Source organism: Myripristis murdjan, chromosome 17, assembly GCF_902150065.1.
Source record: "Myripristis murdjan chromosome 17, fMyrMur1.1, whole genome shotgun sequence".
NCBI classification, from domain to species: Eukaryota; Metazoa; Chordata; class Actinopteri; order Holocentriformes; family Holocentridae; genus Myripristis; species Myripristis murdjan.
In genome coordinates this window covers 7046084-7190262 of record NC_043996.1, presented here as the reverse complement: position 1 = coordinate 7190262, position 144179 = coordinate 7046084, and the positions used below count along the sequence as shown (strand labels likewise).

General features: G+C 41.0%; 2 protein-coding genes across 3 annotated transcripts; both read left to right on the top strand.

The window, feature by feature from the left end:
• Nucleotides 1-32998: 32998 nt before the first annotated feature.
• klf17 (Kruppel like factor 17) lies at nt 32999-36170 on the top strand. Its single transcript, XM_030075521.1, has 3 exons — nt 32999-33192; nt 33509-34664; nt 34830-36170. Exons 1-3 carry the CDS (start codon nt 33106-33108, stop codon nt 35003-35005), a joined length of 1419 nt encoding a protein of 472 aa, XP_029931381.1. The 5' UTR covers nt 32999-33105; the 3' UTR covers nt 35006-36170.
• Nucleotides 36171-75959: 39789 nt separating this feature from the next.
• slc6a9 (solute carrier family 6 member 9) lies at nt 75960-141369 on the top strand. Of its 2 annotated transcripts, none has more exons than XM_030074544.1 (13): nt 75960-76127; nt 120037-120193; nt 123513-123644; nt 123772-124048; nt 127079-127211; nt 127865-127999; nt 128113-128216; nt 130836-131073; nt 131388-131522; nt 132401-132500; nt 133021-133121; nt 134791-134961; nt 135511-141369. In XM_030074544.1, the coding sequence occupies exons 1-13, from the start codon at nt 76098-76100 to the stop codon at nt 135757-135759; spliced, it is 1962 nt and encodes a 653-aa protein (XP_029930404.1). In that variant the 5' UTR covers nt 75960-76097; the 3' UTR covers nt 135760-141369. The 2 variants fall into 2 exon arrangements, with proteins under 2 accessions (XP_029930404.1, XP_029930403.1); XM_030074543.1 differs by lacking the exon at nt 75960-76127 and adding an exon at nt 92633-92863.
• The last annotated feature ends 2810 nt before the right edge of the window (nt 141370-144179 follow it).

Here is a 144179-nt window from a genome sequence, read left to right as displayed (position 1 = left end):
ATACATAAATTATGTTTTGGCATGGTATTTGTTATGGAACATTTCCCATACCAGGGCCATATTCAGAACACAGTAATGATCTATCTATCTATCTATCTATCTATCTATCTATCTATCTATCTATCTATCTATTGTTGGATGTCTCATTTGGAAGTAAAATTGTAAGTAAGGTTTCAGTGCTTATGATGCCTGAAGTACCTTATGAGAAATGCTTTGAGGGGCTTAGTGATGGAGCTTTTTGTGTGTGTACAAGTGTACAAGATAAAAGGGATGTTCCACAGATAATAGATAACACCTTGAACAGGGAGGAGGAGTGTAAAAGACACGTAGAGGTGTCCTCTGACTAATTGCTCCTGTCTTCAGGGCACTCCGGGTGTCGAGAGGGCAAAGGTCAAGGTCTATCTGTCAGGGTCGGGTGAAACTCATTCACGGCTCTCAGGAAGAGCCACTTTGCTACTGTTCAGTGTCTAGGGTGAATACCTGTGGTTGGATTTTACATGCTTGAGGGTATTCACACAGAGCATTTGCATATGATTTTGCTCCATCTAATGAAACCCAAGCTCATAAAAATCCATTACTGCCCTTGCAGAAAACCATTTTCAGGCTATATGGATATCTAAATTACAACTTACTATCTATGATTTGCAATTTTCGAGTAAATTTTAATGTTTCTTTTCCAACACTTCATAATATCTCAATCCTGAAATATCGATTATCAGCAGATGTTTCATTTTGATGCTAAAATGTGAATTTCTCGAAAACGTAAGTATGAGATGTACCCGATGATATTTGCAATAAGACATTTATCAGAAGCCTCAAGATGTGAAATCATCATTTTTCACTTGTAAAGTGTGTGAGTGTGTACAGGAGCACACAGACTGTGTGAATACAGCATAACACATAAAGCACGTTTCATTCATTCTCATACATTTAAGTGCAAGACTTTCATCATTAATTGTTCATTCATAGCAAATATGCTAATTTTTGGATTTGATAATGTACTTGGTGACAGATGCAGGCTTAAAGGGGAATACAGGTGTCAATAAGCGACGTAATACTGCTATCAGAAATGCTCCAAAATGAAGACATGTCGACAAGTGATACCGAGCACATGAAAGAGGTAACTAATATTGAATGAAAGAAAGAAAAAGAATTGTTAATGACATGAGGATCCTCTGAGGGCATATTGTGATGTGCAGCCTGAAGACTTGGTGGGAAATATTCCCATCAACACGCAACCACACACACACACACACACACACACACACACACACTCAAATTTTCTTCCAGCCCCTGAAAACCAACCTTACCTGGTTATCCAGTCCTAACTTCTGGCCTGGAGCTATCTCTCTTACCTGACTCCACACACACACACACACACGCACACACACACACACACATAGGCTGCCCCCCTCCTGGAAATAAGCCATAATCAGCTCATTAGATCATCTTACCAGCTCTGACAAAGTTACAAAACAACAGCAGTGAAAGGCAAGGGGCTTCTGTTACAGTTTGCGTGGTAGTGCGTGCATGCATGCGTGTGTATGGGTGTGTGTGTGTGTGTTTGTGTGTGTGTGTTTGTGTGTTGGCCGTTGGTAGTAATCTGTCCGTTGGGGGGTATATGGTTTCGGGGCAGTCAGTGTGGATGAGCTCCCATAGGAAAGCAGTGAGTCCCATCTGTCTGGGGAAGGCCTTAGGCGTTACACCAGAGAAAGGTTCCAGCCACATCAGTTAGCTGTTGTGCCTCCGGGGAGGATTAATGAGGTCGCACCAGCCTGGGGCGCATATCACTTCTAGTATCAGATGTAACAAATGTGTATTGTTCTGTCTTCATATTTCTCTGTCTTCGTGCGTACCTGTCTCACTGCCTGACTGACTGACTTACTGACTGCTTACCTGTCTACCCTTGTGATGAAAGCACATCTGTGTCATAGATGTGCTTTCCAAATCAAATGGCAGTCCATCCAAGAAATATTGAGATAATTTGACATGTTGGCCTTAAGTTGGCACAACAGGAAAGGTAATCAAAATCAAAAGGAATCTCACTTTGGGAAGTACTGCATGCATGCACGCAACAAAGGTCATGGCAATTGGCTGATTAGGTATACTTAAATGTTGTGTGCAAATTTGATATTTTAGACATTTTAGTCAGATGAAACCTTGTGGAGAGGGTTCATCCCCTGGGGTGATACCAAAATTGAAATGGTTCATTTCCTAGGGCACATACACGCAAAGCAAATTACTTTGGAATTCATGCACTACATTAAGAGATATGTTGCGTGTACAGGTCACTAGTTGAAAGGTCATAACGGTCACCGCAATCAAGAGGAATCTTTCTCTTTGGGATTATGAAAGCGTTTACCCAATATCATGGCAATCAGCAAATTTTATGATATCATTGTGTGCTAAGTTGACATTTTGGTCTGAGGATGGTATTAGAGGAAAGTTTGTGAGGTTATCAAGATTGGCATTCTGGAGCATGAATGAGCTCACCAAATTTCATGGTAATCCACCCAAGATGGACAGAGGCCATGGAATAAAGTACTGAATGGATGGATCAACCAACTCACAGTGGATTAAACATTATTACAGGAAGGTAATATTACAGGGGATGGAATTCTCCTTGGGGTTTTAGCAGAAAAGCAGTGTAAAAAGAAAATGTTTCTGTTAGCTGCATGTTTGGGAAGCCACTGCATGACTCCTGAGTTATTCATTCATTCATTCATTCATTCATTCATTCATAGGTAGTGTTGTCAAAGTAATATTGGTACCAATCATCATTGTAGTTAGGTCATAAGGCCTCCCTTAACATATCATGACACCTCATTCTGTTGAATACATATTGGCTGGGTTCCATTAGTATCAAATGAACCACCACTTGCTGTCTGCACTTGACATGCATTTACTTACCAGAGCCTGTAGTGTCATTGATAGGTATCTCTTTATTAATGTTACGTTTGCTTGTTTAAATACCCGCTGACAAGATTCTGCACCACAGCCAATACTTTACACTGCATCGGACCAGAAGACCAGAAAAGACCTGATATTATCCTTGAGGTCGTCGTCTTGACCTCAAGTGTCTGAGAAATCTGTTCTTGGACTTTCTTTAAGAGCAGGCATTTTTAAAGGTACATTCATATCAGTCCCATTTGGAGTGGTTTATTCAAACTTTGGAGCATTAACTGCTTTATGTTGGCTTGTTAAAATGCCCATGTTGTGTCTCTCAGAGTCATTGGATTGGCTGAGTTTTCCCCTTTTGAAAATAATGCAGTGAACCAGGGACAGCCTCAAAAAGACCGATTCGGACAGTTGTTAACCTAATGAAACATTGCCACCAGTCTCGCTGGTCATTTTGGTGTTTTATTTTCAAAAATCAACAAGACCAACTCAAAATAGTTGCTTCATATCCACAGTATTGTGTAACTATGTGTAACTAAGAGATTCATTGGAAACAACTTTTTTTTTTTTTTTTTTTTTTTTTTAAATGGATAGATCATCAAATATGTACAAGTTACAAGCTGGTGAGCCAGCAGGCAGGAGGGTGGATGGGGACTATTTGCATATTCACAGATCAGCACATACTAAATAAAAGCAAACTGTAGAGTTACAAGCCGTTTTAAGGCAGGAAGAGATAGCTGCAGGAGGATTTTAACTCCACTGTGATGCTTGAAAATGGGACTCTTGGACCAACTGTGGTGCACTTTGTTAGGAGGGAGAGCATAATAAAATATATCAGCAGAAGACATTCTTTGTTTTTTGGTTACAAGGGGATGGGTGGTGACCCCTGGTAGCCAACAGTTACTCATGTTTGGGAAGCCACCAAGGTAAACCCCAGTCTGGACTGATGCCTATGCTCAGCTCGCTCTGTATGAGTTCATCAGAAGGTAAATGATGGCAAGTTTCGCTAAAGTAACAGGAGCTGGAGTTAAATTTGTTTTGACTCCCCTGGTTGCCAAAATCTGTAACTTAGCCGGATGGCAAACTATCAAAACTCTTTCCAATAAATGATCTACTGGTGAGTTCATGTTACTTTTGATTCAAAATTCAAATAGTTTGTAGTTAGGCAGTGTCAGTAACACATAAATATGTATGAAACAAAGTCAACGTTTCCATTATGGTTTAGACCAAAGAAAATTAATCATAGGTTGCATCCTTGGAATATAATTCATCAAGTAGCCTCTAAGGTGTGACCAATATATAAGTCAGGGGCCAGATGCATAAAACATAAAAAGTGTAGTTTAAAAAAATAAAAAAAAATGTGTTGTGGAATTGTGCACAAGCCTACTGCTCGATCCCACAACCAGCCATAAATCAGAGAGTTGACACAGGCCTAATTAGCCTTATTTCCATGTAACTGTTGATGCTCATTCTTTCTTTAGAGGTGGCAACGACAACCAGCTTTCCACTGTTGCACAAAACGCAGGCGTGCCAGTGCTTGCCAAGGCCAGGTGCATTTGCATTGTCACCTCCGGTCTTTGATGGTGCCTTGGTGTGGCTGTGTCAGGGCCAGGTTCCAGGTTCGAATGGCCCACCAAATACCCATGGGCCAGCCAGGGCTAACCGAGGTCTGAGGCGGAGGTAAGGGTGATATGTGGGGAAACGGGTGCAGTTGATAAATGCAAATGTCAGTGCAGCAGCTCCCTTTTATAGCAGAAAAATAACAGAGAAAAGAAAAAACAGAGCGCAAGCAGCAGTGCTTGTCAAAACGAGGACATTAGGGCTCTGATCGCTATCTGGGCAGCAGATAATGTCCAACATCAAATCGACGGTGTCTGCAGAAATGAGGACATTATGCAATATATAATGAAAGAGCTGGCAGTGGTGGGGATCCAACACACAGGGCCGCAAAAAATGAAAATAACTGAGGTCACACATCGCACTAAGTGGCATCCAAAGGAACAAAAATCCCACGGCACGTACTTCTGCAGCAGTTAGCTGGTGCCGGGTGTGCAGACTTTAACCACTTGCCTCCTTCTTCCAACTCGCATACAAGACAGGATGAGATTGCAGGGCTACCGGCACGATGGTGGAAACACAAATGGTTTTTGATCATGTGGCTGGAGGCCGAGGGCTATTAACACCGTCTGGCTCGAAAATAGCCTTAGCTCTCAGTGGTATGACAGTGGAAAGATGTTTAAGAAAAAGTGCAATTTCATTGAATGTGAAATTAAAGAAAGCGGCTGAGAAGAGGAAGGCTATTTTGTTTGGTCTTAACACTGGTATCATCAACAAAATAGAATATGAGTGGCAAAAATAGAGGCCATACATTCAGTTAGTTCTGAGCTCTAGACCCTGGAAGAAGTCAGATAGAAATGATGCGACTACAAGGGCAAGGCAAAGAAGGGAATCAGTGTCCACAGTGCAAAGGTGTGAACTACAGGTGGAGCAGCGTGGCACCTCTCTCCATTATGGTCTCTAAACACCTGTTCTCTTCTTAGCAGGGTTGGCATGGTCCTGCAATGGCGCCAAAAGCACCATTATGTCGTTACACACAGCCGTTAGGCATGGCTCTGCGTATTTATGGCACTCATGATGACTATTAATTGCCTCTAAATCAGCCAGTATATTGAAATAATAAAGCTACAATAATAATGCCATATAAATTCCTCTATCATGTTATTTTCCATTTTCCATTTGCAGCCAAAAACTCTTGTGTTCTTTTTTTATAAATACCCATTTCTGGGTTAAAATCGGCGTGTACCTGTTTTGGGGCGTATGCATCGTTCATTCATCTGGCCCCAGGTCTTCTGTAAATACACCTGCATCTTTTCTCAGGAATACACTGCAAGATCAGACAAGATCTTGTAACAGAGCGATGAAAACTGTCATTTATGTGTATTAGAAACGGTCCCCAGTTGATGTGATAAGATCTAGTTACTGTTAAAGAGTATGCACAATTTTTATTGATTTATTTTTTTTATCGGAATCACCAGTAGAGGCAGGCCTGATTTATACACTTTTTCCAGTAAAATTGCCTGTGGAAAGTGGAACCACCCACATCTTGTGATGTTGTGAAACCAAGGCATGTCCCCATCATGTTTTTTTTTTTTTTTTTGTTTTGTTTTAAATTATCAAAAAAATTTTTTCCAAACATCAAACTACACACTGTTGCTGTCCAGGTCAACAATGAGTCATCACCTTGGTGCAATGGGAGAGATCATTTGCTGGAATCAAGCTGTTTGTTTATGTATTTTTTCTCTCACTTCACTTTCTTTTATTTAATTTTCCTGCTGAAAGAGGAGTACATCTAAGGACAGAGACAGAGGAAAGGAGGGAAGGGCTGGTGCTCTGTGAGAGACAGAGCAACGCTCAGCATGCCAAGATGACTCACTTTTAATGGCAGGGATTTTTCTCCTTTGTCTCTCTCCTTTTTACTTTGACACTTTTCTTGCACCACCCAACAGTTTGTTGTAGAGATGTGTCTTTGCTGTGTCTGCTGTACATTCTGCACAGTGCAGTCATAACGAAATAATGGAGATGTGGCAGCAAGTTGCCTTCATGGTGATCTATTCATTACATCTTGCTGCATCATCCCCACCCGCTCTGACTCCCTGTAGAGGCACCAGCAGTGCATGTGCAGGTATTTCTGTTCGCCATCGCTACATGCTACTGTATCAGCCAACTGTTGACATGCAGCTGGAAACCACCTTTGTTTTCCTGTTGCAACTTGCTGTGTACAGAGGCGTTGGTGACACTATAAATATCTAAGTAAATAATGTGCAGCATGCAGAGCCACATTCCAGGTGCTTCTCGACACTGCTGGTTTGAGTCCCTCTCACGAATTTTACCACATGTTGCTCCCGCTATGCCATCTCTGTGCTATCCAGGGTGACTTTATAATGAATTTGCATATAAAGTGTGGTTTAAATGTTTTGCTCCAAGGCTGCTGCTGCTGTGATGGAATCTGAGACCATACAGGACGGTCTCTATGACGATACGGCTGCTCTGCCTTACAGTAAATGCCAGTAGTGCCTGTATTTTTTTCTTTTTCTTTTTTTTTTTAAGCGCTAAATTCCTCGCTCTACTCACTCGGCTGTACAAATATTCACCTTAACAAGTCATTTAGTCTCATATTCAGTCTTAAAAATCTTGTTTTGTTTTTTTTTTAATAAAAATCCAATAATTGGCTAAGTGAGATGAAATAATCTCACTTATTTTTTTTCCAGGAAAATGTATAAATATGGTGAAACAAGGCAAGATTAGACAGACCAGCCCACTGGTATCAAGAAAATGACACTTGATTCAAGATTTTTTTTTTTTTAATTAAATTTGTTTAGAATTGGAAACAAGTGGGATTATATAATCCTACTGGCTGAGGAAAAGCAATACTGAATATGAGACTGAATGACTTGTTAATATGGTGATTTTTTTTTTTTTTTTTTTGCAGTGCAGGGCACTGAACCCCAAAGCAGTGTTAGCACCATGCTTTATCACTCACTATACATGATATTCTCCAGGATATTATGTATAATTAAGTGTGATTTTAAAAGTCACATAATGAAAAGCATAAATTGTAGCAAAATAAATGTGCAACATCAGAGATCGTATCTTAAATCAAGAGACAGTTTGTTTTGACACATAAAACCACCTCATAGGAAATTCTACATATATGTCAGACATTGTGAGAGTAATTGTGCGTGTGTGTGTGTGTGTGTGTGTGTGTGTGTGTGCGTGCACCAGTGTACCATAGCACCGCATTAAAACATAATATCCTTCTCCATCAGTACTTATGGTGTAATTGAGTGTTGGTTTTTGTCTTCATGTGGTCACAGCGACTGATAGTATCAACAAACCACAGGCGCCATTTCTGGACTCAACCAATAGAATGGAAGACAAAAAAAACAACAACAGCCAATCTGCTTTCTGTAATGTTTTGATGACGCTGCTGGCAAAATGTGTGGTCCATTTGTGAAGCAGTTGGTGGACTTGGGACTGGTGGTTGCCGCCGTGTCTGTGGGGATGTCTGAGTGTGTATTTGTGTGTTTGTGTGTTTATGTGTGTGTGGCAGCTATACTTCACTTCCATAGGGATCGATTTCCAGTCCCGGTTGCACCATCAGGCAGTCACATCTCATTTACACACAGACTGTGACAGGATGGAAACTTAACTTCAGCACACATTTTCTTAATGTGTGATACGTATCGTCAACATGGTATTGTTTGCTTTGGTATATATCTTGTCTCTTATAAGATATCGTGAAAAGAACATCATTATTACCTGAGAGGTAAGATCACAGGAATAAAGAGACTGCTGTTTTACTGAAAGCTGCTCTTTCAACAGGAAATGGCAGTCTTATTTTTGTTTTCGTGTGTTGAAAAGATGAAAGCGTCACACCAGATTTAGCAGAACATACCAGTGGGAAAATGAAAGTGATGGCTACTGACTTGGCGGTTAGTGCTTCATAAATAAATCCACGGGCGGATTGTGTTTTGTGTATAGATAAGCATTTGTTTGTGCGTGCGTGTGTGTCTTTTGGAATGATTTTCCAGCACAACACAACCAGAAAGTGTACTGATGCTACTGCAGCCGCTAGACTTTCCCTAAATTGGCCTATTTCTTATCAAGTTGGTTTAGGTAATAATCTACAACATGCTCATATAGATACACGTTTGTTTTGCTACCAACTCATGTAACAGTGACTCAACCTCTAGAGCCAGATCATGAAAGAACAAACAATTTCTATAGCAAATAAAAAAGGCTGCTTTCATAAATCAGTGCAGCGTGGTGGTGCATCCGCAGCACAAGTGGAGATGGGGTTGGTTCGTAAAGATATCAGCATATACATTCAGTGGGTTTGAGTGGGGCCTGGCGTCATTACTGGCTTCAGTCATAACAAACCGAATCACCGCTTTTCCTTTCCTTTCAAGCCGGCATGCTCTGTGCCATGACTCAAAGACTATTTTGTGATGTGAGCGAGCAGCTTTCTCCCCAGAGGAAACTGATGGCATTGGTGCTGAATCACCAGGAGGGAATATACAGATGATGTGAAATGAGTTTGTGAGCAGACAGTACATTTACTTAATATGTCTTGCTCTATTCTTGGAGATCCAGTTCCTGACCAGTGTTGGAAATGGTTCAATGATAGGAACCAAACGGAGGTTGGTGGCAAAAAGCAGGGACAGAGGAAGATACTGGCCAGTCCTGACATCAGTAGAAGACACGGGTGCCTCTATAATCCCCACTGAAAGTGTACAAGGTTTCTGGGGGGATATCAGTTTAAGTGCTGGGTGAGAAACTGAAAATTGTTATTTTCTAATTTTTAAAAGCTCATGTTATAGTGTTTACCAAAACATCCAAGTTATACTTTGGGATTGCATTTGGTATTAATCACTGATTACACACTATTCTCCTTATTCTCCGGGTCAGCCTTCAGTAGATTATCAAATTTAGATGCAAAGACCCTCTGGCTTTCTAGCCTAAGTATTTGACCCATTTATTGCATACACCACTTAACTAAATGATCTTTAACAGACGCTTTTATCAAATTCCTCCATGACAGTCATGTTATACTGACACTTGGACACCAGGGAGAGTAGCTGTTATGTTGTAACAGCTTATAGGGATCCAAATAAACAATTAATACTTGAGACACTCACACCACAGCAATGTGTATATAAAATGAAAAATGTGTCAATCTATTTAATAATGCCCTGGGAAATTAAATCAAATTAAAACTGGCCAATATGTCACTGATGAAAAAGGGCTGGGAAGATTTTGAATAATTATGAAATGGCTCTGTTCATGCACACATTTCATGGAAAAGCATGGCTGCTTCTCCCTCTATTATGTACCTTATATTTTTGAGACATGACTTTCCCACAACGTTTAAAGCATACAAGAAGCCCTCATAATTATCTTGGATATGTCCTGCCATTAGGAAATGGAGGAAACAGCGTATGCAGACTCTAAATGGGTCCTATTTGTATTTGAAGATGGCAACCAAAGATTTGTGTGCTCTGGCAGGAGCAACAAAGAGTCGAACTACCAGTGGCTGCATGGTCAAAGCTTGTCTGATGGACTAGCAGACTGTACTTTAATCCAAAATTAAATGAAATGCAAAAGCCTCAAAGCAGAAACATATGGATGCAGCAGGCCTCCAAGATCAGATACATCGCATGATGTTACTTCAAAAGACAAGAGGTAAGACACTGACAGGCTGACCATCAAAAATGCATTGTTAAAATCAGAAGTGACATTCCATTTAGTGCAATGCTTTCAAAGAATCACTCTTTGCAGGAGCTTTTCCTGTGACGAAATAACTGGTGAAAGAGAAAGAGAGAGAGAGAGAGAGAGAGAGAGAGAGAGAGAGAGAGAGAGAGAGAGAGAGAGAGAGAGAGAGAGAAAAAAACACAACAAGCCTTCAGGGTTATGTAAGAATTATTCTTCCAGGTAGTGCAAAATCCACCACCACCTGTTAGATAATATTGTTTTATCTGGGACATGTGATGCACTAACCTTACACTGTATGCACACGGCAATGTCCCAGAGCGATATGCACACAAACACACATGCAAACACACGCATAGGGAAGCCGAATGGGTACGAGCAATGCTTGTCTTTCGTTAATTAGCATACCAACTGTTCACTTGGTGGTGGCGAGTTTATGTGTGGCACAAACAACTGAGGCTGTCAAACCAGATGCTGTAATAAATAAAGGCCAGGCCATTACCATCAAAGTGACAGGTCGATGTTCAAAAGGAACTCAAGCATACCACAATATCTAATGAGGATTGTGTCATCATGAATCTTTTAGAATGGGCATTAAAAAAAAAAGTCATAGGTTGCTCTGACTATGTGTGAATGAGCTGTGAAATGAGGAAGTGTTTATTTCACCAGTGGACCGTGTTGAAGCAACGACACAAAAATAGTCGCTAAAATAAAATAAAATAAAATTACTATACTTTCTATTTCATAGAGCTGAAAAGATACATCAAACAAGAGACATTTAAACTGACTAATGTCCCACAATAAGCACCAAAATATTTTAAACAGTCTGTTAGTCTAATTAAATGTTAATTAAGCTGCTTAATTAGCAGAGAATGATATGTAAAGATAACAGGCTTTATGCATGAGCAGTATTAATGTAAACTGTATTTTAAAGCATTTAGGCGATGTAGTCATTTCAGGAAATTCGGGTTAATATACAAAACTATGCAACAAGGTGTTTCATCAGATCATATCATTTATTGACACTGCACCCAGAAGAAAGCCTTCATCTAAAAATAACACTAAAAGGGTAGCAAGGCTGCACCCTTCTCCCTGTTTAGATTCCCAGCATGGAGCACAAGACTGAACAGAGTCCATGGCGGTGGTAGATTTGCACATCTGAGTGAGAGAATATCCACATTCTCCTTTCAACTCTTTCGATCCTCGACTTCTGAGTCTTTCCAAACCAATTCAGTGGGAAAAAAAAAAAAAAAACTCCAATGTGTTTATGCTGGCAGAATCATGCGTCTTCTTAAGAAATAAATAAGGGCAACAGCAAGCCCCAGGTCGTGACTGGCTGACTGCAGTCTTGCTCTCACTGAGAATAAATCAACTCAAGTCAGGTTGCATGAAATGTGACAGAGCCGAAAGCAACGGAGGAGAATCGATTGGAGCTAACTAGCCGAGAACAGAGCAGAACTAAGCAGATTAAAGTAGGAAAAAGATAAAAGTAGAGGAGAATAAAGAGTAGAGAGCATATAAAAGCAGAACATAAAAGAGAAAGAGAGTGAATCAGAAAAAAAGATGAAAAGGAAAACTAGAACTCTGACTAGCAACTGGCCGCCTGAAGGCACTGGAATGTATTTACTAGTAGCGAGGAGACCGAAGAATGTGATCTGCACTAATCTGTGGTGGACAGGCCGGACAAACTAGAGGGCTAGGTGAGATAGTGTCTTGGCCCTAACGGAAATGCAAGAGGCAGCGCCTGATAAGAGCTGTGAAGAACTGTCCAGCACCCTCTGTCAACTACATGGATGAAGTGATAGCAAAGAGATTCTCAGAAAACATGACACAGCATGCTGGGAGAAAAGCCTTGCACTGATGCACCGGGGCCTCCCTTCCTATCAAATCCTAATAAAACATTGGGTCCAAGCCTCGTTGTCTTCTACCGGGCAGCAAGGATCCACTGGGGACTTTAATGTCTGCAGCTTTGTTGCCAGCAAAGTAGAATATGCTGCATAGAGGATGCGATCAGAGAAACAGGAAAAACAGGAAATGGGCATGCGAACAGCGATCTCCCATTAGGCATACATCAAAAGGAAACAAAACTGACACTGACCGACTGAAACCGCTGACCTAGAAACTGACAGTGCTTTATCGGCATTTACATAAATCATGCATTTGCAGTGTTCGAATCTCCATGTGAAAACAGCATGCTTCTCACAAAGTTACACTGGCTCTGGCAGCTCAAGGAAGAAGCAAACTGTTGTGTGTGTGTGTGCGTGTGTGTGTTTGTGTGCGTGCATGTGTGTGTGTGTGTGTGTCTACTGTGTGCAGGAATGTGAGTGTTGTGCATAATGTGAGTGAATATACCTCTTAACTCTTAAGTTTGTTTTTTAAAGCTCGGCTTGGTGAGACTATTAAAGGCTGGAGACAGACTTGGTCAAACAACAGTTATCTGGAGTGGACCCCATTAGTCAGAGAGAGAGGGAGAGAGGGAGAGAGAGAGAGAGAGGGAGAGAGAGAGAGAGAGAGGTCACTAACCTCGTATAATGACAAATTAGGGGGAAGAGAATAGCCACCCTGATTTGAAAAGCCAAAAGATTAATGTGTGCCGACTAAGCCCTGTGCAAAACATGCCAAGACCACCTGAGGGTTTTTAAGGCATAAAAAGCTCTGCAGAGCAAAAAGGAATTAACCTGTCAATGTTATGGTCTATAGAAAAAGAATAAGTACCATTAGCCACAAACACTGACAAATTCAGACTAAAAGGCTTGCTCTCCCAGACAAACAAACTGATGAATGAAGGAGAGCTCTGATGATTTAAGACGACGTCACAAAGTCAAGTCTCACTTTCATTGTCAGTGGAACATACTTTTCGTGATGAGAGTGTAGATTAAACAACAGGACATGATTGGAGATTGCCACTTGTCCAGAGCACAGTGATTGAAACTGGATTGACAAAGCAATGCAGCGTCACTTTGGCAGGGGTTTCCCTCGCTCTGAACACACACCAGCAAAAGGAGACGTTCATATGACGGATACCAGCCACTGAGCTCTATTTTAACGATCTAAGCCCATGATCTGCAGAGCATGACGCAAATGCATGCAGGGTGTGTCCAAGTCCACTTTTGCTATTTTAACGGCGGAAAAAAGGGTCATTGCGCCAAGCACACGGTTCAATGGGGTTCTACCTCGTCTCTTGGTTAATCATGGGCCCTTAAAATAACAGTGAAAACTGTGCCACTGACTTCAGACCTGGTTTTTGTTTGTCAATCACATTCAACTGCCCTGTGATAGCCGTGTGCCAACCATGCCTCTGACCACACCTTGTTTTAAGCCCAACTTGGCCATGGGCTCACAGATGGGTACAAGTGCATTTGCTATTTACACAACCTGGGCGCTGAATGGGAAAATGACAACTGCACTGGTTGGAAACTAGCAAAACACTTGCTTGGTGCCACTTTGCACCGGGTGTAAGATAGGGCCCTGAGCATACAGATGTGAAACAGAGATATGTGAGAGAGAAAGGAGAGATGAGGGCAAGTGAGGAGGTTTCTGTTGCCCCAGATTGTATCAGAGTGTATCAATGCTTCATCAAGGTCATTTGAGGTCTGATGTTCACTTTTGAGTTATTAGTTATTAGTTAGTTGTTTTTTTTTTTTTTTTTTTTTTTTGATAGCTTATTTTAGCATCAAGAGCAGTTGCAAAATGTGCTAACTCTCAAGTAAGGGTCAATCATGGTGGAAATGTTGAAAGCAGAATGATTTTTTCCCAAGCTAAATTTTATAAAAATGCAAATTTACAGGGATGACTTGCAGAAATGTAAATGATGTCAAAATGAGAGAAGGGAGTAGTCAGGCTGTTGTCTGTGCTTCATAAATCATTTTAAATGTCATCATGGCTGTTGTCAGTATCAGTATTAAAGTCATCTCAGGTAGAGGCGCCTGCAGGCTGAAGTCACTGTGGTCTAAAGATCTGACTGTTCTTTTTGTGAAAAGGAGCAGAGAGGAGCTTGTGCACAAGCAGCTGCCTCAGTCATGGAACAGCTGAGAGTGAGAAGGCAGGAATGTGATGAGTGTCAGTCAGGTCTGACAGACAAGGCAGAGATAAAGAAAAGTCATGAGGGCTGTAGATATAATATTGACCTCTATTGTAATGAAGTGTCTGGATATATAAATGGACACATTCATATCAGTTTGCCTGTACAGAAAATCATGCAGGCAGTGTCGGCCAATCAGAGCAGCCCTGCCTCCAAATGCTCTTTGAGAAGACTTTAGTCAAACAGGCTAGGAAATTTATCACTGACCCCTCCCACGTCCTGTATTCAGAATATAAACGGCTCAAATTAGGTAGACGCTAACATCTGATTCAACCATCATCACACCATTTAATGTATGTTATTAGTCATAATCAGTGGCGTAAGATTATTAAAACTCTTTCCAGCCCAAACTGCTGCTCAAGTAGAAGTACTGTTACTTGCTAATATTTTTTTTTCCTGAAGTAGAAGTAGAAATTCTGCTGTAAAAATTTTTAAAAAGTAAATTAACACGTAAAGACTGGGGGGGAAGGGGTGATTCCATGAGGCTGGATCAAGTCTGACAGTTCCTGAATTCCCAGTACCGGGCATCAGGTTCTGTCGACGGTCTTGGTCTCATGGTTTCACACTAACTCTGAACCTCGGTCGGAGCGTGTTGTTCCTCAGGTTAGGTTATTTTCCACTGCTGTTTAAACTGTTAATACTTCTGTTTAAATTGGTCATATTTCTATCTTTTTATAATCCTTGTTTATAGTGTTTATATTGCTCACTGCTATTTATCATGTGTATACTGTATATTTCTTCTAAATTTGCACATTGACCTACCTCTATGCACATTTTATACACCCATGCACACGTTTTTTTCTGTTTTTCTCTCTTTTTTTTTTTTTTTCTTGTTGCACATTGCTTTTTGCACACTGGGTTGTACTTAGGTTATTCTGTTGTACTCAGATCTTATTCTGTTGTACTTAGATCTTATTCTTTATTTTTATTTTTTATTTACTTAATCTGTAATCTGTGGATACTGCTGAAAAAATGTGAATTTCCTGCGGGATGAATAAAGTATCTATCTATCTATCTATCTATCTATCTATCTATCTATCTATCTATCTATCTATCTCTCTATCTATCTATCTATCTATCTATCTAATTGCAACTCATTTAAAATGTACTAGGAGTCAAAGTGACTTTTTCAGAACAGTGACGGTGTCAGCTGTGAGCTTTTCCATTCAGCTAGAAAAGGAGGAGAGAACACAGTTCATACTGCATTCTTTTAAAGGGGCATTACGCAAAATGACTGAGGGCTGATTGAAGCGAGGAACTGACAAACGTGGAATAAGCACATAATTATGATGGTTGAGTCCGCATGGTTCTCATCGTCAAGCCAGCTCACTCATGTTTTTCTCCGTTTTTCTACACTTATTCCGCATTTTTGCCAGCTGAGTCTAAACGGTCCTCGCTGCAGTTTTTCATGGTGCAGCTTTTATTGTGAAATTTGGAAATGACAAAAGTAGAACTAACACTGTCGAGGCAGGTTACTCTTCTCATCTCTGCTGACTGAGCTTTTATTGTGAAAGGTTCAGCAATCTGTTATTGATCATTGGTACTGTGTAAATAATGTGATTTAAAATGTACTGAAGTACAAAACACAAGCAAAACTGTAAATAAGTTAAGTAAAATAACTGACTTTAAAAAGTAGACAAGCTATTTGTTTACAGTAGCATGAGGAAGTAACATGAGGAAATATCATCTATTCCTATCATCAGTCTGCCTTAACCAGTCAAATGGGCTCCTGGAGCCACACACACTGTGACATAGTGTACAGACCAGTGAAGTCGGTCACAGAAAGAGGTGTTTGGGTGGTTGGTGGATGAGTCAATCACACAGACCTTCACTCCAGACACCCTTTTCCTGACATTAACCAAGTAACTAATGAATGCTAAGCAAATGAAAGTGTCTGAAGCTCAGGTTTGAGTGGCACCTTCAGAGCACCTGATGACAGGAACAGATGAAAACAGCTTGCTGATTCACTAGAAGGTGCAGTAGAGACCCACCAAACCCATACCTGTGTTGGTGATTATGACCCATATTGTCCATTCAGTGGGGTGATAACTGTCAAAGCAGGTGGACACAAAAGGGTCCCAGTTAAATACAGAAAAGATGCCTGAATAGGTATAAAAACTCTTTCGTCGCTCTATCAGTGAATCTCCTAAACTCTGCACTTTATGTCTGTTTCTGCACTATAATTGTATGGATTTTTTAAGTGGCAGTCTTTATGTCCAAATTTTCTGAGGGACAAATTAAGTAATCTTGAATCTTGAGTCTTGAAAAAAGAGAATGAAGATAATTATTTTCAAGTGTTATGCTGTCTTTAATTTGCCCCCTGGCATAGCTGGAAAACAAAAATTACTGTGGTTTGAAATATTGCCTGGATGTTTGTGTGTTAATGTTTGCGTGTGCATATGTTTTTGCATGTGTGTGTGTGTGTGTGTGTGTGTGTGTGTGTGTGTGTGTATGTGTGTGTGCGCGCGTGCGTGCGTGCATGCGTGCATGTGTGTGTGAGAATGTGTTTTAATAGTTTGGCACATCCAAACTTTGCGTGGGCATTCCTGTATGCATGCAATGCTTGGTGTGTGCATGTGCATGTGTGTTTGTGTGTGTGTGTGTGTGTTCCTTACTGTGTGTATCAAGGTGGATCTTTGTGAGAAAGTATCACTACTTGTGCTGTCTTTGAAAGAGGCCCTGCAGCTATTCAGGGCCTAAATCATATAATGGCTTAAATAAATAACAGCCCCACATCTCCGTGACAGCTTTTCAAAGGGCTGGCAGGTTTAATGTTCTGTGCACCACAAAGCACACCGACAACACAACACTGGCACAGGAGAGGGGATTATGGAACTTCTTAACTCAGCGAAAACACAAGTTGACAATGCAATCTTAAACTGATCAGCAGCCTGGCACAATACACTGCATTTATACAACTGCAGGTATAACACAAAATAGAAGAAGTGGAAGGCAGAATGTTTTTGCAAGATAACCCTATGGCAGAGTAAAACTTCATGTGAAAACTGCTTTGGAATGTGTTTTTAGAGAGATGTTTTGCTTGTGATTTCACAAAATGAGCCAGGATAGCTACAGAAGTCCCCTCCAGTTTCATTTTGGCAGAGATTTTTAACATTCATAGGTGTGAACTTGGACCAAGATAAAGAAGTAGGCCTGGATACTTTTTCTGATTACAAGAAGAGAGTAGGAGTGAAAATGCACAGCTAAGATTCAGAGTCAGCTTCAAACAGAGCTTTTCCTTCATTTGAAAGCGTGATCTATAGATTATAATACATATTTTTCCCCTGCAAACGGTTTTAAGATGTGCCATTTCTGGTCATGCAGAAGTTTTGAGGAGCTCCAATCCAGTTGGTGCACTGTGCCCACCACAGCGCCCCCGCCCCCTCATCTTTTTTGTTACTGTCCACTGAACCATGTTTGCTCTTCACTGTCACTCGCCACAGTGACTGATTGCTTACTCAATCTGTTCACTGAATTTGTAGTAATAATTTGCAATGATGGTTTCTCTCTGTACGGTGACACACCTGTTTTCCATCTAATTTAATTGCTGCCAAGACACATTGAACATGAAAGTCTTGTTTGAAGCCTCAGGTGACTGGAACAAGTGCACAGCCTGTGTTTACAAGGGGACCGATCCATAAACACAAGGCCTTGTAAGACTTTTAAATGACAGGCACTCAGTCACTGTTTGTTGTTCTCTGCACAAAGAAAGTCTTGCTGCCAACTCGTTACTTTTAATTGAATTTGTTAAATTATTGATTTACATATTTATTTATGCATTTTATCCTGTTTACCCTCATGGTCTATCCTTTTAATCTCTAGATTTTTTTTTCCTCGCAATTCCCTACCATTTATTTTTGCATTTTGCTCACTCCTATACATGTCCTCTCTTTTATTATTTTATTATTTGCACTCTTAATGATTAATTTGCATCTATCTACTGTTTGGAGCTTTTATTTATTATTTATTTATTAGTTTTTGTTTATTTTCATACCTTAGTCATTTTGTTAGTACTTTTATTTTGCTGTTTTGAGTTTGATCTATTTCTTATTTGTCTCAGTCTTGCCTCTGGTGTTCCCTCAATGCAAATGATGCATTTCCGCAGTTCCCATCTTCTTGTCTGTAATGATTTTTGAATTGATAGTGCACTCATTAAAGCTTTTTTTTTTTTCTAAACAGCACCAATAACATCACTAAGATGCACATTTAAAAAGCCCTTTTAATGTGGAAAACTTAAAAGTACTCTAACTTTCAATAAAAGAGCAACTAAGTAAAGTCAGTAGCTGCTATTTAGGAGCAGCGACTTTGTAAAGTAACTAGTTACTCTGAAAAGTAGATTTCCCCAGCACTGATGCAACTACAGTGTGCATATTTGTGATGATAGTCATAGTTAATTATGGTTTTATACATGTCATGCATGTATCTGTGTTTGTGTGGATACCTGTCAGATCAGTACCTGTATGAGGTCACATGCAGTAGTCACATGCAGTGTCAGTTTAGATGTTAAGATATTCACACGGTGTCATTGCCAAAACCACACACACACACACACACACACACACACACACACACACACACACACACACACAGGAGCGCGCAGTCTATGCCAGGCTTGTGTTGGTATGAAATCACGTGTTCTGATGCCAGCTGGTGCACATGGCCATACTTGTGAGTTCATGTGCTTGTGGCAAGACCCTAGGCTTATTACAACCTTGTAGAAAGAAGAAATGAATCACAGACATCCAAAAAAAAACAAAAAACAGCCTCCCTTTGCAGCTGATTCTAGCCAACTGGTGGTCGGTATGTGCATCTGCATTTTTGCAACTATTTATTTGTCATGACAAGGGAAAAATCTGAAAAAAAAAAAAAAAAAAAAAAAAAAACACCGAAAACACCGAAAACACCACACACTAAAACACCATAATTCACATATTTCCCTCTTGTTCTCTCACTCTCTCTCCCTACTTCCCATACAAACTGCACCCCCCACGCAACCCCTCCTCCCCTCCCTCCACTAATGAAGAGAGCTCCCCGTCACTCATCCCCCTCTGCTCCTCTTTGTCTCTGCTGGGGAGGTCGGGGGTGTAATTGGCCGAGCCTGCTCTGCAGAAAGCAGACCTCTTGTCTGGGGACACAAAACCGTCTCTCTGTATGTCTGCAGCGCCGCAAGGTCAAAAGGACATGCCACATTCAGACACACACAAACACACACACACATAGGGAGAGAGAGTGAGCCCTCTTCACTCATCCTCCAGCCCCCAACAATCTGCAGAGCTACCTGGGAAAGGTAATTATTTGCTCTTCCATCTGTCCTCCAGCTTTCAGACCACTCAACTGCCAGGACTGAAAAGAAACAGATACAGCAAGATTGTATCACTTGTTTAAAACTCGCTCTCACTTCCATGCAGATCAAATTACACTCCTCTTTTTTTTTTTTTCTCCTGTGGCACTTTTAAAGTTTCAGAAGCCCAGATGCAGAAATGACACTACAACTGTTGTGTTCCTCTGTTTTGCAGTTTCACGTGGCACTGGGATTAAAATTACACATATGGAAACATTTGTGTCCATGTGTGGCGGTGTGGCCAAGTGTTCAATAATGCGACCACCCAATGTGGTGTCCATCAACAAATACTGTATGTATCCTACTGAAATGTGTCCTAGAGCATGATGCTGTCAGGATATACATGATGTTAAGTAAAACTGTCATTGATTGACAGAAAATGTCATTGGTTAACTTATACCTCAATGGGTGGAGCCAAGAGGGAACTCACCTATTTGGCTATATACCTAGTTTGAACTTGCAAGGTTATGATTGAGCTAAGCAGTTAAATTATGTTATTATTTATTTATTTGTTTATTTATTTTTTGACCCTCATAGGGAACAAACAATAGAAGTGAATACATTTTGTAAATGTCACAAAAAAAGTTGTGTGCATTCTTACAGATTTTATTCATTATTTACAATACATTGTCTATATATCATGTCATGCTACTGCTAATTCAGCTAAGTCATGTGCTAATTAACGTACACCTGTCTGTGCTGCTCTGCGGAAGCTAACGAATGTTACAGACGTACTTTGGTCGCCTTAAAAAGTAGTTGTGAACATTATAATGAGTTTCTGAGTTTCTGAGTCTCAACAGTTGTCCTGCAGACTGCGTTGAGGGCAAGCAAGAAGCTGCAGCAAACGGTCGGGCAAGTTTACCATCCCTTCACACTTTAATACAAAATACTGAACTTTCGTTGCCAGTCATGAACCTGTTTATTATTTTTATGGTAGACTGTATTCTTTGAAGTTAGCAGGCCTGCCATGACATCCTCAGCCTGAACGCATCCCCAGTCCCAGCACACAATATTTAACCCTTAGAAAGCCTGAACAAGCGCATGGACCTGCACTTCTCCATGAGTGGGTCAAAAGCGATCCATACTAGAGTCAGTGTATTCTTCAATAATTGACGCTGCTTAATTTTATCCTTCTTTACTAAACTGTGCTAAAGAAACACATTTGGTGTTTACTCATTTTAAAATGTAAATAACTCGTTGATAAAAAAAAAAAAAAAAGTATACTTACATCAAATCAAACTGGCAATCCATCAATTATATGAGCTGCCGAACTATTTATGTACTTACAAACTGCAGGTTAGTGAAAAAAAATCTAAAACAAATGTCAGTAAGCATCTGTCTCTCTGTTATTGCTCTATTATGTTTACAACAGATATACAAAAAACTAGAGCTTGTCTCCTCTCTGCAGAGGACAAAGTGAAATACACACAGTTGGCCTTATTTTGTAGCAGTTATGAAGGAGTAATATTGTGCCTGCCATCCAAGTGATGTTCATACGTGTTTAAGATGCAGGCCAATTGTTTGTGCATTTCTAATATTGTTTGAATTATGTCCCTGATAAAAACTTTACCCAAATATGTGTTGCTGACAAAATCCAACAGATTATTTGACAGTTGGCCCTTCTTGGGTCCTCCCTTGGCCCTGGGCCCTGGACAACTGACCTGGTTGCCACAAAACCCCCCTCCTGCCCCCTGTCAGCGGCCCAGAACCCAAACGCTGCCTAACACCTTCACGTCATAGTCACATGACTTAACTGTAGCCAAAACGGCTGGCTACACTGGAATCAGGACCAGCTTTTAACCGGAAAAAAAAAAACGGTTATTCTTTGGCAAACTGAACACCAAAGCTACACCTAAAAGTTACTGTGCTGCCAAAACTTGCCATTTATTTTCATGTGTCCAGGTGAAGTGTGATGGTATGCAAATGTTATGCAACAGTCCAGAGCAGCATTCAGCACTGAGCGACATGCCATGCTCCCGAGCACTAACACCCATGTTCAACACCCAACCTTCACAACAGCAGCTGACGAACTTCACTGTCTTTTGACGGCCTCTCTGTCATCTGTTTTAATTGTTCAGGCCCTTTGCTTTCAATAAGGGTGGTGTAATTTTGGTTTAGTCATCATAGCCGTAGTCACAGTTCACCTAAACCACCTGGATATGGAAGATAAAGATAAGAGCGTGTCAACAAACAGACTTGTTGACCTCAGAGACCTCACGTCTCCTCTCAGGTCTAGACTGAAGAATGTGCGTGTGTATGTGTCTCTCACTATGTGCTTTATTGTCACACTCTTTTTCACTTTTTCATATGAGATGATTTATTACAGAATTCCAAAAGCCTGAAGTCATTTTTTTTGTTCCTACTGTTTTCTTTTTAAGATTTCTTTCTCCTTAACTACTTAGATAACATGATATTCCCTGTTCATATAAATACTGAAAACAAGTTATATATTTAGATTCCAATATATAGCGAAGCTAGAAGTATTTTGATTTAATATGTAACCAGTTTATTAAACTTCAACACTGAAAGGTCTAAGACGCCTAAATAATTATAAATAATTCATTCATTACTTCGTACCTCCTTGAAGTAATATTTGTTTGCTGCTACACATCAAGACACAACTCTGGCTTACTCATTCAGTTGTGATTCATGTTGTAACACTGTCGGCACAACACAGCATGTTGGTGCTTTTTTTTTTTTTTTTTCAATTACATTTGGCACGCAGGATTGTTATGATACATGAGAAACATGTTGGTTAAGTATCAAGACACTGAGTGCATGTGCAGACCATAATTTAAAAAAAAAAAATACATAGGCCTATACCTCACATATATATTAGAATATGGCTCAATATATGTTTGAAAATATGCAAAGGTTGTTTCTGTCCATGCAGATTAAATTTAGACAGCAAAAACATTTTCTTCCCCTCTTCCCTCACTCCCAAGTATATCCACAATCTGCCCTTCAGTACATACACAGTATTGCAAATGAATGGCACCTATGTTTACAAATTAGTATTTTGTCCACTTTTGTCTTATATTAGAAAATATCTCCAAGCATACTCTGAAGTATGCATCATGTGGGTGAGGTGTTGTAAGTGAGGAACGGAGTGTGCTGATACTGTAGTTTTCCTATGGAAACACAACATGAGAACAGAACAGTACTTCATGTCTTGTCCAAACTCTACATCAAGGAACACCGCAACCTATCGGGGCCTTGATTATTTCAATAACATCACTCTGTCTGTACGGTCTGCATGGGTGGCCCTGGTGGGTATTGAACTCCTAACCCTTGCATTACATACCACATTGACACAGAGTCCACAGCGTGTTACACACAATGCATCACTCTTTGTCCTCTCACTCACCCATGGCCTGCACCAGCTCTCTTCAGCGTCTCCGTGGCCCGTGACAGAAAGCAAAGAGATGAGGTATTTCAGAAAGCACTATGTCATTGGACATCCATCAAACATATTTGAATTTCTCCTGATTGCTACGCTTACACCTTTCTTAGAGTTAAATAGTCGGGTTGACGCATTGTCTCTGAGATCATGGGCCCCAAAACGCCTCGTGGGCCTGATTTCTGGTGGGTCTCCACATGACGTGCACTGAGAGGTTTTGTGAAACAGGTTTCCATGTTTCTCATGTTTTGGTGCAAGGGTGCAAATACGACAAACAGCAAGGCAGGTATGTAATACTACACACACAGAAATGTATACCATTTTGTGTCAATCAGTCAAAAAGCGTCAGACATCATATGTTTTCCTTACACCACTTGCAAAAGAACAACAATAGGTGTGATTTTGTCCCATTGTGTCGCGCATCTTCCTAGGGCGTCGTGCATGATTTTTGGAGTTTCACAGCACAGCCGCTGAAAGACGAGCTAACTGGAGCAGCCAAGATGGATGGAGGGCTATCAGTTATTGCCCAAGAGCACAAGGATTGCTCCTCAAGAGATCATGTAGACGCCATGCTGCAACGGCAACCCTATACCACCTCCCCGGTTTAACACACACCGTTTCTCTCCATTACCTCTTTAATGACACACCTATTGTCAGCCATGTTCTTTAAACGGCAACCCACTTGTAATGATACAAGCTGGCTATTCATGGCTAACAGATGGACGACTAAAAACGGTGTCAAGTCCATGAGTACATGACCAAATTCCTGTGTTTCCTGACCTTGAGAATAGAATAGAATAGAATAGAATAGAATAGAATAGAATAGAATATGCCCCTCCCCCCTCTATGCCTGGCAGCTTCCACAACTTCCTATGGACATTTTTTTTTTGTTTTTTTTTTGTAATTTACAGCAATGTCACTGTGTCTTATGGATAAAAAGAGGGGGGCAAGCTAATTGCCTGTCAGATACAGATGTCAGAGGGGCAATTAGTTTTCTCAGTTTGTATAGATCTGACAGTTGTTCCTTTTTTTCCCCTTCCCACTACAAGCTGCACATTACTCTCCAGCAGCACATTGATCTAACTACAATATTGTTCTACAGTGTTGTTCTCCATGAATCAGACTAGTGTTCATTTAGTTTGTTCCTGTGTGTGTATGTGTGTGTGTGTGAATGTGTCCACCAAGTGATTTCATATTGTCACAAAGTGCTTGCAGACAGCTGCTGTTTTACTGCCAGACCTAAATACTTGTTATGTGATTTATAGCCTATTTATACCACAAAAGTGTTTGGAAACATGTTAATAATATTTCATTATATGAATTCCCTACCCCCAAAAAAGTTTAGGTGCATTTTTAAACATTTTTCCATTATCAGAAATTTCAGCTTTCTGAAATACTTTCCTTCCCTATATTTTGGATAATTGAGGTTTTTATCATGCTGTCTATGATCATCTGATCTGTTAATTGCTGTTATTTCACTCTGTTTCCTACACGTGCAATCTAGTTTGTGTTCTGACTGTCAGCCCGGCTGTCTCTCGGTCCGCCTGCCCGCTGTGTGAAATGACAGGCACTCAAATGGGTTGTTATGTGCTGAAGTGCATGCAAGTAGAAATGATGCCCTCTTTCAAATAAAGCACCTTGGGCAGTTAACCCAGCATAATGCTTTATATATTACATTTTCCAAATAGAACATTTCTTTTCATTCTTCATACTGTTAATAGTCATCTAAATTGTTTTTGATGAGCATTAGTAAACCATCATGGCAGAAACACACACACACACACACACACACACACACACACACACACTTGAGGCAGACCCAACAGGGTGGCCTGGTATCATGCACATGGCAGACAGCTGAAGAAAGAAGAAGAGCTGAAACTGACAGGATGAAGTGAAACCAGCTACTCTGTTATATTTCCAGTACATTTGTACAAAACCCCAACTGGAATTGTGTCTCCATTTATTTGGATTTTAATTTTGATGTGAGTTGTCATTCACCTTAAACGAGCCACCCCAGTAACAAAGGTCAATGAGTTTATTTATGTATTTCTTAAATATTTCAATGGGTGCAAAGGGTGCTGCTATAAACTGTATAGCCACGAGCCACTCTGCACAGTTTAGTGTAGAATTTGACATCAAACCATAAAGCCAACACAAGCTGTGGGCCTGCAGGCTTATTTCCAACACAGTGTTTAAATAATGTTTTGGTAGTTTGTTTTTCCCAGACATTAGCATGCATGTTAGCAAATATTATCACAGATCAAAGGCCAAGTCAGTTTCACCAAGCAGCACAATAAAAACTATTAAATTATAATAACTTAATTGACTCTGTGCACAAGACGAGTGAGGCACATCCGGTTTCGCCAGATAGCGGCACTTCAGTTTCCGGTCTGTGTAATGGCTAAGCCTAACGCTTACATATTCTCCCGGTGCCTCACGGATTTGCCCAGACTAACGATAAACTATGTCCACCGAAACGTTGCTGCCACTTCCCCTGCCCCCAAAAGCAAACGAGAAAAGGGTTTTAAGTTATACATCTCCAGCTATTTGCACAACATCGAAGGTAGGCTATGTAATTTAGAGAACGTTAGCTAACAGTCGTTAGCTAGCTTTAGCTAACTAACGTAGATGGTTAGCACCAGGCGAATCACACCGTAACGTTTGTTGTGTAGAATGAATCTCGTTTTTGTATCCAGTGGCAAGTTAACTGACTATACCTGATGCCTGTGTCATGAAGCGGGATTAAGGCGTTACCGAGATAACTTCAGGCTCAACTCCAGATTTTCTGTATCACAAAGCTGGTTCACCTCTCATCGGGATAGGATGCCTATCCTAAACCTGTTCTGAAAGCTAGCCTGCTAGGGTTAGGGATACGGTTGACCCTGCTATCAACTTGATGTACTGACATGATTGGATTTTGGCGTCCGCTTTATTTATCATAGCCTGTAAAACAGACACGCAACACGTCTGTGCAGTGCAGTGAGTTCATAGGTGTCAGCGTCAGATGTGGGCTACTTGAACCACTGATGTGTAGTTTGCGCATTTATGCCGTGGCTGCCTGCTCTTCGCGGCAGCCACGGTGTTCGATTTAGTGTGTAAATTTTGTTTTTCCTCCTCATACTATTCCAGTCAGCTGCCTCGGAACCCTCCCTTATACATGCGCGTTCACGGCTCTTGATGAGACAAACCTGGATTGAGTGAGCGAGTTGATAACCGGCGTCGTGATACCGGTTATTCCTGATCACCATGATCTCTGTTAGTGTAGCCGGATAGGTCTGAGAAATCCTGGGAAAACTGAGCTTGCTTCATGATACAGGCCTCAGGTATAGTCAGCTAACTTGCCACTGGATACAAAAACGAGATTCATTTTACACAACAAACGTTACGGTGTGATTCGCCTGGTGCTAACCATCTACGTTAGTTAGCTAAAGCTAGCTAACAACCGTTAACGTTCTCTAAATTACATACCTTCGATGTTGTGCTTTTTGGGGGGGGCAGGGGAAGTGGCAGCAACGTTTCGGTGGACATAGTTTATCGTTAGTCTGGGCAAATCCGTGAGGCACCAGGAGAATATGTAAGCGTTAGGCTTAGCCATTACACAGACCGGAAACTGAAGTGCCGCTATCTGGCGAAACCGGATGTGCCTCACTCGTCTTGTGCACAGAGTAGCACTGTCACGGGTGTAGTGCATACTTTGTATTTGCAAAACTCCTGCAGTTTCTAGGGGTTCTAACAGAAAACGCACCTACAGCTATGTGTGTCACTAAATGCTAAGACAAGTGTGGAGTACCTGTCTTAGCGTAAATATGCTCAATGGACAAAACGGTGAGAAAAATATTGCTATCTAGGATCATCATCCCCCATCAAATCTTCAGTTTTTAGTTTCTGGAGTTTTTTTTTTTTTTTTTTTTTTTTTTTTTTTTTTTCAACATTCAAAGCACCTGGTTGGGATTTTGCCGACCTTTAGACCTTTGGAAGTTTTGGGGTCTATCATTGGCTGGAGCTGAAACGGAGCTGAAACGGATTTAGATATTCTCTGAAATCTGGCAGTTTGATTATTTCAACTGGATTTGCAAAACAAGGTGCAACCCACCTTTAACTCAAGAGCATGTTAATCAACAGCAAAACTGAAAGTTTTACAGGGGATGAACTGCTGCGACTGTATATGGTTCCACATGTTGCCCTTTGCATATGTGTGTGTCTGTGTGTGTGTGTGTGTGTGTGCATATGTGTGAAGCAATTTTAATCAAGAGTCCTTTTCAAAGTGTACATGTAAGGTGTGTTTTGCAGCAGAAAAACAGTGATTTTGGGGTTCCAAGTGTACTTCATACTGTTAGTGTACTAACTTTTAGGGCGACAGACGTCTTGCAAGGGACAAGGATTCAGGTTCAGGTGATCCAGGTTGTTTCAGTGTTGTTTTTACAAGCCCCCTCAGGTGAACACTTCTTTTGTGTTTTCTACTCGTGATACCTCCCCCTGCCTGTGATTGGTCCTGATGTCACATACTTGGGTGCATCACCGGGGGGCAGATTTCAACTTTACTTTTGACTGCCATACTATTTGGAGCAAAACATCACTGGTGCAAAGAGGATAAGCAAATACAATCATACTAACTATAAACACAACAAAAAATCTTAGGGAGGGAAGCCTTAAAATATCCAACTTGCATGTAGTTGCAATAAAACTTTTTTTTGTGTATGAGACGTCCCTCTTAATTGACTTTATAGTTCATTTTTTGCCATGTTTTGTGTGCTGCTTTAATCCAATGTTAACCATGACCTGTTGATAGATCAAATAGGTACACAGGTATGGTTTGCTGCTCTCTGTTGAAGTGTTGTGTTTCTGACAATAAAAAAAAAAAAAAAAAACAGACTCATGACCTTTTTGCACCCTTCTTGTATGGAGCAGCATAAAAAGATCTACAGTTCTCAGAGCAGACTGCACACTTCATTTGAAAGAAGTAGAAAGGAGTAATAAACCGGTTTATAAGCTGCAGCAATAATGTAGCCACAGGTGCAGTTTCTCAGTGTATCTATGTATATCTCTGTGACGGAACAACAATGATGACATCATGGTGTAGTGATATAAAATGGTTGACAATGTAATGCATAACTTCACCATCTCTCTCTCTCTCTCTCTCTCTCTCTCTCTCTCTCTCTCTCTGCCCGCAACAAGACAAGAGTTTCAACTCAGCGGGTCGTCGTTGCCATTCCAGCTCCTAAGAGCCGCTAAGTGGCCGTGATCCTGATCACACACACAAACGCGCAGTGGCCAGCATGGCGCTATACGGACTGCTAAGTATCTGTGATCCTGATCTCATTAGGCTAAACGGCTAGCTGCTAATGGCCTCATTAGTGCTGAATGCCAGTAAACCATTTAGCCACCATGAGTTGTCTGCTCTATCTATAAGACACGGCTAAACCACTTATCAGCCCAGTAGCCGTACACTATAGGGCAACGCCATTTTGCCTCAAGTGATATAGCAACACATTTATGAGGAAAGGGTTTTTGCGCGAGATCTCATGAGTTTGCTCGCTTTTTTAAATCAACGTCCTTGCATTTTACATGCTTTGTATATTTTTTTCAGGATTTAATTGTAGTAACTGCAAATCCCCTTGACCTCTGACATCACAGAGAGAAAAATACATGTTAATTTATTATTCCAGTTGAGTGAACAACACAGTTTTCATTAATTGGACAGTACATGGTCTATGTTTATGTGTATCATTACAGATTCTTTTATGTATAATTACTTGTTGTATTTTGCTTGTGGTTTATTATTGGAGGCTCTAATATTCAGTGTGATTACCTGAACTAAAGCCTAATAACAGCATCCCATGTATAGGTGACCGGTGCATCAACCCACACGCAGTGCAGTTCAGTGTGGTCAGACAGAGAGACTATTCCACCCATGCAGACTATATTTGACTCAACAGGCGTCAAAATTTGGCCTCAGGAAGAGCAGAATTACTGATTACAGGGGCCCGGGCCCATGTTTTCACTATTCCCTTTTCCCATGATTCTTCTCAGCAGTTAGCGTTTGTTCTCATTTCCTCTCCTCTCCACCTTCTTTTGATATGTTCCCTTAAAAAACCCAACTAGCCCTGATTTCACTGTTGCCTTTTTCCTTTCTTTTTCTTTTTTTCTTATTTTCCCTTTTTGTTCTAATCAGTCTGTTGCTTTTTCATGTCATGCAAAGCAGAGTATTTATCCTAGATAGCGGCTGGGTTTCCCCTCCCCTCACTTGGCCCATGTGATAGGGGATAATTGCTGTGTGTGTGTATGTGTGTGTCCATGTCTCCATACTCTCTCGAGCAGATTGGAATTGATTCATCCAAGTGGAGCTACTGTTTGAACAGGAACACAAACACAAGTGTGTGCATGTGTGTGTGCATGAGCGAGTGAGAGAGGAGGAGAGTATTGTGTGTGTGTGTGTGTGTGTGTGTGTGTGTGTGTGTGTGCATTTGTCTGTGCGTGCCTGTACACATTTGCACACATTTTTTTTTTCTGAGAATTGAATCTTCTGCCAAATACAGAAGTACTGATTTAACAGAATTATTTACTTTATACATATTTCAGGGAGGTAAGTATGCAGATACAAAAGGAATAGAAAAAGTGTGCACTTTTGATTTTTTTTTTTTTTTTTTTTTTCTTAATTGTTGTCTATTGCTTGCCTTTGGACAATTAGTTGTCAAATCATATTTTGCTTACCACTACATGGCTGTTTATTGGTGACTGTAAACCAGCCAAACATCATTTGGTCAGTCCTTTTAATACAAATAAAGTGTAAAACAATGGCTTGGAGAAAAATCTTTGAACACTGAAGTGGTGTAATCTGTTACACAAACACATGGGTTTTCATCTATATATAACCACATCTGCACACACACACGCACGCACGCACACACACACACACACACACACACACACATACACACATACACACACATTTTTAATTGTTGTTTGCTGTTACTGGTTTGTGTGTCCGCTTGTTTTTAATGTTTATTATTTAAAGCCTGACCAAGACCAACAAAGTAGCTTTAGCTGTGCTATAAACACTACATCAGTTGCATTATTTAATGCTGCAATGTTTATCTGCTAAATAAATGACTCAAATAAAATAAATATTATAATAAGAATAATAAATGAAAATAAGATTGAAATTACGAAGACTGATGATTCCTGTGAAAATCTGAATTCTGGTTGTGAGATGAAAAACGTGAAAGAAATGAGATGGAGGCTGACTCAGTAAAAGGTCATCCATAAAGGTGGAGCACTAGACTTGAGAGTATGACTCAGACTATGGCAGCAAGTGAGAGGGGAAGAGCAGAAAAAGACTGAGAGAGAGAGAGAGAGAGAGAGAGAGAGAGAGAGAGAGAGTTGGACTGAGGAGGAGTGAAGTGGATGGAAAGAGAAAATTGTTTGCAGTATAATGAGAATCTCTGAGTTGTCAGATGCTCTTTGATATTCATTTCTTGCCACTGTGCACACTGCATTTAACGCATTTCACCGCAAAACAGTCGTGTCACACAGTCTGTCCATGGGAGGCATATTGAGATTCAAACTGCGAGTATCTGAACTTTCTGGAAAGTAAATGTACAAAGTGACAGGCCCACAAAGTGAAAGGACAGCATAAAATAACCTATTACAAGGAAACAGATGGAGACAAACAATTCAGCAGGATTTTTTTTTTTTTTTATCTTTATTTGGCAAACAATTCAATGTATCCAGGATGAGATGCCTTGGCCGTGCTCTCTGTCTGTTCGCTTAGCTGTAATCTTAAGTAATTGTGTTTAGAAAACACTCGAGCCGGGAGACTTCCTCCCTTTTAGAAAAGAGAGTCACAAAAGGGGAAACCTGAGCCTAGGGCAATTCTTTATCTCCATCTCTCCCTCTATTCTTGGCTATTTGGTTTTTTACATGACCTGAGTTTGATAATGTGTTTGATGAAACAAGATAGGGACGAGCTTTCTCTTTAGGGGCTCTAACAACACACATTTCCAGTGTCCTGTAAATTTTTAGGCACAAACAGATCCCTGAACACATGCAGATTGTTTCTCCCACAAGAAGAAGAACCAGCTCATTCCTGTAATAGCTTTTTGAAAGATATGATACAAATACAAGTGATAAGGAGAAGTAATAAGGTAAACTCACTGCCGAGTGCTACTCCCTGCAGGAACAACACATGAATATTTGAGTGATTTTGAGATAAGCAAAAAGTCAATGAGTGTTTGAGGAGCCAGAACTGCTGCACGTCTGTATCCTTGCTTCAGCCGCCAGAGGTGACTGCAGAGTGAAAGTAGGGAGGAAGCAAGTGTCCAGTTTTTCCTCAGGAAACTGAGTCCATTTCCACTTGGCATGCAGACTCAACCGGAATGTGATTTGCGTAAGGCCGTGTGCGGGGTAAAAATAACGGAGTATATAAAGGCAGAAGGGATGCAAGGCTGGTCATCACACCTGCAGGCCTGAGAGGAGCACCAAGGCAGGCAAAGAAAGGAAGCAGACACTCATAAAGCTGCAAGAAAAAAAAAATAATAATAATAAGAATAAGAATAATAATTATATATATATATATATATATATATATATATATATATATATATATATATATATATATATATATGCAGCTTTATGAGTATCTGCTTCCTTTCTTTGCCTGAAAATAAGTGAATTTCTAATTGGTGTATTTCTAATGTTAAAGTGTTCCTAAAGGACCTTTAAGAATGATTGGGTCTTTATTTAAATAAAAAAAAAATGTAGATAGATAGATAGATAGACATAAATAGTTCACAGGATTATTACATTATTTTTTAACAAAAATCGAAGAATCTAGACAAAATAATCATGTTGCTCCAAATCAATAAATGAATCTAACATTGCCGTTCTTTTAGGTAGATTTTTCCTGCTCTAACTCTGTTTTTTTTTATTTTTATTTTTCTGCTGCTCTAGGACCCCTGACCCCCAGCCCCCACTCCCAGCCTATCCACCTGTGCATTACCATAGTAATGAGTGTAGGGGAGAGGTGATAGTAGGTAAAGATCATTCCTCTTTGTTGACATCAGATTAACAGGTTGTTTCGATGGGCCTGCGGAATGAGCCGCCGCTTCACACGTCCGTGTTTGAGTGTTAAACATGCAGGGATCAAGTCGAGACAAATTAATGGCGTGTCAGTTGAGATTAGGCTCAGGGATTGTGTGTGTGTGTGTGTGTGTGTGTGTGTGTGTGTGTGTGTGTGTGTGTGTGTGTGTGCGGACCTGTTGGAGAGGCTCGGGCGAAACTAAAGATATTTCACTTGCAAAATAATGTCTTTAGTAGAAGTTTAATATATCTTAATTTTAAGGTGGCAGATGACCATGGTTCAGACCAATAAATCATGGTAATCTCATGGTAGGCTAGTCGATGAAATATTAATCCAAGAGAAGTTACACAGTTTGACAGGTAGGCTTTGTGATGAGTGTCCTGCAGGCCACAGCAGTGTGTCCAGCTGGTCTGGTGTCGCCCTCTATTTCTGCCTCCAGGGAAATCTTCAGTTTCCCACAAGGGAGAGCTGAGACTGCTGCAATGCACTGACTGTAACACAACACCCCAAGTGAAAAATCAATAGGTTTCGCAAATATTAGCAAAATGCATACTAGTTTGTGTGTGCACTTAGTTCTGCGGTGTGACTATTTTGAACAAAGTGTCCTAATTTCTTTAGGACTCATGGAAGCAGAGCAAACCGCATCGAAAGTGTGATAACACTTCTATAAAAATGTATCATTAAAAATTCATGTTGTTTTCTGAATTGTTTGCATGTATATGTTTGATAATTCGTTCGTTCATTCACGCTAGATGAATGAAATTTTTTGCTGGAGTGTGCACCCGACACCTGACTTACCGTCTTGTGCTTGTTTCGGCTAGGTGCGCGTGAGCGCGTGCGTGCATGCGCCTAAGCCACGCCCCCAGCAGTAGAGCGCGCTATAAGAGGCTCTGACACCGGCTGATCCTCACATCCTGAATCCTGGAGCGCACCTGAGCAGTCTGCTATACCAAGTGGGCCATCTATGGACAGAAAGGAAACTCTCTGTTTGCGTTTCTAGCTTTTCGTTCTCATTTCTCGTGTAAAGGACCGACATGGCTGTGGCCGAGGCAGTGCTGCCTTCCGTTACTTCGTTCCCCGGCATGCAGTCGCTGGAGCAGAAGCTGTCTCCAGCTGTCAGTGTAAGTATTTTGTACTAGTGAGAGAATGAAAATGAAAGAAAATGTTTGGAGAGAAAAAATGGCTGAATTGTTTAGATTCTTCTCATTTAATAGCCTATTGTAGAACAAGTTTCATGTCTTCTTCTGAAGCTGCCTACACAGCCAACAGTTTACCACGTTAATTGCATTTGTGCGTTTGAGAAAGATATTTTGCTATGTAATAACTAATCAGAATGGCAGTGGCACGTTTTGTTATGGCATGAATGATTTTAGATTGTGCTGAGCCCAGTTGAAGTGTGACCTTATTCTAACAAGTTGCCTTTGCCCCCCTCTCCAGCTGTGGAAGGAGTGTGAACGGAGCAGTGCAACAGGTGCTGCAGAGATGAACCCGCTCATTGAAGTGGAGTTCAGCATCGTCCAGTCTCCCGCTATGCTTCCCAGCACCAAAGACGACGACGAGCTGGGGAAATTCCTCGACTTGGAGTTCATTTTGTCCAACACTATCGGTTCCGAGGTTGTAAACGACAATGGCAATAGTTCGCCTTCTCCGCAGCAGCAGTGCGCGTATTCCCTACCGGAGTCGCCTGAGAGCTGCAGCGGTAACTCTGTGCCAGACGGCAGCGACGCACCACATCCCCATCTCCCCCCGCATGTTTACAACGCTACCGGAGGCTTCACAGGCTCAAACCCGGTCCGCAGCCTCATGGCGGAGCTTCTTACGCCGGAGATAAACTACCCGGGGGACAGTTTATCGGACAGTGACGACAAGGCGAGAGACGGGCGGGAGTACACCGAGCTGCGAGCCTTGAGCTCGGTCACCACTCCCGTCAATCCCGCTCAACTCAGAGCGTCCACATCTCCGTCCTCGGTTGAATACAAAGTCAAAACGGAGCCCACGGGGCAGTCTTGTATGGTTGCTGCCGCAAACGGGGACTTCATGGGACAAATGTATGACCACAAGCACCAGATGCACTCCGTGCATCCAGCAGCTTTTACGCACCGCCAGACAACCGTCCCCGCTGCACTACCGGGGTTTGGTGTGCACTCCATGCAGCACACTGCGCCTCAGGGACGCACAGACTGCCATTTGGCGCAAATGAACTCTACTATGAGCCCTCATCATCACCACCACCATCCTAACCCTCCTCCTCATCATCATCTTCAAAACCAGTACATGAATGCGCCCTATCCGCCGCAGTACGCACATCAGGGCGCGCCCCAGTTTCACGGACAGTATAACATGTACCGGGAGCCCTTACGCGTTCACCAGCAGCATCACCCGTCATCTATGCAAGGGATGATGCTCACTCCCCCCTCTTCGCCGTCGTTGCTGGAGTTTTACGCGCAAGAGGACGGAGGAAGCATCAAGCAGAAACGAGGGCGCAGATCATGGGCCAGGAAGCGCGCAGCAACGCACAGCTGCGAGTTCCCCGGCTGTGGCAAAACCTACACTAAGAGCTCCCACCTCAAAGCCCACATGAGAACACACACAGGTAAGCTTATTTAAATGCAAGTATGGTCTACAAAATGAAGAAGTCTAATTAAATTCTCAGGTTTATACAGCTGGATTAAAAATCCCATTAGATTTGGTGCATTGCACATGTCTGCTCATGATGTCAGCAGCAGTCTAACTCAGTTTCCTTGCTTGTCTCTCTCAGGTGAAAAGCCATACCACTGCAACTGGGAGGGCTGCGGCTGGAAATTCGCCAGGTCTGATGAGCTGACTCGTCACTTCCGGAAGCACACCGGACACCGGCCATTCCAGTGCCACCTGTGTGAACGGGCTTTCTCCCGCTCCGACCACCTGGCCCTTCACATGAAGCGGCACATGTAGGCCTGAACAAACCAATGGACTTCACCACCATCATCATGTCTTTACCAGCTGTTGTGCCCGGCTTCACCTCGGGATCATACTGAAGAATCCCACAGGGGGCCCCGGGGCAAGCGTTTTGTATGGGCCTGCTCACACCTGTAAAATGTGCATCTGCCTCGGCCTAAAAAATCACTACAGCATACCTACAAAATTCTAGTTTGTAGTGACAGGATATGGTAAATGAATAAATGGTTCAGTGGAAAGTTATTGAACATAGCCATGATATTATGTGTATTTGAATTACAGATTTACTGGCTCCTCAGGCCCCCGGTAGGCTCTAGGGAATATCCAACATTTGCTGGTGTTTTATTGTAAATATTTGTGCATATATGAATCATTGTGGCTAAATTATAGTAGTTCAGTATTTAAGACATTCTCTTGCTCTGTCCTCTGATAACTTATTGTCAGTAAGTGCCTTAACAGGATTGCCGATTAGCTTTCTGAAAGGAAACACTAACTGTGGGCAGGACCCAGTATTTTTGTACATAATGTAAATTATATTTTTATGTTTACAATTTTCTTATAACTTTGATACTATTCAAATCAGGTCAGGGTTTTTATTGGCAATTTTTTTACTCTATTTTCTCAATGTTTTTATACACCATATCAAAATAAATGTGTTCAATGATGTAGGCTACATTTCAGACCAAATCAAGATGATTTTGTGAAGGCTTGCTCAAGAAACACTCTCAATTCAGGTACTAAAACTTTGCCTTTCAATATTTAATTCAGTTTCCATTATGTTTAAATCCAGGATAATTCAATCTTCAGGAATGCAATCAAGCAGATTTCTGGTGAATGAACACTCAATTCAGTTGATTCAAAATGTTTTCAAATGATACCACAAACACTCGTTTCTGTATAAACTGATAGGTGATTTGCTTTTGTTCGAAGGAGGAAAACACACTATTTGTGGCCTGGTTGAATATGAACCAGCCTGCAGTGGCTGAACTATGCTATGAAAGCTTTACTTGAAACAAACTTCTGACCAACTTAAATGTACCATACTGCAGAGTGCAATTGTTTGTGAATGCTTTCCAATTATGCAAATATTGATTGGTATAACTGTACCAATATGAAGTGCTAAAGGGCTCAAACTATTCTCTGAAAATAAAATGACTTTAAAACATGTCTGTTATATTATGTTTGCTTTTTTTCCCCATTCAAGTAAATCCTTCAATTTCACATGCTGGCATACCTGTAGCTACTGATATTTGATCATGAAGGAAGTTCACTTTTACTGTGTAATGTTAAACCCAGAAAGGGTTCCTGAATTGTTACATTTTGTTGTTAAATTGTAAGTTGAATCCTCACAAACTGGAAACAAACAACACAACATTTTTCCCTTTTATGGCCTAAACTCTCCTCACATTTCAGCACTAGGAGAATTACGTGCTTTGTCTTTAACCCAAAGCCTGATAACTGCTAGTTTAAGAGAGGCTACAGTGTAATCTCCTTGTTTCAGTAGTTTTCACAGCAGTAAGGATCAGGCCTGTCAGATTAAAACACTGAGGCCTCACTAAACTCTGCCACAATGCCAACAACTTAGAGGAAACAAAAATTAAGCGTGTGAAACTGCAGTATGTTGTAACTGGTGACTGTTTAGGCAAGGCAAGTTTATTTTTATCACACATTTCAATATAATTAAAAAAAAATATAAAAAAGATAAAATGGATACAGACAAACAGAATAGGAGAGTAAAAGTTCAAGTGCAGTATAAGATATAAATCAATAGTTTATATAAACTGACCAATACAAGACATTATAGCAACAGGTCGACTTGAGTGTCTGGCATTCCAGGAAGTAACAGATTATTGATAGCTATCATTAACTGAATATTTATGTCTTTGCAGGTGTTTGTTTTATAGGGTTTTTTGTGCTATGCAAGGCACTGGTGCTACCAGTCAGGTGTGTGTCATACCCGTCATGTCGTTCCTCTTATGAAAGGCTGCCCTCTAGTGTTCATAGATATAATGGCAGCTGCTGGAGCTATACGTCAGTTGGGTGTAATACTAGTTGCATATCAGTGCCAGGTGTTTCATTTTTTCTATATGTCTGCCTATTGAAAATGTTACATGTTTTGAGAAAAAGCAAAAAAAAAAAAAAAAAAAAAAAAAGCATCAAACATGTTAGATCTTTCAAATATGATGTGCTATCTCAATTCTATATTCTGCTAATGGCTTATGTGTTCCCAGCCACCAGAGAGGTAATATCAGTTCATGACACAGTTAAGACGTTGTCCTTGTCAGTAGTTGTTGGGAAAAGTTGACAGGAATACAACCTCTTCATTTCATGGTTTTCCTCTTTGGAGTGCAGGATGCTGCCTCACTGCCTACTTGTTCCTTCTCAATATGCTGTGACAGCCCTGTTGCCTCTCTCTCATGGTGTAGTGATATAAAATGGTTGACAATGTAATGCATAACTTCACCATCTCTCTCTCTCTCTCTCTCTCTCTCTCTCTCTCTCTCTCTCTCTCTCTCTCTCTCTCTCTCTCTCTCTCTCTCTCTCTTTCTCTCCCTAGGCCATCAGCCTCAAAAGCAGTGAACCACTCCACTCTGCTCTTGCTCTGTATCACCCATTTGGTTTTCTTCATCCTCTGCTACAGCTACAACAATTCCACATCATACTCTTCATTCTCCATCTCTGCTGTTTCTGTTAATCCTTTTATGCTACAATAATTATTACAACTTTGCTGGCACTAATGTGTCCGTTTCCCCTCTTTGTCACGGTTTAGCAGGCCGATCATGACAGCACAGACACAATCTGGGCCACTTTTGGTCTCACTGGCACCAGCAAGTGTTATGTAGGCCGATATGGCCCAAATGTAACACACCAGGTGTAACATGGGTATACAGCAAATGCCATCAGCACCGGCTGACACATGACTGACAAGCATTCACAAACAATTGCACTCTTGTAGTAAATGTATTTATGTCGGTCAGAAGTTTGTTTCCAGTAACAAAAAAAGTTGAAAAAAGTTGAAAAGTTTGAAATATAGCCTACATTACTGTAGGTTTTTTTTTTTTTTTTTTTTTTTTCATACAAACATTGAGAAAATAAGGTATAACACTGCTGAGTTATATTTCCTTTTTCTCTGTCTTATTTATGCTGCTGTTGCATGAACCACAACATATGTACTGTGTGCACAAATCCGCACAATAATATGGGATGGGTGGGGGTGGGGGGGTGGAGGGGGTTGCTAAACTTGAAGCTCTGCTGGTTCACATGTTTGATAGAAGAAAAACAATGAGAAATGGAGGATTCATTCTCGATGTTTAAGTTGTAAAAAACTTTGAGGAAAAAATGGCAGATAATTTATACTGATGTTGTTTAAATATAAAGGCACCACAGCTGGCCAGTTTCCAGTAGCCTGCATGGCTTGTGGTAAGCATGAAAGAGGTTCTTTGTATTTTCTGTGATTTAGGCACAATGCTGGAGTCAGAACATACCGGCTTAAAAAAAGAAAAAAAAAAAAAAAAAAACTGAACAAGAACACACTCAAACATACATTCAGTGTAATGTTGGTGTGTTACAGAGAAATATGGGCCGTGACACATGGGCAGCATTTTTTAGGCAGAGGACAATAGCAATGTACACCTTTACACTATTTGCACTTTTTTCATTTACACTTTTCATTTTCCAGTTCCATCCCTGTTATAAGCAATAATTCCCATCTCCACAGCTGTAACATGTTGCTTGTGTGTGTACTTGACCTGTGTTACCCTGCCATGTTGGCCAGAGTGTTTCTTAGTGTATCACAGTGAAGGAGAGCCTAAGATCATGAGGCTGGCGAAGGAAGCCACGAGGAGCCTGGTGGAGAACAAGCAGCAGGGGCCCGACTCCTGCCTCCTCAGCCCTCAGGAGATTGTAATGGCAGTCGTGCCTAAAATGCTGCAGGGCTTCTGGCTCCATCCGCCAAGCCTCTCATGTGTTACACCCTCCCTGCAGCTCAGGCCCCTGGCTGTGGGAGTAACAAGAGCATTTCTGGACCAGCTCCCCTCCTGTCTGACATCCACAAGGCGTCAGGTCCTCTTCACCTGCTCCTTCAGGGATGAAAAGGCACTCTCCATCCAGGAGAAGGTCAGGAATAGGTACATCCCTGATGTTCTGGTGGGGCTGCTGAACCGCTCCTGGACAGCATCATTGCCACCACAGTCCAGGAGGTTTCTGCCATGTTTGAGTCCCCAAACCACACAGAGGTAACTAGATGTGCTCACATGAATCATTAGCAGTATAAGGCACTGTAATGTGAAAAAATATCTTTTAACTTGTAATTTCATTTGCCAAAAATAAAGACAATAAAGAAATACTTCCTTGCAGCCAGCTGTAGGGCATGAAGGTGATGACTCCACCAACTCCCATGATAGAGGTTGGAGTAAAGAGTCCAGTTTGGAGGAGGACACCACCTCCACCCCAGAAATGGACTCTCCTGTTGCTATAAACTCCACCACCACCCATGAATAAGGTACGAGCGAGGGGTCCAGAACATTTTTATACAGAAATATTACTGGGGCAAATGAGGGTAAAGGAGTTCTAACAACATCTCTGATGGAGACTGAAAGACAATGAAGCTTGCACTGGAAGAATATCTCTGGTCTTTTTTGTTTTACAGTAAAAGTCATTTCTACAAAGCCACAACATGAAAAATTAGATTAAAACATTTTTTGATCAAAAACTCAATAATTATTGCTGTGAATGTGTTGTACATGAGGGATGACTTACGACAAAATGTAAAACTGTCTAGAGTCTAGGCTACTCATTTGTATATGTATATTAATCTTAGGAGTTTGAGTAACAAAAAATAGGTTGCAGATTCTTAAGCACCGTATAAGCTACACAGCCAAAAACATGACTTTTCTGTAAGTCTCAAGTAAAGACAAAATGGTCTCTGCATGCAACCATGTGACTGAACAAACAGGGTGAAGAAAAATAATATCTTGGTATCAAAAATTCACACATTCAACATGTCAATATCACACACTGGATCAAAAAAGACTTCTACCCAGCCTCCACTGTCCCATTTATGAAAGGGTTCATGTATGTTACATAAAACTACACAGAAGCATCACATGACAGTAGAGCTCCTGCTGGAGTGGGGGGTGCCCTGCAGAGCCTTGCTGATTGCTGGAGTACGACATGGATTTCTTCCCTGGCACAGTCACATAGATTGTTGATGAAGAAACGCCCAGTCTCAGATTCTGGAATTGCCTCCACCATTGGCCTGTTTATAAAGTGCAATTGGTCTTCCCAGGTTCATCACATACAAAGGATAACACCTAATGTGCTGTCTTTTCATATGTTATTGTGGGGATCACTATTGCACACATAGTGCCAATGGCTAGGTGTTGGTTCCCTTTGTCCAAGATGTGATTTTGTGCCAATGCTTATGGGTCCTGTTCCCTTTGTCCGAGTTGTAACTTTCCAACCAACATCTGTGGCACTTAAACATCACATGTCAGTTGTCTCTGTCCAAAATGAGCCATCATACCACTGAGGCAAGAAGAAAGTCAAAGTAAAAGATTGCCAAGTTATATCTTCCCTTTTCTCTGGCCTATTCCTCAGTCATTTTTCTCTACCCTTGCATTACATATTTTCCAGTCAAGTTATGTGCTCCAACTTCATGAGATGGCATAAAGCTATTGACCCAGATAGAGACAGCACTGATAGAGCACTTATAAAGTAAATGGACTGCATTTCTATAGGGTTTTCCTACTCTACTGACTACTCAAAGCACTTCATAATGTTTGCCTCACATTCACCCATTCACATACACATTCACACACTGACGGCAGAGGCTACTGTGCAAGGTGCCAATCTGCCCATCAGGAGCAGTTAGGGGCTCAGTGTCTTGCTCAAGGACATTTCGACACACTCTCTGGAGGAGCTGGCAATCGATCCAGGAACCTTCGGATTACCAGATGGCCGTGCTACGTCCTAAGCCATGCTGCCCTCTAGTAAATTTCATCATCCAGGTGTTTATATTCACTTTCTCAGTGGGTTTGCCATTTATTACAGTCACAGGCCGGAGGATGGTTCCTCTTCAGTCCACCTGCTTCTCATTTTTCTCCTTTGTCTTCCTTGTGTTGAGCTGCACTGACGACTGATTACTCCATTTGATAAAACACATACTAGCCTCAGTTAAAGCTTTGACTTTTTTTAAATAAGCTGATGCAAAAAATAGTGAATATAGTTCATTTCCATTAAAAACTTCATTGCCATGTGACCATTAAAACTCCTAAACATGGCTACACTGATATTCTCTGACAGTGACCAGGCTGATTGCAATAATCTAATATTGATGTCTTGTTTTGCCAACTTATGACTCAGGCAGTAGTTTCTGACTTTTTTCATTCTACTTGTTTGCAAAGCTGTTTTAATTATTGTGTGTGGGGAAGGAGAGATGCAAACTGTTTATCAGTCAGATGCTTGGATTATCAGAGGTCATCTCAGGAGGCTGGGTGGTGGTGAAGGGGGTGGAGGGGGGGCAGTATACAATGACAGGACATGCAGATACTTTTATCAGCCACACAGGGGCAGTATAACATCACACAGAGTGCCATACTTATCTTGGGAGATCACTGAGATTGATGATTGATACCATAGCAGAACAAGGGAACACCACATTACTTAAATTCTGACTGCAGTACTGGCATTACAAAATACACAAACCTAAAGTATAATATTATTTATTGGACCACCTAGACACAGATTTGAAAGGACAAAGACAGCACATTTTGAGAGTAGGAAAGCAAATGCCCCTTTAAGCATTCTGAAATGGGAGGTGAAACTGAATAAAGATGAAATGAATCAAATCCTTTGACAAGTTGAGAGAAATAATGAACCCTTCTAATTTTCTGGACTTTGGCAAAACAATCCAAATGTACTTAACTGTGATCACATTAGTAAAATTTAATAACCAAGTGCATCATATTAGTGATTAAAATTTAGAAAAGGCAATCAATTGTCTGCAACAGATTAAATTGACAGTATCTGTGCTTTAGACTGGTCAACCTGCGGGCCGTTAGCTTCGGTCCTGTATTTATATGGTATGTTCGCATTTTTAAACATTTTATAAATGTCCCATAGACTCAAAACTAACTGAGCCTAGGGGTACGAGAGCAGGCCTGAGATATGAGACACATTCGTGCTGGAAAGAGCGTCCACTGCAGAAATATTGTCTAGATTGTTTTCTTGGAGCCATTTTGTCCAATATTTATTTTCTTCCTTTTGATGCCATGTAGCATGAAATGAAATGTACTGTGTATGAGCGTAGTGCTGTGGTTGGTGTGGGGCTACAGTGGTTTCTTCTAGCCTAAAACCATGAAAAAAACCTATCAAATACCTGACCTGCGGCAGAATAATGCCACCATTATTGTTTTAGTGATTGCCTCGGGCCTTATCTATTCCTCAATACCACATACATACACTTGCAGACTGAGATTAGCTGTAACTTCTAAGCAATATTTAGAGGAAACTAAAATAGCATAGAATGCATACACTTTCAGTGTCTTACATGATTTGAATATTCGCTATGCAGGAAAAAAAATAATGATAATTTGGATTTTGGAGTTAAAAAACACCTTTGATTCTGAATTTTCTGGAAATTGTGTGAAGAAAACCTGGAAATGCTTATAGGTTCCAAGGTAGACTTTCTTGAAATCTTCACCTCCCTATTGACCCCGATACACATTCTCATTTGCAGATGAGACTGATAGCCTTCAAAGTGTCTAACCTTTTGTTTAACATTTCGTTCACCTTAGCCTGTTTGTCAACTTGCCCATTAGGTGCTTAAAAAATGGACACCATGTAATCCCTGTGACCCTGGTAGATCATTCACTTCTAGTGCTTCATGAAGCTTTAGTACTTGCTGCATCGCGTTTTAATGGGAAATTAGTCATATCAAAATTGTTATTGATATTTGTGGTACAGTCTGGCATCCATGAAAGACAGAAACGTGAATATGCTTTATGTTGCTTTATTCACTGTGACTGCTACACATCACTGAAAGTAAATTTATCATAAAAACATGCCTCATGCATCGCCACATAATAATTTCAGCAGTATCAGTGATCTGGCATCACTACCAACATATTTACATTATGCTCCTGATAGTGACAACAGCCAGTTTGTATAAGCTGCACTCACTTTCAGGTGGATTGGATTTGTTTTGGCTTTTTTTGTTATGTATTTATCTGAGAAATTTTGGACCCAGTTTAGCTGATTAGTACATTTGCTTCCAGATGACTTAGTTTAAAATTTTTCTGGTTCATTAATATCCGTTTCACCTGAGGTCTTTTTCCTACTTGAGGATGGCTACACCCTTGCTGTTCACTGAAGGTTTATATTTAAAGATGTGAATCAGCATTGTTCTAGTTTGACTTTGAGCAAGGTGGTGCAACCATTATGTGTCAGTATTTTTTCTCCCTGCTGCTCATATTAATGAGCACACATGTGTTCTTTTGTAACTATCCATGCAAGAAAATAGCACAAAAAGACCTCTGAGCCACTTATTTGGATTATTCTTCTGTTCCCTGGTCCTCTACCCTCCCCAGAACCCTTGGTTGCCATCCTGAAATTTGGGGTTCTCAGACCTTCCTCCCACAGTAGCAGTTTGATAAAACTGACATGAAACATGACATGAAAAATAATGTACTATTTTTAACTACCAGGAACTAGTTTCTCTGTTTCCATAGGGATGAAAAATGATGTGCAAGGGGATACTGTGCACAGCTCAAAGTCATGAGATGGATACATACCTTTGGTTTACCTACTCACCAGTGATAAATGATTTATGTAACTGGAATCAAAAGGAATACGGAAAACAATCCATTTTTCAGAAGGTGGTCACTGACAGAGAGGGTCATTCTCAACACTATCGGATCATTTTCAGCCATGGGGATTTGAACAGCACCAACCAAGGGAAAACAATAGACCCACCAACAGACTTTGCATTGTCTACAGGTGATGTTGGTATCCTCAGGAATCCACTGAGCAACACTGTGTTGCTAAGGCTATGAGAGTGATCGTGTTGTGGGAAATTAGTCTCCATGGAATTTTGATTCAATGCCACTCATTATATCAATGAAAAAACTGCGCTAACCATTTGTACAACATCCAATGCTCTGTGACCTGTAGCCTAAAAATGGCTATTTTGTGTGGGGAAATTTTTTAAAACCGTGTTCACGTTGCAGTAAATGGGGGGAAATTGTAATTACACAGATATCCTGGCAAATCTGTAAATTAGGCAACTCAGCAGTGATTATAAACCTACATCTGCATAATCTGCATAATCACCAACTCTGCAATGAATGTGCATAACTGGTTATTATGCAGATTCCTCAGCTAGACAGGAAATCTGGGAGGCGTTCCCACATTTCCCAAAGAAATGGTTAATGTGGGCAGAAGATGCTGCAGTGCCACACAGGCAGTGAGTTTGCACATGCATGGGTGAATAATCCCAGGTCTCATGCAGCTATATATAACCTATAAAATCAATCCTGCATCAATTCCTTCCCCTACATACCGTAACCATGAGTTTAAACTACAGGAACAAGATCTGTCATTTATTCATATATGGCATTATTCTCAATCTTCTAACAATCTGCATATGAACACGAGCCCTCCATTTAATAAGTTCACTTGTCGAACCCCAGGCTAACATGATTGGGACCATTGGGATTTTGGGGATTTTTTGGATCTTGCTGGTCTAGCTAAAATTATTGCCTAGCTGTAGAAGTCATTAACTTTTTGATTCATTTTACAAAACAGGATTATTTTCTTATGGAGACAGGTTACGCTCTTTGTTGTATGGGTTTCCATGTTTCCTTAGGGCAACTATGATGCATTCATGTGCTACTCTTAAATGGGAAAAAAGTAGACTAACTAGTACCATAACTTGTTCATGCAGGTTGCCAAATGCATTTGTCCTCTGGGATTCATCCTCTGACCACATAGCACATGACTGTAATCTGCTGAGTCTGAGTATCATCAGAGCTCCAGCACATAAACACATTTGACTTTTCAAGTTTAACTTTTGGTACAGTCCATGTGATTTTTTTACTAAAGAAACAAGGGCGGAAAGTTAACTTTGCTTTGGTTGCCAGTTTACTGACGTAACCAAGTTTGTTTACCCAGAGTTCAGAGAAACCTGGTATTTTCAGTTTCAAGACGTAAGGTCAGTTACCACGGTAACCAACACTCCGAAGCTAACCTGCTTGGTAGCAGGTGGTTTACTTGAACAAGTTTTTTGGTTCTAAAATCTATTGAGCCTGCAGCATTTTATCAGGGGAACAGATGTCAAGGACAAGGCGTGCACTTTTTTAAAGATTTTATTTTATTTTTTTGGCAGTCCATCAACACTGAAGTCCACATTATTATGCATCCATCTAATATGCTCTGCTGTCTCTCCTAAAGGAGGACGGGACAGTTGGGACAGGTTCTGATACCACACAAGCTGGACTAATCCTCTGCAACATATTGCATTAAGCAGCCCTCCACCCGCCACTGCAGCTCTGCCTCAGTGCTACACACAATCAAACAGAATCAAAATATATCTCGCCAGTCTGAACTATGTCCTTAGATTTTTAACATTCTTTAAGTAGTGAAGTAAATGATTTCAGCATGGACAATGCTTGAAGCAAACAAACAAGACTCCACTGGTGAGGAACTGGAACCCCAGCCAAAACCAAGAAACAACTTTTTCTGTCATCACTGGCTGCATGTGAAAGCACACTAAGGTTACAGTCTCTGAACACTGTGCATCCTCTGATGTGAATGGAAAAGGTGGACATGCAGATATGAATGCAGCCCTAGAAATACACTCTCTTTGAAAGGACACTCTCTTAAGAGCTATAGGACTGAGCGGTTGCTCTTGTCCTTGAATATTGAATATATTATTTTATTTTGGCATTGTCTGTGGCTTAGTGCTGTACCTCGATAACATCCCATATTTGAATTCATCTTTTACTATTGAGCAACAGGTTACTGTGCTGCCCATTGTTATAGCATTAGAATTTTTATTGGATATTGGATATTGGATTTAGCTTTCCCTTTGAGTATTGATGGTTTTTAATCATCAAACAATCAATTAAATAATCCTTTATTAATGACCACACAACTGAGGTTGGTGGAATTTGCTTTGGGCACAGCATGGTAAGTAAGCTCAATTCAACAGTGTCAGTAACATTAAACACAAACAATTATATCTGCCTGTGCTAAACGTCACATAAGACATAATGAGTGGCACAACAGACTGTATTTTTGGGGGGTCAGTTTTACCCTATTCAGTGTTTAACGTCTCTAAATACATGAGTTACATCATTTTCTGCTTCATATTTCATGGCTTTTCCTGATTTAACTACTGGGTAAACATAAAATGTAGATAAATAAAACATGATGATATGTTTTCAATGTCCTCGACACATTTTCTATGCACTGCTTTTCATTGGTGTCAATTTGACCCCAGGCTGTTTCAGCTGTATAAAATATACAAGAAATATACACAACCAATGTACACAACCAATCAACATTTTACACACATTGGTTTTAGTTGTTTTGGATTACACTGAGGAAATATAACATGCCATTTATAATCTTAGAAAACTTGCCTCTGCTTTAAAGCTCTCACCTAACAGAACCACAGCTGTAGTAGTGTGAGAACCACTGATAGTTAATGTGATATTTGGGAGGGAATAACATAATTCCTACAAGAACTTTGATGTATAAGGAGGGTTATGTTTTATTTAAAGGGCTATTTACGTAGTCAACAAGACACCTAAACTACATGACACAGAAACCTGGGTAAAATTTTTATTATGATCATCCCCTGGAGACTTAAATAACTGGTGTCAAATCGACCCCAACTGATAAAAAATTTGAGTAAATTTGAAGGTAACAGGAGATCCTCTGTTCGGTCCCCCACAGGAAGCTCTGGATCCAGTGGAATATGCAGGGATCAATATTCATGTTCAACAGCTTATTGAAGAGAATGACTAGCTTTATTGTACTGTAGGCCAAGCTGAAGTGGATGAGCAGGATGTACACTGCAAAAACTCAAAATCTTACCAAGATTATTTGTCTTATTTCAAGTCAAAAATGTCTTATTACTAGTCAAAATATCTCATTACACTTAAAAAAAGACATGAGCACCTCAGAAGTAACTTGTTTTTAGACAATTGTCTCTTGTTTCAAGTGAAAATTTGCTTGAAACAAGTGAAAATTTGCTTGTTTCATTGGCAAAATTTATTTCTTGTTTCTAGCTAATTTTCACTTATTTCAAGTGAATTTTCACTTTTTCCACTGGCAAATTTTGCCAATGAAACAAGCAAATTTTCACTTGTTTCAAGTGAATTTTCATTTGAAACAAGTGAAAATTGTCTAAAAACAATTTACTTCTGAGTTGATCATGTCTTATTTTAAGTGTAATGAGATATTTTGACTAGAAATAAGACATTTTTGACTTGAAATAAGACAAATAATCTTGGTAAGATTTTGCGTTTTTGCAGTGTAGTGTGGGTGTTGGTTGACTCCAAGTGGAGGGCTAAGTTAACAGCATCCTTATCAGAGCTGCTGGTACACACACTGGTAGGTATCCATCAGAGAAGTGGTGGTGGATTTCAAATAGGAGAGGATGATGCGCTCAAACGACTTCATGACAGCAGATGTTGGGGCGACCAGTCTGAAGTTGTTGAGGTGGGAGATCTTGGATGATTTTGGCACAGAGATTATGGTTGAGTCCTTGAAGCACTGTGGTACTGCACAGTGGTGGAGTCCAGATGGACTGATCCTGTCTAGAGCCTACTACATATAGGCTAAATTTCAGAAAAAAAAACACATTTTAATGGATTTCAAAGTCCTCATATTCTGCTTATCCATTAAGAATTAAGTATATTTCACCACATTTCCATGGAGATCGTGCCTGTTTATGACACTGGACTTGTGCCAATCATAAAATATATTATATAATCTTTTTTCTTTTTTTTTTTTTTTTTAAGGTTTGGATCATTGCCTCTAAAGTACACTAGCTCTTCTAGCTCTTATACTCATCTCGGTTTGGTTTTTAATCAAAATATGTGCTTTACAGAGCAAATTAAAGCACTGGCAGAGTCAGCAGGAAGAGCACAAGGGTCTGTAATGAATAAAATGAAATTGTGTCTGACCTTCGCTTTTCAACCTTCACTAAACTTTATGATTGAATGGTAGGCCCAGTTTCATTTTATGCTGCAGGAGTGGGGGGTTTTGCCAATAGTAAGGCCATCCAGAGCTGAACCATGAGGTGCCTTCTTGGGGTGCATAAATTTATTGCTCAGCGAGCTCACCGAAAAGATGTTTAACTGGGATCGAGCACACCGTTGTCCTTGGTCGAGACAAGCCGCTGCCTCTCTTTCTGATTTGAATTTTATTCTTGGGAATAAGTGGCAGTGCAATATAATTACAGTCAAAGAAAAAACTATGGATGGAGGCCATTTGTAAGAAACTGTTGGGAAAGTTCTTAAATAAGCATGGAGTCACCAAAGTCAAAGCAGTTGGTTTTATTTCTCTTGCAGCAAGGAGACAAGTCAGTACAGTAGTACAGAGTTACCTGAAGAAAAAGTTGAGCATGTGAGTCTTTATGTACATGATTGTTGTTATTGTTGCCCAGTCATACATGTCATTGTTGCTATGGAGACTCACCTGGGAGGGAAGTAAGATAAGCAGGGTGCATTGCAAGATGCTACAGTTGCATTCTGTGTTGAGAGTGAACATGAACAACAAGAAGATACATGAGAATACTATGTTTGGACATTGTGCACTGACACTCTGTTCTTTCTTACTTAGTACAGGATAAGCAGCACATTTTTCTAACAAAAACCAAAGCTTAGAAGATACATGCAAATCAATGACGATTACTATAGAGAACCACCTATAAAAACAGATTTGCAGAGGAGGCAGAGGTCCCTGCCCAGATCTCAGTAACTCTGGCAAGTGAGGTAAGCAGATATAAAGGTTTATTCCCGAGGAGCAACATTTATGTTTTTTTTTTTGTTGTTTTGTTTTTTCTTGGTATTGTCAAGAATGAATTCCATTTTGTATTCCATTGCCTTTTCAACAGCGATTTGAAGAATTATTAATTTGAGAGGATCAGATAAATCCTGCTTTGTTTTGGTTGTCCATAGCTGATGTGTTGAGTTGGCTTTTTAATATGGAGATTTTTATTTTGGGAACATTTATAAGAGATGCTTGACAGCTAAGACAGAGAACACTGTATTGATCATAACAGGTTATTTATTTTATGCCCTGTAAACTGAATGCTCTGTAATGTTCTCCTTTTGAATCTGTGGAGCTGTGCGTTATGATTTGTCATGTGGCCATCCTGGTTATTACTCTTTAGTCTTGCAAGCTGGGCATCACAGGTGCAGGACACTTCAATAAAATCATTACGTACTCACTTATTATAGTGTGTCTGCCATAGACTAATTTACACTGAATTTATTGTCACTCAGCATTTTTATCTCCTTTACAATATGCCACTCTTAACGGATATCAAATTTATTTAGTTTTGCTGTGATATTTGAATTGTAAACCTCTAAAATTTAGGATTCTTGTAGGTGTTTCTCCTTAGGGAATTGAAGATATATTCATACATAACCTCAAGATTTTGCTCTTTATTTTTAAATCATCATGCTCTTAATCTAAAATGTATGGTTGTGGATGTGTGTATGATTAAATATGAATATCATGTAGGAGAGGGGATGATTGATTGTTTTTGACCACCACCCCAAGCTTTCCTTCGGTCCCCCCCTCACCTCCCTCCTCTCACCCCAGCTTCTGACCACCGCCGCGCGTCTACGCATGTCTCCTCCTCCGTATCCAAACAGCCCTACAACCAGCCCTCTCTCCTTTCTAGAAACAAGGTAAAAACCTTTCATCTGCATGCCGAAAACCTCCGAAAGAGTCATTTTCCATCCATCGGCCGCCTCTCCCATTCTTCACCTTTCCCATTTTCTCTGATTTGTGGATGCCTGGAACCTTCGGTCCGTCACCAGTGGCATTTTACTGTACCACACCTGTCTGAGGCGCCGCATTTGGCTCATCACCTCTGTCTTGACTGGGGAATCGCAGATATTGATCTCGTATCATCATATCACTCCCGAGATCACATGCAAATCAACAATCGGTGTGATGCCATCGCTTATAAACTGAGGGCAAACACAGAGCAGCGCTGCCGGGGGGTCTCAGTGAGGGATGGTTGCGGCATGCTCTCACAACAAAAGGATGAGCGACACATTCATTCACTCCTTCGCTGAACACGTGTGGCTGTGCAGACGTCCAAATGTGCATGTCGCGTGTTGCGTCTTTTCCCTGGAGCGGATTACAGGCTGCTCACCACTTCAACACCCCAGTAATGACAAACCACCATAATCATTCCTGTCATATTTCGTTAGGGGCTTTACGGCGTGTCTGTGGCACCCACTCAAGGTGGGTTTAGTGCAACCTGATCATACTTAATTGCATTTGTACTTGTCATCTTGTTGGTTATGGCATCCCTATAATCCTACAGTGATCCAATAAGGACTTTAGAGTTTTTCTGGCTTATTTGACTTCTATGCTCATACCGATTCACAGGAATGCCCAGGGCAGTTGCATTGCTTTTTAAGATGTACAAATTATCAGCTGTTAATTGGACTCATGTGCCTGCTCACAAGACAAAAGGCTTCCACTAATATCCTATGATAGGAACAGCCTCTAGCGATGGTGAACCTCCTCCCCGCATTCCGAGTAACCAACCAAACCAAGGTAGTGAGTGACTCGAACAGGTTGTGTACTGACAGATCCCTCATAGGCTGCTCTGCGCCCCCCACCCAGCACACACACACACACACACACACACACACACACACACACACACACACACACACACACACACACACACACACACACACACACACACACACACACACACACACACAATCAGGGGAGGAGCCACTTATTAGAAAGAAGATTATTTTTGAGTTGTGAAAGGAGGGGCTTCGTCTTGAGGAGGAGGCGGCGCTGGCCCATCTGTGACCAAAGATGAGGGAAGACCAAGGTGATGCAACCTCCAACAACCTATTAGGCTACTGACTTGAAAAAAGAAAGACCAATAATAATAGTAAATTTAAAATAAATAAATAAATAAATAACAAATCCAGGCCCCAGTTGAGGACGAGACCGAACCTCCACGGTAAGAAGAAGCTCCGAAACAGAGAATCATAGCGTTTTTTCTCATTTTTGTCTATTTTCTGTTTTATTATTAAATAACAGGAAGGAAACAACACAGGCTGCCAAATGTAGGATATGGTAGCCCACAAGGTAGGGCTTTATTATACTTGTATTTAGAACTTGTGTCCTTTTACATTGGCAAGTATCTTCTAAAAGTTGAATGAAACTGTATGACTCACTGTTCGATTGTCCTTTACAAGAACTGATAAGCCCTGTTGCATTGGCTCGACAACACTGACAGACCTTAATGCGCATAGCCTAGGTGGCAGAGATCCCCTCTGACAATCATTTCCTAATAAAACAGTTATGAATGTGGCAGAGTGAAGAGCAGGGGCAGCGATGCATGTTGCACTATTTAATCCCAGTTGGGGGAAACACGTGGCAGTGGTCGTGGTCTAGGCGTTGTTGTGAGTCTCCTTGGTTAGGGGGCGGGGGGTGGGGGCATAGGGGGTGAAAAGTCCCTTGTATGGACTTGACTTTAAACCATCATGAAATGCTCCAGTTGACTCTTACATGTTAAGTATGTGATAGTGGAACAGTTAGTTGATATTTTCTAACAAATGACAATACAGGCAATAAAAAAAAATCTGTACTGTAGTATTCTTATAATGTTCCCATATGTACTTGAAGTGTATTCAGTGGTGGTAATATATAATGAATATTACATATGCAGGCTGAACTTAGTAAAATCTTACTAAAACTTAGTAATATTCCTATAAGTAGTGTGCCTGTTAACCTTATTGAACATTTACATAAAATCTATGGTTTCACTATGTCATCATGGCGTTAGTTGTTTGTGATTTTTCAATAGTGCCTCAGTATCGTTTTCATCACTTTACAAAGGGAATCAAATTGTTGTTAGTGTTGCAGCAGTATCTCTACAACTTAACCTTGCCCTAAAGCTTAAAAGTAGGCTATGTCAATAGAAGCCTTGAATGCATGAATGGGAGCAACCCCCGACCCCTTCCACGCCCCCATCCCCCGTACCACCACATCCTCCACACACAGCGAGGCCTTTCTTCACTAGCAGTCCTACAGAGTCCACTGCTGGCCCACCTCTTGCCGGGCTCTGGGTGACACACTTTCAGTGGAGGTGAAAAGGACAGGGACACCCGTTATCAGAGCAGCTCTGTGTCTCCAAAGCATTTTGTCAGCTGTACAGCAGATACTGCACTGGGACAGAAAGTCAAGACACCAAAGCAAATTGTACATGCACTTATTTTGTTTTGACTGATAGCTTGTCTTTTCATCTTGTACCTTGATTACATCACATATTTGAGCTTTGCATCTGCTACTGAGAAAGAGGCCCTCATCCATGCATGCACACATCCATCCATTTACTTAGCCAAAATGATGGTTTAGTATTAGTATAATTACCATAGTAAATAAGTAGGTCAATTAAAATGTACTCGAAATGAAAGTTACTAAAATTTTCTTTATAAAATAGAACATTTTTGATCTTTTCCAATCAGTTCAATAAGCAGGAGGGGTCTGAATTCAAACTATATTCTGTTAACTGGAAACAAATGGAAATGAAATAGAAAATGAAGCCCATAAACAAAGCAAAGTGAGATAATTCAGCTAATAGGGAGCGTACAAAATAGGTACTCTGCAATGAATGTGATTTATAAAGGATGCCAGCAAAAGCAATTAAGTGAAAGTGACATCCCTGACTTATATTAATACTCAATAAAGTACTCAAAAACTGCTCAATTACAGTAGAGTGGTCAGTGTCACGGAGTCAGTGTAATTATTTATGCAACACAAAGGGGCTACCTTTTTCAGAAAAGTTGTTCTGTTGTGCCTTCGTAGTTTCACAGGTGGAAGATTCTGCCAGTAACATTTTATTAACAATGATAGCTTTTGATAATAAAAAGTGATAATAAGCTCATCTCACAAGATGTAACACAGCCAGCCAGTTGCACTTGGTTTTGTTGTCTGCACTGACAGAACAAAAATAATACTTAAGGTGTAGGAAAAAGAATATTACACATATACTATCACTCAGTATAAAATAGGCTTTAACATGGAATTATTTTGAAGCTGCTGATTTGATTTTTGGTGTCTGAAACTGCTGCTGGAGAGTAAAACAGCCAGCAAAAGTCAATTTTGCTAAAGGTTAATCTAAAGCCGTGTAATGACTTTGACATTTCTACACTAAATACACTCAAAAAAGTAGGCCTTTCTGGCCAAACTGCAAGTGTGAGTGCACTGTTTCTACATGCAAAAAAAGTTAATCATATACCCAACCCTGTTATAACACTAGCCTTATCCTCAGTGTAAACATGACCTCGACCATAACATGACCTTAAATGTATACAAAAATAATAATGTCTCATCCCTTTTGAAGTTATAACAACTCGGGAAACTCATCACATGTCATGAAATCTATAACATCAATTTCCTTCAGAAAAAGCTTTATTGCATTTTTATACAGCATCTAAACTATATCAATCAATGGCTGTATTCTGGCACAGAAGAGCAATGCATCAAGAAAAGTCACATCTCAAAAAAAAAAAAAAAGAGGATGTAAAGATGTATTTTAGTCTCACTTGCTTTCTCTTATCATGACAAGGTCATCAAGGGAGCCACATGTCGGCCTTCCTGTCACGTGGCTGGTTAGCTCAAGATGTACAGCAGGAAGTACATGACACATGAGCCTCTGTGCACACTCTGGCAACATGACACAGTCTAGTTGTAGCTGTAGGACTAGATACATGCAGGTAAAGTGAGATCAGATGAGCAGCTGCGGGTACATGCTCACTTTTTTCATTCTGGTCGAAATCAGTCCAGTTGAAGAGTTCTGGTCAGCTGTTGACATGGGATGTTAACTAATACAGTCTGGTGTTGACAGGTGCCGATGTATTTAACACAAATTACTTATACATCATTCATTCTTCTTCTATGGCCACCTTTTAGCACCAACCCATTCAGTAATATCCCGTTGGCAGGAGTTTGATCAGCTCCCTAAAGATGGATACTCATTGTCCATTCAGCGCAGCAGTTGTCATTCTTGCATTGCTTTCATCAAACAGCAGCTTTCTAATTACCCAGGCAGCCAAAGTTAACATGTTAATCCATATGATTAATATGAGGACTTTAATGCATTAGTAAAAATGAATGCCAATCAACGCAGTGTTGAACTTTAACCCACTTTTACCCTTAATCCCATGCAGCATCACATACTATGATGCAAGCGCATGTTGTGACCTGCTGTGAAGGTTTAGTCAGTGTGGCTGAAAGACCTAATTTAGGGACGGACTGCACTCTTGTTTTTCCTGCTTTTTCCACTTGTGATTTGTCTTATACGTGAATAATCGGGTACATTTGTCCTCATAGCAGGGAAAGAAGTTTATACAGATATAGTGACCCCTCATATGTTTGGACACTACATTAGCACCAAGCTGGTGAATACCACATCAGAAAAAAAAAAAAAAAAGTGTTAAGACAACCTGTGGCCCACTGGATGAAAGCTCTTTCTTACAGTTCTGTGCTGCCTGGTTCTAACACCAGAAATGAGGGGATGGACTGACATCAAGACGTAGAGCAGGCTCAGAAAGAACACACACAGAAAGTAATCAGGTTACATCATTTACAAAGTATAAATTTTCCTCGGATCAGTTTATGAAATGGTTCACACTACCCATCTGCAACCGACTGAAATTGCAATCTGTTTGCTTATTCTGATTGAGGTGTTTACATGGAACATTTTTATTCTGTTTGGGCTTTAAACTGATTATAATTGGAATATTATGCTCCATGTAAATGTAGCTAGGTGTAGGTATAGTGCTGTAGTGCTGGAAAATGATCTAATGTTCATAACAGAAATGACACAGGTTTGGGAAGACATTGCAAGGAGTTCTTGATTTTAGAACTAAATTTATGTTTTTGTTTGATTTGATTGTCACAGAAGAAAGAGAGGCTGACATGGACCAAAGGGCTCATGCTGGTCTGCCCACTGGACTGTGTGCTCGACCGGTCGATTGGTGCCGTGGTGCTGACATACAGCTGAAGTAGTTATTCTTAGCTTCCTCTTCAAATTATTTTTTTTGTCAACAGAGCAGCAAAGAAAGATGGTTTCAAACTTGTAAGTAACAATGGGTTAGAGTTATGGACACAACTGCATTTTGCAGTGTAACCAGTTATGTGGACTTGCATTGTGTCAAAAGCTGCCTTCATGTTCCTGGTCAGATTTGACAGTTACCTGATTTCAGACTTGCAGCATAAAGGGGAGGTCTGATTCCCTCCATCAGTGATTAAAAGAAACACAGTTGGCACTGCTAGACTTCTGCTTGAGAAACCTTATGACTGATGTGCATTAAGAGTGAATAAGGAGCTTTGATACACAAAAGCAGTTGGTGCATGCAGATGTTATGCAGCTGCGATTGGGATGACTTTGTTGTGTTCCTTTATTTAGAAAAGCTTGTGACAACAAGATCACTTTTAAGGGAATGAGCACTAAAAATAATACTAAAAAACACACATAGAATATCAAATTTGGAATCACACTGCAATCACTTAGAAGTAGTGACAAGTGAGTACAGATGTGCAACACATCATAAGTAACTGACGTCACTTTAAATTAAATCTCAAGTGAGCAGTGATATTTATTTGGAAAATGCATGTCGCCTCACATCTCATCCTTGCATCCTCTCACGTCCTACATGGGACTTATGCACGCGGAGAGAGAAGCATCCAGCTGCAGACTCAGAGAAGCCAAGCCCCTGATGTGCCAAGCCTTTGGTGTGCCAGAAGTAGAAAGAAAAGGCTAATGAAACCCTGTATGTGGGGGAAAAAAAAAAAAAAAAAAAAAAAAAAAAAAGCTGAGAAGCAACTTGCATTTAGGATTTATCATGATTTTACACATCTTGTCCATTTCAAATGACTGTTGACTGGTACATTTTTTTTTAGAGTGAAATTGGCTAGCAGCTAATTCAGCTGTTCAACCCGAGCTATGGCGTCATATACATCTTGGATTATGGCACAGAAGTAATAAAAACTTGATAGTTTTGATAGTTAGAACAGTCTATGCTCAAATCCACCCGTGCAGAAGTATAAACACTTGTAGCATAGCTATAACAACACATTGATGCAGAGTATCAAGACTCTACAGTTAGAGTTAAAGCCAGGGTTTGCCAGCCACTTCACTGTGCTTTTACCAACTAAAGTACAGTGTTCTTTGTTTAGTTAGCTTTGAATGTTGGATATAAATGCTGTTCTGTCTTGTAAAGATGTTAGCATGATATACTGGTCTTCAGATGGTGCGGTCACAAAACTCACCCGTCTACACGACACTACCTTCTGTCACGACTGTTTCCTGTCCATCTGGTATGTGACTCCAGTGACCATGTCTATATAGAAGAATGACACGCAGATTGGGTGAAATTTTAAGGGTTTTTTTTCTCCAGAAAAGCCACTGAAAGTGTTTTTTTTTCTTTCAGTAACAAAGTGGTAATGATGTGGATCATCAGAGATCTGATCACAGAGGCCAGTAGAGGAACAGGTAGCGCTCAGGTGCAGATGTCTAAAGGTCAGATTAACAGACATGAGATTTTGATTAGCCTTGTGCTAACCTAGAACATACGTCATAAGTCTCAAACTGAAGCAATAAGCTACAATAAAGATTAATCGTTACTGACCCTTCTCTTGTTAAGCTCTTATTTGAGATTAGTTCTTCATATGAACCTTTGAAAGTCAGTGACTCTGAGTCACCCTCTTGTCCTGAATAAACCCGTTAACACAATGAAGCTTTTCATTTTGATGCCTGTAAATTAGTTTTTCACTTCAATTCTGAAACATGCTAAATCAATAAAACATATTATTACCATTACTGGAGAAAAATGCTGATTCCAGTAGAATCAGTTAGAATAAGTAGTGCTTACCACTTGAAATGTGCCTCTCTCTCTCTCTCTCTCTCTCTCTCTCTCTCTCTCTCTCTCTCTCTCTCTCTCTCTCTCTCTCTCTCAAACAAGTAAAAGGCCTTTCTGGTCAGCTTACGTCTATTTTGTGATTTTGTTTTCGATAAATGGTGAAAGTTTGACTTTGGTGTCGCACCTTGTGGCACCTGGCTTTCTGACAAAAACACTGCTTAAGATTCAGATCTATCAGCATGGCATATCAGTGGTTGTGTGTAACCCTCATAGCACTTAGCTGTTTAGTGTCATTTATGTTTTATCTGTGTTTCAGCTGTTCATCAATGAGCTTCCAGGTATATAGCCGGCATCATGGTTCTAAATGTGATTGTGAAAAGTGATTTGGCCAAACAAAATAATATTAGAAGTGAAATGTTGAATGTACTGAATCTGTTTTTCCACAAGCCCCATCAGACCAACATATAGCCCGTGTAATCCTAACGAAGACTCTTAAATGGATTGTAGGTGTTCAGTCATAGATGATCTCTGATTCCGAATGGACACCCAGAATCTTTTCTTGTACTGCAAGTTCAAAGTTCAGTGAAAATGCATCAAAATTCAGAATGGAAGAAATCAGATGTTTGTTTGTTTTTTTTTCCTTCCCGGTTGGAGCTGTTGGATGATGGGAATTCAGACAAATTAACATCTCTGTAGACATGCCTTTGCAAGGTGGGGCTGTCATATAATGTCTAGGGTAAAAGAGGTCAGCGTAGCCCTCAGTTCATCGTTACACTGCAGCTTTGTCTCTAATGAATTCATGAAAGTTTCGAGACTGAATTCCAAGCCTCAACATAAGTAAATTCACATGCACACAGGAAACCTGATTATTGTGAGTAACCAGGTCATGGCAGCAAACCGTGTAGCATATTTACATGTGTTACCTTACTGTGATTACTGAAAATCCCTGTACACATGCACTCCCCAATAATCACCCCCCCTTCCACTGCTGACTTTCCCTGGGCTGTAGACTGGTGCCTCAGCCAGTTTACAGCCAGTTTACAGCCAGCAAAGAGCAGCCATCAGCCAACCTCTTCTGTTTTTCATTTCTTATATTTTCAACAGACAACACTGAGATAAGATTAATAAGCATTCTTCAGCGACCGTTTAAAGTGTGTAGTTTTATACTCCCAGGCATCATACAGTGTGTGGTTATTGTGTTTATTGTGTCAGTTTCACACATGTGCACAAGGAAGAAGCCATTTAGAAATCAGCATGGTACAATGATCAGGTTTCTCCAGGAGAAATCTAGCTGATGTAAGTCGATTTCTCTTAATCCCTTACCCCAATTATGGAAATCGGCTCTCTCGTTTACATGGCACTTAAGACATCGGCTATCTGCTGCCTGAGGGCAAAAAACCTGATTATTAAGCGGCATGTAAAGGCTGTAATTGAGACCTCCTTCTAAACATTGACTGGATCCAACAGAGTTTTACCATTGCTGTTCTCTTCCACAAATTTTCATTCATGCATGTTATAGAGTCGGCTGAGGCGTCATCCTGTGAGGGTTCTCATTTTCTGAACTTTGTTAAACTGTCACCGAACAGCAGCGATGGCCAATCAGGTTGGGTTGGAGGGATCAGGGCCATGTCTGTGCAGCACACAGTCAGAAAAGCCATGTTTGATAGTGTGTTGAAGCAAGTGAGGGCTGCATCTGTTTGACCTGTAGTACACCATAGTGCACTCTGCGTCCACCTTTAATCCACCTTTGACCTTTCACTGAAGCCTTGCATTTTTTTTGAATGAAATAAAAGAATTCCCCAAATGTGTGAGAGAGGAAGCATCCACTTTTTGTTTACATTCATCGTGCTGTTTCATTCACCGAAATGTGTGAGTGGCCATTTGAACACATGGCAGTGCTTTTGAAAAACGGGTGGGAAATATGATTTCAATTGTGGGGACAGTTTCCTGTTTAAAGTGACAGGATACATGTAGAGGAGTGTGAGAAATGTAATTTAATGCCTCTATCAATCATGTTGCAGACATGAGACACTGCCAGACGGTGATGTTATGTAATGTTATGTATGTCGGGGTGTGATACTGTACGTTTTGTACTTGAAGTACTTGAAGTATCTTGGAGCATACCAGCAGTATGTCATGATGGAATTTTCCCTTGCTTTGTACCAGACAGCATTCAGTGTGTATAGTTGGCTCTCGGATATTTCAGTGTTGATTTTGCAGTCACTGTGAGGCTTTATTCCAGCAAGATCTGGGCATCTGAGGTTTCTGGGTGCAAGTAGGTGAGAAGGAAAGAGTGGAAAAGAGAAAACTATAGGTGGCTGTGAGGGGATCCAAGAAGAAAACAGGAAGAGAGGAGGCATACAAGTCAAAAGGCAAAACAGAATAATACAATCAGTTATAGATTGTTGTGACATAATGCACAATATTGCAATCTCATGATGATTTTTTTTTTTTTTTTTTTTTTTTTTTTTTTGGTAAGCCACAGGTGAACCTATTTATGGTAACATTGTTTACCCACTTTACCCACCATACACCTGTGCATTCAGGAGAGACAAAATACATTGTAGTGTCAACTTGGCAAGGTCACAGTGTTAAACTTCTGGTAAATATCAACATTATAGGAAGGTTTATTGGAGAAAACATCAAATATCGAAATCCAAACATGTTGCTGTGGGGTGGAGTTCGCCTGAAGGCTGCCAGTTCACTTAAGTTACTCGAGGATCTAACATGATTTAAACTCAGTTCATTTCAAATTGTTGTCTCGAGAGTCATAAACCATAAATCTTTCATTGCCCCTCTCAAACCTGGAAAGCTGCCACTGTCAGACAAGTAGGAATTCATACCTTTAGGTTTCGGTCAACTGGAAGATTATATATTGTAGTACATACTGCACGTGGAGTTTCAGTCAGTGTGACATTAGACCATTGTCACGTGTAATGCACACCACCCACATGTCTGCGATTTATCTGTCTATGTCCTTTATTACTTCATCAAAGCGGCTTTTAAAGCAGTGTTCATGTTGTCAGTTAATTTTCGGAGAAAAAAAATAGTTGTTGACGACCCTTTTTTTTTCATGACAAAAAAAATGAGGCAGACTAATACACAGGCGCTAATAAACAGAACTCTCGCCAGTAAGACAGACAACCAAACAGACAACTTCAGTGCTTTCATGGGAAGTCCAACTGCGGAATATCTCTCTTGTAAATTTGTGGCCATGGTGATAATGCGACATTCACTATGTAACCTCGGGAGAAATTAATACTTTCAAGAGGAAGAAACTCTTAATTTCCTCCACAGGGAATACCAAGGAAAACAGCGTTCATTTAACATGTATTGGTGAAATTTTATGGTGAAATTTTATAGCTGATACTCTGATGTCCCATTCCTGTGAAGGCAGCATGGAGCTGCGCTACAAACTATCCAGCCACAGAAACACTGACGTAAAGAGAGTTGTTACTATGGAAACGATACACTGTCTTGTCTAGTCTTGTCGGAAACTGTCAGGTTTCAAAACATTGTAAACCAGAAATATTGGCTTTTTTTTTTATTTCAAATTTCAGCTCATGTGGTTATGAATCTTTGGTGTAAATTCAACGGCACTGAAACTCTAACAATCACATTAGTCAAGAACAAAGTATCTCCGAGTGTTTATTTATGAGCTTTAATGTTGACATAATGAGGCATAGCTTATTATTTGTATTGTTTCAGATGTAAAGTTAATACACTGTTAAAAATGATGCTCAGTTATCATAAAATATTAATAAAGAGCAAACACTGCACCTTAATGCAAGCAAGGGGACCAGCCAAAACAGCCAAGGCATGCAAGAAAATTACACTGTTTTTAGAATAGTGTCCTGCCATTTGATTAAACTGACTAAAATGGTTCTGACTAAATTTATTTGAAGTGCAAATCATTAAAACCTGACTAATATAAAATAAATGACCAAAATCTGACTAAAACAAAAACATATTTTAAGAGATGACTAACAGATTAACACTGTTGCTTGGTCTGGTTTCTGTGTTGTCCTTGTTTTGGTATTTTGTCTGCTCTGTGTGTCCCTCATGTCCTCCAGTTGTCCTGTCCAGCTTGTTCTCACCTCTACACCCGCCTTATGTTTGTCTTGTTAGCCCTGCCCTGTTCACCGTGTTCCCAGCTGCACCTTGTTTGCCTCAGCTTCAGTCCCTGTGTTCTCTAGTCTTCAGTTTTTCATATAAATATTCCTCAGTCTCTGCATTTGGGTCCACCTGCTTGCTCAAAACTAAAATTCAAATGCCTGTCAGAATTAACACTGCTTTAAAGATCCATGTGCTTGACATTGGGTCCATCATGCTGTCGGCAGCTTATGAAATGGAAGTAGTTACACACATTTATTTTAATTTAAATGCCATCTATTCAGTAGTAATGGCTGTTGCACAGCTCTTGAGGTCAAAACTTCACTGTGCACTATATTAACTCTCACGGAGAAACACAAAAAATGATGCATATCAGGAGACTTGGCTGTTGGAGACAACTACTTCTGTGTTTGTGGTTGCACTGCCTTGTGATTTGCTGTGTTTTAAACTCATCAAAGATGCTGTTAGTAGAATGTTAGTAGAAGCTTAACCTAGCACCTCCCTCCCTGTTGGCGAGAATGAGCACTTAGTGTTCCTCTGCAAAGTGAATTAAAAGGATCTGGCCCAGCTAATAGCACAATTTCGAGTGGTGACTAAAAGCTGATTTTTTTTTTTTTTTTTTTTTTGAGTGAGGCCTAACACACATTCACTTAGGATTCATTATCTATGCTCTTTTCCAGCCCTGTTTCATGTTAACTGTTTGGACTACTTTGTCTCTGTGTCACTACACAACAGCTCCCCTCAGGTGCCTTGTGTTTGGGCTATGCAAGGGGGGATAGTCATATAGAGGCTGTTCCCACCTGGTATAAACAACCCTCCTGAGAAATCCGAGCTCAAGTGGACAGCTGTCAGTCCGTCCATACACATCTGGCATTAATATGCGTCTCCAAAAGCATCTCGCTTGCCCGCTCTATATGCAAATAAGCATGTATCATTTCAGAGAGAGAGAGAGAAAGAGGGAGAGAAAGACTGTAAAAATTCCCACGTTGCTAGTCCTCCTTTCATGCAAAAAATAAAAATAAAACAACTTTTAACAGGCAGCAGGTATTTAACAAAAGGGGACGTCCCCGCTCACTGCAGCCTCATTTTAATGCTCCGTCAGTTACATCTGTTACAGGCTCGACCTGATCACATTCAGGCCCAGATTATTTAATTATTTCGGTTTGAGAGGGTTCTTGCGTAGGTGGATAAATCAACCTGTAATATTTCTGTGGTATTCCTGTAGTAACTGCAACGTGCACATCTGCACGGCCACTATAGCATTTCTGTAGTATTCCTATAGTCACTCTATCTCGTCAAGGGTTAGAAAGAATGTGTTTAATTGCACTGGGGCATGAAAATTAAGAACTGCCACTGAATTTTATACGGAAAAAAATGTCTCAATCATTAACCAGTTGCTTAATAGCAAAGCTGCACTTCAGTTTGCATTCAACCAACCAACCAACCTGAAATCACTTTGAAACTGTCCACTGCTGGAATTTGAAAAGTTCAAGGGCATTCAAGGACATATACCATTCAAACTCAAGGGCATTCAAGGACATATACCATTCAAACTCAAGGGCATTCAAGGACATATACCATGGTCATGACACTGCTGTGGTATGAGTGGTGATGGCCGTTACAAACAATGAGTGGACATCACCTGGATGTAGCGCAACAGAACAATCTGTGTTTTTGAACTGTAAACAACACAACAGTCACTCACTAGTCAGTCTACACAGGCCTGCGCCATTACTGTATTAAACATTGTGTGAGCAAATGAGTCCAGTCTGAACAATTAAATCCCACTTGGTCAACTTTAATTTGAAGTTTGAACACTCAGGTGCAAATTCACACAAGCACTGCGTGGCTTTTGCGGCCACTAAATTTGCACAAACAAGACAAATAATAAGACAAAACAAGAAACTGTAATTCACAAAGAACCCACATGGGGTGAAATTCATCGTGAAACTGCACTGTGAAACAAACAGCTTCACAATGCACCTTCGCTATATGCATGTATTTGAATTGGGTAATATGCATTCATATGGCGTAAAATCAACCCCTTTTTCTGCAAAAACAGATAAATTCACAAAGACTAGCGCCGCACAGTTAGAGTGAAATTATTAGCGTCTCCAAATAGTATGTATGTGGCGATGACAACTCCTTTGGCATGGTGATTTGCATCTTGAAGTTCTTGGTAGCTGGTTCAGAAAAGTTTTTCAATGGGATTTGTAGTCCTCTTTACCACTGTGTGTGTGTGTGTGTGTTAATTTGCGCCTCAGTGTAAAAATCAGACGTGAGAGTCCGATCGGTTTGCTCTGTGATCTTGACAAAGATTTCAGGCCATCCTCAGGCCATTACACCCAGACCATAAAAACAAACTCAATATGCAAATGATGTTCTTTGGTCTGTGGGTTAGGGTTAGGTCAGGTAGAAAGAATGTGCTCATCAACACTTCTTCAGAATATCTAGTGACCACCAGAAAAGTGCAGTGTCTAAGGAAACGTGAGAGCAGCAAGCTGCCTGCTGGTTTCTGTTGGCACAGAAGGATATATCTATATCTGTATGTGTATATACATATACATATATATTCTATGTTTATAGACATTAGTGTGTCATTTGAAAATGTCTGAGAATGTTTGCTCTGTTCTCATTATTGAACACGGCCCAGAAAATGGCTCAAAAGTTTTTCGGTAGGGTTTTTACTCCTCTTTACCAATGTGTGTGTGTGTGTGTGTGTGCATGTGTGTGTGTGTGTGTGTGTATTTGTGTGTGTGTGAGAGAGAGTTATAAGACTTGCTTGCTTTTCTTTGTTTCTTATTGTAATATGAAAACTTGGCTGCTGGTCAGACTAAAAATAGAATTTTAAGGACTCATTTGGCTGCTTATAACTTGCGAGTGTCATTTATCATTATTTCTGACATTTTGCTAGATGAAATGATTAATAAAAAAAAAAGGCAATTCAAATAATCGTTTGCTGAAACCCCAACATGCATGTATGTGTACATGCCTGCGTTTGTGCAGGTGTGGCATGTTTTCTTATAGCCCTCCTTTTGAAATGTTCGCTCACACAGCCAATATCATATGAATGCCTTTTTTTTTAACTATGTGTTGCATATTAAAATCCCATGGCTTCTCATGCTTAATGTCAATACCTTTTTTAAGAAATGTATTCCCAACAGTGTAGCTTGGTGGTTGTGGTCACTGGGTTTGGCACAGAGGCATTTTAACTGACTGAGTTGCACACCTTCACAGTTTCTTAGCCCTGTTTATCTGTGTGTGCAGAGTGAAGGGAGGAGGCTGTCTATCACAACCAAACAGAGCCTGAGGCATCCCAATCACACTACTGCATATTGTCACTACTGATAATAAGCACAGCCACTTTTCAAGCCCAATAACACTGCACATTGTTTGTACTGATAGTAAAAATGGATTTTGTTTTGTTTTGAATCCACTGTGTTGTATCCCATTCCAAACGGCGGGTAAGGGATCCCAGTCACACACAGCGACAGTATTGCTTGAAGACTGTAGCAGACAAAGTGTGAGCAGCACGTTATGGTCGTATTACAGCACCACAGGAGGTTGGTGTTGCTTCTGTCTTGTAGAAACTGGATTGGCTACTCATAGATCTCCCTACCTTGATAACTAAAGGGAAAATGAAAAAAGCCAATTTTGGTTCCTTTTGGTTCCTGGCTTTAAGAGTTCCAGTGTTTTAACTGTGGCAGGTCAGCATCTTTGCATGAATGGGAGCCTTAACAAAGAAGTTGTCATTGCTGGTTAATGTGCAACCATGTTGTGCCCTCCTTTTGTTGTGTACCAACAACAGGCCAATAATAATAATAATAGTAATACTCTTCATTTTCACAGCACTTTTTAAAATCAGCATTACAAAGTGCTTCATGAAAAACAATTAAGAGTATAAAAAACCTACAAAGACAATAAAAGACAGTTAAAAGAAAATTAAAACTCAAGTAAAATCAGGAAAGGTTCTCTGATAAAAGTATGCTTTAAGAAGGGACTGACTCAGCCGACGTGATTTCCTCAGGCAGATCGTCCCATAGCCTCCGGGCCCGAACTGCAAATGCTCTGTCCCCTTTAGTTTTCAGTTGGGCCGCAGGAACAAACAGCAGACCTCTGCCCGAGGATCTCAAGGTACGCACTGGTGTGTACGGCACTAAAAGGTCAGAGATATAGCCTAAGGAGGCCAAAATAGGACTGATGTTAAAGCCTGGCAGCTGAATTCTGTACAGTTTGTAGGCGGTCAACAGATTTTTGATTCAGGCAAGTTAAAAAGACTGATGCAGTAATCCAGGTGCGATGAGATGAAGGCATGTAAAATGGTCTGCATGTCTTTATAAGTTAAAATAAATCGTATTTTAGAAATATTTCTAAGACGGTAGAAACATGACTGCACAGGCTTTGTAGTGTGCTGCTCAAAACTTAAATTATTATCCAACAAGATGCCAAGAAGCTTTGCAACTGATCTAACAGGAAACCAGCACATGGCAGAATTAGTTTTCCCATGTGCCAGGAGCCCATGGTAAGGATCTCAGTTTTTTCTGTGTTCAACTGAAGAAAATTTTTTTGACATCCTGTTCCTATATGTGCCAGTTAGAGGTGATCTCAGATACTTGAGCTAAACTCTGCTTTTAAATCCGCATCTTTGAATTTCTTTAGGGTGATCAACTCTCTGCAATCTGCAAGACCAGCTTATATACCAGTTTTAATTTACACTCCCTTACAATTGAAACTCGTAATGTAAGTCCCTCAGACCTAAACATCTTCCAAAACACTAAAATGTTCATTTCAGTCACATCTGTGAGGCTTTAAGTTAAGGATCTCTGCTAGTCAAACTGACAATTGAAACCGTGTCTTCAATCTGATCAGAGCTTATATTTTGACCATCTCTGATAGTTACCTTTTTTGTTAATTATTAACTGAAGAATGTGACAAAGGATCGATGCTTGACCTGGTGTAAAGAAATCCTTCTCAAGGGATGATGACCTTAGTGACCTTGCACCTCCCATAACCCCTGTGACTTCATACGCAAAGAGTGTGACTTTTGTGTAATCCATGAGTCACTGTCAGGAATAGTCCATGTAGGATAACTAAACTTTTTAACCCTTTTATCATTTAGAACTCCATTCAAAGTAACAAATGGGAGGCCTCTTAGACAAAAGAGTTGAAGCTTTCATGGATTAGCACAACAGCATTTGCTTTCACTTTGCCATTTGTCTCTATTGACTGTCTCTCAATTTTATTAGTGTTGGGGAAAGTTACTTTTGAGGGCAATTAGTTACCTTACTAAGTTACTGCTCCTAAAAACTATTAGCTTCCTTATTCACCTTGCTTGTAACTCTTTATTAGAGCTACATTAAGTCATTAGAGTGCTTTTAAGTTACCCACCGTAATGGATGCTTTTTTAAAAAAAAAAAAAATCTGCATGTTGGTGATGTTATCAGTGCTGTTGAGAAAGTAAGACTTACTGAATGAACTATCAACTCAAAAATCATTACAGGCAAAAAGACTTTGATATAAGTTTATTGAAACAACTGAGACTGACCAAATGTTTTCAATGTTTGGTGACAGCAAAATGTACAAGAAACAAGTAACAAGTCAGCCTGAATCAAGATTATATGCTTTGAATCAATTAATTTTCGATTTTAAGAAAAACACACAATTCTTTCCATTACCCAAGCCATCCTTTGCTTTAGATGACAAATAGATGGTTATGTGGGAAAAGAAAGAGAAAACAAGAAAACCTAAAAAAAAAAAGTTGTTATAATAATCATCCACTTATAGTGATCAGTTTGGCCTGGATGGACGCCATCAGTGTAAACGGTTTCCAATGTACCAAATTTTGAATTGTACCAAGTTTAACTCTCAATTAAAGCCAAGTTAAACAGTGATTCAAATCAAAATAGTTGTAATGAGTTAACTGTCAGACCAACCTATGTGGTATCCTAATTGTGGCAACTTAGTATATTATAACCTACATATTTTTATGGTTGTGAGACAGCACATACAATATTGTAATACATGCACAAGAACTTTACATGTGCTCAAAGTGCTGTGAAAGCTCAGTGTTGTAACTAAGAATCCCCGAGCAAAATATTCATAAATATTCAAGAGTTGACTTATCTACTGCAGTTGGAAATCACCAAGCTATTTCATGATATGTGGATTACTGTTCACCAACATAGAGCTGACTCAGACTTCTACCCCACTTCCTGATGTATGAATGCATATAATATTATATGCATTCCTTTTTCTGGGCTCTTAAGGCTCTGCCCCTGGAAGCAGTGCACAGTGCAAAAAACATTACACATGGACAAACAACACGAACAAACATACAGCCTAGCTCCAATTCTATCAGTGAGCATCTAATGTAGTGCATTAATATATAAATACTGCTTTGAAGTATATATGCAATATTGCATAAGTTATGTCTATCGACAGTTCTGATGCAAATGTCAATGAGAAACCCATTCTGAAGAGATGTGAAAACATATTCAAATGAACTGATCATTTATGAATAAACTAATCATTAACTGGGCCTTTATGTGATTACCATGAACACACTGTGGGGATAGTGAGAATCTGGACTTTCTGTGTATTCTCTGCTGTCCTCATTGAAAGACAATACATTAACATTTTCAGTGAAAACGTGCACACTCTAGGTGCAGACTTCTGATAGCAGACGCCCATCCAATTTATGAAGAAAGCAAGTTACATAACTCTTCTCCATCAAACATTTTTGGCAGCTAGGCCCTTGTCAGGGTGCAGTTGTATCACAACATTTTTCATAGGACAGGAGTTGTGTGACTTGTTTTCCTTCTTAAAAAACAAAACAAAACAAAACAAAACAAAACAAAAACGAGAACAAAATCAAACAAAACCAAACAAAACAAAACAAACAGTATGGGAACGTGACTCATTAAAGAGAATGTCATTTTTCACAGGAAGTCACCAAGCCAGCTATATGGCCACAGCTCTATCTTTCTCTCTCTAAAGCACTGTACATCTATCTGCACCGCCCCATAACTGCTTTGCTAACACTCCTCCTGGAATTACCCAATAGGATTGGCTCAACCCTAGCCAGATTGTGTACCTACATTACTGGAGTCAACCAGTGGGATGGGGCCAGAGCACCTTAACTCGGCTATAGGTTCACTTTGCACCAGTTAGATTCTCACCGCCGTGCTGATACTGTTTCCTAATCTAAAATTCAGCTGTTTCCTTTCTTCTCAGTTCACAGCTTCATTTGCAGGAAATGATGGTAAGGCCAAGCCTTTTAACCTAGTTTTATTGCTCTTTATGTTGTTGTTGATGCACAGCGTGCTGTATAGGATGGATGTCCTGGGGCATGTTTGAATTTGTGTATGCTCCTGCACATGTGAGAGGGAAAGTGGGTGTGCGTGTGTGTTTTTATGTGTCTGTGACACAGAACAGTGGCTATATTTGGCTACCTTTTCTCTCCTTTTAATGGAATGATTTTAATACACTTTAATGCTGTCATTCACTCAGTCACTCAGTGAGCCAGTGAGTCAGATGCATGCGAGGATGATGGCAGATGTGCTCCAGCCAAATTTACAGTGTTTGATACACACTCTTCTCCCCACAAAACAGCTTACTAGGTTAAGTTGCAATGTGTAAGAATGAACTGACAAAGACGTCAATTTCTTTTGAAACTTCACCTAGGGGAATCCAGGTAAAAGTCATTATCCCTTATTTATTTCCCTTATTAAATTGATACTGATCACAAAGTAGGGGATTAAGATAAAGAGAAGCAGGTGAGATAGAGAGGGATTAATTCATGCATTCATCCATTTTATATAGTTGCTGTGGAAGGCAGAGGCTGGACAGGTTGCCAGTCCATCACAGAGCCAACACACAGACAGACAAACCTCGGGACAAACACCAAGTCTCCAGTTGACCTGATATGCATGTGTTTGGACTGTGGGAGGAAACCCACAGACCTTTGCTTAACCACCAATTTCCTGTTTTCTGTCATGTTGGACAGAAAGTAAGCGGTCAACATTACAGTAGCGGTCAACATTACAGTAAACACACAGTAAATACACTCAGGTGTGTCATAGAGGCTGTGCTCCACTGTGTTCAGCTCTGTGTTGGTCTAAAATGTAACTACTAAAAGAGCAAGGAAACATCCTGTTGCAAATGAGACCACTGGCCAATCATAGGACATTTTAAAGCAACACATAAAGAAACCAAAGAATGCACATAGAGAAATAATAATGATGATAATGATAATGGAGTATGATACTGTCAGCTTGTTTAAGAGAAGATAGATGCCAAGATTTACTCTATCCTGGTTGATAAAGCGATGTCACCCCACGCAGAACAGGTGCAGCTCAGTTAAGATTGGCAGATAGAGATGTGAACATAAAATCATTTTCATACCTTTCAAATGGGTTTGTCATGCAAATCAGGAAATATGTTTGATGTGAGGTTGTAATATGCACTGGTGATGTCCATGGGAAGGTGTTGGGCTGGTCTGTTTTGCTTGCTTGCCTAAGGTTTTCTTTGATTAGCTAGGTTGCTAGTTATTTAGCACAATATCAACACAACAGGACTTCATTTCTCTTCTCGTGCCATGATTTTCAGAAAGCTCTCTGTCATCAACAGCCTCTGCCACCAGTTCAATAGCTGAATCAGGCGGCAAGCTGCTGAGGACAACCTCTAAAGGTGCGGGACACACTTCTAGGTGAAGATAGTCCGGCGAGAGCCAAGGGCTGACCGTCAGCTTGGTGTGTCAGGGGCTTGACATTAATGGTGCTCTGCCCCCCTCCTGACACAGACTACAGCTGAAGGTCAACAAACATGCACATTCTGCGTCTGCATAAGTGGTGATAGGCCCTTCTTTAGATAAGATGAGAGTCTGATGCCCTGTGTGGCTCCGATCAACAGGCTCCTGTGCCCTGGTCGAGCCAGTTCCCTGCATCCAGTGCCAGGAGGTTGTTAGACTGATATCTCTGCTGCAGTGGAACGCCACAAAGACAGCCTGCCATTCAGAGGGCTGACTGAACAGGAACTCAAAAGCTGGAAGTACTAGTGAACGGAGACATCACAGGAAGATAGCGCAACCTCATTTGCCCAGGCAATCAAGCAGTGTGATCCTCTGATGTATCCTAGTTTTCACAAGCTTCTCAAAATTGTCTGCACTCTGTTAACTCCTTGGTGTGGGAGGACAGACAGCACCCCGCAAAGATTAAACACTTATTCATAAACCGGTGTTCTGTCGATTTTTGCTGCTTTGTCGAAATTTGCTACCGCCACATAAACCGACAGGTTAATCTATCGATATCGGCATTAAGTGGGCAAAGTTATCTTCTCTCGTATGTCTAGGTACAAAAAGTGTGATGAAATTTAGACATACCATTTTAATATTTATAATCAATATTTCAGGGGTAGCACATTTCGATAGTACAGTAACAGCCTATCAAATAATGCTACCGCTACTCAATGCATTGGCTTTGCGCATGCACAGAATCGCAAGGCAGCATTTCTCGACAAGTAGCAGAAATCGACAGAACACCGGCATGGGAGACAAGAGGTCATCAGCTCAAGATCTCATTCTATGGCAAGCTGTTATGATATTTATTTGTTGATTGTTGACGATGAAATAAAATTCTAAATGTGATTAGAATGACATTGCAGATATCTGCAGTTACAGCCTGACTAGTTACAGCAATAATAAAAAAAATAACTTAAATGAAATTCTGACTCCTCAAAATGTCTTTCAATATATCTGCAGTGATGCCGCAGATATCATCATTCAAGTCTTGACACATCCTGAATCATGAATGAACGTATCTGTTATTCTGTCTAAGTCCAAATAAATAGCTCCAGAGTTATGACTGGCCAGGTCTGTAATGAGTGACATTACATTATGCAAGGCTTCCAAGTCAGTACTGGTCTATGATCTTGGCCATGATCAGTGTAAGCAGAAATAATAATGGTTGTTGTTGAAGTAGAAATAGTTAAAAAAAAAAAAAAAAAAAAAAAGACCATGTTGTGAAGGGGCATATCATCAGGGTTCAATCTGTGATGAAAAAGAGCTTAGTTCACTAGACTCTCAGTAGAAATCTTCAGTGAACTGGAAATGTATTATTTCCAGACACATTTGAGGAACTAAACAGTCATCAGCCGCATGAGTTTGCCATAATGTTAGACATAAAAGTGCATCTTTAGACATCTCGAAACGCATTTTGACCAGTGTGACAACTCAAGATCTCATTTAATACATTTTGATTGAGCAGAATAAGAATAAAGATATCTCTAAAATAAGCTATCACCTTAAGACATCCATAACTCTATTGAAACCTCAAAAGAATTTTTGACTCACTGTATTTTGAGATTTTTCTTCTTAACTCCAGCTGAACGCATCTATAATTCAGTGGCGAGCGGTGACGTTTTTATGTAGTCATGCTGTGGTCCCAATTTCATGTGAGTGCCCGCGAGGGCTCGAGCTTGAAAATTTTTGGGCATTTATTTATTAATAAAAACGCACAATATGGATTTTAACTATACTATATCAACTCGACAACTCGATTTTGATAGACACGCGTGTGCATTTTGCCCCAATGTTACCAACAACAATGTGTTGCCATTTACAGTGTAAATGAAAGCGGAAATTATTAGAACGGACGGAGGATGCAGTAATAACCTGTTACAGAGTCGAGCAAATGACACATGAACATGCTCACAATGTTACCAACAACATGTTGGAATTTACCATGAGGTTGGAACTATTGGGACGTGCCACGGGGTGATGCAAACACACAGCAATGTCACCAGCTAGCCTACATGGTCAATGAAATGACACACACACATGCCCAGTTGCCCATCAGGCTACGCACCAAAGTGATAAACGTCAGAGAACACCTCTTTTTCATAACACCTGCAATAGCCTAAATCGATGAAACATGCCAGGTTACTCAATTGAAGTTGTATTTTCACCCATTTTGATTGGCACGATGCAGATGAAAGAACAAACTAATGTTAACATTCCCGTACTAGCTAGCCAGCTAACGACGTTAACGGTAGCTAGCTGTCCAGTGAATGACTTGCAGTTGCTGCTGAACATTTCAAGCGAGCTGCTACGTAGCTACTCGTGTTGCGCATGCGTCTTCTGAAAAGCTGATTCGCAGACAGCTTATTTTCCATTCAAAACGCCCACGTACAGGAAACACCGGCTACAAAACTACTGTAAATACTCGGTATCACAGAGCGCATGCGCGCGTCAAGCTGTCAACTTGCCAGCATTTCACTAGCAAATTGAGATAGATACGTGTATATAGGCAGCAGTTTGCAACCAAAATGATAGAAATAAGGTATATTATAAAAGGACACACTAGGAGACCAACATTTTAAAGATTTTAATTGAAGGGCTTGGGCATGCGCTGCATTTATAGCTTATTATGACTGCTCGCTCCTGCTATAATTGTATTTTGACTAGTCATATCACAGTTTTAAGATATCTAAAAAAGATAATTTAGATAGGCTATCTTTGTTCATAAGGAATTAACAATATCTTTAATTGCAGATACCTGAAATTTGAGTTATGACTATAGCCGTAATTTAAATATAATTTGAATATATCTGTATTGAACTGTATACATATTTAACTTCACAACAAAAGCAGTAGGTCAATGGATCACAGATATCTGGAGTGTGAACAGAGTCCTGCTGATGATAAACTGGGCTGCCACACTGACTCCCATCCAGTCCAACGTGAAGGAGGATGTGGACGAAGTCTCAGACATGTTCTCCAAGTTACAGCAAACAAGTTGGCGTTTTCATTGCTGTAGGTGAAGGAACTTACTCAGCCGCCTGCTGTGACAGCCATCACAGCGCTGAATGGATCGTATCAGTCCTGATCAGCTCTGCAGGTCAGAGGGCTTGATGTCAGCCGCTCTTAACCACGCCAATGTTAGCTTTAGCCACTTTGGTTAGCTCTCTTGTGTTTAGCTTTCATTAGCTACTTGGTTATAGGTTAGCAAAATGCTGTTGTTAAGGTTAGGAAAGGGCTTGTCGTCATGGTTAAGGTAAGGAAATGGTAATGGTTGAGGTTAGCTAACTTGCATTGTGTTTGCTAACACCACTAGCAAATGCTACTTAGCTAATGCTGCCTAGCTAATGCTAGCTACTTAAAAACAAACACCTCTCTTGCTTGAGTCGGGACTCAGAGAGAGAGAGAGTGTGTGTGATGGACCACCTCTTTACGAGACTGACTTTGTTGTGTGTATGCTACGTCACAGTGCGTCTGGCTCCAGGCTCCCATGTGGCTGGGATGGGTAACAACAGCCTTGTGACCCCCAGAGGGTGCAGGAGGGAGCAACTAGCCCAAACCTGTGGGGGGTGGGGGTTACACCTGATCATGTCCAGTCAATGGTGTGATAGTGGTCAGGTCATTCAGCATTGGTCCTGAAGGTTACTTGTGACAAGGAAAAAACAACATCTGTTTGCCAAAATGTTTTTGTTTTTGTTCCTTTAAACGTATTTTAAAATTTGAATGTAAAAATGCTGTTTCACTGAGATACAGTCTTTCAAATGCACTGAAAAGCACTGAATACAACCTAAAAAAGTCAATCTTTCAAAAGAGGATTTTCTTTTGAAATTGTATTCCTGTGCTCGGAATACTGGAAATTGGTCATTTCTCTGGAAAACAGCTAACCCCTGTGTTACGGCACCTGCTGACTTCCTGTGAAGTCGGTGTTGTGAGGCATAACATCACAAAGAGCCAAATTACTGCTGTGTTTGAGTTGGAGGAGGGGGGCGTGTCAGCCCCCACACTGAACGTCATCACTTGTGTTTTCCAGTTTGCAGACCACCAGCTGTCAGCAGTTGGTCTGCAAATTCGTCACATGGCATCATAACATTATGACTAATTACTCCATGCTACAAACATGAAGAGCAAGACAGTCCTCCTCTGTTGTAGTTGAGGCCTCTTCTTTGTGCAAGCCAAGTCAGTCCCTCTCATTTTATGTGAAATTGTAACCCACGATCACAGCATAAACACATAGAGAGCAATAAATAGAAAGAAACGGGCGTCACCATGATGGTCTTCTATAGCTGTTATCATACCATCAAAATTAATGTGCAGATGCTGAGGATCATACAGTGTGTACACGCTTTAAGCTTTGACACAATTGAAATGTGGTTTGAGCAAAAAAAGGCTGCAAATCAGTATCAGGAACATGTGCATTTGACACATTCAGGGCCATATTTATGTGCATGAAAGCTGCAGCGCACTTTGCACTTTGCCTTTTGGGCAATTTGCAGTCGCAATCTGCATGGAATTAATGTCGGACTGAATAAGGCAGCAGATAATTATGCAGTCAGCACCCGGACCACCTTCAAGTTGCGTAGGGAGCAGAGCTTAAAATATACGCAGTTGAATGGTGCACTTTGTGCAACATGAGGCTGTTATCCAGCTCAGTAGGTAAAAGAAAAGACAAAACAGTGATGCTAAAGTTGAATTATAGGTTAATGAATAGACGGCAGACAATGATATTTTGGAGGGATCTCTACAATATTTGGAGTAAAAAGACAAACTCCTTATGAAGTAACAGAAAAAAGAGAGAAGTATGACATCAAAAGAGGAGGAAAAACGGTGAAAACCTTTATCTGCCTGCGTTATTAAGATTTCTATGGAGTACAGGTTAATATGCATTACCTGCTGCAATTTTGCACCTGTCATGTAAAGGCAGAAATTTTATGTGCAGAACCGGCAGTTACAAATTGCATAAGCATGAGTAAATCCTTTAGTAAATCCTAATCAGTCACACTTATTATATACCCTCCTGTTATTTGTACAATCTTATAATAATACAGAGATTTAGTCTGTGTTATTTGTTTATTGTAAGTGAATAACTTAAAAAATAAGTGTGTCATAAAAACTTTGATTATTTATGGATATTGTGCATATTAGTCATGTCACAATATCTAAACTTTTGAACCCTTTAAACTGCATAAAAAGATTAAAGAGAAAATGATGTGATCACAAGCCAAGGAAATGATTCAGGGTTTAAAAAAAGTGTTTGACTTAATTAGACAATATAAGCATTTGAGATCATTTAACTGACACAGAACTACTTTTTGCCCATTTCCTCTTCATCCCCATCTGTTTTTGAATGTTCTTTTCAAGTTTGGCCTTTACACAGCGGTAGTCAATGGACAGTCTAAACGTCCCCCTAACAGTCAATCTCCTGACACAAAAGGGCACATTGTTATGGCAGCTGCTTTGCTACAAAATGCAAATCTGTCATTATGTGTTTTCAGAATCATTTCTCTGCATCCTTTCTTACAGCATCCTTGGAAAAGTCTCTTTCGTCTCTTTCGTAGCTAAACTGTAAAACAGTGCCAAATGCTTGATATGTTTTTACCAAGAAGCAGGTCATTTACAAAGACTGGGGGTTTGTTTTGAACGTGGCCAAGGGGACAAGTAACTAAAAAGTGTTACCTCCCTCCTTCCCTCTCTCCCTCCCTCACTCCTTTTCCTCCCTCCACCCCTCTCTGCTTGTCACATGTTCCTTTCACAGCATAGAAAAGTTTCTGGATTAGGGCAGAATTAACACAAAGCAGCGACGCCACTTCAGCTACACTCCCAAACAACGGAGAAGAGGCAGAGGGGGGAACAAGGCAGAGAGAGAGAGAGAGAGAGAGAGAGAGAGAGAGCGACGCGGTGGGGCAGAGACACTCGAAAGTCCCCCTCAGAAAAACCTCGCACTCTAATCCCGAGAGGCAGAGGAGTCCATCCTAGAAAGAGACAGAGGCAGAGAAAGCAGCAGAGAGGCGAGGATCTTTGCAGACCGAGGTCCTGAAGGATGGAAGAGAAGCAGCATGCTGGGATCCTGGTAAGTTTTACTCTCACTCGGTTAATTAACACACTTATGCAAAGCCTCAAACGCCAGTGCACATGCGTTCACACACACAACAAGCGGCGGTGTTGTGCAGCCATTGGTGCCAGGTAGTGGTGGGAAGTAGCTGCTGGACCACCAGTTGAGCGTTAACTGACATGATGTTGATCACCCCTGTACACACACACACACACACACATACCTCCTCCCCTCCTCATTATTCCTTATTTTTGAGCTGTCCTGGTATGGTGCAGGAATGTCACTCCACCTGTCTAAGACCCCCCTTAATTTATTCATTTCTTTTTCTTTGTAGACAGCCAACAGTAGGGCTGTTCTGTGGTGTAAAAGCTATTTTAGATCTCCCGCGGTCCTGCAAGAAAAGGGTCTTCAACATCATGCGGAGACACTGCCTGTAATGCAATGTTTTCATTGGATTGTGATTGTTTACCCCGATGTAGTGTAGTGACACTTTTTTTTCATAATGACACACAAAGCTAGAGGTTGTGGTTAGATAATGACAGCTATCAACCAGTGAAGATGTAATAGAGACATCAAACAAATCAGATCAGCTGATGCCAGTAAACAAAAGGAAAAGATAAGATAATACCAAGACTGTGGTTTTCAAAGGAAACGAATAAGTCGATCTCTTGGTATTTGTGAGCAACATGTGATGACGGCTCTGTCTGCTGCACTCAGACACTCAACATACCTCCCCTTTTCTTCCCCAGTCAAAACTGTCCCAAAAGTGTCCCTTGAAGTCATAGATATTAAAACTGTATTTCCCTCAATTTGCTCAGCTTGCTTTAAGACGTGTTTGGGTTAATACACAGGATTTTAGATATAGGTCGTTCATTGCAGCCTTTGCTCATTTCTAGTCAGCAACATGTTGTTCCTTGACTGGTGTTAAGACATCAGGCCTATAGGTAAGTTTGTCAGAGTCTGGTGTGCGCTGTTAGTGAAGCTCAAATCGAGGTTTGGTGTCATTGGCAGTCAGGTCACCTCTCTCTCTCTCTCTCTCTTCCCTCAGTCCAAGTTGTCCCATCCATCTCGAGACAGCGGTAAACACAAACTCAGAGCTCCAGCTCCTTTTCTGCCATTGCGGTTTGTTTGAAGGCTCGCCTTCCTGCGCTGTGTCCTTTCAAGATGCAAGCCATTTTTAACTGCGTACAAACTGTCTGAACCTGACAGGTGCATGTTATCAGGCCTGCACTCGCCTCATGCTCGGTGGAAACAGCAATAATTTCAAGGGTTTTTTTGTGTTTCGTTTGTCTCAGTGACAGATTCAAATACTTGGGACATTACACCCATCATAATTACAGTAAACTATTAAGTCATTCATTCTTATCTTTATGCATAATCAGAACACCATGTGAATACCAGGGCAGGAACACCTACGACTTTATGAAAAACTGTAATAACTAAAAAAGGTTTTTAAAAAACTTACTAATAGGTACAGTGTGACCTGTGCCTTAGGCAATTGAAACTTTTTGCTTGTCCTCAAAAGTTGTTTTATTTTTGTTTTTATTTATCTATTCATTTATTTGGGTTTGGGTTTTGTTTTCTTGATGTGGTCTGTGGTATGTTCTATATAATCTCACTGATAAGCTGCATCACCATGCACCCAGCTGCAAGTACTATTATATTACAAATCTATTATAAAAAAAAAAAAAAAAAAAAAAAGAAGTTGTAATTTAATTATCACAGTACCTGGGCATGAATTCCTGTATTTTTCATCACTATTTACCAATGGCTACATGAAAAACTGATGAGAAGAAATACTTATATGTGTAGTGTAACATTACATACCAAGCTATGCCTTTACTATATGGCAACTATATATTTGATTTTACTAATGTAATATAATGTAGCCGGATCGCTGTCCTGCTTTCTTTCTTTTTTTTTTTTTTTTTTTTTAAATCTGAATGACCATGATTTCCCTGAAGTAACATGACTTTTTGCATATATCACTTGCACTTTATTTGATTTGGCTCACATCACTTTAAACTGTTGGGTGAAAACCTTGTTTGTCCTTTGTATTTGAGTGTGATGTTTCCAGGCTAATATTGACAAAGATAAGTTACGATCAACTTCCTTCACCCAGCAGCGCTACAAATTGTAGTAAAAACATTTTGATATGGGAATTATTTCGCCCGTTTGTAAACAACGTCAAATTAGGCTAAGGTGCAAGTGGGATCTTGAAACGATCTCAAACTATCAACGGTTTTCATGACATTCGCGTGTAAATGTTTGCTTTTCCATGTAAAAGAAGGGCAGAGGTGAGGCTACGACCAGCATACATCTCTTATCTGGAGGTAAACAAGGCTGAGTGTAGCGGTCGAGTCCCAGTTGTGACATCGGGCAAGCCACCCGCGCGCACACACACACACACACACACACACACTCACACACACACAAACACAAACACACTCCCCTCTCGTGATTGGTTGATTCTCATGGCTGGGTCTGTTGTCTTGAGCAGTGATAGACAGCGATGTCAGTCGTGGCTGAGAATGATAAACAAAGAATCAAAGGAAGAGTGTGTGTGAGAGAGAGAAAGACGGGGGAGTTGGGGGAAGAGGGGTGGGGGGGCAGAGTGGGAGTCTTAGACCTAGATCTCCCATCGCCAGCTGTCACCTCAATGTTTTCTTCCATCACTCCCTGCTCTTATTATTGCCCTTCTCCCCCTCTTTTTCACTTCAATAAAATAATGCAACTAAGTAAACGATCATTTGTATTTCCTCATACTTGCACTTTTTAACCGCGCCTTCTTTCTATTTGTGTATATGGAGCATTCCCTCCCTCTAAATGAACATTTTCCTGCAGCCACTCTGAGATTTTTATCATTTCTTTTTAATTAATGCACTGTTATAGTGGTATTATTCTCCGAGGTGACTTTACTGTCGGATTAAATTTATGTAGCCGGTCCAGATGGTTCGGTGGACAGACCCAAGTTTTGGGCCGTCGCTGTAAATCTGGCGACACACAAGGCGCCCGCTTCCTGCTACCGCTTGGCTCGGCCGGTAGCCTTCTGCCGGGAGTCTTTCTGACAAAACTTTATTCCCTCGCTTGTTCGCAGCGCTCAAAGGGAGCCCCGTCTCCTCAATCTTCCTGCGTTGTCTTTTACTGCCCTGGAAGTCACGGCTTCCACTGAATGGACGAGCAGATGGTGCCCTGGCACGAGCTTTTTACGCGACTGATTGCTGTCCTCTCTCTTTCTCTTTCCGATTGTCCTTAATTTTGCTTCATTTGCTCTGTCGCTGCCTCTTCCTTTTTATCGCTATCTCTGTCTTTCTCCCTCCTCCTCTGTCATGTCTGCTGTTTGGATGTATGTATGCTGGGATGTGGGAGTAGGTCGAGGAGGAGGAGCTGGAGGGAGGTTTTGCTCATTTGTCTGCCGGCACTGTATTCAGTTGTCTGGCTGCTGAGGCGGTGTCCTCCTCCATAACTGTTAGGGCCAAATGGAGGAAAAGATCACCAAAGATTGCCTTCTGTTCAGAGTTTAAGGGATGTTTTAATATTTGTTATTTCACCTGAGTCTTTGCAGATCATGAGCGGAAAAATGTAACATTTGTTTCTTTAAAATGGCATCATAGTGTTATGGAAGTTTCTGATTGAATTCAGCAGAAAATTGTTCATTTTCTTTGCAATTCTGTAAAGGAAAAAAAAACTCCTGACCTTTTGTTCTTATTTAACAAACGAACAGGAAGGCAACAGGTGGCAACATGTCCTAGCAGTCCAGTCAGTCTGGGAAAAGTTGATAATATTTGTAGAATCGCAGAAATGTGCAGGAAAAGATTTAGCACTAATTTTAGGACTAATTATAGATTTGGAGGGGGGAAAGAAAAAACAAGAAAACAGAAATCAAAACTTAGCTTTTATTCATGCATGTATTACATAAGAGTATGCATCATAAGCACTGCTTCAGAATACATTTTGCCTTGATAATTGGATGATTTTCATAATGCACACTCTGTGTTTTATCATATTTCAAAGCAGCACAGGCAGTTATTACTAAGGAATGTGACTTTATTTTGTCTAACTCCATCATCTTTGTGCCTTTAGTGGTGAACCATTGTATATGTATCTGTGTGTGTGTGTGTGTGTGTGTAGGTGTGTGTGTGTGTGTGTGTGTGTGTGTGTAGGTGGGTGGGTGGGAAGATGACAGTGAATGAGAGAATGTGTCAGTCAGTGCGTGAGTGTGTGTGCCATTTCCCATGGGGTGTGTGGCTAATGTGTGCTCTAGGCTGTGAAGTGGAAACTAAATAGAAAGAAATAGTGGAACCCAGAGCCACAGTCTCCCTGAGGTCAGGACACACACACACACACACACACACACACACACACACACACACACAAACAAACACACACACGCACACAACCATCCAACCACACACATTAGGCACACACACTTACGCACACAGACATAAATCATATTTGAACAGAAGCGCCTGCAGGCACATGCCCACACAACTACATACATATACATACATACACACACACACACACACACACACACACACACACACACACACGCACACACATGTTCCTGCACTCACACATACACACAATTCCACTGTTCAGAGCGTCAATCTGTTTGGGGACTCGGGGCTGTGACTTTTGCTCCAGAGCTGTGACAGTACTTTCCAAGCACACTGCCCAAATCGCGGCCCAGGGGCCACGATTGGATCCACCAGCCGTGTTTGATTTTTGGCTCAGCATCTTTTGATGGCAACAAATTTTGGTCTCCCCCGGCACCTCGGATTGTTTTGCAGAAGGTTCAAAGCGTGTGAATGCGTGTGCATGTTTGTGTGTGTGTGTGTGTGTGTGTGTGTGTGTGTGTGAGCTGTTACACATCCATATCTTTACACTGTACATGTATTATTAAAAAGAGGTGGCTGTGTGCGCAGTGTGTTTTAAATACAATGCTTGCAGGTGAAACTGACCTTCCTTTCAGTCTATACCCCTCTCTCTCTCTCTCTCTCTCTCTCTCTCTCTCTCTCTCTCTCTCTCTCTCTCTCTCTCTCTCTTTTCTCTCTCTGTCTTTGCACTTCTCTCCTGCTCTGTCCATCCTTATGTAAGGAACATATTGAGTTGCCAGCCAGCCAGTTTAGTTAACAGCAGTGCTCAGCAACCGTGTTGACTGCCTCTGGGGCGGGGGGCCGACAAACAGATGTGAACCGAGAGGCAGAGGGAGAAAGACAGAGAGAGAGAGAGAGAGAGAGAGAGAGAGAGGGTGGGGTGTTGGAGAGAGAAGAAGAGAAGTCAGACATGATTTCTGTTTCCGACTGAACCCCCCGACTGACCGGCTGAACGAGAATGAGCGAACAAGCGGCCGTACGGAGTGCGGGCTGCGCCCAACGTCAGCTTGACGGCAGCCACTGTGGTGAACGCACAATGGAGTGACAAGGGCCGCAGAATGCCAAACACGTCCACTGCTGGGCACCGTTTAAAAGATACCCCACCACCGCCAAACCCCTGTGTGCATGCGTGCACACACCCACACTCACACACACCCACACTCACACACACACACACACACACACACACACACACACACACACACACACACACACACAAAAGGTAAAAAAAAAAAAAAAAAAAGAACTCTATTGAGTTTCGGACCTTCAGATTTCATTTGGAAAAACCACTCAGGCTGAAAATGTAGTTTTTCTGTTTTTCTTCCTCTCCCCTTCTTTTCCTTTTTTAATGGGTCACCCTCCCTCCCTCCAATCTCACAAAAAGAAAACAAGCAACCTGAAGAAAGGGGGCTTCACACTTTTCCCTCTCTCATCCTCTGAAGTCGGTGAAATTATGGACAGGGGTTTGACAATGTGTCGACACAACAGGCCTCTTAAATCTCCCCCGGTTTCTTTTAGTATTATTATCATTTTCAACGGTTTCCAATTGAGACGCCTTCAAAGGCCCTTTCAGGGCCATATTTAGGTAATTTGTTGCGCTTGAACCCAACCTGCTCCCTGGGTGTGCGTTAATGTGTGTGTGTGTGTGTGCTGAATGGCAGCTATAGGCCTGGGATGAGGGGGGGTCTGCTTTTCTCAGGGCTGGACAGCCCTCCCTTGCTTGGACGCACACCTCCCCCGTGTTATTTATCACTCTTTCCTATTTTCTCTCTCTCTTTTTTTTCTTTCTATTTGTGTTTGGGTGGCATTTACACCAGGAAGCAAAAAGTCACCTTTCAACCTCTGGTGTCCGACTTAATGTTAAGCTTCAAAAATAAATGATTTCGTTCAATTTAAAACAGAGAGCGTTTTCTTGATTTTGTGTACGTTTGTGGATCTGTTTCTTTTGACGGCTATAGAAAGTAAAACATTTTGAGTGAATTTTTTTTTGTGGTCCAAATCAGTTTGCAAAGAGAAAAATCAGACTTCCAGACTCAGAGCCAATAAGCGTGGATGTGTATGTATAAAGTTGCTGTGCGTAGATAGCTGGACAGAAAGCCACGCTTCATAACGCTTCCGTGATCATCAAATATTGACGTGTCTACCGTATTTTGGCTCCTGTATGAGTACAAATGACGACATATTCCATGTTCTGTCTCTCTCTCTCTCTCTGTCTTTTTTTTCACTCTCATCCTCTCTCACCACAGTGCCAGCATGACAGCAACTTGTGCCATGTGAGGCCAAGTTCAGTCACATGTGCCTCACTTTCATCCCCAGCAATGGTCCCATATGTTTGTCGAAATGTGTATGTTGTGTGCTTTTTCCGGCCCGATTCGTTCCCATGCCTCCTCTCCAATGAGCCCCGCTCTCCCCGGGGGTCCGAGCCGAAGCCTCACGCTATTTATACGGACCGAACAGCTGGGGCCCTCCCAGCCAAAGCACTGAGGGATGGAGGGAGGGAGGGGGGAGGCGGCGGTAGAGAAATTATCATGGAAACTTCAGGTTAAACCAAGCGTTGGAAATACCTATCTGTTTCTGCCTTTCTCTGTTGTTCCCTCTTTTTTTTGTCTCATCTGCCTCTCTGTCTTTTCCCCTTCTCCCTCCTGGGTCTGTCAGAGTCAAAAGGCCGCATCTTGTTTAGCTCAGGTCAGCTGGATGGACGGACAATCGCTGCTCACCCGTCCACACGCCGTTCTCCGTCCCATTTCCCATCTCTTCCTGATCTCTTTATTTGTCCCTCTGTTTCCGTTCTCTTTCTTCTGTCTCTCCACCCCTGGTGTTTTTCACCTTTGTCATCTGTTTTTCTCTCTCTCTCTCTCTCTCTCTCTCTCTCTCTCTCTCTCTCTCCCTCTCTCTCTCTTTCTCTCTCTCTCTCTCCCCTCTCTCACACACACTCTTGCTCTCACACTTTCTCTCCCTTTTTCCAATTAAAGAGCTTGCTGTTTAGGACCGAACAGGAAGGTTGATTTTCCCTCCAACTGTGCTCCAACACATTTTGTCCTTTTGTTGTGCCGGACAAAGCCTACCTGCTGTTGCAAAACTGAGCTTTTTGTGTTTCTTTCCTTTTATTCTCGCCTCTGGTTCCTGTGGTGCCTGTCCTATTGTGAACCTCAACCCTGTGAAGTTCTCTAGCTTTTCTTGTCTCTCCACTCCTCTCCCGCTCCCACATTCGCTCCTTTCTTCCCCTCAATTCTCTTATCATATCTTACGTCGTCCTCCGCCGCCCTGCTCTCCACTTCCTCATGGCTTTTCCTCGTATGAACCACTCAGGGGGAAGCGAAACTACGGTTTATCGATGCTTCCCCCAGTTCAAGCTCTTTTTCACAGTCAGACGTCCCATCACAGGCATGCCGAGCTAACCAGAGGCGATGAGATATTAAGTTAATTGCGGTAAGGGACAGATATATAGATTGAGGTGGATGTAATAAGCCCAGACATGACTGCTGGCTCGCTGCGTGATTTGCGTTTTCAGTGTAAAAGCAGGTTGATCCATGGATATTCAATGAGAAGAAGTTCTACTATAAGCACGCTTTTTATCTATTGCTAAGAATTTTTAGATAAAGCCTCCACCACCAGTGGCACACTAATGCAATAGTCCATCGGGTGATATTGTAAAGTGCATTTTTTCAAAGCGCTTTACAATATAGGATTATGTTCTTGAATTTGTAATATAAATGGCTCTAGTGGGAAATAGTCAATCGAGGGTGTAACCATGCATTCTTTGGGGGGGTCATGTCCTCCCCAATACTGAGAAAATACTAATCTGTCCCCCCAGTATACAGGACAAAATATGTTTGTATCTTTGTAATAGAAGGTATAGAGATATGGGCCCATTGGTCCCATTATTATAAGTGAATTAGTGGGTTAGTGGGTTATATGAAATTTTCAAGCAAAAATTTTTGGTCAGTACTTAAGGACATATTTAAGCGTACATCTCTGGCCATTCTGAGTCAGTTGAGACCTCATGTGTTAACTCTTTGTACGAGTCTGTGATTTCATTCACATTAGGCTTCTTAGTGTAAATGCACAGACTTTTATTTTGAAACAAATCAACAAAATACAAATGAACTTGGACTTGCTTAAAAGTCCATGGCACATTTTTTGGTTAAAGGGATAATTTGTCATTAGTTCAAGTACAGCATTAGCTGTTCTTCCAGTGACACTATTTGCATTTGCTTTGAATATGTTTGAGAGCTATGCTGTTTGCTGCTGGAGAAGGCATTATTCTAATTGGTAAGTATGTTTAAAGTCAGCAAATTACCAAAACGAAGTGGCGGGGCAGCCACTATCTTGGAGAAATCACATTCCTTGACATATTCCTTTAATTATGAATTCAAATATTCAGTGTAGTCCTAAAAAATATGTACTAAATGTGCACATTTTCATATATAAATGTCATAAAATTGTGGGAAGTACCCTTTAAAAATTCTGGGGGAGGGCTCTCATTTAGGGTTACGCCCTTGTAGTCAATCAATCCAATGGATTACATATCGCCAACTTAGACTAGTCTATAACAACATCCTTAATCCTGCTATTATGACAAATATTGAGGTTTTTGTAAAGATAAATATGTAAGATCTTGTTTTTGCTGGATTGGATTCATTTGATGAAGCCAGAAAACGTCATTGATTACTTGAACGTGAACTGTTTTCAATTCAATTGTACAATTGCAGTGACCAGCTATGATAAATGGTGTTTTAGGGTGAAATATGTGTTGGCTTGAGGTCAGCTTTGGAGTTTGACATGTCTGTTCTCCTGGGCGGTTATTTGTGCTCACATCAAAGCAGATTGTAACTTGCAAAAGCTGCTTCTTTGTTCAACAATAGCACATGCTTTGTTCATGGACGCATGCCAATGAAAAATATGTTAAATGTTAAAGTTTGAGCAACATACAAAGTTCACAGAGAGTTATTTTCTGTCACATTTTTTACAATTCTCAAATGAGTTTTGATTGTGTTTTATTTGCCCTTGGATTATAAAACCTACTAAGCACATGAAAGAATGACATTTCAATGTGAATGAGACAGACAGCATCACACTGGGAGTGATAGGGCTTTCTCGATGAAAGATAAAAAGAAATGAATATACAAGAATGTAAGTAATCTTCCTCCTTTAGCATATTTGTTTCTGACTTGTGTCTGCATGCCTTGCATCCTGTGACCTCTTTCATACCTCTCTCTCTCTCTCTCTCTCTCTCTCTCTCTCTCTCTCTCTCTCTGTCCAGCCTTCATTTGTTCATGATCTCTATAGCAACAGAATGAATTCTCTCCTTCCTTTCTCCCCTTTGCTGGCCAGCTTTTTACTTAGCTTACTGATTGGCAGTTCACAGCCCTGTGACCTGCTGTATAGTCTACCAAGTTTCACTTAATGTAACTTCACTATTGTTAATATCTTAAATGAAGGATCATATGAGTGCCTGTATCAGCAAACCATCGCCATAAGGCGCTTCAAACCACTCCATCATTTTACATGGTCATGGATTGAATGGTCGTTCTTCTTGTCCGTTGTTGTCTCTGTTCCACAATGCTACCGGAAGTCGCTCTCCACTCAACAAATCAACCTTTTTTTTGACACACAGCACACGTTGGGAGTTTGGATGTGTGCATATCAGCTCTTCTGTGAGCCTGTGCAAGCCATGTTAACCCAGAAGGCCCTTCTCTGTGTGGCTAAGCAAAGACGCTGTGATGGACTGACGCAGAAGCGTAAATTCAGCCTAACATGGTCCAATTCCTTCCCGTCTGAGGGATTTGAACAGTCTAAAGACTGACAGAGCTATTGTGTTTTAGGAGTAGAAAGACTCGAGGAACACTAATAGCTGGCCGCTTACTGTAGTATTATCCTGAGACATTTTCTCAGGGCAGAGCTGTTTTGGAGGAAGAAATAATCTCTCTGGTTGAGTTAAACCCTAATGAGTGGAGCCTAACCTTGTTCCCAGGTTTTCTCCTCTATAGAAGAAAGCCTAAGAAATGGTTCCTGATTGTAGTGGAACAAGGGAGGAGCTAATAAGAACCAGCCTCCATCTTCCAATAGCATGATTGAATATTGCCTCCATATTTCGCTGACTACTCATTTTTGGCCATCACTCTTTCCCTGGGGAAACATATTCTGCAGAATGAGTAGAAGTAGAAACAGAAACTCAAAAATTCGCTCCATTTGGTAAAATCAGAAGTAAAATCAGGAAATAGGGGAGCTTCATGAAGGCTAAGTGGAGCCAAAGAACCATAGCTTTTCTTAAGCCTTTTTCTGCATAATGTGCACAGAATCAGGTCTGGAGACTTTAGGCAGAGTTGCATGTTCACATCTACAGGAAATGCTGTATGGTTTACATACACCTGGGGTTTTGGGGACACTGCACTGTATAAGAGTGAGGTGACTGAATGCTTTTGTAGCGTCTGTTTTCGCTCTTACTTTTTTAGACGGTCCCTGCAGACTCACAGCCGGTTCTGCAGAGAGACCAGTGTTAATTATCCAGCTTGGAAGACTGCTCATTTTTTTTGGTGAAAATTAAGTTGCATATCATTATCTGCCTTACTACAGTAGGAAAGAGTTTGTGTTTTTTTGTTTTTATTTTAATAAAGTTCCTCTTATGAGTTATTGATTCTGATAATTTGAATCTGAATGAATTTCCAACTTTACAGAAATGCGCCAGGGTAGTGTGCAGGAGGTTCAGACATTTTTATCACAGGTGAATTCCAATGATATATCAACAGATATTCAGAATGTAATTACTTAAAAACTCTGGTTCCTCGGGCTTCTCTGGCTGATTTGCAGAGAGCATGCAGTCTCGAGCAACCTAGTTTATAGCATCATGGCCAGAAAATGGCCATGAGATTGTGAGAAATTTCAAAATCCCCAAGATGGCTTACATAACCACCAAAACAGCCAAAATGAAGGAAGACTGAAAACAAGCAAACGCTACCAAAAGACATTAGGTCGAGCAGGGGATGAAATTCAAGTAAACAAAACAGGTATTTTTCAGCAATGGTGAGGGCTATGGGACTGGAAAGTGACGTTTAGAATAGAATATGGCTTTATTTTAAGCTAGCTAAACCTCTATAAGACAAGTAATGCTGCATTTATTCTATTCAATATGGTGTAATTACAATATGGTTACCTTAACTACTGCAACAACATTTTAGTAATGTGCTGGATTTAAAAGAACTCCTTGTCACTAGGATTTTAATAAACACTTGTGAATCCCAGCTCTTCATTAATCTTCAGAATACAGTATTTTGTTAGCCTCCAGGAAAGAGATAAAGGAAACCTTGTGTTTGAGTCTCCTCTCTGAATGTGGGTCTGTCTCCCTGTCTTTGTGCTTTATGTTCATCAGTGTCTGTAACTGCCCTTAGGGTTACCTGTAGTGGATATTGGCATATGTCTGGAAGTTAATGGCGAAGCCTTCAAGAAAGGAGTGATTCCTCTGACCTTATCTGCTGCCATGTCCTGCTTTGTCCTGGCACTCCTTTTTGTTTGTCTCTCAGCCTCTAGCCATCTACGTAGTTGTGTCCTTGCCACATTGTTACTGATTGTCATCCAGTTTTGATTACAAAATAGCAGTAAGGATATAGTCTTCACAACAGGTGCTGTGATGGTTCTGTTGTCAAATTCCATTTCCCAGGCAAGTATACTTGCAAACTGAACAATCGTCCCTAATCCACAGTGCAGTGGTTTTCAGATTAGCTGGGAACCCAAAGTGAGTAAATCCAGTCGCTGAGCCCTGGTTTCATTCTTGTCAAGGAGACACTCACCAGACACAGTGCCATGGCTCATTTTGAGTCCCCAGCACTACTAAAACAAATATTACAGCAGTGCAATAAAGATATTCTTGTATCCAGTGGGTGGATGTTAGGCACACAGGAAGTTTGCCACAATATAACAACCTGTTGGTATCAATAACATCAAATGGCTTTATAGATTTGAATTTGCACTAACAATCCTTGGTGCACAGGTTATTTGTCACAGGTCATTTTGCTTTTTCAGCAAACACATAAACAGTCCAGGGAGGAGGATTTTAACAAGTTGGTGCAATTACCAACAACAGCATCTGTGCTTTTTCTAATTAGAGTCAAATGACCTAACATAACCAAGCAATTAGTTAACAAAACAAGTTTACCCACCAACAGCCAACTGCAGCCACAACAAACATTTATTTTAAGATTGTTGTGTCCCTATCAGATTCATAGAGAGTGTTGTTGCTTTCCCCCATGTTTATTGCCTCCGTGATTCAAGAAGAGATAATCAGTGTGTATGTGTGTGTGTGTGTGTGTGTGTCTTCAGCTCCTCATTAGATTTGACCTAATCTGAGGCCAACAGACTTTCCTGTGGCAGAGCTAATAAGAAGTGGCTGGAACCCCTGTGGAGACACTAATGACAAGCCACACGTGCACGCACGCACATACACACACACACACACACACACACACACACACACACACACACACACACACACACACACACACACATAACCTTGCTGTGCATGCATGCAAGCCAAGACTTTTACAAGCACAGTTACACACACACACACACACACACACACACACTCACCACCTCTGCTTGCCTCATAGCTGCAGGGACTTGCATGCAAGTCTCACAGGATCTCTCTTAAGCACTGCATGTGTGTAATTCATTACACAGTGACACACACACACAGTGCAGGAGCTTACTACCCAAAGAGTGTGCGGAAAGCGAAGCAATTTTATTCCTGCTGCTTTTTGTGTTGCTGTTGAATAGAAAGAGCCTAGTATCAGACCGACCCTGTCAGACCAGGCCTGCTACAATAGCAGTCAGAGGCCCCTGTGAAAGGCTCCTTGGAAATTGAGAGAGTTGGACAGTAAGGCATGCTGTTTGTTCCCAGATATTTCATTTTCACAAGTAGCAGTGTGCCCCACATGCCCCGTGTTGTATGCTCAGAAACTTAGAGTGTGTGCATAGGGAGTCCCAGAAGGTGCTTTCACACTCAAGACCCCAGTGTATGCCACTGTAAGGCAAAAAGACTTAAAGCACATGACACAGTGAATCAGGTTCTTTCAGTTTTCCTCTTGCAAGCCCCCACAGGCGAACTTTTCTTTTGTCTTTTTTACTTCTGATTCAGGCAAAGGCATCATGATTGGTCCTAAACATGCCCTCAAATTTTTAATCCATGCCCACAGATTTGTAAACTATGCCTTCGAATTACAAATTCATGTCTACAGATATGTAAATTGTGCCCTCATATTTGCAGTATATGTGCTCAAATGACTTTTTTCCTCAGAAAACAGGGACCGTAAACTGTCCCTTTGAGCAACTAATCCATGGGCACAGAGTCATAATTCAAGGGCACAGTTTACAAATCTGTGGGCATGGATTTTGTTATTTGTGGGCATGGATTATGAATCTGAAAGCAGGTGTATAAACTGTGCCCACAATTTTCTTATCCATTCATACAGATTTACACATGAGTCTTTATTTTTCTCAGTTGCCCCAGGGAGGCTCCATAGAAAACCTATATGCTACATCGGTACCTAGTTTCCATTTATGATATGCATGTATACATTTCTGCGCAATCTCATTTCATGTTTTTTTGTTTTTGCATTATTACAAATTTGTTTACTTGTCATATTGTCTGCATGTCAGGCATAGCATTAGACCGGTGTACATCTTACCTTATTGACTGAAGATTTACTGTCTCTTTTGAAGACTCTGTGTCTGATGCCTCTCCTCTGTCTTGTGGTGTTCCACAGGGCTCGGTTATGGGGCTCTTGCTGTTCTCCATATATTTGCTGCCTCTGGCACAGATCATCAGTGATTTAATATCGCTTACCATTTATATGAGATGACTGTCACCTTCATTTCTCATTCAAACCTAGTGAGTCTTTAGGGTTATCTAGGCTCCTTGACTTGTCTCAATGCTGTTACAGACTGGGCAGCAGAAAACTCTTTAGAGATCAATGCTGATAAGACGGAGTTTTTGATTGTTGCTCCAGATAATCAGTGGATATCATTTGACACCCATGTTAAGGAGCTAACTAGATCCTGTTTCTATCATGTTAGAAACACTAGCAAATCAAGAACACAAGTACTTTCAACTCCTGGGCTAAAAATACTAATACATGTACTCATTGTATCTCGCATTAACTACTGCAGTGCACTTTTCTGATCACTTAGTATGTCTGCTGCCAGAAGACTATTCACAGGGTCAAATAAATGGTCTCACATTACCCCTTTACTTAGAACTTTGCATTGGCTCACTCTCACTCTCACCTATACAGCATTACACAGGCAGGTTCCTGCATATCTGGCTGAACTACTTCACTCTCATTTACCAGCTGGCCTTCTTAGCTTTAATTGTACAATGCCGTCTGAAAAGCACTTTCAGACCTATGCCTGTGAAAAGCACTACACAAATAGATTTTACTGACTTACATACTAAGCCAAGGTTCATCCCAGGTTGGAAGTGCAAGTGTGTCTCAGTAACTAAACTCTTACCTAAATAGTCCCTTCATACACTGTCAAATAATGTGTCTTTGCATACTCCTATAAGGGTTATATGTGCCTTTACTTTAAGGAAGAAGTACACAAGTAAATAGTGACTCTTGAACAACGTTTTTTCCCCCCTGTGATAAACACATCAACGGTTGAGAATATTTGTAGAACCAATTATTCTGCTTTTTGTTTTCAGTGCCCTTGCATAGCTATTGTAATTTCCCCACCTTGAATAGGGCTGGTATGGTAATGGTTTCTTTATGGGATGCTGTATGGGATTCAAACCCACGTTCCCTTGAATTGATAGGCAAATGAATAGCATCCTGTCTGCGTTCCTTGTCTCGTGTTAACTTCAGGAGGGTCTCAACTCAAGCAACAGTGGCCATTGTCCCCAGCTATCAAATACCCATTAGGCCAAGTGCCAGTTGCCTGTCAATTTCTGACATTACTAGCACCACATCCTGTCGGAGAAGCAGCCCTGAGTGACACGTTGAAAGACATCGTCTCCTTCTCCATCTCCTTTACCAGAGTGACCGATGCTTTTGTTGATCTCTCATCCACGCCCCTATTGTAATGCACTCTCCCTTTTTTCACTTTCTCTTCCCTTTTCCTCTTCTTTTTGTCATGAAGCCATTAGCCATATGGTGTCGAACGCGTTCAACAATATGGGTGGAGGGGATGGTGGTGATGCTGACAGTGGAGGGGGCACCGTGACCCTTTTCAAAACACAAAACATGGGCTGGGGAGGGAAGAGGCTGAATTTAAAAGGGTGTAACTCTGCAAACATGCCGGGGATGGGGCAAAGGAGGAGGGCATTGGCTCGGGCTGGCCTCTCGGTGCAACACGGCAGAGGGAGGCATTGGCAATGTCAGGGTGTAGAGAGGGACGAGGATTTGGAAGAGTCAAGTGCCGCTGAAAGGAAAGTTGTTGGTGGTCCACAGAGTTGCAGCAGCTGCCCCTGAAAACAAACGGAAGAAATAAGACAGACAGAGGGAAAGAGTGGCAGGGAGGGGGGACAGGGGAGTCCGGTGGAAGGCGTGCGGGCTCCTCACTTCTCTTTTTTTAATTTCCTGCTCACTTTAATCTGTCGAGGCAGAGAGAGAGAGAGAGTAAAGGAGGGAGAGCTTGGCGGCAGCCCATGGGTGCTCTAGCCCACCCCCTACCCCTTTACTCCGGCCAGCTAAACTAGGAGTTCAACACCCCCCTCCACCCCCTCAGTTCTCCTCTCTCCCACTCACTTGTTCTGTATTCAGCCTAGGTGCTGGAGTGACAACGAGCCATTCATTGTGGAGGTAGAGGAAAAGAGAGGAAAAAGACTGTGGATCTCTCCTGTGTCTTTTTTTTTTTTTTTTTTTTTTTTTTTGGCGGGAGGGGTGGAGGGTGCAGGGGGTAGATGGCGGTGGAGCTGAGGGAGGGAAAGTGAGGAGGGGTGCATTTTTCCTGAGATGGTGAAATACAACAGAAAAGGAGCAGAAAGAGAAAGTGAAAAAGAGAGAGAGGGAGGGGGTGAGTAAAAAAAGTAAGAGCGCAAGAGGGGAGGGAGGGATGGAAGGGAGGCAGGGAGGGAGAGCTGGAATCAAGGAAGGGAGGGAGGGGAGAGAGAGAGAGAGTGGGCTACCATGCCGAATGAGCGAGAGAGGCGGAGAGGAAGCAGAGCTCCATCAGATGAAATGAGGTGAAAGTAATTCAGGCATTAATCAAGCCAGGGCAAAAGGGAGGGTGTACTTTTTTTCTCCCCCCTCTTTCGCTGCGGAACCCGAAGCAAGGCAAGGTGTGAATGAAGGAGCCTACAGTGGCCAGCAGAGAAGCAGCACTGGGTCACAGCATCAAATCATGTCCGAGTCGAACACCAATGCCGCTTCCACCGCAGACCAGGTCAGTCCAAAATTTCAAGCCGTTATATCGCTTTGATTTTATTTTTATTTAAAAATTTTTTTTTCTCCTTTCATGTCCAGTTTGACCGGCAGAAGTGAGCATGCTGAAGCTGGATGCGTCTAATTTCTGTCTTTGTTTTGCCTCACTCCGGCTTAAGCAGCCGGAAATGCCTTGGTAGGAGTCTTAGAAAGGAGACCTCCAAGAATAAATAAATAAATAAATAAATAAATGAATAAGAATGCAACCCAAGTTCCAGTCAGATGTATATCTTTAGATCTTCATTCGGAAGTAGTTAGAGGGAGTTTTTAAGAGCAAGTGAGTGAGTGTGTGTTTCTTGGACTATCAAAGCAACGATTGTTTTGCCCGGAGCTGCCTGGACAACGGTACAGGGTCCTGAAAGAATTGAATTCATCAAGACGAGCTATTGTCTACGCCGCCTTATTTTTCGGTGATCATTCAGGGGGTCTGTGACGACTCAATACCCCCCGTACCACGTGAGGAGGGGGACGCAGCTCTTTAAAAACCCGACCACGTGTGGCGGCCCTGAAAAGTTTTTATAAGTAATTGCAGTGGGAAGTCCGGGCAGTGCTGTGAGAGATGGGGTTGGTAAGGAAGTGGGCTGGTCCGCCGTGTGTGTGAAAGAGAGTGCCAGAGTAGAAAAGAAGTGTCCAGAAAAGGCTGATATTTATGCCCCCCATCTACCCCAATCACGACTCACTCACACACACATAGCCACATACACCCTTCACTCGGCTTTCTTATTTATAACTCTCAGCTGAACTTTGAAAGAGTTAAACACTGAGATTTGTTTAAAATAAGATATACAGTTATTTTAGGAGGCAGGCAGGTGTGTGTGTTTTTGTGTGTGTGTGTGAGTGTGTACGCGCATGCATGTGGGTGTGTGTGCGCTGTGAGCCAAGTCCTTGTCTCCTGTTTCCGATCGCTACTGTCAAGGCTGAGTCAGCTTGCCATAGTTCTGTAGCCACACACACACACACACACACACAACGATATACACAGCCATACACAAACAAATGCTCGCCCTTTTGTACACACTTTTTGCATGCAGGTTGCTGAGAAATATCCAAAAGCTGAATTTGCATCTTTATCTGTGCATGTGCATGTAAAAGCAACACATGCACAGGTGTGTGTGTGTGTGTACGTGTTCACATAAACTGTGACTGATACTCTAAAGCCCTTTTCCCACAGTCTTAATCGACAATTAGCTTATTAGAGCTAAAACTCATGCTAAAACAGAATGCACATGATAATCCTCAGCTCAGTCCATCATCTATCATGTATCACAGCTCAGCTTAGGTTTATGAAAATGCACCAATGCTGTCTGATTACCGCATTTAGAGTGATCCAGATGCTGACTTTGTGGACGACACATCAGTGCATAGTGTAATTTTGTGTGTGTATGGCTACACATTCCAGCTCATAATTATGTGCTGCTTTCAAGCAAGATCAGTCTCTCTGATTTAGTGCTAAGCTTCAGATTGATCCCTAGCTGTTGAAGGCAGTTGTCCGTGTTCGCATGTTGTCCATGTTTACAGTCCTGGGTATAGTGTAAAATCACAGGAATATTGATGTTCCTTGTAGAAAACTGTTTGGACGTAGTGGTTCTGTCACACTAGAATGAATTATTTTGCTGAAAAACTGTCCCCTGCAGAGACTTGCAGAGTCTTATCGGCTGTGTGTGGTTGGTAGTACGAAGCGTCAGCTTGCGTTTTTTTCCTTTACATATTCCTCCTTTGTGGCTGATCCTAAACCACACATGACACATTTTTCTGTTTGTGTTGCAAACATTACAGTCAGACCTTTGACTTTTATGTTCCTGTTTCTCCAGTGATATCCTCTTATCTCATGTCTTGTTCCCACTTGGCCGCCTTCACCCCATATTCTTCCCTCACTTTTTTTAGGAGACTGAGGGGGAAAATGTTATCTATGTAGGCCAAAAGCAGTGTTTATATTGTTGGCTATGGAATGAGAATACACACCTAGAGGCCCATCCAAACCTTTGGAAAGGGGAAAAAAGAAAGGCAGAGGACTCACAGGAAGTGTTTTTTGAACTTTTCTCAAAGTCACCCCCTTTCCTTGCATTATCATTGGCACAACCACATTTCTGTGTTTTTATAATCTATGCTTTCAGCATACTTAATTTCATTTTTTCCATTGATTAATTGATTGAATTGCTTCCATTGGTCAGAAATACTGTAGTGTAAGCCTTCACATGGGGAAATGTATGACATCCTTTACACAACGTATGGCCTATTTTGTCAGCTGCTATGTTGTTGATTGCAGTATTAGATGTATGTGCAGGAGCAGCAACACCTGATTATTGTTATTATTGCTCAGCAAGGCTGTATTATTCTTTGTGAATTTGTTATTACAGCCATAAATGAAGCTAGTCATAATTGCTCTAGTTATGAAACATAATGTAAAATATTGATGGCTTTTTGAGCAAATTGTCCCAGTGCAGATTGATCTAATCAGAAATGCTTTAGCAAGGCGTGTCGTGTAACTGAGGCAGCTATGTTGCACAAGTTTTAATTCGGCCCCATAATTGAACAATCATAATATCTTTTGACTGATGTACTTCTGGCCGCTTAAGAGGGGAAGCCGGTTTCCTCTGAAACTCAAATTGCTTTGACAAATCTCATTTGAGAGGGAGAGGCTCTTCTCTACCTAGGCTAAACTTGGCTGATGGATGCACCACAGCAGGACTTAAAAATCTCAGTGATCAAAGAAAAAAACAGAGCGGTTGAAAAACGAACAACTTTGAAGCGGCTTAAAACGTTGAACTGACAGTGAGTGTGAGATAACGCCGTTCAAAATGTCATCATTGGCTTCCACGTTGACAGCACCACTTAGGTTTTTTTTCTTCTTTTTTTTCTGAAAATGTTGTTGTTTAATGATAATGCAGTGGTCAGGCAGCAGAACACAGGACCACTTCTCCCTGTAAGCAGTGCAGTATCACTAGTGTCCCCAGAGCTTAGCCCCGCTGGGGGGCGTGTTAAGTTTATTTGACAGTTTAGTTTAGTTTATTGTGTTGTTGCACCATGATTGGAGTAATCCTGCGAGTTACATTAAAGTTAAATGACTCGGGAGATAAAGTAAAATCATCACGGCTTTTGTGGTTTCAAGTAGTTGGGACATATTGAGTGCTCTGCCAGGTCCTGGCATGGTGCCACAGTTGTCTCCTCAGGTGGAACTGACATCTCAAAGCCCTTACACACACACACTGTCATCAATTAGTGCTGCGTTGTGTCTGGGTTTGAAAAAAAAAAAAATACTGACTCTTTTAATTCCCTTCCAGCCTTTATCCCTGTTACTATCAACTCCATTTTTTAAAGACACAGATACTTTTACCTTTTCCAAAATCCCTCACTCAAGGCAAGAGTCATGTTTGTGACTGCAAAACATCGCCCAGCTCTGATCAAAGCCCCGTCCTTCCATTTCCTTTGTCGTTTCACGGGTCAGGTCTTTTCCTCTCCGTGGTAGACCGACCTCATGGTGTTGGGACAATAGTCTGAGGTCATCTGTGATTTGAAGGCATGCTTGACTAGTAATTGGAGTAATAAGGAGTTCAGATGGATCTGCTAATTGCTTGGTGAGCACTTGTGATTGGCTCTGACATGCTTTTACCGAGGGAAAAGAAGGGATTACATACCTCTTAATATTCATCAGCTCTGATCGGTCTGTTATGAATCTGACTTGAAGTCTGTTTTGAGTGGTTGTAGGCATAGTTTCTATACAGTACTATTGCTTATTGGATACTCTTTTGGCTATTTGATGTGTGTTTTAATGTGTACATGTCATCTCAGTTGCAACTCGATGTCGGATCAATTAGTTAATTACTGTGCGGTTATGTATAAATGATAGGTTGTACTCATGTAGACTAATTGCACATTCACGTCCAATCTCTGCATTTGGCCAAAATGTTGGATATTAAAACAAATTTGCTTCATATTGCAAGCTCAAATGATCATCACGTAGTCTGAAATAGTCACAGTAACTTGAGGAAAATGCATAGCTTTAAATGACTGACCCAAATTATTACTCTGTATATATAAGCAGATTTGCTGGATCACACAGTTCCTTGCCAAGAAGCTAATGAGGCCTGTTGTGTAGAAAAGTACAAATTCTTCCCCTGTTGGGGCGTTCATCCAAAATGCCATTGCTTCCCAACATTTACTAATTTGTTTATGTCTTTTATATGATCGTACCTCGACATATTTAGCCTGTCTGCCCTGCAGGCTGTCACGGTCACAATGCCAGTTCAGCTCCTCCTAAAATAATCCCCTTCAGTTTGAATCTAATGAACAGAATGAATGCACTTTTGCCCAGATTAATGAGAGATACATGGATTATGATGTAATGAAACTTATTGAAATGGAATTCAGTGTGAAATGTCCATGGATGTCACATGTAATGTCATGGTAGCTGCTAATATGCAGCTCAGTATATTGCATCAAGCACAGGAAGCCAGCAGGGGCCCACCCGCGCACACAAACACAAACACACACACACATGCGCTGCACACATACACACATTACACACATGCATATGTGCTACACACACAAACACGCACACTCACGCACACACACACACACACAAACTAATTTCTACCCATCTGGGGGCAGGTGTTGCAGTTTATGGAGCGGAAGTGCAAAGTAGGCGTGTTTACTCACTGCACCAAGGCTTAGCAAGCAAGAGAACAAACACATGTGGAAAAGAGAAGAGTGAGAGACAAAAATAGATATATATGGAGAAACTCTGGGTCTGTGTGTGTGTGTGTGTGTGTGTGTGTGTGTGTGTGTGTGTGTGTGTGTGTGTGTGTGTGTGTGTGTGTGTGTGCATCCCCTCCATCTCCCTGTGGTAGCTCTAGCCTTCGGACTCTCACTGACTTCACTAAGTTAAGCAGCTTCCGGGCTCACAGCTGCTTTACAGAGGCACACAGCCATATAGTGACCCACTGAAAACTGACTGACTGGATACAGTGCATGCATGGATGGATGACTGGATGGATGGATAGATAGATGGGTGGATGGATGATTACATGTCAGACTGACTGACAAGTTAGAGGACCTAATGATAGAGGATGGACAGACATGATAACTGAGCAGCTAATGGCAGGCACTGAGGCACTGGCAGCTGTTAACTTGCTCAAATTAATAGTGATTCCTCGGTATAATTACTGTAAACAAATGAGATCATGAATTGATAGCCTCTGTCCCATGTCAGTGGAGTAGTTAATGTTAGTGTTGACTTAATTCATAAATTAATTGCTTAATCAATTGACATTAATTGTTCAGACTTGTCATTTCATAGATTTCAAATGAGTTCTCATTTCATCAAAAAAAAACTATCAGTAAATGAGTTGTTAATGAAAATAATTTTGAGTTGCATCTCTACATTAACTATTTACAGTGTTTTGTTGTTGTTGTTGTTATTGTAAGGGCCTTTAAGTTCAGTCATTCAATTGTACATGTTTACTGTGTGCACAGTTGAACATTTTAAAGCGATTCTCAATTTTAATTTTACTTTTCATTGCACTTTATCTACTTGTTATTGCTGTTGCAGTCGTGTGTCAGGTTGAACATTTTTCTTTATATTTCTGTGTCCTGATGATGTTTTTGTACCCAGCAACCAATTGGCCCAAAGGGACAGAATAAGTTTTGAATTTAATTTGATTCAAACCCAAGTTCATCCCTAGCTATATTATTCAAGATAGTATGCATGAAGATTGCGAACTAACAGTTGTAAGTCTCTGAGTTAAAATGAATGTGCGAGTCGCTGGATCAAAGCAGCTCAATGGTTTGGTAGTTAATATGATAGAAATTCAACATACTGCACGATTTTTACAAACTGGAAATGATGCAACATGTCATCTGACTTTGGTGTCATGTGACATCTGGCTGTCTTCAAATTTCAAAACCTTCTAGTGCACAAATACCAAAAATATGCATTATTATTTTGTTTTTTATACACTCTTTGTTTACTGTTGCCCCCTGAGTAGTTCCTCCCTTTTCAAAAACAACAGTGCATAACACTCAAGAGACAACTGATTCTGAGACAACTGAGTGTGTATGTTGCAATTCTTGAGTATACTGCAATTTCATACTTTCACACTGTGAACACACTACATACTGAAAACCTGGTTAGAGTGAGTATGCTGCATGCTGATGGGACACAGCTTATGTGTGCCGTTTTAGGGTGTGTGCTGAACTGCGCTTGCAAATACCATGTCTTGAGGGCGTTATGTGCGAGGTGCTCTTCAAGTCACTGAGGCCACGGCTAGTTCATTGCCTGCCAGCGGGGGCATTTCCTTAGAGTGTGCTTCCCAGCATGGGGGCGCTAAAAATCACAGGCTCGTGGACAGCTGCTGGAGGCAAGATGGAAAGATCTGACTGGGGTCAACAGGGTCAACAGGGTCACCTGTGACAGTTCAACATTGAGCAATTTATTGATCTTGCTGAGGGCTTGCTGTCATTGCACTGTCAGCTTATCTTTTTTGTGACATTATTTGGTGGTATTTTGCTTTATATGAGAGAATACAATGGAGAATGTCAGGAATAATAGAAAAGAGAACTAAACGCTCTTCTGTGCTTGTATGTAGGGTATTTGCATCAGCTTGCTGCACCACCATGCATCATTTACAAGTCCTTATTCCTTTAAAAATGCATCAGCACTTGCGAAAACTAAGGTGATAAAGAATGGCAAATAGTTGCACATTACCCCGAGAAACCCAGGCCCTAACACGCCCAGTTTTCAAAACAAAAAAGTGGCCCCCGCTGCTCTTTTATTAGCACTTGAAGACTTTTAAAGGATCGAGGGTCATATTCATTCTCACACAGGGATCACTGGATGACTCCTCTGTGAGAAGCATGTTAGGGTCATGGCAAAGGTGAGTTTCCCAAAGCCTTCAGAGGCATAGAGCCACATTTCTTAACATAAAGACTTAGGATGGGTGGTGACCATTCCACAGACCTGGGGCTAAAGAGATAAGGGTACTCAGTGTGCCAGTAAGTATGAAGACAAGTGGCATTCTGTACAGATTAACTGTACTTGAGTTGACTCTTGGGCTTTAATGATTTCACAGCTGATTGGCTATGTAATACATGAAAGACAGGGAGCACACTTTGTTCACCTCGCAGCATGAAAGCAGAAACATTACCATTTCAGCAACATGTTAATCAGTGTTTTAAATCTCCAGGACTTGTAGCTATTAAGCATCTCAAAGTAGGAAAATAAATTTAAACTGGCACTAGTACCAGCACTGCAATAGCACTAGATTCTTGCTGGTGGAAAGGTGGGAATACATACACATTTGTGGGCTTTGGAATAAAAAGCAGGTTTTCGAAATTCCTATGACAAAAGCAGTCCTATCCCAGGCTATGGATAGGAGATATGGAGAGGTATCCCAGCTGTTAGGAGTCACAAGAAGATGGCGGCATTGAGGAGACATCAGCAAGGACGTGAGCCTCAGGATCACATTTTAGATTTTACAAACATTTAATAATGGCTATTTCATCAGAAAATATTGATTACAGCAAGATGAGATAACTTTCTGTAACTGACATTGTCCATAAAGCCAAGGCACAAAACACAATGAGAAATAACGGTACTTGCTAAGACAGGACAAAAACAGCACTTAAACTAAGAAAACAAGAGACTTTACCTCCAATTTGCATGTTGCATGCTTGTTATTTGGGCCCAAAAATTCTGACACATTCTCATTTCATCAAAGTATCGTCTATTGTACACCTATTAAAAGTATTTTGCATTTAACATTTAACTTTGATACTACTGGTTGAACATGTTATTGCGTTGTTTACTGTAGGGCCGGGCAGTGGCACAGCAGGTTGTAAAACAGTGACATCCATTGAAAACAGATACTCATATTCTCCACATACAGTACATGTAGGAGGAAATTTACATGTAGGAGGTAACTTACTTCTTGTCCTCCTCTGAGTGGGGACTATTTTTAGTCTTGAGCAAACTTTTAGGGCGATTCCTAGAAGTGAATCTGAGATGCTTGATAGCTGTGGTCCTCTGGCCCCTGATGTCCTCTTATCCTGATCCCTGGCCAGCTGTGTGACTTCGGCTGCTTCTCAGAGTTCCGAGGACAAACACAAGTAGGTCAAGTTATATAATGGCGAGGTTTTTGAGTGCATACACCTCATGCACACACACACACACACACACACACACACACACACACACACACACACACAACAAATACCCTTTAGATGGCTCTTTAAATTCTTCCCTTTTTTTATTGTGGCAGCATTTCTTAAACTTTAGACCATGAGGAGTTATAGATCTGATTCTAGAGAAACTCTACTAGAAACTCTCTAGTATGTTTTAAACATCTGAAACCCACGACCCGCAGCAAGTTTGAGAGACTTTAAGAAAAGTATCACCAAACAAACACCATAAACACTTTTTATCAATGCCAGAAAATGTAAAAATAAAAAAATATATATTGTTGGATTTTCAAATTACCAACAGTCATTGAATGCATGATGTGCCACTACTCATTCCATCACAAAAAATAACCACATATGAGCTTAAAATAGTGATATTTCATCAAAATCAATTAATTATACATGTTTCATTCAGAATTTTGCCAAAAAATAAAGTTTGCACTTGTCAGATCCTGTAAAAATAAATAAATAAATGAATGAATGAATGAATGAATGAATGAATGAATTCTGCACTCTTCAGTGCAGCAGGGGAGCCTTGAATGACTCAGCTGAGACCAGCAGTGGCCCTGTTCACAACTGGAATGAAAATGCGCCATGGTTGGTCGCATCACAAGTGGACTGCTCTAAGTACAGGTGTGAATGCACCCAAGACACATTGAAGAGGCACTGAGATCCGAGCGCTCACACCATATTCGGAGGTGGTCTAGGCCACAGTCTTTTAGCGATGTTTATGCAAATGTGTCCTGGGCCACTTTGAGGGACCACTCACTCAACTGATACCCCCTGCATAAGTGGAAGTACGTGCTCATTTGTGCACCAGCAGCATCATATTTAAGTGCAAGACAGCAAGCAGGAGCAACAACAACAGACAAAATTGATTCTCATGGATGAAGTACACATGAAACACACTGTCTGATTTAGTTTGTCTGGAACACACCAAGGAGTAGACCAACCAGTTAAAATCAATGCATTTGGTCTCTCCAAACGGAAATGATGAACATGTTTATTTGGATATAGAGCAGGGACGTGAGATCCAAACACAAGGGGTCACTTGAGATACATGTGGAGACGGATTTTAATACCAGCTATGAACGTCCACTTGGGATCGGATCATCCAAGACGCATGTTAGTGCCAGGTGGAAACAGGACCAGTCATGTGACAAAAATTCAGCATCTGAGGCGAGTGAAGCAGGCTGTGTTTACACAGAGAGAAGAAGATGAGAGACAGTAGACGAGACAACAAACATACGTTTAGCAATAAGGTAAATGCTGCTTGGCTCTCAAGCGATGGGAGTGGAACAACAGTGGAACAAGTCATTGCCATGTTTTCTGAGGACAGATTCTGCAGGGATGACAGCGGAGACTCAGCTCCCGACAGCTTTACAAACAGAGGAAGATTTTGAACAAGGCAAAGATCCATGTGAGGATTGTGAGTATTTTTCATCATATCATCAAGTTATATCTCTAAAATATGTGAATAGCTTATATTTATAAAAAGCATGCATTTTTATGCATGCTTTTGTGTCATTTTCATCAAATTGGTCTGTGTTATGTGAGTAAAAGTTATGTAACTGGTTTCAGTAATTTCGAAATGATAATGCTTATAGGATTTTGTGTGCATATAAAATTTTACATTGTGCTTCAGCTGCACATTTTTGTCTTTTCTGTACCCTGTGTGGAGGTAGTGGGGAACGGGGCAAATTTGCATGTGAATATGAACACACAACACCTTGAAAAACTTGAAAACTTGAAACTTGAAAAACAAGTTCTGTCTCACTGGCTCTGTGACATGACAGTTTTCTACAGTTTTCTGTTGCATTTCTTTTAGATCTGATGATGACAACACAGGACCCTCCGCTTCTGGTCAGCCTACACAGCCCCCTTCTGCTTAAGCATCACCCCCTTCACCACAGGTGAGGTCTGCCACAGACAGAGCCTGAGCAGGCACATGGACGTGGTTCTATGCAAAAAAAAAAAAAAAAATGAATGGCATTACTGTGGTGCCTCTGTGAAAGTGCTCTATATGCCTACAAATACTTGAAAATGCCTAGCTTGTTGAGGTTGCAAAAATGTAAATGTTTCAATATACAAAGTATGTGCATCAACCTCTCCACCACAATCCCCCCATCCATCCAGGACACTTGGAAAAATGTTTTGTATGACTGTTTTATATTATATGAGTATTCCTTTTTTGTAAAATAAATTATTAAAGAAATTCGATCTGTGTTTTGTTCTCCTTTTTGATTTGTGGCCATAAAAATGCAGAAGTTAGGCTACTTCCACAATAACACATATTTACTTTAAAACATAACTTCTACTATGTTTGTGGTAAGAGTTATTATATAATATTGAAATATTCTGGTACTTCCTCTTTTGATCTATTACCGATACACAAATATTGATATCTGCGTTTTCAGCTTCATTAGCACAGATGCACGTTTGAGTTCCTATGAGGTGTATTTATTCCTGCCTTCAGGTTTCATGTTGCAGTTGCTGTGCAGATTAAAACACTGATAAACACAACTGACTCCTGCTTATTGGAAAATTATTTTGCCTTTTCAAGGGATTTTTTCCTTCAGCTACAGATATCATGATGATCATAGCTGATTATCTTACAATATATCACATATCACAGAATCACTTGTATTATAATACCATTGTTATTGTGGGTAAAATATTGTGATAGTATTGTATCGCCAGTTACCCAGTGATTCCCACCCCCAGTTTGTGCCTAGCGTCCACACTACTCTTACGTCTTCTTAACAGTCACATGCCCTGGGTTACACCACCTGATGATTAGAAACAGTGCCGCTTTTGCTTTTGCAGCATAATTCAGCATCCCGGTCAGCTCTCATGGTGGTGAATCCAGGGATGTCCACTTTAATGAAACAAAGTAGACTGCAGGCCCGGTGGGTCCTCTGTTTTCTAAACAGAGCCGCCTGCTCGTCGGTCTTATCAGCCAGCGAGTTCACCTCCCACATCACCGCTGAATAGACGGCTTATATCGCCTGCATTTCTCAATTAGCCTAGCTTTTAGCTTAGTGAGCCCGCAGAGTGGACAATGTGGGTTCTGCTTACATCGGCACGCGCATGCCCAATATACGTGAATGGTCTCATTTGTTGAGCATGGAACCGAAGTGAAATATTTATTCAGTGATAGTGATATTCAGTTTACAGTGTAGCACCCTGAGTATTTATTACGTTGTACCCTCTTGAATTGTTCTCAGTGCAGTGGACTGTCTAAATCTGCATGCCCTGTATTTTCAGTGCAGTGGTGCGACATGTCTAAGGAAGGGAAAGTTTGTGTAAAACTCTGTGAAACGGGGTGAGGAGAAAAGGCTGATGAGGCTTACTCATGCAGCTTTGTCATGGATTTGTAGAGAGCAAAAAAGAAAAAAAAAAAAAGAAAAAGCGGGAGAAAAGAGCTGATGGTGATGCTTGTTGAGGCAACACGCTCACGGTGTTAGCAGGGGAGAACGAAGGGGTGAAACAACGGGGGAAAGGCTGATAATGCTTGCCGAGGCTGCAAGAGTGCGGCATACATGCGTTTTTGGTGTGTGTGTGTGTGTGTGTGTGTGTGTGTGTGTGTGCACATTCTTGTTGAGGCAGCATGCTTGCAGTGTGAGGATTGAGGGCAACTCAACAGAGATGGCGCTTGTTTATGTTGTGAAGTAAAGAGAGAGGAAACAATGAAGAAAAATCAAGGACAAAGCAGGAGATTTATGATGATCACAATGATGCATGTGTGTTAGAAGAAAAGAGAGAAAGCATGATATAAGAAAACCAGAAAGCCAGATCCAAACATGGCTATAACTGTCACACCAGCAGTCACAGTCTGTCACACGAGCAGCCGCAATCTGTCACACCACCAGCCACAGTTTATAGAACGTAAATAAGTTAAGTAGCCTACATAAGCGGACTAGACTCAGCATTTGTTTAATTCATTCTTGGGAAGTGTTATTTCTGTTTTATGACTGATGTTTTCAATTATAACAATTTCCCCTTTCTCAGAGCTGTAATTAATAGTATTAGTAACATGTGTGTTTACCCTGCTATTTAATGTCAAAATGGCTGCTGTGCAAAAGTCCCATAAAGGATTTGAATTTCAAGTCCGCTACTGACATGACAGCATGAAATGTTACAGCACGAACTCGGCACTGTCACACTATTGGCTGTACCGGTTTTCATCACTATTTATGCATGCGCTTGTGTGCATATGGAGATATATCTGTGTGTGTGTGTGTGTGTGTGTTTGTGTGTTGGAGGGGGGTGTGTGGTGCAGGTGAACAGCTTGCGATGGCCAACAGCTCCGCGGGCCAGTCTCGCGCATCACTTGACAGTCATGCCCGATGAAGCCCTAATTAAATGAACTTGTTAAGCCAGGCGAGCGAATGAGTGAACAAGCGAGGGGGCGCGTGGCTGCAGTGGCTCCAGCTCGACCTGCCTGCCTGTCTGCACACATCAACGATTACTGCCCTCCCCTCCCTCTGTCTCTAAGTCTTATTCTCACTCCCCTTCCATTTGCTCTCTTAATGTCTTCCGTTCCCTCACTACGTTTACATTAGCCTTTTGCTCGCTATCGCTCCGTTTCAGTCTGCCTCTCTCTGTTTGTCTCTCACTCTCGCTTCCGCTCTCTCCCTCCCATGTAATCCCATTGTTTCATTAGAGAACAGAATATTTCTGAATTGGATTGGGAGATTATCCTCATGATGCTGTGACAGGGTTCTGTCATCCTGCGCTCACAAACAATGGACAATAAAACAGACTGTGAGCCAAATAGGGCCGATATAGACTTCGTGTAAAATTGTAGATGATACCAAAAATAAGAATATGCCTTCATGTATTTTGTATGGATGTTGCATATAGCTGGCACATGTTTGCGCAAACATGAGTGCTTTGATGATATATTGAATGTGGCACTGGAAGTCCCAGGATTGCTGTGGATCCTGTGATTGTTTTGGACAATGCAGATTTAAAATTTAGATCTCTCAGATCATGAGGATCTGTATATAGACATGCACCATCCCAAATGCACACACATCATTTGTCAAATGCAGGAAAGCTTCAATCCCTCTTGATTACTGACATTAAGCCCCCACCCCCTGCCCTTTGCCCTAACCCCACCCTACCGTTTCTAGCCCTACCCCCACCTTATTTTCTCACAAAGCCTTCTACATAACCCCCCCAAGGAAGGCATGTGAGACTTCCAGTCTGGAAAGTTTGTGCTACAAGTAACTTGTAGGCACAAGTAACTACAAGAGTCACAGAAGTTGGTTAGCTATCAGGAAATTGGGATTCACTTAACTTATAAGGAGTTGATGCTGCAGTTGCAAGTTTCATCACCATGGAAAACCATGTTAAGGTAAGGAGGTGGTTGACTGAGCTGAAATTTAAAGCGCCATAAATAAATGGTGCATAATATTATTTAATATTTATAAACTGGTTTAAATGTTTCAGCAAAGTCAGTAAATAGTAAATAATCATCTATACAGAGTTAATCAGTGATGATAATCATTCAATTTTGCTGTGTTTTGATTGTGTTGTATGTTTGGTCGTAGTCCGGTTATACTTGGGTGACAGCTCTGGCAGGTGTACAGAGCAGAGCAGATCATCTGCGCTTGAAGTTGTTTAACTATTTGAATCGTGTTTTTGAGTTTACTGTTACACTGGTGTGTCCAGTCTTCTCAAAGAAAACATGAAATGCCAGGTAGGTTTGTCCAGGAAATGTGACATTTTTGTTTTAATGTCTTCTTAGTAGCTATGCCTCATTGGCAGGATACTTTTTTACTTTTTTCTTTAGAAGAGATTTCTTCGTTTTAGTCAAAACAGTGCTAATAAAGGTTACATTCACATATCTGTGCCATAACATTTTATTTACGTAAAGTGTCAGTGCACTGACCTTCCTCAGGCATCAGCCAAACAGTGCTGCCATTCATAGAGAATGGAGCAGCAGTCAATAGAAATTCTTCTTTGCTGCGTTTAGTTTTTGAATTCAGTATCAAATAGTTGGGATTGGAAGTACATAACAACATAAAGATCCTTCGCAAAATGATATTCAAACCCTGAATTTTTCATTTTGACTGACTGACTGTTGACCATTTTACAAACTGACTGACTGGTTGGCTGCCTGTCTTACTAGATGAGATACTGTTTTGCAGTTTACCAACAGACTGACTGACCCATTGTTTTCTGTCTGAAGTGTCTCCTTACGTGAGTGACTGACTTGAGTGACTTACTGGATGTATGGAGGATGTAACCTGTAAGTGACCCCTAGCTTCTGGGCGGCCATCTATTCCACCCCTCATCTGACTAGACCCGGTTTTCTCCCCTACTTTCCTCCTCCTCTCTCCTCCTCCTGCCATCCCTCCATTGGTTTCAATTAATCAGCCGTGGAAGGGAAGTTATTCAGTTGCTGCCCAATGGGATCCTGTGGTATGTGGCCCCAATGGTAGCAGGTTGAGAAGCCACGGTCTACACTGTCTTTAGGCCTATTACTCTCACCTCACAGCCCACTCATAAAGAGAGCTTTGAGCAGCTTGTTTCTGAGGGGATCCGGTGGGCTTTTTGTCCCATAATAGCCGAGTGGATTCAGTCACTGTAGACAGACATGTTTACTAAACTCTGCGTAGGTGGAGCGAGAGAGATTACGTGTGCCACTTTGAAGACTTGGGTCCCAATTGTTGGCTTGGGAACGTCTGTGAAATGACTTTCTTTCTTTTCTTTTTTTTTTTTCCAGGGAGGGTCTATTTGTCTGGGTGGGTCTGTTTGTTAGAAAACATCACTTTGGATAGGGCATGTGTTTTAATCACTTCAGTGGATGTAGTAATAACCAGAGTGTTGTATGATTGGTGATGACCTATTTAAAGGTGTCAGTCATTTAAATATAAAGGGTGATTTCATGAAATTAAATGCCCAACATTAAAACAACTGAAACAACTAACTAGGTACTATGACCTGATGAAATACACAACTAGAACACAACTTACTTTTCACATTTGGAATCAAAGAGTCGATTTTTAGGTTAAGTAGACAAAATCTGTCTTCAGACCTAGCTTAGATCTTTTATCTCTAATAGCAAACCTAAAAGTCTTCCTCTGTCTAAAACAGTACCTTGATTTCTCTTGGATAAGTGTATAAGAATGTATGAGGAAGTACAGAAGGAAAAGTTTCACATTGATGGAATATAGATCAGATAGTTTTACAACCCAGAATCGAGTCATTTAATGAAGAGTCTTCCCTGTGTGTATTAACTAGCATGGTAACATAGCAGTTCCTTGGCATTTAAGTACACGCACACACACGCACATATAATCATCCAGCCCTTCAGTTTTCAGTATTTGAACAGATGTCTCCAGTCTGTCAAGATGACCTGACAAGACACTAGTCTCCATCCCATCCTTCTCCCTATCCCATTCCTCCATGCTGTTCACTTCCGTCCCACCTCAATATCAGATGGCAGTCTGTCAGTTTCTAATGCCCAGAGCGAGCGCATTTCAAACATTTTTGGCTCAGGTCTGGAATTAAATAAATTGAGTTCTGCCCTAGCCGCATGGCTTGTTAAGAAATGTTGATAGTTGTGTCATGTCAGGACCTCAAAAACGAGGCCCACAAATCGTTTATGACCCCATCAAGCAGTTAAAGAAATTCTTACAATGACATACACTGTGTTCTTCTTTAGATGATTTTCCCCCAAAGGCTTAATATTGAGAAGGCAGGGTATGTGAAATAACCTGAACTTAAAGGGATGTAGCCACATTTTAAGTTGCTACATGATGCCTTTTTAACATGAATATTTCACTGTAATTGTGATACCTTGGCATAATTACCATAATGAGACCATAGTTGGGATGATTGATGGCTTCTGCCTCCTGCGAACGGTGTAGTTAGTGCTGGTGTTTCTCTACATTAAAAGATCATACCAGTGATTTTGAATATTTGGCTGGCTTACTACAACCCACCAACGTTTTACATGTCAGCAAACCATTTTTGTGATGAAACAGCCACCTTATATATATGAATGTTGACAACTGACCAAGTTGTCAACATTCATAAACCACAGAACTGATAATTGACTGTGTAAAGCAAATATTTCAGCTGGGACTATTTTCTGGCAGAGGGACCATTTCACTCCACCCAGTTTCAAGTCATCAAAACACAGTGCTGCTGTTTTAGGAAAACTAATGTGGACAACTTTTTTATGGTGATGGATGAAGTCTGAGAAAGTTCATTTTCATATTTTAGTTGAATCAATGGAAACCAATGGACCAGGTAGGAAAATGTCATCAGAGCTCTAAAATATGACTGCTTGCTTTGGTAAACGATTAGCAGAAACATGAATAATATTCAGTTTGTAGATTACACTAAACATGAAAAATCACTGATATGGTTCATTAAGACCACATTTCCCATAAATCCTGTCACTTATCTTGCTAAGAAGGGCTTTAAAGCAAGCCAGCAGTTTCCCCACCAGCTTTGATTTGGTGGGTCACAATGTACAACTCAGAGTAGAGGCTGCAAGTCTTCTTGGTGACAGCCTCATGTGTTTGTCTTAAATTTCAAGTGGTAATGATTTATTGTTAAAGGGTTAGTATTAATCCAGAGTTAGTGTATTACCTACATTAGATGGCAGGCCCGCAGTCTGGAGAAGCAGGCAGGACTATAGCCATGGAAACTACAAGCAAAAATGATTTTAGCCACCTACAAAAGGCCTGCCTAAAAAAAATCAATCTCAGTTTAGTGTAAGCTATTTTTAGAAAATTTTCACCACTTTATCTTGCTGTCAGACTGTCCTTTCCTGTATTATGCCGCTGTTTGGGACAGAGTGACTATGGATAGTTACCTAATACAACCACACTTCAAAAAACCTAAACTAACCCTTTAAAATGCCACATGTGGCACCTGTGCAGCATTTGGGTATTGAGCTCTACATAGTCTTCTTTTGCTGGAAGCACATCTAAAGTGCAATGTGGATTCCACATAGAAACACAAAAATTAGAGAATAGACTGTCAGTTTTTTTTGCAATGGTTCTTTAATGGCTACCATGCTGAACCACCAGCCAAACACACCCAAGTTTATCTTGCTGTTGCATACTTAGGTTTTGACTTGATGTGATTCTTGAGGCAGGGATCTTAACCAACTTCCACACCATCTGTTCTCAACTCATGGGTTTGACAGTGTGCCAGAGCTAATCTCCAGTTTTGTGGTCACTGCAGGTTGTGTTTTCATAGCTGCGCTGGTGCAGTCAGGGATGTAGTGGAGGGTAAACCCTCTTATATTCAGTTTAGACACTTTAATTTTGCAGAAGAAAGTTTATCCACCCTTGTAGGATGACATAAATCATAATAATGTAGAATCATAATATGTAATATACAGTATTTCTCATACAAAGGATTTACCTGGGCAGTCTTGCCCAGTGAGATTTTTTTTTTTTTTTTCAGATTGTAATCTCAAATGATTCAAATACACATCACATTATACGCACTAAAAATACTGGGTTGTTTTTGAAACCAGCAGCTGGGTGAAGCTTCTGTGGCTGTTTGGTTTGGACCAGATTGGACCAGTTTTGATTTTTTTCCTCAAAACCACCACAGACAGAGGCCAAAGGGAAATTCTCTCTTTCAAAAGGTGTGTATTGATACACTTGCAAATAAAATGTGCATTAAACATCCAAAACACTGGTGCGAGTAGACTGTAATTCGTTAGCTTTGTTAGCTTTGTTAGCTTCATTAGCTTCGTTAGCCATCAATACGACTTGGCCATGGTCAGGAAAAGGTCATGGTAAGGTTATGAAAATCTTTGTCAGTGTGGTTAAAGTTCGGAAATGGTCATTGTTAATGTTACAAAATGTTAGCTCAAGTTTGCTAATAATAGCTAGTAATAGTTCACTGGTTCACAAGGCTCTTGCTTGACACAGGGTTCGAGCACTGGTCCACAGAAGCAAACCCCTGTTATTATGTTCTCCACCACCCCATCTAACTCCTCCATTTTTCACTCACTTTATACTAAGTCATGCAACTTGAAAATGTGACATTTTAGTGTGGTTTGCAGAAACATGGAATGCCAGCATTTTTTCCTTGCTTCTGGGCTGAGTTTAACTAATAGCTTAGCTAAGCTAGCCTCCATCAAGTTAGTCAACTAACATTCAAACAGGATTATGTTTTATGTTTGGATTTGGGGTAATTTTGTGTTTTACATGATGCTTCTCCTCAATTCCTTTGGAGAAATTATACAGCATTGCTGAGTGTTGCTCATCAATAAATAAATAAATAAATAAGGTCCTTCGCTGACTGTCAGTCTTTCTGAAAGCAGCAAATGTTTGTCCATCATTATTATTTCATTTCTCTGCACCAAGTTAGGAACTGAAGTAGTCAACTGATAGCAGACCATCCCCTTTATGTGTTGTGCATGAGAAGAACACACCACTGACCACAGCCATTTGTCCTTTTACTTGCAAATAATATTTTCGAGTACAGTTAATTGTTAATTGTAAAAAAAAAAAAAAAAAAAAAAAAAAACATCTAATGACCATGCAATGTGTTATTCTCTGTGTGAAAAGAAGCAGCGGTTTCATTTAGATTTTAGCTAATTTATTACTAATAATAGACAACAGGCATATTATTGTTGTTGTTGTTGTTGTTGTTGCTGTTGTTGTTAGTAGTTGTAGTAGTAGTATTGGTATTATTATTTTTAAGATTAAAACTACCAGTGCAATAAGATGGGATATAACCTGGTATTTAACCCCACAATTTAGTCATCGTCATTCAGTAATTGGGTCAACCCAGAGGTCAGGGTTAAATGGTAGGATGAGCAGTGTGGTTAAAATAGATTTTTGAAATGTAGAGAGCTGGCTATGTGTATCTCTCATTTTGTGATCCGTAGACCAGGAGATCACCACCAGTAGTATTGTAGTATTACAGTCCAACCGAACATCCTGCTACGAAAATGAAAGTGAAATTTGATAAATCAACAATTTTCTCCAAGCTTGCATGTGTTGCAGTATTTCTAACAGCAGCGTGACATGTTTTAATCAAAGATGTATAAAGCTAGTCAACATTCAGAGACATTTAATGTGAGTGCAAGGCACACAAACGCATATTGCCAGTTGGATTCCACTATAAACACACTAAGCAAGTAATTCATCCGTAATCCACGGCAGTTTTGGATATACTGCAATTTAAGTACAGTTAAAGTGTGCAGCTTTTTTTCCGTCATTACAAAGTGTGGTTCACTTTAGTGGTAAATCAGCAGAGTCTACATTTGTAAATGCAGTCCCCTGGGACAGACGTTTTATCTACCTACTGTAATTTACTATCTGCCTGACTGTATCGACTCACTGCTCACTGCTCTGGGAACATCTGTGCTTTTATATAAGACCGCACATGGTCTCTTGTCTCTCCCTCTCTGCACTTTATTTATGGATTAATAGTTTCAAACAATTATGCAAATTTTTGGCTAGCCAACCTATAGGCTATGTGCCCTCATCATGTAGGCAGATGCAGTTAATCTACCGGCTTTTATCAGGCTCCTCCAAAAGCTACCCTGTTCTTGCTGATTTTACATATTTTCAGCTTATGGACATTAGCCTAGAGCACTGTGAGGAGGTAAAATTAGCCATAACTATAAACTGTCATGCATGATGCTGCTGTGACCGGATACAAGAAACACAAGCAGATAGATGGCAATATCATCTGAGTGTGAGTTTTATTTCGGGGGCAATATATTCAACATAATAGAACATTTGTTTAATGATATAATTTGACTTCTGTTATGGGAGTCTGACTCTGTCTATAAACCTGTTATGACATCTGTGGGCTATCCAGTGCTTTTTTCTTGGATCATAAGAACTGCATTAAAAAAAAAAAAGAAGAAGTCCCTACAAAATAGTGATACATTGCTTGTTAAAGGAAGGCACAAATATTCCCGTTTCCCCTTTTGGTTGTGGTGCTTTTTTGTTGTTTTTTTAGTTGGGGCGGAGGAGAAGGACAGGCAGTGTGGGAGCGTAGAGCTCCTTCAGGTCAGGAATAAAACTTACATCCACAAACAACATAATTTTTCGGTGCCATCATGCTGATTTCTTGTATCCTAATAGTTAGTGTCAAGAAATGTAAAGAAGTGTATGAAATGTCAACACTGAATATTTTAAAGGGAAGCATAAATTAATGTTTTTTTTCCGTCTGAAACTCTAAATTGCCTTTGTCTATACTGTTATTGCCATAGGATGACCATTTCCATAAGTTGCCCACTTTTTCATTTACTAGTGCATCACTGAGTACAGAATTGTTTATATATTTTTATTGTGTGGTTGATCACATGCGTAGTTATGTTTCTTTTGTTAAGTGTGTGCATGTGTTTTTTTGTATTTTTTGAGTTGAAGTGTGGATGTGCATGTACACACACCTTTTTTCTGTGTGTTGTGAACAGCGGTATTCCCAGAGAGCACCAGTCACACACGTCATTGGTGTGTTAAATGATAACAAGGTAATTAACTGTGGAAATAAGGTGCTGGGGTGGACGTGTGGAAATACGTCATGTCCCATTGTGTGTGTATGTGTGTGTGTGTGTGTGTGTGTGTGTGTGTGTGTGTGTGTGTGTGTGTGTGTCCAACCCTTGTGAAACAGACAGTGAAATATGTGATCAGTCATCAGTCAGTCACTTTTCAGTTAAGTATAACATTCATTTGCCCCTCTTAAAACAGGCGTCTCATTTAATTACATCCAAAAACTGCATTATACTGCTATGGATTTTTTTGGTTGAAAAAAAAAAAAAAAGGAACTCAAGCTTATTTTGGGGACTGGTGTGTGTGCATGGAGAGACAGCTCTCCCAGAGAGAGCAGCGAGCTGTCAGTGAAATGCCATGCCTCTGTAGGAAGTGCTGTTAAATAAAGTCCTTTTAGACAGGAGGTGGCAGGCATCAAACCATGACTGTGCAGAGTCAGCACTTGTTCAGTAGTTACAAATCATATTGCTATATCATTACTGCAGCTGTGATATGAGCTGTGATGTGTACCTGTATCACACTTAATGGAGTTTTTTTTTATGTGAAATGAAAATGACACACATAACTTTCAAGGAGGAAGAAACACTAACAAAGTGTGTACTCCAACCATTTACAAATGAGAAAGGAAAGGAAAGGAAAGGAAAGGAAAGGAAAGGAAAGGAAACCCAAAAAGAGAGGAAAGGAAGAGGAACGAGGAAAGGAAACCTGGCAGCTCACATTTTCGCAAACAGCTCAGATCTCACCTGTGTGTTTTGCAATATGCTGTAACTGTATATATGTGTGTATATGTCTGGGTGAGTATGTGCTTGTTCCACCCCAGTGGGCAGTGTTTCTCACTGCCATGGCTGCAGCTGTCAGGATACGTTGCTTTGAAAGGTTTGTGCTGCTGTCTGTCAAAATGCTCCTGTGTGCGCATGAAAAAATGCCCGTGTGTGCAAGCATATACGTGCCAGTGTGCGCATGTTTGTATGATCTTTATGCAGCCTCTGAACCGAGCTGAAGTTATCTTCTTTGCTGTAGAGAATAGGGATAAGATGAGAGGGCAATGGTGTCAAGGGGAAACATGGCAGGGGCAAGGTCCGGCTGGGATGTAACTGAATTTCGAGGCTGTCAAGCATCTCTCAAAACAACAAACTGTGCCAGTCAATTGTTGTTAGAACAAAGCTGCCTTGCTGCTTTTTCTTTCTTTCTTTCTTTTTTTTTTTTACATGCATCAGTTAACTGTGACTGCCCCCTCTCTCTCTCTCTCTGTCCTCCTGTCATAATTATGTACATACGCACACACCCACACACACTCCAGTGTTCATCACAACATTCATTCAGTCATGTGAACTTGTCTGCTTTTATGCACCACGTGCATCCTCATATGTTTCAAGCCCAACAAGGCCTTGAATGTAATTTCAAGGTAACTGATGAAGTGTGGTGATAAGTCATGCCTTAAAACCAGTAACATATCATTAACATATTATATTAATGTGACAAGTAGATTTTGATTTGCTTGTTTCAGTGTTGAAAGTATATTTTCATGTCATTTGTTTGGCCAGTGATGCTATTCAAGTGATTTGTCCAGTTGCAACACTACTGATATGATTTTTATTTTATTCCGTACATGTATTTATTCAGGGAGAATCATCTTTTTCAGCAATGCACAGCTTCATATTCATACATTTACGCACATTCACACCACATGCAGCTGCCCTGCACAGCTGCATATTTCTCTGTACTGTCAGGCACTTAGAGGCACTTAGTAATTAAGAGTTGCTTAAGTTGCTTAAGAGCACCACAGAGGGAGCAGACAGCGCCATGCATTCATTTCCCTACCTACAAGAGGCAAAGCATCTTTTCTCTTTTCTTTCCCACCTCAAATCTTAGCAGGGGTGAAGCAACAGAAGTTGGTGTAAACCATGATACTCACTGATCCCGCCTCCTGTCACATCCAGACAGAGCTGATCAGCATTTCTCCCCATATTTGCATCTCAGGCACTTAGCTGACATTCACATCCGGATCAACTTAAGAGACAGAGCAAGTAGGGGTTCAGTGTTTTGCTCAAGATCTCTCCTGACAGGCTGTAGACACTGAATCTGTCAGGTCATAGTCTGGTGTCCCTAACCACTAAAGCACCCTATTGCTAATGGCCAGACAAGCGCTGGTGTCTGAGATGTCTCACAGTAGTCATGTTGCTGGACCTAGTGGTGCACCCAGTCTCACATTGATATTTTATTTTATGGAGATGTTTGTGTGTAATACAACAAGAGGCAAAATGGTCATCAGTGCTACAAAAGCTTTTATCAGCATTCATTGTATGTGTTATAGTGTATTGCTTTAATTAAATTACTCAAAGTATTATTTATGCATCATCTCAGTGATGTGTAGCCAAGGCTTAGCAACAGGTCTTCTTCACTCTAATGTGATGTGGAGAAAAGGACTGTGGATTGTGCTTTGTCCATCCCATCTGTCACATGCAATTTTTCAGCCTCCTCCGGACTGTTTTGGACAAAACATGGAGGATTGATTGATTTTGACAGTGGGGTCCATTATTTTAAATGTAAACCTGATTGGCACAACACAGTAGTACCAACAGGTCCAAAAGTCCCAAATCTTCAAGCACCGATGTTTCATATACGGCACATCACACAAACAAAAACAAAGTAAAAAAAGCAATTATACCCGCTCTAAATTTCCCCAGTCACAGAGGGTGTCTTGATCATTGACTTGTTTTCCATCTTTTTCTACCCGTTAGTCTAATAATAGGCAATATAGACTGATATTGAGCATTAGTTTTGATGTAAATGTCCTGAAGGTGCCGGTGAGACACTTAGTCAGACACATAACTTTGTCCCAGCGAGGTCAACACCAAGACTCATAGGAGACATTAGAGGGAGAGGAGAGTTGCACACTAAAGAGTTAAGAGGGGGAGAGACAGGAGACCATGTGTGGTCTTATATAAATCACAGATGGTCCCAGCAAGGCACGTGACAGAAAGATGGAGGGGTGGACGGATGGAGGGATATGGAGGGATGAGTGTCTGTCTGACTGACTGACCAGGGGGCTCCTGGGAGCCAACACCACAGGCTGCAACACCTGGGCTGAGAGAGGGAGACATGGAGGGGGGCGGCAAGATGCCATGAAGACAGACATCGGGGTCAGACCAGGGAGAAAGGGACATCGCCAAAGAAACAAAGTTCAACTTTTACACAGCGGGTTCAGTCTGTCATCACTGCCACTAAACGAAAGTGTTTTGAAGGCTGATAGAATGTCTCTCCTGCTGGACTGAAGTTTCTAATTGCCAATACTGTGAGCTAATCATCCGTAGTATCTTGTTTCCTGTTTGAAATATGGTTTACTGTGGCATGCTATAAATGAGTGCATAAGAGGTTGGTTATTTTCTGCACCTCTGCTCGATGAAATGAGAATCTTTATATAAAAGGATGGAGCCTATCATGGAGGAGGCATTGCCGACATAAAGCACAGTTAAAGCAGAGTTATTCCTCCTGGTCCTCTATCAGTCTCTTCCTCCTTTCTAAAAGTTCATTCATGTTCAGTCGGTTTAGGAATAGCTTTGCACCCAGTCCCAGTATGGGTGTGTAATTTATATTTTAATTCTACACTAGAACTAAATAGGATGGAGAAACCTGTTTATTACCATTTACTGTTGAAACTAAAGCTGTAAGTGAACTAACACATAGTTGGTGCAACAGGCTGTACTGCAGCATCTAGTAGGAGCAGAATAATAGTTTATGATAACACATGATGGAGCACATGATGTGTTACTGTTACATCATAGCAATGTAAAAATATTAACAAAAAAGTTTTAGATTTATTTTATGCATTTATTTTTGTAATGCAGTGGAAATGTGCTCTGATCTGTGGGCGGTTAGAGCAAATTACATGCTACCGGTACAGTTGGAATTACCTTGTCATATATGAAGCCAACATTCAGCTAAATTGTTACAAGCTTTGCATATAATTATCATCACAGTATGACAAATCAATATATCAGTCCAGTGCTGGTGGGTACAGTTGTTCACCATTCTCCAATAGTACCATGTGTGCTGGCGTGGGTCAACTATCAGATTATCAATAATCTGGATATGAGTGTGATGATATGCTCAATGTTTTCTGACGGTTTCAGTGTTTAACTTTTAAACTGGTGACTGATTTAATTGAAAGTGGATTGCACCCTCCCATGCAGGCACTATTTTGACATCATTTTTGAGTGTTTGGTTCCTCGCTCATCATTTCTGCAGCTTTGCATTGTGAAATAATGCTCTGAGCATGCCTGCCACTTCATTTTGATTTGCTCTCTTTCCCACTGAAGAGGGACATTAAGATTCCACCCTGAAAAGCTTGAGCATTCTGACAACAGGCAAACTTTTGAGTAACGACAAAAGGAAAATCTAAAATCAGTCTGCACAGTGTGCACGCCTGAGAAATGTCAGCTCCGGTTTGAGAGCCCGGACACCGGAGATTCAGGGGTCATTGTTATTCTCAGCGTTTGGTGTCCCGCTCTGTTTGTCTGGTTTTAGACCTGAGCAACCTGTCAACCTGTATATGCGTGGGTGTGTTTGTGTGTCTAAAGGCGGCGCGCACCTGATTGCTGAAAGGGAAGCCAGATGTACAACAGAGAAGAGCGCAGGGTGCAACAAGAACACACACACACTCACTCACAGCTGCACACCAGACGGTCTCTGACTCTCCTTGTCTGTCCAAAGACAACTCCAGAGTAAGACGTTGTAATGTGCTGCCTGCTGCGACAGCGGGTTCATCGCTTGGGTTTTGTGCATACACTGCTGTGACAGTGGGTTCACTCTCCTCATCAACAACACTTGTGTTTGCTGATCTTCCTGTCTGTCCCATCTGCAGCCTCCACTCCAGCACAAAGAGGGGTCAAGGATGCAGGGGAAATGCTTTTTGTTTTGCACTCCTAACATGCAGGCACAGCCAGACTCAAAGACGAACTACGGTGCTGTGAGGAAAATATGGCGGCTTGTTTGTTTTTTTTTGTGGTTGTTGCTGTTTTGCTCTATCATTTTTCTTGCGGGTTAACCACACTTGGCGCAGCCTCAAAGACAAACTACAGTATGATTGGGGCAAAATGTGGGGGTTGTTTTTAGTTGTTTGTTGCGGTTGAGATTTTTGCCAGTCAATAAGATGTCTCACTCTCTAAGGGAAGCAGTCTGTTCCTCAAGGGATAAATGGCCCTTGGGTTGTGTGTGTTTATGTTTGTGAGTGTGTGTACACATGCCACACCTGAGTATTGTGGCCTGCAGTCTTAAAACTGGTAACAGAAGCATAAATTTCACTCTTTTGCCATTAGATGCTCTACTGTAAAAACTGCAACCCAACATGATGGACAGTTGTAGTACATTGTCTTTGAGCTGAGGATTACCAAGCATGCAAGTCTGTTATGATGGAGCTGTCTTCAGCAACGCAACTCTCACCAAAGTTGTTTCATAAATTTTGTTTACATTTTTTCAAAATTAAGTTTCCTGCAAATATTACAATTTCCACCAGTATCTGTAGTTTTGTAAGATTAAAGCCCTGCAACTGAAAAATGACTCCAATACTGAAATTTGTGCAAATCCTCCCACTTCTCCCTCAAATAAACTCAGAAAATGCCAAAAAAAAAAAAAAAAAAAAAAAAAAAATTCAAACCCTCTGCAAAGTCAAACAGAAAATGATCATTTGCCAAGTGCTCCAGTTTTGTATATCCTAAACTCTGCTGTTGTTGTTGTTGTTTTTATGTACCGCATGTGTGATCAAAAATTAGCAGTAGTTATTTTTGTGCGTCACGGAGCATGAGTGTGTTCATGTGTGCACATCCACACACGAGCACACGGAGAGACGCAGCTGAGGTTAGAGAGGAGGTCAGGAGAGGGACCATCTGACTCCAGCAGATGGAGTGATGGATGGAGGCAAGGAAAGAGGGAGGGAGGAGAGGGAAAACTTGAAATCAGGACGACAAGACCAAATGCTTATCGGCTGCTCTTAAGGCGCTGATTTCACTTTACATCCTGTTTGCTCCACTGCTCTCACCTCATGCCAGAGTATTAACAGTTAGCATGCCACAGAGAGGGCTCATTTACTGTTTGTGTATGTGTGTGTGTGTGTGTGTGTGTGTGTGTGTGTGTAGGCATACATACACATGGCTCCCCAATACGATTGCCATACTTAACACAGGGCAGCATGCTGATGAAAATCTGTGACATTTCAGTTAGCAGGGATGAGACACTGCTCTCTGCTGCAGCCTCAATTTGCAATTCAGGCCCGATAACAAAGGTGTGTTTTTGTATTAACTCTCGCCTAGTGCAGCTTTAACGCTGTTGGATGTAGATTTTCTCCTGCAACAGCGCTGCCTCTCACTACCACATTTGCTTTTCCTCTTTAAACATCACCTCAAGTCACCTCTCTCCCTTTCTCTTTCTCTCTCTCTCTCCTTGTCTCTCTCTCTCTCTGCTGTAGAACGGAGCAGTTCCAGGCGAGCCAGTGAAGAGGGATGAAAACTCACGAAGAGGGAACTGGGGCAACCAGATTGAGTTTATCCTTACCAGTGTGGGCTATGCTGTGGGCCTGGGCAATGTCTGGAGGTTTCCCTACCTCTGCTATAGAAATGGAGGAGGTACGATCTTCAGTAGTCAACATACACAAGCATTTGCTGTTTGAGTGAGATGCAAACACCATATATTACACCAACAGCTTAATTTGCAATATCACTTGATTGATTACTGATTATTTGATGGTCTGGGATTGGTCCTAGGTAGTGTCCTAGGTAGTGCTTATAAATGCACATGTTAATTAACAAAGCCTATAAAGAGAAAATGCTGACCCACAGCCCCTGAAAGCCGTGAGACAGAAAAAAAAGAGTGTAGTGCAGTCTTGTGGCCTTCAGGGGCAGTGCTGAGCACTTGCTAAACAATAAAATGATCACTAAGCAATAAAGTGATCACTACAATTGATTCTAACTATTTACCAGTAGCTGGGCTATTACTGTCATTCTTATGGCCCAATATTTGTAATGAAGACAGAATTAGAAGCTGACGTGAAATCGATGATTGTCAAATTACAGCAATTTCAGGAGATTCCAGAAGAGAAAAAAAATATTTCTAAATATTTTCTAAAGCTAATTATCTGCAAAAGTCCCACTGACATCTGTTCATTTGACTCTGTGCAGTTTGAGAGTTAGCACTCTTCATCGCCCTCTGGAGGTAGCCTCAGATGTACTTGTAGATGGCATATATCCCTATTGAGACTAGCTCTGGTATTATTATCTAATTAGTGACTGATTGGCCAGTGGAACCTGTGGAGGATGTGTGGGTATCAGGGAGGTAAGGGTCAAAGCAATGTACAAAATGCAGTCGCCTTACACTCCATTCAAATCCTGATCTGTGAGGAAAATACAGGATGGTGCAAGACTTCCCGCTGCATGAGTTTCTACCTCTGCGGTTACTTAAGTATCTGGAGATGAAGGCCTAAACCAAAAGGCAAAAGCGGTGATTTTGCAGTCCTAAAATAGTTTGCAATGGCTTGTTTGTTCATTCTAGACGGGTGAGGTCCGTGGTCAGGCCATATGGAGCCAGTTGTACAGTCAGAACTCTTGTTATGCACTTATTGAGCCATCTGAAGATTATCGATAACATTACTGTGGGCTGATTTTACTTTGCATGCTGTAGATTAGTCAGGAAATGACTATTACTTCTTACGTGTTACATTTTTGTCTTTTTATAATCTGAAGTACCTGTGAAGAATTTGCCAGTTTGTCAATATACAGAATCCAATACTATTTACTGAGTTTTCTTCAACTATGCATAACCAAAACACTGTTTAAAACAAAGTGGTGCTCCTCAAAGATCCACTGAATCTGGCAAAATAATTGAGCTTTTATTTCTTTGAAGGGCAGCTCTAGATGGTGTTTGAAATTTACTTTTTTCCATCTGCCACAGGCTAGTAAATTAAAGACAAACAAACAAACAAACAAAATTCTAAAAAGAATCTTCTTTTACTGGCCAAAGTAATTCAGTTTGCATAGAAACATGTCACCCTACCTGTCTTAAATGCTATTTCTTTCTGTTACTGTGTATTAACGTTTAATATCATTCACATTCAACTCAACATTACCAGGAGAGAGTTTTAATTGGTTTAGATGCTACAGATGTATGCAGAGCAGCCACTTTATGTAGTGCCAATCAGGAGCCTTCTCCACAGAGGGCTGTTATGTTGCTTTGATTGGCAGGGAGCAGGCCCAAGGTTTGAGGACACCAAAGACTGTATTCAAATGTTATCATTTCAAAAAAAAAAAGTTCTGGGCCTGTGTGAATGGGTCAACCTCATTATTTATCCACCTGAGGCAAAATTGGCATGGCATTTGGTTCTTGCCGGGTGTTAATTTCAGACAGTGGAGTAGATAACACCAACTTACTCAAAAGCCTTTGCGCCCTGCTTCGAAAATATTCCAGCGGAAAATCACCAATGCACAGTTTGGTCAAGGTCCCCAATGTCAGTGACTCAGACCTTTCCTTGGCATCATTCCCACCGCAGTTCACATGTTTTCACTGCAAATATTTGGGGTATTCTTTGTATGTTCAGCACTCATGCATCCCCATGTAAGGGCACAGGATATGTAGGCCATTCATTAGCTGATACACAGTCCCAAACAGAGCAGAGAGGAGGAGAGAGAGGCTTAACCAGCAACTCGCTGATAAGGATTTGGTATTGTACAGCATCAGTTGCTTACACCGACCTAGTTCACAGAGACAATCATATGAAAACACACACACACACACACACTCCCTATGGATGGGTATCTGCTTTCTCATCCAGTCTCAGTCACCAGAGAGTTGCTGCGCCACACATCCAATTGTTACAGAAGCTTGAAAGAATCTCTGGTTATTTTTCATAAATATAGTTTCGCAGCCAAAGTATCACAATACTATGCCTTCCTCAGCATAGACACATCACTGAACACTCTTGAGGTAGTGTGGCTGGTATCCCTTGTTTCATGGTTGGCTTATCATAATTGGTATGTAGTACCACAACAAGAAGGGCTAGTTTTGCTTGTTTAGACTTTGATTTTTCTGTGCAGGTACAAAAGCATCCTCAAGAGCCAGATTTTGAATAGGACTAATGGAGACGAGGTAGTAGAAATAGTGCTGTCAGCCTACTATAATGGCTGTTTGCTTCCATGCCTCCAGATGCCTCTTTGTTTGCCATCGTCCCTCTGGAGTATCTCAGTCTTTTTAAAAATGTGATTTTCCTTTTATTTTAACTGTGGGTCAAGGGACAAAATATCTCCCATCCACTCATTATGGAACCCTTTTGTGGATCTCCACTTGTTATAATAAGTCTGGGTCCCTGGGCAAGGCTGAGCTTTCTCAAATTGGGCATATGGCTGAAAACGGTTAATAATAATGTATGTGTTTCCATCCTGTGTGCTGCGTTCTCATGTTGTGCCTGTTAGTCTTTTTCTATCCTCGGTACCTTCATGTTGTTCTGCTTCATTGTGCTGATGTGCTGCCGCATCACTCTCTTCCTCGACCAAAGTTGTAGTCTAACATAGCTTTACACGCACCTAGCCGGTTTACAGAGGAAGCCAAAGGACTGAAGAGATTTCAGTATCGTGGCAGGCTGACAAAATGCAGTACAAAATAAATGCGATATACAGAACACATTGCAAAATAGATTTGATTTGGTTCACTGGTGATCTGAAAGTACTTTGTTTTGGCTGGAAGCTATTGGTGTTAGAAAAGTGTGTGACCATGTAAATACCTCTCCCTATGTATTTGTAGTCTCAGTATGGTAAGTTTTTTTCTTTACTATGGATGCTTTTGTGTTTCCCTGTGTCATCATGCTGTTGGTTTGTGACAGCCCTCTCATCTTACATCAATGGTATCATCTAGAAAAGACAGTGACCGAGTCCCTGTCCCGCTTCGTCTCTCCTCTAGGTGCTTTCATGTTGCCCTACTTCATCATGCTGGTGTTCTGCGGCATTCCCCTCTTCTTCCTGGAGCTGTCCTTCGGTCAGTTCGCCAGCTTGGGTTGTCTTGGAGTCTGGAAGATAAGCCCAATGTTCAAAGGTTGGTGTTGGCATGCAATTCTGCTTCAACTTATTTGGTTGATCTTCAACTTTTAATGTGTGTCTGTCTTCTCTCGACCGATCTCATCTCCTTCTCTCTCCACCCTCCGACCTGTCCCTCCTTCCAGGCGTGGGCTATGGCATGATGGTGGTTTCCACCTACATTGGCATCTACTACAACGTGGTTATCTGCATCGCCTTTTACTACTTCTTCTTGTCCATGACCAATTTACTGCCATGGACGTACTGCAACAACCCCTGGAACACACCAGACTGCAGCGGCGTGGTGGGCAGCAGCCCCCGTTTCAACGCCAGCCTGGCTAACGCTACCTCCAGCGTGGTGGCATCTGTGTCCGAGGTAGTCAACCGCACAAAGAGGACCAGCCCCAGTGAAGAATACTGGAGGTAAGGCGCTGCTCTGGGCCATGTCCTCTGTGTTTATGTTGATGAATTAGCTCCCAGTGCAAAACAGTTTCAATTAAATCACCAAAATAAGCAAGCAGTGCAGTGAGGTCAAGGGTCATGCCCTGAGAGCGCTGGCAGTATTTCTGTGACCATGGAGTACCAGTGTGAAAGTAAAGTGTGTGAAAGAGGGATAAAGAGACAGATCAAGGGAATTTTTTTCAATTAGAATGAGCAGAGGACATATTATTCAGTGGAAAGAGGGCGATATGAATAACCATGGAAATGTATTAATTTATTTTTTATGACAAGTCTGCTGAGAAGTAAAGCAAAGGGTAAAAAACACAATTTTTAAGTAAAGAGATTAGTGCCAATGGAGATTGTATTAGAACTACAAAAAAAATCACATTTTGAATAAAAGAATAAAAGAATATGTTTTTTAGTAAATGAATTAAAAATTGAATATGTAAGGCACCGTTAGATATCAAATGCATTGCCTTGAAGCTGATTGTTTTTCTTGAATTTGATTTATTAATTTAAAAAAAAAAAAAAGTAAAATACATTTAGTTTGAACTTTCATTTCAAACTCCATTCTCCCAAATTCAGTTTTCTTAAATCCAATTCAGTTTCCAGAGCCAAACATGCAGGTGCGGGTCCACGACTCGCTGCTCCAACCACAAATCATGTGGCTCTGTGCTTTGTTTACCTTCTTAGCCAGTGATTGAGCCACTCCTAGCCAACTTCTCGCATGTAGCATGGCCACATGTGCGCGTGTTCATCTTGATTTATCAAATTTAGGGTAATAACATAAAACAATGCTTTGTGACTCGTCCACTGTGTTCAGTCACTGGCTGAGGAGATGAGCAAGGCGCAGAGCCAGTTGGCCTGTGGTTGGCTAAATGAAGCGTGAGGTGTGGCCACTGCTGGCAGCCTGAAAGGAGGTGCGGCTGCCTTCCAGTCAACACTCACAGAACAGAGGACCCTTATGCCCTGATGTAAAACCAAATCTGAAATTATAGTGAACAGTCAAAGCCAATAATGATAATTATAATACCTTTCAAACCTTTTTGTGCCTCATGAAATCAGTTTTTGATCAGGTTATCCAACAAATGAAGTTATTTTATATTTAGTGGGTCATCAGTTTCTAATATAGTCCGAAACGATACAATCCCTGCTGATACAAATCTCTTTCCGATTTCTCTGTATTGCTCATAAAAAAATCAACATGCAGGCTGATTTTCAAATGCATGCAGCATTTCTCTCTCGCTCTCTCTCTCTCTCTCTCTCACTCTCTCTCACTCTCTCTCTCTCTCTCTCTTTACACCACTTTTCTGGCTCTCTTGCGTGTGCATCACATTACAGTTTTCCCTTGGTCTCAAGAAGGTGTTTGGCCTAATGAGCATCAGATTCAAGTTTCCAAGTTTTTTTTTTTTTCAAGTTGCTCCAAAGGCTTCTTTGGACTAAAATTTTTATACTACTAAAACACTCGGCTCAGAATTGACTTGCACTTGCAAGATAAGGTGAATCAGACGCTCCTCATGTTTGCAGAATGTATTGAAGTCCAGATCTCAATGGATCTGCTGCAACTCCTGACCTGTGAAAGGACACTCATGAGCAATAATGAGGAATATATTGAAGTACAAAAGGGTGTCAGCCAAGCAGAGATAAGTGCAGAGGACAGACCAGCAGGGAGGCCAGCAGCCTTTCACATTTTGCTTTCCAGTCATACACCATTACCATTGGTATGTCTGCTAAGTAACGTACAATAGTCCAGCTTTTGTAATGATGTTGTTTTTCCTCGGTAAATACCAGCATGGATTAAACAAAGGGTGTCAGGGGGCATGTTTGTTTGGCTAATCCTGGCTAACAGCGTATCCTCTGGCCTCCTGGTTGATTTGTCATTAGTATTTTTATTGCTTTGATTCATTAAGTGCAATTATGCATAGTAATATCCACTTCCAGATGTTCAGGTATTTAATTATTTTCCTGTATTATTACCACAAGGCACTCTTCTAATCCTAATTACAAAGAAATCCAATTTAAATTCTTAGATGTCCAAGAAAAAGCCTGGACTTGTAACTTGTATTCACCTTTACAGCATACTGTTTTTGCAGTTTGCTAAGTTGACTTTCCAGGTTAATGTGCAGAATATTCTGTTCATTTATAAAAGGACAGTCCAAAGCTAGATATAAAGACACATAAGGCTGGTATAATATAAAACCTTAAAATATTGTATTTATGTAAAAACAATCCTCAATTATACTTTAGAGTCTCATTTAAAGTAATAACCTCAACTATTATAAAGAGATTTTTGGAGATCTTGAGCTCTTTTTTCATAATTATATTTTTAATTTTTATTCCCCAATTTCAACTTCACTGTGCAATACTTTGCCAGCAAAACAAAACACAATCAGCAAATGTCAATCAAGAAGAAATAGCTTAACAATTCCACGACCATAATAACGACAAAAGTGGCTTAAGAGGCTTTGCTCTCAGGTTGTCAATCATGATTGCTACTTGTGAAGCAAGTGCGACATGTGTGTTGCTATGACGACAGAAAAAAAAATCCTTCAAAGTGAGCCACTGTGCTGATGTTGATCAGTTTATGCACAGTTTGCGCTGAGAGGTCATGGTTGCTCTCACAGCCCCCCATAAAGAGTCACTTGTTTTCTGTCTGCTGAAATACGCCATTGTTAATACATCAAGATTTTTTCGGTTGTAGTGCGCTGAAGTCTTGAAATATGGCTCTGCTGTAGTGTAAGGACACACGACAATACTCTTTCTATATTATTAAATATATAAGGCCTGTTACTCCTTCCAGCAGTAAAAGAGTGTTGATGTTGTTGTTGCATTGACAACTTTGAAAACCCAAAAGCAGAGCGGCTCAAGCTATCAGCTCCAAAGACACAGACCTGCAAATGTCAAATACTGAGACATCAGAAGTATGACTTTTCAGTACCCAGCTCCGCACCCTATCTCTTGCAAGAGACGCAACCTTTCTTCTTAACCTTTTCCTCCCTGTCTGTGTCTCAGAAACTACGTGTTGAAAATCTCAGATGACATCGGTAACTTTGGAGAGGTACGTCTTCCTATCCTCGGCTGCCTGGCCGTGTCCTGGCTGGTCGTCTTCTTCTGTCTCATCAAGGGCGTCAAGTCCTCAGGAAAGGTCAGTCCACACTCGTATACAGACGCATGCATTTACATGCACACTCTCACATGCAAACATGTAGCTTTTTGCATCATAATCAGGCACAGTCTGTGACATTTCTTTTGTGAACATTAGTTTCTCATAGTTTGAGCTTCACTAGGTAAGAAAAATTTAAAAAATTACATTGTGGCTCACTTTAATCATCCTAAATCAGAAAATGGTGATACAACGGGGGAAGAGCATCCAATCTCCATGATTTGAAACACCATAGATTTGCCACATTTGCCCAGATGAAGCTCCAGTGTTGTGTATTGATGCTTCACCGCCCACAGGAAGAGAAAAATCAAAGCTTAAGAACAAAATGTGGCAAAGCCCTGGCCTCGTAAACAGCAGAGAGCGAGCCCTTCATCCAGAGAAAGCTGGACTCACTGATGTGAGATCTTTTGGCTCTCTTGGCTCTTTGCTTTCCTTTGCTATGCAGCATCACAAACCAGCCAGGTTGGTGAATATGAGCGTGCTGTGGCCAGTTTACTTTACAACACATGATTTTCATGTCTTTGTTTTTTCGTTTCCTCTCTCTGCTGTTTTGAGCCTCCAACATGTAACGGTGCTTAGTGATGATTGTCTAACCAGCTGCTCTGTGTGGTGTGTGTGTGTGTGTGTGTGTCCAGGTGGTGTACTTCACAGCCACATTCCCCTATGTTGTTCTGACCATCCTGTTCATTCGAGGCATCACCCTGGATGGCGCCATCAACGGCATCATGTACTACCTGACCCCACAGTGGCAGAAGGTCCTCGATGCCAAGGTATCTATACTGCATAAACAGACAGAGGGATACATTAGACTGGGAAATATACCAAAATAAAAGTCCTCTTCACTTTTCTTCTTACTTTTGACTGTGTGTGTGTGTCTTTCTAGGTATGGGGAGATGCTGCGTCACAGATCTTCTACTCTCTGGGCTGTGCTTGGGGCGGCCTCATTACCATGGCTTCCTATAATAAGTTCCACAACAATTGTTTCAGGTTTGTGCTCCGAACTGTAAATAACCAATAAATAAATGCATAACTACGCTTAAAGTTGAAAGAGCTCAGAAACACGGGGAAAGCAAATGAATGCAGTGTTCGATGAGAGTTGTCTGTCAGGTGTTGTCATAATTATGTCTGCTGCTATAATTCCATAGTAAGATCCAGAGATTCAATTTATTTATTTATGAAGCCTTAATTTTGGAATCCTAGAAATCTCAACTAATAGATTTATCCTCTTTAAATTTCTCAGATCATACTGATATCAAAAGTTTCCCCTGCAAAGTCATAGCCGGACTGTATTTTAAGATGCGCGCGGTCTGAAAATATCCATGTAAGGTTTTCCTAAATAAGGGCAAAATCTCTTTGAGTGAGTGCACATGTACCTTATCTTATGCTGCGGAAATGAAGAGCACCGCTCTGCATCTGCCCGTGCGAAGATTACTGTTTGTCTGTGCATGTGCTCCTGTCGCTCACACACGTACACACACATGCAAAGACACGGCGCTTTGTAGTCGGTTGCAGTGAATGGAGCAGAATGGAGTGCGTTGCTTGGCCGCTCTGCATCAGGCTCCTGTGTCAGCAGAGATTAGCATGGCAGGGCCCACATAAAGAGGAGGATAACAGGTCTTTGCTGCTGCAGAGGGCTAATCAGAGAGGCAAGACTTGAGGAAGAGAGGCGAGATGGATAAGAGGGGAGGAGATGGGTCTATTGTGCAACATTGGAGTTGATAGAATATAGAGAATGAACTGCATGCTGCTAGAAGCTTTGAGGCCACAGCAGAGAGGGAAGAGACTGCGAGAGAAGGAGCGGACAGGACGGGTTGTTTATTCTCCTGAAGTTTTAGGTTGCTCTGGTGGCGGCTGCAGAACGACAGCCGAGAGAGTGATGGACAAAGTGAGAGAAGTAGGAGGAGGAAAGAGGGAGGGTAAAAATTAGCAAGGAGCCTGAGGTTTCATCTTCTGTGCTCAAGCCAGGTTAAAAAAAGAAGGCTAAGGGAACGAGGGGAAAGTGAAGAGATAAGGAGGGACAGGAGGAGGGACCGAGATAATTTTTTCAAAAAAGCTTCATTTGGACTGCTGTTAAGAAGCCAGATGCACCGCGTGCGCATACCGAGGGAGTACGGGGGGGGGAAGGTGGGGAGAAGAGAAGGTGACGATGGAGGAGGGGTGTAGAGGAGGAGATAAGGTGAGGAAAAGATGTCATTTATTCTCTTGAGCTTGAGGTAGTGCTGTCCACGCATGCTGGCGGAGTGAGGGAGTCGGGGACGGACTGGAGGGGGTGAGGAGGAGGGCTGGAGATTTCATTTGTTCCTCTGCCAGCAGCTTGAGGTGTGCTATCCGAACATGCAGCTGTACAGCAGCCTAATCAGCTTCCTGCTACAGTACCGTCCCCGTGGAGGTGCACTCCACCCTCCTGAAAACCCCCAAGTGGCTGAAATGCAAAAGCACAGTCAGTGGTGCACAGACCTGCGGCCAAGAGAGGGACTCCTGGTGGGGTTGAAAGGGCACTTGCCTCACTCTTGTTGCCACACATTACTAAAGACATTGTCTTTTGTGAGCTTTAACAGGAGGAAACAAAACAATGTGCAACCCTACCGTTCCCTTGTTAAATTCTAACAAAACTGTCTGCTGCCTGGATCTGTGTAAATTATTTATGATTGATTTTAATATATCTAAACCGACACTCGAGTTTTCTCTGACTTGTCTGCTGCCTTAAAGCATGACCAGTCCTGCACCAACAGTTCTATTTTACCGTATTTATTTGATTTTTATCCACTATTTTAGGGATACAGACTGTAGCTTTAAAGAGTACAAACACACCTTCGTCATCTGTTCCCCAACCTACATCCTGAAATATTGATTTTTAATAGAAAATCCTGGATGTAGCTCTATTTTCCCAGTCCTTGAAGCCATGGTCCACCCTAAAATTCAATACATGTAGGTTATTTCAACAATCTTGGCTAGTTTAGTCAATATTTGAAAGCAGAAGCAGTGCTAAAAGCCAGAGATGAGTTTGTTCAGTGATATAACCCTAACCCTGAATGTAAACTGTGGCCCTGTATCGCATCCATAACCTTAATATAATCTTAAATGTAGCCTTAAAAATATACGATTTGGGCTGTAATCGGTGCCTTTTTTACTTTAATCTGTGTTGTCTCTCTGCTTGCATAGATGGAATTATTATCAGTAAAACAGATATGCAGATGGCGGGTATGCAACTGCTTAATTGTATCTTAAAGCAGTTTAACAAGTTATATACTCAGCAGTTCTCTGCTCTCATCTTCAGCCTCCTGTACAGACAGTATTTACAACTGTGCTGCCAGTACATAATGCTCTCTACATTTGAAAATGCCCTTCACATGATTTCAAATCTGTGATGTAGTTTGGTCAGTCGTTAAGAGTTACTCAGTTGGTGTCATTTCCAATAGCGCCCTCAGTAGTGATGGTATTGGTGATGTGTTTACATTACTCTGTTGAATTTTTGATGACAGATATTTTCTGTCAACTTTTTTCAGCTCATTTTCAACTTCATTATTTTCAACTTCATTAGTAGCAACTGCATTTTGTCACTTTCTTGTGTCAAATTAATATACTTTTTTTTCTCTTGATGTACAGGGACAGCATCATTATCAGTGTTACCAACTGCGCAACCAGTGTCTATGCTGGCTTTGTCATTTTCTCCATCCTGGGGTTCATGGCCCACCACCTGAACGTCCCCGTGTCCGAGGTGGCCGATCACGGCCCAGGGCTGGCCTTTGTGGCCTACCCAGAAGCCCTCACTCTGCTGCCCATCTCGCCACTCTGGTCCCTGCTCTTCTTCTTCATGCTCATCCTTTTGGGACTGGGGACTCAGGTGAGGCTCATGTGAACACACTCATACACATGATCATGTTTGGCCATTTCTGCCTGTGTCTTGTCTTTTTTCCCTTAGTTTTCTCTCATGTGTGTTATGTATAATGCGATGTGATTTTCATGAGGGCTTTGTGAAGTGTTTGACTGTTTATATGTAATACTGTGATAACAGTGTTAACACAGAAAATGCTCCTTATAAGGTAGCGTTAGCTGTGTTAGTTGATATCCCCTACCTATACTTCAAGCTTGTATGTGTGGCACACTGGAGGGTTTTCTGCCATACCCTTTGACCTTTTGTGTTTGCCATTGTTGTAGTTCTGTCTGCTGGAGACGCTGGTCACGGCTATTGTTGATGAGATTGGCACAGACTGGATTATGAAGCACAAGACTGTAGTCACGCTGGGAGTGGCTGTTGTTGGATTCCTACTGGGAGTTCCACTAACGACACAGGTAAGCCCCAAAAAGTACACCTTTGCAAACATGCACACACAATTTGTTTTATTTATTTATTTAGTTAGTTATTATCTCCACCAGGTGTAGCCTAGAGGGAATCATGTGTTTGGTCCTGTCTGTCTTTCTGTCCACGGCTTATCTCTGAAAGTACTGTGTCTATCAGCCTAAAATTCGTGTACAGTCAAGCCTGTATGATGACGACCCTCTCATGGTTGCAGTGATTCAGAACTTTTGCAAAACATTTTTTTTTTTTTTTTTTTGCTACTTCTGCTCTCTGTCACTGTCCAGCTCACTCTACCGCTGCTGTCTTCCTCTCTGTCTCTGTTCACATACATCTGGGTCGCTGCACTGCTCCTTAATGAAGTCAACAGGACTCAGAGCAGACATACAGGAAAACAACACTGTTAAAAGTGTCGGAGCAGGGGGTTAAAATCGGTTGCATCGCTGTTTCATATGTCAGTGGACCATTTGCAGTTCTTTAGTGTGTGTTTGTGTGTTAGAGAAAAAGAGAGAGACCTTTAGTAGTAATTCTGAATTTTGCTTTTTTACTTTGCTTTTTGAAACACAGTTTCTATCAAAAGCCATATGATATCTGGCAACGAGGCAGAAATGACTCATGAGGTATAGGTTCCAGACCGGTATAATGTGTATAATAAAGTGAAACAGATACCAAGACAAAAAGAAAATACTAAACGTAAATTAAACATATGATTGGCTGCAGAGTCTCTCCAAAGTTTTGTTTAGTACATAAGGTAGCCTATAGTCCAGGAAAGAGGAGGTACACATGGAGTATCTGCACTTCACATAGTGCACTCTTCCAGTTTGTTCATGAATTTTCAGTATTGACCTGTTCCCTGTATGCAATCTGTGTTTAGGCAGGAATCTACTGGTTGTTACTGATGGACAACTATGCTGCTAGTTTCTCTTTGGTCATCATCTCCTGCATCATGTGCATCTGCATCATGTATATTTACGGTAAGAAGATAATCTAATGTAGGTTTATTACATGAACCCCAAAACAGTGTACAAAAATTGTTTTGTTTCCATGTTTTTCTGTTGACAACTGGCCAAATGCAGACAAGTAAAGTTTGAATGCAGAAAATGTGTCAGCTATGTTTAATGTCAATGTCAACAGTAAAAATGAATATTTGATGTTAAAGATACCAGTTTCCACTGACATTAGCCTTAATATACTAGAATGCAATGCAGCCACAAGACATATTTGAGTAAGGGTGACAACACTGTACATGGAAATGATAAATTAAATAAATGAATTGATTGCCATAGTTTGCCCTTGTAGTTCCCATTCTGTAGTGATAGGTGACTGTGCCATGATTGGCAGAGAGCCACACCTTAAGGTCTGTTTTCATCCTGTTCAAATATTGTCAGGGCGTACAATCTAATCTGAAAATCAAGTTTAACGGCCAGAAGCAATTAAACTTGAATTTCTTCGACCTCCCCTGACACCAGAGTAACTGTGCTGCTTTTGCTGCAGGTCACCGGAACTACTTTAAAGACGTAGAGATGATGCTGGGCTTCCCTCCTCCTCTCTTCTTCAAGGTCTGCTGGAGATTCATCTCTCCTGTCATTATCTCCGTAAGTGGACGCACATACACTCCTTCTCACACATCCTGAACACAGGACATAACACGTTGACTCAAAACAATATAAGGGACTTTGAGGGTAAGCCCCTCAGTTTGTTGTGTTGCTGACACACTGTTGGGGACCTGACCTACATTTTAGCTCCAATCAACACTAATCTGTTTGGCTAGTGTTGCTTTGTTCCCAATATAAACCTCTAACAGAAAGTCTCTCTGACTGGGAAATGAATACATGCAGTTGTGATCAATGGTATTTCCCAAGCAGGCGTATTAGTCCACTAAGCTGCTGGCCAACCAAGAAATTCATTGTTGTGGATTACTGGTCAGATTTCAGGGGTTTTTGTTTTCTCTTTCATTTCACTATACAGTCTAATGCTCTGCTCTCAAGGGACACTAAGTCAAAACTGTGACTGTACAGTTTCCTGCTGTTTGGTAAAGTGATGATTTTTGTCACCATCTCTTTTAAAGTAACAACCTTCAGCCTTTTCGTATTAAAAATGTCCATTTTTACTACTCACTGTTGCCAGTGTGCACCATACAGTTGTGATTTAATTTACAGAAGAAACATAAGAAGCTGCACTCCACACTCATTGTTAAGTATGCTGCATCTCTGGACCCTCACTGGACCTTTTTTTGCCATGTTGACTTTTCTTCTGCAAAGGTTTACAGGCTTGCCACAAATAGATTACCTGCACCCTCTAGTGTTCACTTGAAACAACTTCACCTAATGTCCTACAATTCAAGGCGAGGCCAATGTGATGGGTTAAATTATTTTTAAATTATTTTCCATATTTTATCATTCATTAATTAAGCATTGATGTCCCTGGAACTAATAATAGTAGCAGTAGTACAGGTAGTAGTTCCACTAGCAGTATTAGTAGAAAATGGACTTATAATAATGCTAAAGGTTGTATTAGCTGTTGCAAGTGTGTACTAAGTGGTTGCTTGGGTGTTTGTAGGTGAGATGTACTAAGCAGTTGCTAACTTTGTGGTTGTTTGGGTGTTTATAGGTCTTTACTAGGATGTAAGCAATTACAGGAGAGCCCATAACAGTACATGGCAGTAAGCAGTCAGAGGACATCCCATCATTACCAGTAATTAGGTAATAAAAACCACAGGACAGGCCATGTAAGTCATTACATAACAGTCACTGAAGCCGTCTTTGAAGCAGTAGCTGGCACAGATGTTGAAGCAGTATTGAAGCAGTGGCTGTAGCCGTCATTGAAGCAGTACCTGAAGTAGTCGTTGAAGCAGTACCTGAAGTAGTCGTTGAAGCAGTACCTGAAGTATTCATTGAAGCAGTCATTGAATCAATAACTGCAGCAGTCATTGAGGTAGTAGCTCAAGCAGTCGTTGAGGCAGTAGCTTAAAGGTTTGCATGAGTTGAAGCAGGTTAGTTGTTTTTTGGTCTTGAATGTCCACACTAGCATTGTGGATAATAAGCACTCATTCAGTTTAACAGTTCACGAATAATCAGTAGCTAACTGTAGCTAGCTGTATTTGTACAAACCATTTACAACTCTTACACCTTGTCAGGAACCTTGTCAATAGAGAGTTTATGCCGAGGAAATCTCCCTTGGATATCCCTAATGTTGACAGGTTTGCAGATGATCAAGCAGTTACTCATTATATCTGTTTTCTCTCACTGTGCTCTGCCCGTGTAGTTCATCCTGATCTTCACAGTGATCCAGTACAAGCCCATCACCTACAATGATTATGTGTATCCTGGCTGGTCCCTGGCTATCGGCTTCGCCATGGCCATGTCATCTGTGATCTGCATACCCATCTATGCCCTCTACAAGATCTCAAAGTCACCAGGAGCGACCTTCAGAGAGGTACAGTGCCTCCCTGCCGTTCTCTCTCCTGTCAGGATGGGTCTCTCTGGCTCTCTGTAACACCTCTAATGTCAGCAGTAGAAGACAACACCTTTTTTATGACATTGAAATTCCTCAAATACATGAATATTGTATAAAATTAAAGCCTAATATTGGAAACTAAGATACTATGGATACTATATAATGTCAAAAAAGAAATACAGTATTATGTCAGTACTATGTCATACCTGCATACATATATATGTACACACACACACACACACACACACAAATATCCACACAATAAATTCATGTATGATTTATGTAGTGTGATGTAAATTACAATTCAGTTAATGTAATTTGAGTTTTATTTTTTAATAATATCATTTTTCTGTAGAAATATTGTTTCTTCACAACTGTTGTTTGTGACCACATTACAGCATGAATGAATTATGCTGTACTTTTAACACTGACATTATACTCTCAAGTGATTTAAAAGCAGCAAAACCGCTAGTCATCATAATAGTTTGTATTAAAATGATGCTTCTTTGCTCCCTCCACCTCGCTCAGCGGTTGAAGAATGCATGCCGGTCACACCCCAAGTGGGGCCCGGCGCTGCAGGAGCATCGGACAGGCCGCTACGCACCGATGGCTTCCGAAGACAACGTGGATGCTCGTCCCCTCAAGGAGAAGGAGGAGTTGAAAGAGGAAGAGAAGGAGAGGGAGAAGGAGAAAGAGAGGAAGGATGAGATCAGCCTCACCATCCAGGGAAGCAACGGCTCCACCAACACACACAACAACCCCACCTCCAGCGCATAGAGGGCACCCAGCTCTGTCGGTGCTGCCTGGCACAGCCCCATGCCCCACCATCTGCTCCTCCTCCTCCTCCTCCTCCTTTTTCCTCCCTGTCCCCACACCTCCATCCTCAGCCCTCACTTCTCCTCACCCCACTTTCCCACAGTCCTCTGTGGGGGAGATCCCATTCGCTGGAGACCTTTACATATTGTAAGGGCTTATTATGTCTATCCTAACCTCCTCTGTCTATCTGTTTGTTGTCTCTAGAAAAAAGTGAGAAAGAAAGAAAAAAATGGTTCATCATCCAAAAGATTTTTGTAGGGGGTGGTTTATTTGTTGGTTTCACATAATTTAATATTGCAGTTTGTTTTTCCTTTCATTTTTTTTTTTTTTTTTTTTTTTTTTTTTGTAAAACTTGTATGCGTCATCTACATATGCAGTTGGAGTTAGATTGTGTTGAAATACTGGCTGCGAGGGTTTGTTTAGGGCGTGCAGCAACTTAGTAGCACAACAGTGGAAGACCATTTTTTCCTTTATTCTGTTAGCTGGGTCGATTTGGAATTGGCAACTTTCCAGTGACAGTTGAGGAGAGAGGTATGCTATGACTGCACTGGCCACTTACAGCTGGTGTTAACGCTGAGCTGATCTATGAGATTCAGCGGCAGTCAATGGCCAGAAAAAAAAAAAGGTAGATATACTCAACCACATCATATGAACAAACATATTAATGAATTCTCATTTCGGGCATTGCTTGGAATCTACTGTACATTTTATGGCACACAGTGACCTCAACCGTAGTCAATCTCAGCTAAGTCTAAGCCTATTGTTTGTATGCTGCTTCTTTTCAAACGTTATACAGAGCACAAGTATTTAACAAGCACCCTAAATAATAAACACCCTAAAATTTTCTGTGTAATTTTCTGTGAAAATTTCCTCTTTTCCTCTGTTTTTTTTCTCTGCCAAGTTTTTACCAAAATTGGCAGAGAAATATCAGCGTACAGTAAATGTGCTCTCTGCCTCCACATTCACACTCGCATGCAGACACAGACACACACACATACACACACGCACACACACGCACACGCACATGCAAAGCATATTTGCTTCCAGTGTTTTAACAGAGGCAGAAGAGATCTGAGTGCCCATTCTCAGGGTCCCATTGAGGTTACACTCTCTCGTTCGACATTGCTCCTTACCTGTGGAAACCTTGTTTCAATACGGTGGGCTGTGCAGATTATGGGGAATTTAAACCACCCATACCATGTAGAAAAGTGAGTGGATTCTTTTGCCTTTCCTAATTAAAACCACCTAATATTAACATTAATTGTTAGATAAACCAATGCCAATACAAATACACGCACACAGATACATAGTACACATACACACGTGTGCGTGCACACACACACACACACCTAAACAGGTGGATGCAACTCTGTATATAAGTGCCATTTCTTTTCAAGTCTTCCAGGCATTCTTTTCTAGTGAAATGCATTTTGGGATGTGGCATGAGAAGGAGGATCTTGGCTGGTGACAGCAGCAGCTAGCATAGGGAAAGGATCATACAGTAGGTGGTGCGTGTGCAGTGGTGTAGAGGTCATTGACGAGGTGGGTATACTATTAAGTAGACAGGTAGGTCACTAAAGAGGAAGCGGGTACACCCCTCTACATATTTAAATGGCTTTTTGGCTGATCTATATATAGATATCTGCGTATACCCTCCACTACACCACTGTGCGTGTCTTTTTAGTCAGTGTCTCCCACAAGTTGTAGCAATTTGCCCCATCAAGGCATGTTACCAAAAACATGTTCAACATGCATGAACTTTATATATCGGTGCCATAACAGTAGTAGGTGGGAAATTTCTTCACTTTTCTCAAAACTCTATATGTATCAGAGAGGCTGGTATGACCTCAGTGTCTTTACAGTGGAATCCTAAATGCATTTACAAATATTTTGTTTCTCAAGCTCTGTGCCAAGCTGGTGGGTGACTGGATAATTACAACAGAGAGGAGAGGCCATTGGCCTTGAGATGGAGCTTGTTCCTGGAAGAATACAGATTAGAAACAGTCATCCTAACTGAATTATGTAGTTTAAATGTAGTTGTATAGTATGTTTCTCTCAATAGAATTGTCTTATTTACCTCTCATTATTGTAAAGTACCATAGTAAATAATTATAAGCGAGATGAAATCTGTTTATTTTGTAAAGAAGCTACAGAATCTTAAATAACCTTGTTTCCTCATCCATGACTTGATTTGGTTGTTGTTGTTGTTTTGTCAGAGGGTGTGATAGGATAGAGAGCAGGCCGTTTGGTGGGCAGGTTTCCCAAAGGCATTGTATTTGAAAGACCATTTTTGTCCAGTCAGCATACAATAGAACAATGATTTTTAGGTCTACGGGTGGATTTACACCGGCAGGAAGATCTGAATTGTTCAGGGCACAAAAAGCAGGCTGTTTCGTGGCTATTTGAACAGCATATTAAAAGTAACACAGATGGAGGCCAAATCTGTGTCACAGGGAGTTCGAAGATCAGATGGTCCTCTCATCCGTCTTGGGAGCCCTGCTCAGGCGGTAGCAGGTTGCTGTATTTGTTTAGTTTCAAGAGCAAGGAAGCTGCTGGATTCAGCTGCGCCAGGTCAGGCTCTGCACTTTCTGTGAAACACACCGTCAGACTAAGCCTGTTTTTTTTGTTTTTTTTTTTCATCAGTACAAATGTAGGCACTTTTACTCACTCACTAGTCATGTTTTTGAAGACATTAGTGATCATTAACTTCAGACAGTGCAGTTGCTCCAATAGACCACAAGATGGCCTGATTCTGACACTCAGGGTAGTCGAGGCACAACAGTAATCTGTATGGAAACTAAATGCAGCCAACAAATCAAAGTGTGTGAGCGGAGATCCAAGCAGCAACAGCTGAGATACACGCAGCACCAACAGGCACAAGCTGTACTCTGGTGTGTGTTTGATAAGATGAAGACAATGGAAATGATGAATAAGTCAACATTAAGCACATAAAAAAAATGATAGAATGATTCTTAGAAGCACATAGTGGAGCTCTCAAAGCAAGCACACATTTTTCTGACCACATTTTTAACAGACTTGTATAGAAGAGTAATCAGATTATGGAAACATGCAGGATATTTCTATACATTGGAGACCTGGTGCACTTGTAGTAGCTCATGGCAATAGGTGTGCACCATGGATGTCAAGTTTGGCCTGCAGCTACTGGAAATGTCTTAACCGGTCGCACTAGTCTTAGGGCATTTGAACAACCTTGTGAACACTTTTATTTGGTTTTCATTTTTTTACCGCAAAACGTCCTCGTGAAATCAGCTAAATTGTGTTCTCACAAGACCAGGTGCTTTACCAAACACTACACCACACCACGCCATCTTTAACGCAGGCGCAGTTCGGGGTTGGAACATAAACTTCTATAACGGTGGTGTCTAATGAAAACTGCACACTGTATATAAATGCTGTTTCTTTTTATTCCGATTCTTCTCATGCCATTGCATTTGGGATTCCAAGTCGAGGAAAAATTCAGTTTTCAGTGAATTTTCATTTGCTGACAAAAAAAAAAAAGTGAATACAAAACTATTGCTCCCATTGTAAAGTGGGACTGCTTGTAGCTGAGGCTTTCCTGTTTGTGACTGCCTGTCCTCTGTGTTGTTGATGTAGTGAGTGAAGCTTAGCCACAACGCTACCACGCTATCCCTCTATTTATCCCATCCCTCACATCTCTGCTGGCCTCACAACTATTCCTCCCTTTGTACAGTAATGTAAAAAAAATAATAATAATAATAATCGGACTGGTGTGTGTATGTGTGTGTGTTTCTCTTTGTTTTTATTCGGGGCGGGGTGGGCAGGTAGGCGTGTTTTTGGGAGGGGTACTGTTTCATTTTTGCATTTGTTTTCGATTGCTTTATTTTCTTGTAGTGTAATTTAGCCAGCGTCGAGTGTATCGTGTACTCTGTGTGTAGTGGATTAGCTCTTACTGCTGAGCCTGCATGTAGAGCGGGCGTAGTCTTAAATATTGATGTCAATGTACTTCTAATTCATCAGATCTAGCCAAGTCCTATTCTGCTAATATACACAGTATACCTTTTAAAAGATTTTTTCTTTTGTACTAAAAGAAAGGAGAAAGAAACCTACATATTTTATCTTCAGATTTTAATTGTTTGTCCATGTTTGATGACACTACTTTTCTTTTTCTTTTTTTTTTTGTCTGTCTTTTTAAAGATGTAGACAAATGTGTATAAGAAAAAGCCAGCTGATATCAAAAGCATTGCCAAACAAAAAGCTTTGGATCGAAACTTGAACTAGTTTTTACTGTGAGCTTGGTGGAGGTAGCAGCTGCAGCTAGGCCGTGCTTTTTTAACAGTATCAAATGTACTTCATTTTACACAGTGCAGTGCCAAGAGTCATACAGTGTATATCGTTCAAAGCGGTGTCGCACATATGAGTGTACCACAGGGCAACTCTAACTCTGTTTATAATCTGTTTACAACATTCGGCGGCCCTTCCCCCAAGCAGCCTGGCTTTTTCAATCTGGTTGGTGTATTTTAAACAAATATGTAAAATCGAACAGCAGATTGAATCAATATGGTTTAGGGCCCATCAGCACGTCCATGAACTGTTTCAGACTCAGAATACGACAGTGTCCTCACACTTGACCCATGTTTCCAAGATCAGCCTGCTGATACACATTCGTCCTCACCCAGCTCTGGTAGATAGTGCTGCCGGTGTCAAAACGTCAAGTTGTCACTTCAAAAGTCTGCTGGTTTGTGCATAAGACTTTGTGAGGCAACCTTATGACATTGTATACACGCCAGACAACGGGTCCACTATTTGAAATGGATTTGTTTGCTTTTCAAGGATTGAGAGGAGTCAAAGCCTCTGAGAAGGCTAACGCAAACACACAACTTAATGGAGAATGGCATGAATTAATAACTGACCCAGGTCTGGATATACTAATAACACCATTGCTCACTATCACCTCACACTGAGAAAGTCTCTGGATGTTGAAGAATGTGGACTACAAGGTTTTGACCATTTTTGTACACAAACTCGTTGTGCAACTCCTCTACTGTACTAAAAAGAAAACTGTGATTTTTATCTTTTTTTCTTTTTTTTTTCTCCCTGCAATTCGGTGTAAATTGCAGAAATGACCTCTTGAATCTCTTACTGCTACTCATAAGCATAATGTCTCATGTTTCAGCACTTTAAAGAAATCACTTGTTTTTATAAGCAACAGGAAAAAAAAATATAATAATAAATAATAATAATACACTTCCATTTTGAAATATGTACAAAAAAAAGTCAAGTAATAATGTTTTTTTAGTAGTTTGGCTGGGGAAAAACAGTGTACAAGTTTCAGTAGATGAATGCTGTGTTGTTGCTAAGCCAATGTAAATTCTTTTCACGGGAGGAAAGGAGAGGAAAAGCACAAATGAAGAGAACACAGTTCTTCTGGTACTTTCGATCATATCTATCTGTCTATCTAGCTAACCATGTCTGTTCTTCTTGTTCTTCAACCTTTAGGGCCAAAATCCATTGAAATGTCTTAGTCCTGTCAGCTGTATATCGTAAACTGTTCAATTACAAAATGGTAAATAAAATCTATTTTAAAGATCAGTGCGCTGTGGTGTTATGTCATGAGTGTGGTGTCATGGTCACGGGGATTAAAGCAAACAAACAAACAAAAAAATACAAAAAAAAAAAAAAAACTCACCATATTTCAATCAATCATCTTTCAAACACTGTTTTTGTTAAAGTCAAGCAAGCCTAATCAGTGTCTGTTGATTCTTTCCTTAATAATTCAGTTCAAAATACATAATTTTTAACACTAGGAATCTTTTATATTATACATAATCTCTATTATCTATTAATAATTTTTTATCCCCTAGTCGAGTGTGAGCAGAAAGTCACTCTACAGGTTGGACCGGCAGTGTTGTAGTCTGTCCACTAGGTGGAGCTGCAGAGCCAATTTTGATCCATAAGACAACATGGTTCATGTCTCCTGTAGGTTCAATTCATCTGAGAAATAAATTACAAATTCCAAGCTATATTATCGTCATCATTATTATTATTATGTGTCATGTGTAAAAAGGTTTGTATCATACATAACCATTTACACTTTTCAAAACACAGCTCTTCCTTTCCATAGCATAATACATGAGATTTATTTTGCAGAATATTTCACTAAAATTTGAAATTCCAAAAAATAGATTTGGCCAGATAGCTATTATAAAGTTGCAAGTGATAATTGCCATACCTTGTTAAATGGCTGATACATTTTAAACCATCTGTAAACATTTCTGAATGCTACTCTAAAGGTGCAACTACAGCTTATAACAATTTGTTGATGAATGTAGCCACGTGGTGATTCTGGGGTTTAGGCCAACACAGACTGCTAGAAGTTGAAAGCTTCAGCTGCTTAATTATGATTTCTTAAAGGTTTAGAAGTCATCTGGCATTTTGGTATTTTTGCCCATTCATCCAGAAGAGCATTTGTGAGGTTAGGCACTGATGTTGGAAACTGTTCCCACAAAGCTGGAAGCAGAGAATTGTCCAAATGTCTTGGTGAGCTGAAGCATTAGAGGCCGAGCCCAGCAAAACAAGCCCACAGCATCATCCCTCCACCAAACTGCACAGTCAGCACAATGCAGTCAGGCAGGGAACGTTCTCCTGGCGTTCACCAAACCCAGACTCGTCCTTCAGACCCCCAATAGAGAGGCATGATCACTCCACAGAACACGTTTCCACTGCTCCAGATTCCACTGGCAGCGTGTTTTATACACCTCCATCCAACATGCATTTATTGAGTCAGCAGAGCGTCGTAACTTTACGTGGTCTGCCACCTCGTGGCTGAGTCGCTGTGGTTCCTAAACACTTCCACTTTGCAATAATCCCACTTCCAGCTGATGGTGGAATATCTAGGAGGGAAGAAATATCACAAACTTACTTGTTGCATCCTATTACATTACTATTACAGCACCACGCTGGTATTCAGTGAGCTCTTTAGAATGAGCCTTTCTTTCACAAATGTGTGTGAAGGCAGACTGCATGGCTAGCTGCTGGATTTTATACACCTGTGGCAATGAGAATGAATGAAACACCTGGTATTCAAGGATTAACAGGTGTGGCCCAGTACTTTTGTCCATCTAGTATATATTATATTTCACTTGTCTGAAAGTCAGTAACATGACTTGCAGTCATTCAAGTTAAAGCATTACTTTATGTCATTCAGTAAGATCTGCCATATACAGATCTGAGTGGCTGTGAGGAGGGGTATTAAAATGAGATGGACCTAGATGTCTGTCATTTGGTTAGAGACATGATTTTAGGGAATTTTACTGTTTTCTCTACTTACCCATGGGTCAGAAAAATTAATAGATGCCTTTGGAGTGTATTTTATTTATTTATTTTCTAAGATAAGGGGGGCTCTCTAAGCTTTGTCTGAGGGGAGGTGCACAGGCTCCAATTTTGAAAACCCCTGCTGTAACAGTAATGTAATTTCAGTTCAGTTTAAACTGCACTGACGCAACGCAGTGCAAATTCCCTGCACTGACTACAGCTGGACTCAATTTGTTTAGGGCTTGACTTGGTCTGGGATTAGGTGGCCCCATAGCCTGCATCAGTGGTTTTCAATGTGGGGTCTGGGGACCCCAAACAGTCCATGAGGTGCTTCCAGGGGGTCCTTAGAAATAAATGAGGAATAGTTGAATTTCACTAGACATGGTTACAGTACTGCCCTGCGATGGACTGGCGACCTGTCCAGGGTGTTTCCTTGCCTTCGCCCTATGAGCGCTGGGATTGGCTCCAGCACCCCCTCGCGACCCTAATGAGGATAAGCAGTTTAGAAGATGAATGAATGAATGAATGGTTACAGTACAAGAAACATACGAGTGAGTGTTTCAACATTTTGTTTTAAACTCATTTGTAAGTGTTCCAAGTGTGATATCTAAACAATTTAATACTTGCTGCAAATGAAAGTATCTTTTCATGATAGGTTCCCTCGGACAAAATCGTTTTCAGTGGGGGTCTGTGGCATAATTGTGAATTTCCCAGTCTGGGATCAATAAAGTATACCTATCTATCTATCTATCTATCTATCTATCTATCTATCTATCTATCTAATGAATCGCAGCTTTTTAGCCATGCCTTTTTAGCCATGCCTTTTTAGAAGTAGCCATTCTGTACCTAACTTGCCTCCAGAAGAGCTTATGAGGGTTTGGATCCTGCAAATTTGGAAATGTTCTATATGGATATTGCACTCTGATGCCTGCTGTTCTTATCTGGGGACAGCGTGCTAATTTGTATGACACTTTCCATCCTCCTTTGACCTCTAGTACCCTATAGCAGCCAGAAATAATTTCCCTATTAACCAAATTAGCTGCCCCCGCATGCATGCATGCTATAACAGAATTCAGAGGATGTTTTAA

Coding starts and splice junctions, on each gene's coding strand:
- klf17 (XM_030075521.1), top strand. CDS start 33,106: ATGGCTGTGGCCGAGGCAGTGCTGCCTTCCGTTACTTCGTTCCCCGGC. Junction 33,193..33,508: donor AGCTGTCTCCAGCTGTCAGT/GTAAGTATTTTG, acceptor CCCCCTCTCCAG/CTGTGGAAGGAGTGTGAACG. Junction 34,665..34,829: donor CCACATGAGAACACACACAG/GTAAGCTTATTT, acceptor TGTCTCTCTCAG/GTGAAAAGCCATACCACTGC.
- slc6a9 (XM_030074543.1), top strand. CDS start 92,822: ATGTCCGAGTCGAACACCAATGCCGCTTCCACCGCAGACCAG. Junction 131,523..132,400: donor GAGTTCCACTAACGACACAG/GTAAGCCCCAAA, acceptor ATCTGTGTTTAG/GCAGGAATCTACTGGTTGTT. Junction 134,962..135,510: donor CAGGAGCGACCTTCAGAGAG/GTACAGTGCCTC, acceptor CACCTCGCTCAG/CGGTTGAAGAATGCATGCCG.